Source organism: Copidosoma floridanum, unplaced genomic scaffold (assembly GCF_036245765.1).
Source record: "Copidosoma floridanum isolate Cflo_tuat_1 unplaced genomic scaffold, Cflo_Japanese_pri ptg000001l, whole genome shotgun sequence".
Lineage (NCBI taxonomy): Eukaryota > Metazoa > Arthropoda > Insecta > Hymenoptera > Encyrtidae > Copidosoma > Copidosoma floridanum.
Genome location: NW_028321878.1, coordinates 3273900 through 3418078, shown reverse-complemented (window position 1 = coordinate 3418078; position 144179 = coordinate 3273900). Strand labels below are relative to the sequence as shown.

Below are 144179 nucleotides of genomic sequence, written 5' to 3'. Positions count from 1 at the left end.
TTTTTTTCCTGTTTCTAATTGAATTTGCACACGAGGGTCGAATTATACTTATTTCATTACAAAAATCACAAACCAGCTCATCTCGTCTCACCCTATATTATGTACAAACATTACAAAGCCGTGTATTTTCAAATGACCAAAATGAAAAGTATATCCACATCCCACCTGCTCCATCCATGATTCACACCATTTTCACACGTATACCTCTGATTTCCCTATCCTTTCACACGAGCGAAAAATATGAATAGAAAGAAGAAAAAAAAAAAAAGCTTTTAAAATCCGCTCCCACCCTCCTTATAATTAATGCAACGTGCACGTAAAACGGTCAAAACGAGAAACTAGGCAGGTGAGCGCACAGCCCATTTACAACCCGGCAATATTATCAATCGTCTCTTGTGCGCACAACAGCGTCACCGGAGCGTCCCACGCCCGAATATCGCGGAAGTGGAGGGCCGAAAATCTCAGCACTTCCCGGCCCCTTCATTCACACTCTCCGCCACGATCCAAATCACACGCACGCAAGCTCCCAATGTAGGTGCATAAACGAGGGGGCGCGTGCATGTAAATCAAGAGCTGCTTCGGCATTTTCGTTGAATTATTCACCACTGCCTCTAATATCTTCCATATCCGGCGTAGGGCCCGTGCACACGGGCGCTGCCAACCCCTACCCCCCCCCTCGTTAAATCCGCGCGTTTCCCACGACGCGGTCGCCCACGCGCGGAGCGTGAAAAGCCCCTACACCCCCCGCGACTCCCATATTCCGACTGTTGACTCGGCTGGATGCAAAATAAATTCGATCCCGAATGCGCAGTTATGCGCGTTGTCACGGAGGGTCGCGCCTAAATAATTACGGGCGTGCGAGCACATTACGCGCTACTACCGCGTCTATACGTGTTTGCTTCTGCGTCGATCAATGTGGAGGGATAAGTGAAGCTGTAATAGACGTGTGCCGATGGCCCGCGATTAATATTACGATGGGCCGTGGCTTGTGTGTATCATTCAGTGGATACGCGTATGTAGGGGGTTGATGGGCTCTCTGCGAGGCCGTTTGCCTGTTGATTTGTCATTGAAATCGATTCTGTATACGATGTAGCGGTGATATGCGCTGGTACACGTGATGAAAAACTTTGCGAGAAATACACCGTTGATTGGGTTTGTTTTCGATGATTTTTCGATGTGTTGTTGGAATGTAACGCGCTTTTGTCACTGGTGCATAAACACGCCAACTGAGAGTCAAATATGGTGCTGTTTTTTTTTTTCATCCTTAAACACGGGGGCAAATATATCTGTACAAGTTCTCGCGTTTTAATGGGGGGGTCAAGAAATGGCATGCAACACATTCGAACGAAGCCTCTCAAGTCACACGTACTTGAGCGCTTCTGCGTACACCCAAACCCGCAGTACAATATATGTACGTTATACTGCCTTTCTTCGTACCACCGAGAACTAGAACGAGCAAATGTATCGCGCACGTGGAGTCGAGACATCGTCATATATGGGCGGAGGGGGTGGCTCATCGGATTTGACGGTGTGGCTGTTGTTGTAACGAAAAGCCCCATAATGAGCCCACATGTATACGCACGACGACTGTTCCCATGAAGCTGATGTTCACAGGCCATTTAGGAACAACTTCGTCCCGAGGCAACCCGCACCCGTAGGCTATAGTTTTATTGGTGATGGTGGTACCTCTGCTTCGAAGGGCTTGTCGGCCACGTGGATGCAAATGGTTGATGGACGAGAGGGTCTTTTGTCCAGTTGTTCATTAGGATAACACATGTTCAAACTGATCAACCTCGATTGCGAGTAAAAAAAAAAAAACAATAGGATTTCCTGTAACGTTCGAAATGAGAACCGCATACCTAGTCGTGGTTGTTATGGAAGGAACATAGATATAGTAGTAGTTTGCAGATTCACCCATCACGAAACTGAACAGAAAACGTAGAGAAAAAGGAGTATTGGAACACGTCGAAGGGTCGAAGGGGAGGTTGAGGGATCAGAGCGCTTTTCTTTCTCCTCCGTCTCTCACCTGCATGCAGGCATCAAACGTCAATGATCGAACGCACGTGTACCCTGTCAGGGGTAGTAACAGGCGTGAGAACACTTTTTTTTTTTACCATTCACTGGCATGAGTTATTTCATTTGATTTTTAATCCAAAGGGCTGACGCGTGATTTTCAGCCGTCAGCCTTTTTTCGGCTACATGTACGCACAGACATGTGCTGTTTTTATTCAAGAAATTCGTTTTTCCCTTTCGAGAAATTGGATTGGGATACACCCTTGGCATACGTGTGTTCATCGTACGGTACGGGTTACGTAATCACAAATTTTTGTGTGAATGACAAAAAAAAGTATCCACGTGAAAAAAAAAGTTTTCTCCGTAAGGCAGACCCGGTAATGCGAGCTCGTTTCTTCCATTGAGTATAATGTGTATTATATACTAGACCCAAGAAACAAAGAGAACTGCAGTCGGGCAAGCCGACCCCATAGTCGTTGGATGAAAAAAAAAAAAAAAAAAAAAAAAAAACACATCCATTTTTCGTTCTCCATGCCCCGCTCTGCTGCCTCGGTGGGATGGCTGTACATAAACTCGAGCTATTTAAAAATGAAAGGGCAAGGGGCAGAAGGGTGGAGTGGCGTATGTGTGCATGTACCTGCCGATGCAGGGGAAACACGTGCATATATACGTGCACAGTGAGCACGCAAGCAAAAGGGAGGGAGAGAATAGCGCGACAAGGGGAGAGGTGTGTGTATATTACGAAAGAAAGAGGGTCGAGGCACTTGTTTCGAGTTCTGGGGATATCTATCTATCGATTTTCCGGAGAGAAGCTGCCTGTGTACACGTCATTGTTGGGCCCGAGGATGTTACGGTTTTTCCTGAAAAGGACACTCTGTGATTTCGGGGACTTTTCATTAGGGTGTAACGCGTGTGGCGTCGAAGGAGCATATAGATCATTTGTTTCGGAAACTGAACGGTATCTATATAATTACATCACCAACCCTGATTTATTCATCCCCGAGTTTGAGAAACGCGTAAACAGGAGGGGGGGAAAAAGAAAAGTAAGGACTAGACCAAGTACTGGTTTAAAGGGCCGCAATTTCGAATCGTCGCGTCCTTGGAGAAAATAATCATCAGCAGGGAGTACACGTGCGGGGATCTTGAAAACACGCTCAGCGAGAATCGGAGGGCTTGCGTGCCTATAATCAGATCTCCGATCTGGTCCTCCCTTCTCTCACGGCTCTCCCTCTTCGTTGTGCTCTACTCGGCTGTACTTGCTTTCGTGCCCTCGATCCGCATCGTCTTGCCCTTCTAGAGATTTTTTTTTTTTTTTTTTTTTTTTTTTGGTTCTGGTCCCGCAGAGTTGTATCGAATGACGAGGAGGAGGAGGTAAGTTGATGTGCTTTTTTTCGGTGAGAACGAAAACAAGACTATTATTTTTCTCTCCTTCTCGGATTTCGATGGGAGAAAACTAAATTGAAGCATTTGATAATTCATGGATTGATTAATCAATTCATTGCTGGGTATGGTGTATATATTAAATTGAAAGAGTTGATAATCTTTGGCACCAAATATGAATAATATATTTATACAATTCATGATACTGCTAATTTATTTATTTCTATGAAATTTTTTATACTATTTTTCGAGTATTTCTTTTTTTTTGTTCACCTTCACATTAAGATAATGATTACTCTTTTAAAGCTAAATGTAAAACTTTTAATTTTTTTTTTTTTTTTTTAGTATACAAGCGTTTTTGCAAATTAATTATAGTGTCAGAGTGTTCGAAATCAAAAGACAATTTTATAATTATTAGTATTAATTTTCGGATATTATAATATAGGGTAAAGATTTAAAGTTAACAAGTGAAATAGAGTAAATTGCTTTATCGGCTGGAAACAAAAAAAAAAAAAAAAAAAAAAATGCAATTACCGCTCATGGATCTTGATTACAAAATGCTATTAGTGCTTGGGCAAAGCAAGCTTTTTTTCCTTGCTCAGTTGTAGTCGAATTGAATACTAATTGTTCTTTAAATATTTCATTTAATTACGTCATCAAACGTATAAAAAATCCTTACAAAGGAAACACAAGTGAAACCACCTCATCAGCTTCAAAGTTGTTGTACTCCAAAATCAGAAATAATTAGACAATGTGCGATTTTTTTTAGATTAATACTGATCCTCCCATCTATGAAGCTCAGCTCCCAAACGTTAGTTTTGGTGCTGCGTAGTCATATACACCAGCCAAAAGAGAATAAGGAACAAAAACACGCATACTTAAACATTTTTACACTACGTATTCTTCCCTCTCCCCTCGCTGTGCAACACACCAGAGGTCGTATACCTGCAAGCAACGACTCTCGAAAAAATAAAAAAAACGGCCTCCAGGTATAAGTACAGCTCGTACGCGCGTGTGTTGCATTAGCTGAGCCAAAGCAACGAGACGCGACCAAGACAATATTATATAACAACGACGACGAAGAAGCAAAACCATCTGCGCAAATACGGCGCGTGCAAAGGTGGGTACACCCATATACCCAACGTACGTCGAACATACTTATCCGAGCGGCACGTGGACCCCTCCCGCGCCCCCCGAGAGGAACGTATACGACGATGCAGCTTTCACGGGGCCTGCAAAAAGAAAACCAGGAGCATATAATACATACACATAGCCAAGAAACACCACATCCCTTACCTGTATATTTATGTACTTACAAGCCGGCTGCAGAGAGAAAGAGAAGAGCGCGTGAGAATGGGGGGCAGATGCTAGAAATCAAGGCGCAAACCCGAGGGGCCCCAATTTCTTCCTACCCTCGTTGTGTGGTATTACTTGCAGGCGAGAGGAGCCGGGACCCACAATACCCCCCCCCCCTTATACTCTCGAGCTCGTTCCTTCTGCAATACCCATATACCTATACATCTTTTGGCGCGCGCAGTTTCGGGCTTGAAAAGTGCGGACATGTCGTGCGCGAAATTGCGACTCACAACGATTTATCGTGTACAAGTATATTGGGTTCATTTTCTCCGAGGGCACATTTGTGATGGAGGAGGAGGAGGAAGGAAAACGTTTTTACGCAACCGCGGCTAGAAAGATCTCGGCGGAGCCTTGAAAGGAAAAAAGGGGGGGGGGGGTCGCGCTGGTGGAAGAAAAGCGTGCCACGAGTCCGAGGGTCCGTCAAAGGGCAAGAAGTGAAGAAACGCACGGTAGGCCGCACAAAGAGGAGGGAGGGGGGAAGAAGGCCCCGAGGTATTGGAAAAGCACGAGGGGAGTCGCGCAGCGGCTACCGTACAAAGGGAGAGCAACGTCCTCTGCTCGAAAGAAGCGCCGGGATTTACGATGTCTATATAATATATACCTACGACGATGCGACGCTCGCGCCTTTTTTTGGTGTATGTGTTTATGGCTACTCGATTTGAAAAAAAAAGTAAAAAATCTTCATTTGGGACACGAAACCTAGAGCCATGGGTTTTTTTTTTCAACTATACGAGAGGAAACTATAGATGTCTTTGGGAGGATCTCTAGCCAACTGAGATCATTTTAATCGATTAGATTTTTTTTTACACTCGTGTATTTTCATTGGATTAAAAAATAAGTGTCACACGGGTAGTCCAACAATCTTATTAGATAGATATTGACCAAGAAAGCCATTGGTTGTTTTTGGTATATACTATAAATATGTTGTATCGAAAGGCCATAATTGTCTAGAAAAACAGAATCAAATGGATATCAAGCCAATGTTTTCTGGGTACCGAATAAACCACGAGGACTTTACACAACGAAAAGTTAATTTTTTCATCACAACAGCTGTAATGGTATATCGTTTGGATCGAAAGACGATTTCCAAGCACTGTACATAGGAAACATTCAGCTGTGAAATCAATCGCGCAGAAATAAAAGTCCCCATTCTTGTTTCCCAAACACCTTATACGCGCGCCTTGAGAGAAAAAAAGAAGAAGAAAAAAAAAAAAAAACCATTTACACGCTACCGAGCGCGGATTTCGACTCGTGTCGTACGCGTGAGCACCTCGAAAAATCATCCAGCAGGCGCGCTACGTTTTTCCACCTCCCTGTACGTAGACGCGTATACATAAATTTTTTTTTTTTTACCCGAAAGGGCAAAAAGTAAAACGGCCTTTTAGAAATACGTATACATACGTATGTATACGTATACATAATGTGCCCAAGAGGGCGGTTGCAGGGGCGACTGACACGTGCTCTCACGTGTTCATGGTTCAGCGTCAACCTGACGTCGGCGTGCCCGTACGCACACACACACTACACGTGGGAAAACGGGGGACGTGAAAATTCCAGCGTACTCCAACAGCTTCCACGATGGCTCTCTCTCTCTCTCTGTTGTGAGCATTTACGTGATATATTATACATATATATGAGCATATGCTCGCTCTCCCCCCTGATTTTTCTCGCCCCAGTGAGTTACGCTTTGATTTTTTTTTTCTTTCGTACATAACATACGCTTCAACGTCGGAGGAGCGCGAATTTCGAGCGCTCGTTTTTCGTTTTCAGTGTCGTTGGTGCTGTTGCTGAAAATGGTGTCGAGATATGTATCCATACGCGTTTTTTTCCCCTACCAAAAGATGAGAAAACAATCTACGTATATGTACTACATTTGAGTTAGGTGCTAAAAAAACATGGCACGGAATGATTATTACGAAGCTCTTAACAATGTTAAAATGTAATTTCAAAGGGGACAAAGAATCATGTGTCGACAAAAAAAAATGTCCTCGGATGAGCATACTTAATTAAAATTAATAATGTTACTGCGGGAGGCTGTGCATATGTATAATAGTATGGACTGGATACATTATCCCCGAGCGTGAGGTATAACGTCTCTCGGTTCGGAAGCTAAACAACGCGAGCATAGTGCTTTGTAAACTGCACGTTGGAGGGTGCAAGCTTGGAGCACCCACTGAATATAACACCCTCGCATAACGTAATTAGCTTGCCCTCCTCTTTCCTCGTCGTCGTCGCTTTGTATTGATCAAGAAATGGGAAATTAATTGAATGATACGTGGTAAGGTGGTGCTTTGTGCCCCCGCATTGCTTTGTTTTCGACTCGATAGGTGACGGGTGAATTTTACTCTACGGTGAAAACATCAAAGCCAACGGTCGAGCATTCGGGATTGAGTTTTTCATTGCTCGAGATTCGACTGTTGACTTTGGTTTCGTAATACTTTAAAGATCTCCCGCGCAGGCAACGCTCGTGCACGACTCTTGGTTGTGTTCTTGAGAAAAAAAAATTCAACCAACCCACGTACGTGATAAAAAAATATCGTTGCATGCTTGTGACGTATACATTTACGAGCGTGGCTGTTAATATCGAGTTTCAAGTCTAGTACCAACTGAACCTGGTCAGAGGTCATTTTACGGCAATATTTTAAAATTACATACCAGCCCTTCGAACACGAAAAACAAAAAAAAAGAAAGAATAATCTCTTGTCTAAGCTCCGGGACCACCGATAACTTTACATCACCGTGGGCGTCATCGTTAATCAAGTAAACCGAGAATGGAAGAAGAAAAAGTACGCTCATAGTGAGTCATTATTGTAACGAAAAGACCCGAGGGACCATATTATAACACACAATCTCAAAAGCCCACGATAAGTGTAAAGAGGGTCGGAGCGTATCATGTGGCGGAGCGCGGGTCTGCGGGAGACGGAAAATATGTAACAACAAACAAAACAAACGGAGCGTCGAGTTAAGCGGGCCCAGTGACGACGGCAACGAGAGAGAGAGTCATTAACCAATTATCAGCCCCTCGGCCCGATGCGTCCGCCCGCATAGGAAGCGCTTTCGCACGCGTATTTATATGTATATGCCCACACCTACCCCGCAACCCCCGACTCCCTTTCATTTAATAAACGTCTATAGGTGTTGTACACCGCTATCTGAAAATCAATTTTCGTTCGCAGTTCGCGTGTGCGTCGAAAGCTGCGGGGAGTCGAATCATGACTGTATACGAGCCTCTGCTTCTGCTGGTACGTTTATATATACATACGGGTTCAAACGCGTGCCCTTACACGTACTACGGTCGCGTGTGACTCTCGCGGGTGGATTTTTTTTTTTTCCCCCTTCCAAGCTTCGACCGGGGGGCTCGATGACGCATCTAGAGTTACCGATTACGCGTGAGATGTGCCGTCTCGAAACAAAAAGGCGCAAGGAGGGACCTACAGGGTTTTCAGGCACGTTTGAGCAAAATCAATAGTCATTCGGGAGTAAACACGTATACAATAATGTGAAATACATAGCTGCATATACATAGAGCGATATTCGTTGATGCAACGTGTTGACACCCGCGAGATAAAAGTTTCTAAGGTACGTACGTATATTAGGTATCTTATCCACAGGATTCTCCCTTGCTTTTCTCGAGCACGTGTAGGAATTTTTGTTTTTTTTCGATTCAAATGGGTGTACTGCATCAGCGATGGGTGTACTTTAGTCGATCCCCAAAAGAAGCCACGTGGTGTTGACCAAAAGCAAGACGCAGTTGAGGTGGGTCGGTTGCGGCGCAAAATTCGCAGTATCGCCCTTCTCGTCGATTATTTCCGCTCCAGCTGTGAGAATCGTCGGTGCCGTTGTTGCGAAAGAGAGGTTTCCCTCCAAAAAAAAAGGAAGAAAAAAACGAGGGTCCTGCGTAGAAAACGAGGGAGAGATTGTGTACGGAGGAGCAGTTGGACGAGGATCGCTGGTAATATCTTGCGACTGGTTTTCTCTCCCTCCGCCTCGGACTTAGTTGCCGAGAAGCGGCAGATAACGGTATTTACAACATTACGCCCCTCGGACCTGGACACGATTATTAGTCTTTTTTTTTTTTTTTTTTCGTGCATCTAACGCATCCAATTCCATCGGAAGACCGGGACAACCAGTTCCCGGACGGTTGTTTTTTTAATCGACTCCGTTACGGGGAGATGCGAGTGACCTTATGCTAATCCGCAAGGCACGGCCGTTACAGAGCGCGCCCCAACGCTGGGAAACTTCAAACTGTCGGCCAACCGACTCTCCATCATCATCCTGGGAGAGGAAATTTACACATGCAACCATCGCTCGATTATTAAAATTCACAGCCCGGCAATTCCATATACGTATATTGCTCGTCGTTCTACTTCTTCTTATACGTGTATAAATATACGAGTGTCTCGATGAAATTCGATCGGCTCCGACGAGCAATTTCTCCACCCTTACGATCTCCACCTGCGCTTCGGTATCTCCTCGCGTGTTTCCATACCGGGAGATTCTTTTTATAGCATAAATATATCCCAACGAAGGAAGACGCCTTTACCCTCCAACCCTTTGTTACTATGTACCAACCGTTGGGCGTATATATACGTTGCTCTGTAAAGGACAGATAATGTTCTTCTTGATGATTTTTCAGATAAATCTACAGTTGTAGGAATATGAGCCTAACGGGTCCTGGGAACTTTCTTTTTCAAAATCTCATTGTCGAGCGACGTTGCTCAAGGGGGTCCTCCGAAAAAAGGACCGAACGAGCGACCAATTCCTTTTCCTCCCAATTAAACCCGTAACCTGTTCCTTTCCCCGAGAGTATCCTCGAGCCTCTCTCTCTCTCTTGAGGAAAAAAACAGTCGCCGCGCGTAAGGTGTTCGAGGGACGTCATATTATCTGCTTTTCAAATCCCCGATTCTCTCGATACTCGCATGTGTAATAGCTTGCGGTCGGAGCTAAACCAGTCCAGAGAGGCTGCGCCCGCCCATCTCACAGAGGGAGGACTCCCGTGTAAGCCCGAAATTTATTATTTTGGAAATACCAACCTCTCCCCCTCTCGTGTCCGCGCTTCGATGGAAACAACTACAATCCAAATGGATGTGTGTGCGCGTAAGGCCCGTAATTTCGAGCTTATACGCCTCTTGGGTCATAAATTGCCTGGGAAAAATAAAAATCCCTTCTTTTTTCACTCTGTTAGTTTGAAAATAACTTTTTTTTTTTTTTTTTTTTTTTTTTTTTTCGAACCGAGTGTATAGGGTTGTCCGTATGGCACATTGACGTTGCGATAGACGAATCAAAACCTCTTTTTTTCTTACGTGAAAAACCCCTGGAGCTGCTGCTTCAACATTGTACGCCACGCTAGTACTTGTTGATTTTTTATTACGTGTACAGAACCACCTTCTTGCTCTTGCAATTTTCCTGCACTCATTGGGTGCAAGCTATTGTTTTGTGGCTCCTTTTTCTTCCTTTTACTCTAGCAAAGACATTGTTCGAGCTCCTCGGCGTAACGGCTTGTTGCAACTGCGCCCCAGGGCTGATGCTGTGCTGTTGTCGTTACAGGGGGATGCAGAACAGATTTTACCCTAGTAGACAACCACAAGGGGTACGATGGGCACTGTTTTTGCGACGTGGAGAGGGAAACCTTACATCGGTGTTCTTGGGACGTCGTGTTTCGAAATCATTACATCATCTTTAATCATCCTAATGATGGAAATTGGAATTTGAATACGTAACTCTTTTAGGTTGATGGATACCTCTCATCTCTCGTTACTTTGTTGTGCCATTTGCCTGTATACCCCTTGAAAATTTTACGCACCTCGTCGTACTCGGAACATGCATATTAAATCATCCTCGAGCGCGACTGGCTGCTTGGCTCAGGAGAAAATGACGGTCGAAAATTTCAACGTTATGCAGACACGTGGAGAAAAAAAAAAAAAGAAAAACGCACGTATACATATGCGTACGTACATGAGGAAAACACAATGGGCGTATAAGCGTGGCCAGGGGAGCACAAAGACGCAGAGTCGTCGGGAGCGCAAAAATAAGCACAGCACAGAGGTGGAAAAGGAGGGGCTGGCTGTAGCGCAGAAAAACGGTCCATCTGAATTATACACTTATATACACGTAGCCTTACCCAACAATCCTGCAACGTAACGGCCGTGCACGTAGGTACGCACGACTTTTCAGGACGAAAGTAAGGGGTGGGGGGGGTTGTAAGGGGCGAGTTGCACCACTGCACGGCGTTTCTGTTTCTTTCTTTCGGCTGTTCCTTTTTCCCCCTTCTTGTTCTTCGACGTCGTCGTGGAGGTTTGTAGAGGCGACAGTATAGAGGGAAAGTAACAATAATCATCATCATCATCATCGACGACTTCCAAATGGTTGTTACGTTTCTTTGTGCCAAGCTTTTGTCCTTGTTCTCTTGGGGGTGAAGGCACTGTTTGGTATTTTTTTTATTTTTTTCTCTCGACTGCATACGAGCGAGAGAAAAGGGGTTAACATTGTAACTGATTGACAACGAAAATAACTAGCAGCGGCTGGCTTCTCGTTGTGTGCCATGTGTGCGCAATTTGGATAATCACCCTCTCGAGGCGAATTTCTTGAAACAATAGCCAACACGCAAGATTATCAGTCCATCGGTGGTAACTGCCAAGATGAATATAACTGACTACTCATGCCCCATGTGTTAACTTAAAAAGATATCGAGAGGCTGGCTTGACGAGTCGTAAAAGTGTGCCCCAATAAACCATGTAACCGACGGTGATTTCCATAAGAAAGACAATAATAAAAGGAAAAAAAAAGGCAAGAAAGCTGTAGTTGCCGAAAAGAGAGAGAACCGGAGCGCGATAAATCCTTCGAGCCGGTATAGTCAAAGGGCTCCGGAGCCAACGGGAAGGAAGGGAGAGGCTCCGTCACCTGGATCTAGGGGTTCCCAGGGGATGCTCCCTCCCTGAAAAACGCGTTGCGTATACACTTTACCAGTGTGTGTGTGTGTGTGTGTGCGTTCCATAGGTGCACACAGCCGAAAAAACGGATGGATCTGTCCCTCGCACCTGCAAGCTTCTTGGGGCCCCTTGTACTTTTCCACTGCTACCAAAGACACATAATACATCGGGGATGCGCGCTGCGAAATCTTAGGTACCCACCTACAGTTGAGATTTTTCTTAAACAACCACAGTTTCAAGAAAATACCAATCAGATCTCTGATGAAACTTGTTCACGAGACCTTCCTTGGATGTCGGTTTCTTGCATTCAAGTGTCCCCTGGGGCACGTAGGTACCATCAGCTCCTCACGCGTATATGTACTTTGCGTACCCATAAGCCATAGACAAACCGTGAAATTCAGCAAACTCGATTTCGAGCCACGCACAAAAGACACGCCGCCGTGAGGAACCCTTGACCGAGAGAGGGTCGTTGCAGCTATCAGCTCGTTGTTCCAGTCCACCCGATCTAAGAAGGAGAGGACGGAACAGGTATACTTACGTGGGGCAACGAAGGGCTCGGGCCTTGCACGGCAAACGAGGGGGAAGCCGACTCCCTCTGGCTGCTATACAGTGCCCATTGTGGCCAATATTTTCCCATGGCCTCCCCTCGCCGCCGCAGCAGCCACCTATAGGTGCTCGTTCTCCCCACCAGAGCGGGCCTCGCGCGTCTTCGAAAGGGCCTCCACGTGCTTCGGGGCCTATAAAAGCGCCGGGCGCCCCGGTACTCGGCACAGTGCAAGTCCACAGAGGCAGCGAGCAACAACAGTCGCTGGACGCGGCTCCCAGCCGAGTCGGGCCGAGAAGAGGAGCGCCCCGAGTGTCAGCCCGGCTGGCCCGGGTCCCCCCCTCATGGCGCTCGCAAGGGAAGTCGACCCCTTCGCACGGCCGCTCCCTCGCTCCGCCAAGTCCAGCGGCTGACCCAGCCTCCTCTGGGCCGATATTATTTTCGTTTCTTCATTTTTCGAGTTTATTCTTTTCTTTTTTTCCGTTTTGCTTTCGTTTTTAACACGGAATAATAATAATTAAAAAAAAAAAAAAAAAAAAAGAAAACGCCAAAGAACGCAACGATTGTCGCACAGTAACACTAGTACCGGAGTTTATTTTATTTACATCGACTTGAATAGGAAGAAAGTGCTCTCGAGGAATTGGCAGCCAGACTAACCGGAAGTGCTCCGTACGAATTTTTTGTCGCAGATCTTGGGAAGAAGACGACGAAGCTGATGAGGAGAAAGAAAATAAAAGAATCGATCGGCTCGACGCCGCCAACGTGATCGGGAAGACGGAGGACCGGCAAACACGGAGGTGAGTACCTTTCGGCCTTGTCAAAATTCAAAAAAGTTTTTTCACAAAAAAAAAAGAAAAAGAAAAAAAAGCAAATAAAGAGACAAAAGTAATTTTCAAAAGATAAAAAACTTTTTTGGCTGCGCTTTTTTTCAAAAGACTCGGACGGTTTTGGTGCTCCGATAGACTACTCAAAATTCGATCGAAAACGCACTTTGTTCGACATTTGCTCGATCGACCGGGAAATCTCGCCGCTCGTTTTTATTTTTTTTTTTTTTTACAAAACTAAAGTCTCAAAATTTACGCCTCCACCCGAATAGACTCACGGACTTTGAGTTCTCAATGAAAATAAAAATAAAAAATCAGTCGAGATGTAAATTCGCGTTTACTCGCGTGCGTGTAGGTGTGTGTGAGCACGTACCCTTTGAAATAAAAACAGTATAAAAAGATTTCTTTCGATTATTTTCGACGACGCAACGTGCAAAAGTTGAAAAAAGGTGAAAACAAGTCGCGTATACTTTACATTTGGATACACGAAACCATTGGAAACTGTTTGAAAACGATAAACAGGACACTTTCGGCTCTCGGTTTTTTTTCTTTCGCCGGTAAAAATTACTCAAATCACGTTTTCTCGGCTATAACATGAATTATTTAGCTTCCAAAACGATGACACGCCGCGAATAAATAAATTGACAAAAAATACGAGGGCTCACACACGCAACGTTACCAATCGTATGGAAACAGATGTCGGACTATCCAGCCTAAAATTACGCACCCACGCACGAGACAAAAATTTGCCGTTCGCTAACTCGGATTTCGCGTACACAGTAATCGCACCGTTAAAAATTATAGCGCTACAAGTGTGATGAACTATGAAAAAAAAAAAATCATAATAATCAGAGTAACAATCAAATGAGCGAGAGGAGGGTCGCGCACGCGAGTTAAACGTAACTTTGTTTTGTTTCACGCCTCGTTGAACCGGGTAACTCGATTTCCGACCGCAAGCGTGAAAAATGTACGGGACAGAGTGATTTACGAGGAGTTCAATTGTCACGATACCCGTAAAAGAGAGAAACAGTCGCGACGATTAAGCGATTGAAATGATGAAAAAAAAAACTTTTAACTAGTCCGAATCACGGTAGAGATGTAATATACGTAGGGTACTGACGTCGATTTATCATGTATTAGTACACCCGCGGCGAGATTCGTCGGTCGATTGGCTTAAAATTTGCAAGTTTTGGTCTCTCGGTTGTTCGCACATTTTTTGCGTTAGGCCTTACTCTATCCAAGCACTAAGACCCTCATTCGTTCAAAAAGATGAAATGTCAAATTCCAATTAAAATCTCACGCGATCACTTTGGCATTTAGAGTAGTCAAAATTATGTCAAAATTATTACCAAAATTGGATATTGCTTTATGCATTGTCATTTCTGTTCTTTCTATCCATGTATTTAGTCGTTTTTAGTGCAAGTTCATATTTATTAGCTCAGATACTTCGCAAAATCTAGTGTAAAAATAATTGTTTGAAAAAAAAAAAAATCATAGTATTTATTCGTTTGTATATAATTACGTAGCATATTATTTGTCACAAATCATTAGCAAACCGCAACTCGTTATAGTCACGCAAAAATATACTGGCACGAAAAAAAAAAAAAAATATAATAATTGTAAAAAATCCACAACATCCGCTGCCCACGTAAGATATAGTGTTTGCAAATAGTTTTGACACAATACGCAACGAGTACCTGCACTGAAAAATAGTTGTTACGAAAAATTGTACGATTAAAACACGTTATATATCATTCTGGCTGTGAATTTTGACGTTTGAAATAGTTTGAAAAATCATCGAGAAGACTCGCATCGAAGGCACAACAATTTCGGATCGCAAAATTGAAATAGCAAAATTTTTTTTCTGGATCTTGTTTTTAATTTAAATTCACCAAGTGTCAGTATTGTAACAATATTCCGGTCCATCCAAAAATCACTCCATAAATATTTCACAAAGTTAACTAGTACAGAAATAGATTTGGCCATTTATTTATTAAACACGTAATATACACACATAAATAACCAACAGTGCAAAAATAATTTTTTCCAAAATCCGTTACAGCTGCTCAACCCTTCGGTCGCGAGTCTTCTCCGACCTAAATTGTTTGTCTATGTGTTGTAATAGATACTTGCCATTGTATATTCATTGTTAAAATTGTACAGACGATGCACACGAAATTTGTAATCCTAAATAGCACGTTATTCGTACTGTAAACCAATTAGTCACTTATCTTGGTCTGTATCTACAAATCGCATGGTTTGTTACTGTTTCACACAAAAACACAGAAAAATTGGTAATCACTTTCGGCCTCGCGAAAGCGCACGTTTTCCCTGAAAATCATAGAAAAACGACCGGTCATCGACTCATTCAAAATTAAATATATATATTTTGAAAAAAACAATCAGCAAAAAAATCATTATCACGATTTCAAAAGCCAATAAAACGATCGAACCAACCGTTTTGACTGAAAACGAATTAACTTCCAAATCAAAAAAAAAAAAAAAAAAGGTAAAGCGGTGCACAATGGCTATTAGATGAGTCAAAAGGGGAGGATAAAACGAGGGACAGAGAGCGGGACGACAAGTGCCGTTTCCGTCGAGTGCCGGAAGTGACGGCGACCCCTCTGCGTGTACACGCACAACAAAAGCCGACGCGCAATTTATATGCACCCCGCCCCTCATTATCGCACATCCAAAACATATAAACCTGTTACGATTCACGGCGCAACAAGTACTCGAAATCCAATGTTCTCGTTTTTTCTTTCGGTCTCTCGTCACCCTTTTCTCTACCACCATCGAACGCTGAAACTCATAAACAATCGAACGATCACTTTTGGCAATCATTTTAATTCTTGGCTGTCGTTCCTGAAAGTACATCTGCAAATTCCGAAATTTAATTGTTTGGACGCAAGGGGCGAGAGATCGAGGCAAAACGGGAACTAGAAATTTTATCAAAACAACCCTTTGGACCGTATGCTAAAAAGTTGTGTAAAGATGCCGTTGAAAGCCATCGAATTCAGAAATAATTTGTTGAGATACCAAAAAGTCTACATATTTTTTGAAACAGTTCACTCTCGGACAGCAATATTTGTTTGTTTGTTTCTTACATTTCCTTAAAATGGTCTCAGCAATCACCAAAAAAACAAACCGTGAAATCGTGACACGTGCAAAATTCAGCCAAGCATGTAACCTTCCGAGAAAAAAGAGGAAGCCCCCGCCTGTTATTGCCATCTCTCGAAGTGGGGAAAGAAACCGAAAAAAAATGTACGATCACGTCCAACAGGTACAGTCCTCGGGACCCGAACCACTTGGCCACAAGTCTACACCCAACAGCTTGCGCAACCGATCCCTTTGTCCAAAAACATAGTATCTTCAAGGTTACATTCTTTCAGGTACTCTGACCACACCATGAAATGCAGATCATTATCTGGCAATATTTTCACTCCAGCCGCAGCTACGAGACTGTCTAGTTTACTTTCAATGAGACAAAAATAAGCAGATCATTCAAAAGTACCATTTCAGGAATTCAAAGCAAAGCCAAAAAAACAAGAAGCAAAAATAAATTTCAGTCCAAAATATTTTTACAACATTTTAATCGAAAGAGTCGTTGAAATCTTTGTTTTGCCATCCAAATTCCGTTTGATCAGAGACAGCAAAAGTATATGATTCTTGACCACGTCGAAATTAAATGCTGATTTTTTTTGTTCACTGAAATGTAACGATTGATTTGTCAAAAGAATACGACAGCGTTAAAATAGCTAAATTTGAAATAAAAAGTGGACTAATAAAACAATATTTATGTTTTCAACCCCACTTAAAAAACATCTGGAAGAATCGACTAAAATACAATCGACATTTGAAAAATAGTAAGGAAAAATATAATACAAGATCACAAATTGTTAATAAAAATAGTTATTTGTATGGTTAATAATAGTCTTGATTGCAGAGAACATACAAATTGCCGATTGTCTCATAAAAAACTTTTTTCAAATTAAAGCCTCGGAAAAACAAATGAAAATTATACCATCTAGATAGAAGATTTCAACAAAATTTTATTCCTGACAGTATGCATCAAAAAGATTCATTCTACTTAAACAAAAATAACAAAATTCACAGTTTCAAATATGTCATGAGATTTAAAAATTCCGTTTGAATCAGTGCAATCACAACAAATAACTTAATAGTGCAATAAATTTAAAAAACGCTCTTCAGAACTAAAAAAATTGTATTGAAAAAATATATTTCGTACGAGCTTTACAAACAAAATATTTTCCGACCAAAATGTTCTTCAAATTTGTCCACCTCTAAATCATAACAGCAATATTAGTCCTAATAGACTAAATTCATATTCAATGACAGATTAAAGAAATTGATTTTAGAGTTCGATTAAAAATTGATTCCTTTTGAAATAATCCAAAAAAACATTCAATTCTTCACCAATAGATTCTAAAAGCAAAAATTTTTTTGATACAGGTTGAAGAAACATTATTTTGAAAAAAAACCATCCGACAACCAGTTCAGAAATAACTAAATTTTTCTATTTGAAATTATTCAAAAATATATTGGTCAGACAACACAAAAATTACAGTTTGAATTAGCCATCGAAGCATTGAATACATAGAAAATCACAGAAACCAAAACAAATGCTGGACGTAACCGGTCGCAAAAAGCTCAAACCTCCAAAATTTATAGACCAAACATGACCATCCAAAAAAACTTTGCAGTCGAAAACAAAAAATCATAAATTCGCTAAAACAGCCTAGAAATCAACGAAGCACATAGCCACGAAAAATAAACAATCTCGATCGAAGCTTCAAAAATAACAACTTTATATAAATTCAACTTATTTGAACCACAAATTCAGGCTCACTGCAAATACAAAATCATCAACACCTCGAGTAAAAATCCATACTTGTACAAAGCAAAACCAACATAACGCAACCACTGGTGAAAATATTGAAAGCACAAGAAACAAAAGAACTTGACTTTTCTTACCGAACAATAGCCATTCTCCCCCTGGGCCCTTCCAACCATTCCCCCATTCACAAGCAGACCCTCGGATACGTTATACGTGGCACAAAAGAAGACGGTCCCCTTCAACTTGGTCCCCAAACTGTACGCGCGTCGTCTTTCATTTTGCACAGCTCCTCGGACCCCATCAGGCGACATTTGTATATTTCGTTCAACTCCACCGGTCGCCCTCCTCCCCCCGTCTCTTTCTCACCCCCCGAGAATTTTAAAGAACAACGAAAATTACAAATATCGAGCTCTCACACAAACAGCACGCACAATAGTTGTCTTGAATGTCCGTTCATGTTCTCTTACTTGTTCCTACCGTCGTAACCATTCAGCCTGTCCAACTTCTCTTTCTCTCGGTGCTCTCGCATTTCATACGTCTCAACTTCTTTCCCTATCCATTTTGGTAATGCTTCGTAGTTAAGGCTCACACCCTTCCAGGTCCTGCAATAGACCATGGGAACACCGCTGCTACGAACGACTCCACCAACCACTGCTGAGAGCGAAGGATCAACGGAAAGGCACTTAACGGCCCACTTACTCACTTGGCACTCTCTCACCCTCACACGAGCACACTCGTACTGTTATCCCCCCCCTCCCCCCTGGAAGAAGAACGGATTTGGCAGAGCACCGACAGCTAACTGCCTCGTAAATGGACCCAGGCACGGAGGATCCACTGACAACCACTGGAGACCAATTTTCAGATAATAGGCAACACAAGCGGACGAGTCATTCCGAGATCATCATTTTTTGTTCTGTTAACCACCATCGAGTAGTAGAGCAAAACGCTAACAACACCGCGAAATGAAAAAAATCAACGAGTTCTGGTAAGTTGTGACGAATATTCTGGGAACAATGTAAAAAGAGGTTTATCGTTGTAACCACTTGGTGTTATTTATTTAACAGGATTAGGTATAGAAAATCAAGCACTTTCATAAAAACGAGAACGGGAAAGAAGAGCATCGAAGTCGACGAAAACACAACTAGATAACAACAGCATACCGTGTATCATAGATCAAGAAGCCATAGATTCATAAAAGTAAAAGGATATGTCTGGCCACAAGGGTACTTGCGATGGAGGCGATCAGCTGAATTGATTTCTCTGTTGACAGAAACGGCATTTTAAAAATAGCGCAATCACCAGATTGGAGTCGTCATCAAAAACAATCCAAAGTTCACTAAGCCTCAAATCAATCAGATTTTTCAACAGTTATGAACCAAGAGTAATTTATATTATTTGAGACACATCCTTCAGTTTTGCAAGATTGATTTACAGATGAGAAATAGTACATCATTATTTGACAAATTTCAAACGAACGAAGAAAACAATGTTTTATTTTTCATAGCAACCGATACCAAAATAGCTTATCATCATTACAGCACAAAACAACCAGACAATTAAAAGCTTGGTAATAAATTGGTCAACCAACCAATTTTCACCACCAATAGAAAAATATATCACAAAAAAAGTAAAGAATGCAAAATCAAGGCGACTCCAAATGGCTACTGGAAAAACAAGTTTTATAAACTTTTATCTCTCTTCGAGCTTTGACAACAAACTACGGGAAAAAAACAAAAACACATCTTCAAGACTATGCTTTTGAATGAGCATATTAGAACCACACTTGGAAAACAATAGTCACTGCAAGAGAAGCACCTCTAAATTATGTTACAAAATCACAATTTTTATTTACAGAGATGAATTAATAAGTTTTCAAGACACTTTATACTACCGAGAACAATCGCTGACATCGTAAAGTACTGAGTCAATGAACCACTTGACAAAATTAGCATACTCCATTCAAAGCACAAGTCTCCGATAATCTCGTCGCTCTCGGCTCGGCTTCAGATTTTTTAGATTCCGTTTCTTCCTTTAATTAGAATTTAGTCCAAAGAAGATTCCGTTTATCTTACGCCCCGATAAAAAAATATTTTTCAGAATCTAAAGTCAAGTTCCGACCGAAAGGGTATCAATGGAAATTTACCGTCAAGGCCAATCAAAATCAATCCAAGGCGACGATGCATTTCGGTAAGCAAACAACAAGCAATGTAAAACCAAAAAATGCGCCTACAGCATAGGCGTGACGAAGCACAGTTAAAGAAAACCTCACAGGCAAAAAAAGTATTCGCAAACTGAAGATTCCTTCGGAGCGAATTTATCAATCACGTGGGCATTTTTACGTTTATTCACCGTGGGACGCTTTCTCTCGTCGAGGACCGCCACCGTCGTTGGATGATATCATCACTTTAATAACGTATGACTTTCGTTTCATAATTTTTTTAACTATCATAAGTTAAGAGGCACTTACATATAATTAAATTAATATCATAAAACCGAGATGTACTAGTGGTATACTTTATGCAAAAACAATAAATCGTTCATACTACGAAAGACGCAATAGCGATGACATTCCAAATTAAAAAGCAATTTACACTTTTTCGAGTTACAAAAAACCTATTTAACTGAGTAGTACAACAAATTCTTCATCGCCATTGGGTGTTCAAATGAAATTTAAACATTTGAAAGGGCTTTGATTAAAAAACAATTATAAAACTAATCATTGGCATTTTGCATAAAATTCAGGAAACAGACATAGTTGAAAAGCGAAAAGAAAATATTGTTATGATTAAACTCATAATAATATTTATCAAAGCTCTCATTTCGATCGCTGCAAGTATGGCTGTCTGTAGAACTAGGAGCTTTAATAATTTTAAGGCAAATTCAATGGAGTTGCGTTCTTTTGCGTTTAATTTTTATTTTAGTTATTATGCGCTGTCATATATTTTGTACATAAACTATTAACTATCGAACATACGAGTAAAATTCTGTTGTTATTATAATTATTTTTTTTGAAAAAAAAAAAAAAAAAAAAAAAAAAAAATTTTTTTAAAGTTATGAAACTGAAAAAAATTGTTAATTTTGATTGAATTTTCGTTGATTTAAAATGAGGCAAACATGATTATTTGTTTTGTTTGTTTTGATTTTTATTTCGTTTTTTTTTTTGTTTTACTTTGGTCACTTTTTGTTTAAAAAGCTATCTAATTTGGCTCTCAAAAAATGAGATGCTCACAACTCAGATACACAAACAGCAGCCATTTGGCACTCAAAGCTCAATAATTTATACTGTTATAAAACCACGTACAGTCTATGACTGAGATTTTTGATGGTTTTTATACAAAAAGTATCTAAAGTTTTGTTTTGTTTAAGTTTATTTTATTTAGAGCATTATTTTTTTTATTCCATAACAATTTCAAGAAAAAGAAAAAAAAAAAAATCAGAAAACATAAGATCAATTTCTTATGCAGATAATGAAAAACAAGAAAAATAAGTGGGAAATTCATAATTGTATTACTTATTCAGAAAACTACATTATACATTTCGACTACAGGACAAAAATTTAAGTAAATTGCTGACAGTTATATCAATACTTTTAAAAGTTGTCACCTGATACAAATACAAACATCGATTTAAGAAAAATAATCATTGTTAAAAATTTGTAATAGGATACTTTAAAAAAAATTTTCAGAAGAAATCGTTATAACATTTGTTTTTTAGGATAAATGAGAAATGGCTACAGAAAAGAGCTGACGAATTCCGAGAGATATAAATAACATATCTTTTTGTATGATTGTAACTCAAAATCCAAAAAAATTTGAATTACTTTTGTACAGCGATATTTCTCTCGAAATTCGTCTGCTGAACGCAGAACTTTTTTAACAAGAATTTTTTTCCTTCACAGAGTGAAAATTTATGTTTTATTTTGATTTTTTTAAACTTTATTAATTTATTTGTTTTACTCATTTGTGAACGTTTAATTTTTTTTTTACGTTTTATTTTCGTTATCCCTGTTTGAAAGTGAATCTCTCAATTATTTATCAAAATTGACAAGTGGGCTTAATAATTTGATTCATTCTACTAGAATTTAAATTTGAATTGAATTTTTTTTTGGTTTTGAGGTCAATTTTGTCTAAAAAAAAAAAATAATAATAAAATAATCGAGAGATTGTTAAGGTCATTTTTCGTTTGATTTTTCTTTAGTTTACAGTATATTATTCTTTTTGATAAATTTTTGTTACACTAAAGTGGATGAAGACCCTGGTAATCAATTGCAGAAGGTGTAAAATCACATCAATTGACTTTTAACATTAGGATGATAAAATTTGCTAGTAGTTGTAGACTAGCACATAATCCTTATTTCATTTTCTAACAAGTAGTTTAATATTCTTAACTTGCTTTTGTACAAAGGTTCAACGTTGAATTATTAAATTTCATTCGTAGTGTTAGTCATGTTTGTATCTAAGACTCAATACGTACGTATATTTCGTGTGTTTTTTTTCTTCCATTTTGTAGTGTTACGTGAGTTTCTCAATTTGTGAACAAATGAAGGCGCAACTTTTGGTTAAGTTACTTCATTAGAACTTATTATCTACTAGGGAAGTAGTGCATGTCTTTCGGTCTCGCGTTTCTAATAACCACATGCTGGCGAAGGTAACAGTAGTTAAGCATTAGGATACGTATAGTAAAAGCAGCAAAACTTGGATCGATTGGTAGAACGTTTGTTTCATTTTTTTCCTTTTTTTTAGTTCCATCTTTTTCATTTCGAATATGCTCAACCATATTCGATCATAATCCATTGTTTTCCATCTTTTATACTTTATTCCTGAAGGTCATATTATCTTAGATTAAGGTTTTTATTCACTTTGAAATGCGTATATCACTCACGAACTTGAACATTGGAGTAGAATAAGATGTTTGGACTCTTAGGTTAAGACGTTTAGGCTAGTTGCGTTCGATGGAAAGTCCTTAATGAAACTGACTCTTTTTTTCTTTTACGTTATCTTAATCATGGCACTTTCGTTTTGTTTAATTTTTTTAGTTTCTTAGAGCCACCTTACAGTTTTTTAAAATTTTTTTTCTCGCTTTCACATGTTTTTAAAATTATTTTTACTCCTTTTTTACTTATCATCAGATATTTTATGTTCTCATACTTTTATTTACTTCTTTTTAACTGGCTGACTTGAATTTTTTCCGTTGTAAAATTTTTGTTGATTTTGATTACTGTTCAGTAGTTGAATTTGAAAACTTGTCTTGTTAAAAAAAAAAAAAAAAATTATAGAATGAAAAAATTGTTGTTGGCACATTTTGTCTTTGATTAATAAAAGTTTTCCCTATGAAGTTTGATTGATAAAATTGTTTTGTTTTTCAATTGTTGAATTAAGTTTGGTTTTCATTGAGTTTTGTTTTTCAATCTGTTTTGGCAAGTCTTTCAGAATTATTACCAATTGTTCTTTTACCAACCGTGCCTTGCGATTGTTATTTTTCTACTTTCTTTGGCAGTTTACTTGTTTATGTTGATGACTCGTTTAATTCTGAAAAACTGCTTGTGTTTATTGTTTTTTAATAGTTACATAAGTTTGTTCTGTTTTTCATGTGCGTTTTTGTTTAAACACTTGTTAAGTTATTATTTGGATCATTTTTTTTTTCTTCAAAAGGTGCCGCCCTTTGGGTGTTTCATACGCTTATTCGTTTTTCTTCACATTTTTAATTTCTGTTATGTTTACGGATGGGATTAGCTTTAAAGAGTTATTTGGTTTAATGGTCACTCGAAATTCTTAAGTTTTAATTCAACAGTTTTTGACTGGAATTGTTTTATTATTTTTTTTTTTCCTTGTACTGAAACTTTAACGTTATCAGTTGTTTTCACTATATTTACTAAGCATTGTTTATCATTGGTTAAATTAAGTTTGCCCATAAAAAATATTAAATTTAAAAGTTGGTTATATGATGAGTTAAACTAAAATACTTTTGTTCAAAATAAAAAAAAATGAAATGAATTTACGATTTATTTTATGACATGTTAATTACAAATAATTCATGTTAATGTTCACGACTATTTTGGAATTCCGTTTTTGTGTTATTAGTTGTAATCGTTGAATTAAGTTTGGTCATCAAGAGAACTCTGTTTAAAAAATTAAGTTTTTTGTTTGAATTGAATAAATGTTTTAATTAAAAGTTTCTTACAGCTCACACTTATTACGTTTGTGTTTAACTGTTCTTACGTTGTACGTTAACGTTTGACTATATTGAGCTTCAATCAAACACTGTTTATGAAATTAATCATCTGATCAAATCATGATTAATGATTGAAAATTTTCCGAGACACTTTGTTAGATGTTAAATGGTGCTCACTTTGTTGATCAATTGATCAAACAGGTTCGTTATGATTTTATTTATAAGCTTGAAAACCCCATTCGCTGACTTACCTAAAAAAAAAAAAAAAAAAAAAAACATTAAACCCAAGTTGTTTTTATTATTTAAAATTGTGTACGTAATCAATATTTACGTATTGATTATGCCTACGATTTTTTTGTTTGTTTTTTGTTATCGAATACTACATTTATAAGATGAAATTTAAGATGAAATTTGTATTTCGATCAACGTATTGTACATTCAAAAAATTCAACGAATCATCAAATATTTCAACTTTTGAAAACAAACTCTTTCGAAATGCTAATTAATTAAATTTTGTAGATCTATTTTTAAAAAAACATTGAAATTTCATCTTATAGCGTCAAATCTATATGTTTTTACCTTTAAGCTTACGTTACTGTCAATTTCCTTTATAATTTGACGAATTCCGGTTTCACCAAGGTGCCTTAAATGATTTTTTGTAAGAAAAAATGTTTCTTAAAACTTTCCATAGCGCAATAGTCTTAAGTTACCTCGTAAGAATATGCTGTAACCGTAGATTAGGATAACGATTGTAAAACGTGTGAAAAAAATATAATACCTCACAAGTGTGTACCTAATATATACTTTATGAATATTTTATGAATAAAATATACTTAATTTATACACATTTCTGTCTCAATGATTTTTTCCAACCCTGAAACCAAAGTTTGGAATTCTACTTTCAGTCACTTGATACTTTGCATATGCTTACGTTTGTCATTTTCTCATCCAGTTTTAAACACACGAGTACCGAAGCACTGCCACCTACAATTATTGTTTTGAAGCATCAATGTCTCGTGTTAAACCAAACTAAAATAAAATTCTGAAACATGAACCGTAAAACAAGAATCATTGCAATGAATAAGAAAAAAGTCATAAGTTAAGCCAAAAAATGTACTTCATTAAAAAAAAAAAAAAATCATCATTTATCAACTGACCGTCATCTATCACACCAGCAGCCGGCAAGTGGATGGTAATTTACCAACAACCGGTAAAGATTCTCCCTGCACTATAGCACTTTGCACTGGCGGCAAATTCATATCGACAAACTGGAATTTGACCAACCAACGCTTTCCACACATGTCCGATGGCGCTTAATCGCAGAAAGCCAAAGCCCAAAGCTCCAAGGGATTTAGGGATTCCGATGGGCGCGTGCGCCGAGTTTCCGCCAACTATATCTATAAGCTACCCCTCCGCATTGTCATGTCCGCCGCATGGCGCCGGCAAACAACCCTTAAGGACGCACCGCGGAGTGTATTTCTACACCATGTGCCGTAACAACGCGTCTGCCGGCGTCGCACCTCACTCGCGATCAATGTCCAAAATCAAGGACACTCACGTGCTGAGGATTCCTTGAAGGCGACGTCGACGTGCTTGTACACACGAGCTTTCGAGGAAAATGAAACAATGGCCACACATGGGAGACAGTACGGTGACCATTAGCGGCAGCGGTGGCGGCGACGCCGTTGCCGCATCGCAGCCCGTCGAGAAAGGTCTGTCATCGGCGTACTACTCACACACATATTTGCGTATTCACCGCTACACTATATAGTTGGATGTGCCGTTTACTTGGCGTTATTACCGTCGTATTTATATACATATACATATACTGCCTGCACCAGCTCGTTCCCTCTTGTTTTGCATACTTAGTAATCACGCATGACGCTCCGAATACCCAATTCACAGTTCCTCTTGAGCATATACTTACTGCGCTGGTAACGCTACGAATTGATTCATTGTTACTCGTGTTTTGCCACTCCGAGTGAGATATAACTGAAAACAAACAAAAAATTTGCATGATTTGTACATACGTAATTTCGTTATATCATTGTTTATCTCCTTCGCAAGCTCGCCCATCGGAGCAACAATTTAAATAACCCGACCGTACGTGATTGGAAGCTCGAGTTGAATAAAATCGATGACTCTAAAAATGGCAAAAAAAAAAACAGTAATTGATACACATGTAGCTGGCCGGATAACGGTTCCCATTGTCGACTCCATCAATCACTCCAGCTGACCCAGACTCGTCCAGTTCCGCAATAGGCGGCGGATGTCAAGCGCTCTCTTTCCCTCCTGCTGCTGCCGGATTGTACACAATCGACCTTCCGACAGCAGCCAGTGACTCAGTCGGGCGTAAATGGCGTGTTATATTGGAGGGAAGAGCGTGTGTGCGTATGTGTCACCTCTTCGTTTTTTGCCCTCCCCTGTGAATAGCCACACGCACCTACAGAACCGGACCAGCCGGTTTTCCCATCGCGTTTTAGCTGAAACTTTTTCTCAGCGCCGCGGACTATGAAAGCTCATAGAACTGCAGGTGCAGTGCCTCGGAGAGAAAGGGGCCGCAGAAGAGCGGCCGAGTTGATGCGTAGGCGGTTTGTGTGTTTTGTTAATTGATCGATGCCTCGCGGTTCGCGGAACGATCGATCGGTCCGGTTGATCGCGAGGATCTCGTCGGGGGCCTTTTTTTCGAGAAGTCAATTGAGCATCGGAAATTCCTTCCTTTTTCCTTTCTTTCGCTGCTGCGTGGCAATTAGAGATTCTAGTTCACCCGTGCACGTGTATCGTTTTGTTTCTAAAATGGCTACAGACCACTCGAACAGAAAAAATGGTAATTCTTGTTCTACCATATCTTGTGAAAATAACGTGTTAAGAAAATCAATAAAAAAGAGGACGAAAGGAGTACAAGTCCCAAGGCAAACCTTGAATTAGCTGTTGTATTTACAATGTGTGTACCTTCTCACTCGTGAATAGAACCGCATCGACTCGATTGACGCCCGAGAGCCAAGGAGGCGGCCGGATCAAACGGGATTCATACGTACACGTGTAATACTTTTGGAAATTGGGCAATGCTGCCTATGGTAAATCATTTTCGGCTTTCATAATCCCGGCGATTCTCGAAGCCCATATACATATAATTATCCGACAATGAACAATTTTCAAGTCCCGTAGTTTGCGTGGTAAAGTTGTGAACATTCTTCCGTAAAAATGTCAGGTGCGCGACTGTAGTTGTAAAAATTCAGCAACGCCAGACGTTTCTTCCTCATGCTAATAAAGTACATGACTATACACGTGCCGGCAAAGCGAGCGAGCACGCGCGACACGTCGGCTCGTATTAAAGTCCCAGCCAAGTTTTTTAATTAGCATATGCCAAGCAAAGAGAGCCCGTGACCGCAGAGAGTCGGCTGTCCGGGCTTTCTCGAAAACGTCCCCTTTACCCTCGTCCATTACCGGAAGGAAAAGAGATTTCGTTGTCTCGCGCGCGCGCGCGTGTCTTAATTCGAAAGAAGGACTTTTGACATGTTTCGGTTAGCTTTGCCCCTCTCGGTTGCGGATGTTGCTGGGGTTTCAATTAGCGCTGCGCCAAAAGGGAAAATGTCTCTCCGTCACGAGGATACATAAAAAGAGACTACAGTTTGGGGGATAGTCGGGAGGGATGAGTATTGTTTTCTTCAGTTGTAAGTATTTTCTTCGAGACGACGAGCTTCGCCAGTTAAGGACGAGGCTATCCATTTCAAAATGATTGAGTAAAAAAAAAAAAAAAAAAAACTTTTTGTTTCATCAGTAAAGAGGAAGGGTTGAGTGAAAGAAACCAACAATAACAAGGCTGAGGACGGGGGTTGCCAATGAAAAAAGTAAAAATGAAGACACGTTGTTATCGAGCTTTTAGTTGATTTTCGTTTTTGTTTCATTGTCCATTCTTCCATCAACGAAAACCATACTTGGTAAACGTTAAAACTCGCGCGCTGCAAGCAAACGGCTCGAGGAGTTATTTTTATATCATTTAGTACCATCAAAACTCTTGAACCATCACCCGACTTTTCTTAAAAAAAAAAAAAAAAAAAAAAAAGCATGTACCTCTTCTTTCTGATTGCAGATCCCCAACCAAGCGCCACTGTCATGACACAAGCCGAAATGAAAAACCAATAGACGTCGATCAAAACTACCCATACGAGCACAAAACACTACGCCGGCTCTTCCCGAGTAAACGTCGACACAAGTGTTATGCAAGAAGTAAATATATCTATAGACAACAGAGAAAACGGTGTACTCGCGAGTGAGGCGATAAACATAAAGTATAAGGTGCGTAGAATCACGCGGGTGTATCGCACACTACGGCGAGTGGCGCCTCGGTGGTATACACTCGCCAGCTGATCGGTGCACCTGTGCGTCGTATTATCGCGCCTGTGTGTAACTGTTGCAGCCTCCGACGGTCGTATATATAGGGAAGAGCGAGATAACGCGGGCGCGGTGGGGTCAAGCCGAGAGCGGCGATATTGCGCGGGCGCGCGTCAAAGAGGAGCGAGAGACTCTGCAAGTGCATGTATATATGTATATAGTGCAGAGCTAGCACGGTGTTATACAGGCATGTAGGAAAGAGAGAAGAAGAGATATATAACTCCCGGCTGGTGCGCGGCTAGCGCGAGCATCAGCCGCCAGCCAGTGCGGAAGCCCCCGCGACAGCGGCAGCACAGCATCGGTGAGGCCGTACGCGTCGATAAATCGATATCCGTTGGAAGAGAATCAAATCTTTGCGTTCGGTTAACGATTTCTCTCTCCAAAGGTTTTTTTCAATGAAAATCAACGCCCCGTGTGTCTTACGATTGAGTACATACGGTCGTGTATACGAGTATGGTTGCTGGGCTGTCGAGTGTGCGTGTTTAGTGCCATCCTCACGGCACGACAGTCTACCGGTGTTTCGAAGACAACGATGGTGATGACGATCATTGCTGACTCGCCGTCGTTGCGTCTGGATCACGGGGAGTGCTGTTGATCGAGGGGGTGGCAAGTACGCGATCGGGGGGTGGTTTACCAACTCACACAAATACACACTGTACGCGCGAGTGGTTGATTGGTGTTGGGGAGGCGCAGCTACCGAGGAGAGCAAGAAGAAGTAGAAGAGGGGAAGGTGGAGGGGGAGAGATGAGCGCGAGGGAGGTGTGCTTGGAGGGCGGCTCGCCCTGGGGCTTCCGCATGCACGGTGGTTGCGATCAGCATCAGGATCTTCGCATCTCGAGGGTGAGTGCGTCTCATTTTTTTACACTTACCCATATCTACCTTGTGCCTTGTACGTTGATTGGTTGCTGTTGTTTATCTTTTTTTTTTTTTTTTTTTTAACCGCCGTTTTTTTGTACCCCTCCGGCTACTGCTGCTTCGGTGGGGTATTCATATAGTGTTCCGCGCGGTGTTACTTTCTCGATTAGCAACGTTTTATCGTAGAGACGACAGTTTCTCCTTTTTTTTTGTGAGTGAATTTATGGGAGTTTCGAAACTTTTTGAGACTGAAAATTATGTCACCGCAGTTGATTCCGTCCATTGGGTGAATCGACCGATTATAGTGTATAAAATAATACGTTGATGCAAGCACAGAGAACACGCGATACAGCTGTTTCTGCTTACTTGTGAAAATTTTAATAATAAACCCAAAATTATCGCAGCCTCGTGAACAATTTATGTTAATTTCTTACTCGATAGCTCGTACGCGCAGGATATGGTTTTTTAAATAATATAAAAACCATTGGCTACTGTAATGTGTACACTTATAAGGTACGTTTTCGTGAAAAATGGGTTTTTTTTTTTTTTTTTTTTTACTTATGTTACTCGTGAGCCCATTTGTCTAAAAATATCGACAGCTGTGCATCTAAAGCAAGAGTGTCACGCAACAACAACAAAAAACTGAAAACTGCAAACGCGAAGTAATAAATGTATATAATACACACTACATAGCCGCACGACTCCCCATGCAAATGTGACGTGAATTCGGCATCGTAAATATACTTTCAGTCCATCCGCACGAGTTCACCTCACCATGTAGGTACATACAGGTTCGCCTACATATTCATATTTCCATTTCCAAGCTAACTCTACGCGCGTGTATACACCTATTACCGACTCGTAAAACACATGCTCCGTTCGCTCCGTTTTGACACTTTTCCATTCATCACTCCGCACGTATATTACGTACCTATACCCTCTCGGCAACCTCCATTTTTCACGACGATCGGCTGCGCACTGCTCACTCGCGGAGAGAGACGATTGATTTAAAATTGAAATGTAAAAACTCGGCGCGTCTCGGGTGACGCGTAATACCTATACGCGTACATATGTATATATACAATAGATCTCTCGTGAATCGCGGACCAAAGCATCGTGGCTGTTATAGGTATACATTGAAACGACTGATAAGAAGACGCGGTATAGTATACATACGTGTACTGCATCGATTCCGTGGCTCCCAGCCTTATTGTCTAAAATTAACCAACTAATCGATATCCGGGCAAAGACTTGCACAACAACGCGAAATCTCGAGCCAAAAGAGCTTGTATATACAAACGTGAAAAGTCGATTCCACCGGTGTGCGATACGCGTGCTGCCACGTGGCTGAGAAATGGCATGTCGGTGAAGAGGAAAAAACAAAAAAGAGGTGGAGGAGGCAAAAGACGCCGCGAGAAAAAAAAAGATAGTGTTGCGTCGGCCTTGACACATGTTTTGCCGTCGAGCTGTCGCTCTCTTATCGGCACGCAAACTCCATTTCGGTGGTGTGTATATGAGCACACGTATAGGTGTCAAATGTACGTTTCGTTGCTCTCGAGTTTTCACTTTTTGCTACGTGTACTTATATGATGCGGGGGTGCGATAAATTTTCCAAAGGGACTTTTATTTTTCGCGACTGGGAGGAGGGACATTGAGTCGATTTGCGCGCTGTGAAAAGGAAAAACAGAGCGACACGCACGAAAAAAAAAAAGTACAAATCGGACAATGAGAGGGGTTATTTAATACCAGTAATTTAAGGACACGATAATTCGGTAGGGAGGCCTCCTCATTGTGGAAAGTGCTTTTTAAAGTAGAAAAGTTCCTCTTCCTGGTACGGAAAAGAGATAGGGATAGAGAGAGTCTCGTGGAAGTTTCGTGATTTACTGCTTTACTCTTCTCGAATGTAAGACGAAAGGGAGGAAGGGATGTGGGGGTGAAAAAAAAAAAAAAAAAAAAAGTTCATTTTCATCGCGATTTCGCTGCCAAAACAATTTCATTTCCCGCGGTATTCCCCCCTCACCTCGCCCTGGCGAGAAATCTTCTGCTCGGGTAAATGTGGTGTATATACATCTCGGGAGGAAAATTTTATTACTCGTCCATAAATAACAGCTTAAACCACCTCAGAAAACGCGAAACAATTTTTTCTCGACGAAACATCAAGCGCACAGAGGAGCCGGTCGGTCTTGAGAGCCGAGGTGTTTTTCTCGTAAAAAGCGGCGCGCTCTTTAATTTCTTGCCCGATGGAGCTCGAGATAAGCTATCTCCTCTACACTCGACAGATACGAGATCGCTCGTGCGAGTATATCGTGTACGTTGCACGGGTGAAAAATGCCAAGCAGCGCGTACTCGTTAATGAAATCATCAATAACAACGCGAGAAAAATCTCGACCTCCTCGACGGTGCGATACCACCCACCTGCATGCTGCGCGTCAGCACGTCCTTCACAATCAGCAAATACGTGTACGTATCTGGGAGTTGGAAAAAAAAAAAAAGCGAGACAAAAGAGTTTGGTCGCCTCTTTCATCTCCATCTCTAGCTCTTTCACCTTTCGCATCGTAGGCGTGGGAGTGCAAAGAAAAAACAAACAAAAACAAAAATAGAAATGTAGAATGAAAAAGCAAAAAAAAAAAAACCAGTCGCAAAACCTAGCACGCCCGGTTCTCGTTATGCAAATGCATCCTTTGCCCGGTCAAAATACAAAACTCCCTCTCGATTTTGGATGCAAAGCGTATACTCGCAAGGTTATTTGCGCCTCCAGCCCCTCGGAAAAACTCTTTGCTATTTCCCTCGTATACGAGTACAAGTCGACGGTGAAGAAGAAAAAACGAGTCGACGCATACGACTCTTAAAGTTCAATTTTTAGGTGCACGTGCGAGGTCACATACTAGTTTTGCCTCAAATTTTTGCCCATACCAAATATCGTATACTTATACGTTCACGGCTCGTCATTCGCTCTTCGACATGTGTTGTATGTGAGGCATTGCAGTTCGCCGTTATACATAATAGCACGTATATATATGTATAAATCAGTGGTACTTATACCCTCTCTTATGAAACTCCCTATTCCGCGCAACCAACTGATGCATGACCGCGTATGTGTACACTCTGACGCAATCATCCAGCGTGTGTGCATTGGCTTTATGTCGAACAAGTCGGGAGAGCTTATTGTTATAGGTACCGATGCTGCTGTATGATAATGATAGGGCATACAGAGAGACGAGATGGAGTAAAGCTTGCAGGATGCGCGCCTCGTTGGAGCTTTTCGTGTCATTATATACATACGTCTTTTCGAGCTTACCTCGCGTGCTTTTATTTATACACCTATGCACTTGCTTATCTCCACTTATAATAAGCTTGCCGTGGTAGACTCGATTCGCGTATACGGTGTGCGAATTGTCACTCCGATAGTTTGCATCCCCCCCCCCCCCGAGTACCGAGTGCGACGACACGTCGGGACAATAAACTGTATCGGTATGAAACCCTAAAATGATAAATTCATAGCTCACAGTTGCAATGTAGCTGCAAACGGTACGTGCGTATGACACCAATGATATGCATGTACTCGTGTGTTTATAGAGTTGGGTATACACGATTACCTACCTCTTCGTGTGTATACCTATACTATAGAGAACTGTCATATGTATGTATATATGTCTGAGACCCCGCGAACGCTCGTAAATACACGCAAAAGTTGGCGGAACACGCGTGACTCTTCGCCGCATGAATACGCGCACCTGCTATGTAAGTATACGTATCGCACTTGCCGAGACCATGACTGTGCTGCAGTGTGTTTCTCGACAAGTTATCCGCGTATAGGTATAATACATTGTCATGTATATAGACGACTACTCGTCGCTACCGCGGGTACATTGTTCATATCGGTGTAATCTTGTGTACTCGATCGCGTTGCGCAACGTAATGAAAGATCCGCGCACTGTGGGTACTTATAACAGGTGAACCGAAAGAAATGCAAAAGAATCACGTATTGTCAGCCGGTAGCCGTGAATCGTCAAGGTGGCGTGTATCGATCGATCCCGTGTCAATTCAATTATGCACCAGTACACAGAGTGTCAAGAGATAGAGAGAAACACTGTGTCCTATACTCATTGTGCACGTGCTAAAATACAACGACGGCCGTGTACGTTTTTCTTCTTCTTTTGTTTTCGTTACGTATACATGCATATCTTTCGCTGCATCCAGCATTTTAGCGGCGGTCAATGTTAATTATCTTTCGTTTAGCTCAAGTGGACGATCATGAAATGAATTACCTTCTTGGAATCTTTGTTAGGCAACTTCCCCCTCCACCCTGTTTACCACATCCGCCCTATAATGTATGACTCGTAAGCTGTTGGTTCACTATTTTTCAAGATAATATAATTCCATTTGGAAAAAAAAAAAACATTCCAACACTACAGTACATGGAAATCTCAAAAGTGACACGAAAACAACAGTGATAATCCACCGTAACTTGCAGACGATGTATGGGTACACCTATCATGTATATCATACAGCCACTCGTAACCAGATTAAGATTATTAAAATCGCTCACCCAATTATTGTGAAATGCTTCGGCTACTCCCTCTTCCTTTAACTCTATATATATAGGTACCCCTCTATCTCTCACTTGTAGATCTTAAACGAGTTGATTACACTCCAGAGCGGTATTTATTCACCGAATCCATATGTATATATGTACAATGTTACGTATATCCTCGCAGCAGCGAAACTCAAACGAACCAATGAACCAGTGCGTCGCTTGTATACATAAGCGCAAGCGGACGCATCAAAGAAACAATTTAAATCGCGCACATAATATGTACATATGCATGCATGCAAACGCAGCTAATGTAAATCGATCGATGGTATCTGCGAACCGGTTCCATTACTGAAATTAAAAACAGCGCCGACGACACGCGCTCGTGTATCCTTATACACGTGTACTTACAACAGTGGCGAGAAACTAACACATCAATTATCGTTTCGCTCAATAAGAGAGCATTGTTCAGGGTCGGAGGCGTCCGACATACTACCTATACGTGTTTGTACGCGTTTCTGGAGCATCGCGTGTTTTAAAAAAAAAAGAAAACAATACGCGCAAGAGCGCGCAATCGGGTCACTAGGGAGAGAGTCGCTAATTGTGCGCGACGGCAGGAAAATGCAATGCATGTCTCTCTTCCTCTCTGAAGGCGACGGGGAACCTAGGTGCGGGTAGGAGGTTGTTACAATACAGAGTCGTGACGTCCTCCGGGAGAAGCCCAACTTGGTACAGAAAAAAAAAAAAAAAAGGTGTCGGGGAGCGCGACGCGAGAGACAAAAGTGCAAGGGGGGGCTTCGCGGTGTTTCCGCGTGCCGCGCGCGCTCTTGTGACGTTATTTCCCGTGAGCTCATCTCCCGCGCGGTGCGATGTTGTGCTCTTTTCGCGCTTCGTCGGCTGCAGTTGACTCCGATGCGCTTTTCATCCCCTTTTCTGGCCACCCGTTTTTCTAATTTTTTCCACGAAAGATGGGATGGATGGGCGGTGATTTTATTACCGAGCGGGCGCTTTTGTTGTTTGCGCCGAAATGCGTCAGTCGGTGCGTATATATAGGTACTTAATGCGCAACAAAGCGGTTACTCGGCCGTGGAAGCTTTCATGATGGTTTTTCCTCCCCTTGCCCCCCACCCCTTTTTTTGCAACGGTGAACAATAAGAATAAAGCATTTCACCGGAGGAAAAACAAGGGATGTACGGCCCTTCCATCAGCGTCGAGTCGATGAATTAACGTAGGTACATAGGTGATTGGCACTTGTGACCGAGTGCAGCGAACGGGCAAGTGCAAAACGAGCGGCCATCAGGGGGAAGGGGGCCAAAATCCCGGGGCTCGAGCCATGTATGGTGATGGTCTCTCTCCGCCCTGCTAATCCCACCCCGAGAGGCTCTTTCACGTGGATGCGGAGCCCAGAGCGTGTGTGGGTGCATCTTGCGCGCTCGATAGCTAAAAAAAGCTCCGTGTGTATATACGTGAGTGGAAAGAAAAAAAGATCCTTATTCTCGAGCCCTAGCTCTCCACAAAAGGAGCTTTGAAGAACTCGAGACGACTCGTCGCTGATGTGTGTGTACGTCTGCGGGTATGGCTTGGCTGCGCTAGATAAGAAACTAGCTGCCGCTGACGAGAATAGAGCCCAAAAAGAGGCTCGGTTTTTCTCTCGTCCTTTCTTTCCTTTCCTCATACGGGGGAGTACGCCGAGTCGCGATTTTTTGGAATCGTCAGCCGGCGTGAAATTCAGATGGAGGAGAATATTCTCGGGGATATTATGCGAGGCTTTTGAATGAGCACTGGGAAAAATGAGAGACTGTGCTGTACGTGTCGGAGTTTTTGTCCCCTCAAAATGACGCTGTCACAATGGTGCGAAACTCCGAATAGCTGGGGAATCGCGTTGTTGTGCAGCGTTTTTTTTTTTTTTTTTTTTAATTTCATTTCAGGACGAATAGCGAAACACGTACATCTTTGAAACGAAACGCTACCAAAGAACAGCTCACTGACAATGTTTCACTGCTCGCAGTATTGCTAATTTTCTTCTTAATCACATATATACATATTTTTTTTTTTTTACAAAGAAAGATGGTACAACTCTTGCGCGTCCTGTGAATTTACCATAAAACTTGAGTTGGAGTAGTTGCACAAGGGGACAGTTTTGGTGTCGTTTCGAGACGAGTCCTCCCAATTGTAGCAGACTTCCATCGACGAGTAGGTATGCATATATATATATATAGATACATGATAAGGAAGAGCGGAAACTTGGATGCTTCTGGGAACAAGTTCGTAGATATGTACATATTATGGGTTGTTAGTCATGAATGGAGCTCACTTTTCATTTGCAAAGCTGATACCAAAGTTCACAACTCTGCACGCTAGAGTGGCGCAAAAGTAAGTGAGTACACTATATACCCGACTGTCGTTTTATCATGGTAATTCCAAGCTATACACGAGAAAAGTCGATGGCCCGCGAAATACGGGTACAAAAGTGATGAAAAGTCAAGAGTGAATCGTACTTTCGCGAAACGTTTCTCACCGCAATTACCAACATCAGCAATCAGCCCCGAGATCGACGACATTACCATCGTATAACGAGAGAGGACGAACTCGATTAAATTGCCAGTGTTTTTCGATATCCTCGAGCCCTCCGTACGTACAGATATGTACACACGTATATATGTACAGCACGGAGCACTCCACGAAGATTTAAATCAGTCCGGAAGCTCTTCCCCGGCGTCCGGCCCGATCGCCTAATGGAATCGGGAGTTCAGCGCGTACTCGACGAGGCTCTCGGGGACGACTCCTACGAAACGTACTTGCTTCATTTCCCAAATTGGACGCGTTTTTTCTCTGCATTTATGGTCCGCGTCCATATGAATCCTCGGGGTACACTGTAACGAAAACGCCGATTTGTCATTTCGTTGATTAAATTTCGATCGCTCGAATGCTCCGGCTCTGCGAACAAAGAACATTTACGTGGGTGGCTATGCCATATAGATTGCGTCCTTGATTTCTCTCACTTAATTTTTAGGAGGAAAAAATGGTCCCGACGTGTACAGCCACGCGTCTGCACTCGCAGTTTATCAGCGAGGCGGAAAAAACACGCGAGAGGCCGAGTCACGGTAGTAGACGACGCACCGTCCGACTTTTTCGCACACCCACGCCAGACGGACGTGAGCTTTGTACTTTTTTTTTTTTTGTTTCACCAAATTATGTACTTTATTTCGAGCACTTGTCGGAGGAGAGAGCAGTACAAAAAAGAGCCGGGGAGGGAGCGCGTACTCTCCTCGGAGGGGAGTTTCAATTAGTTTGACGGAAGAGTGGCCGAGGGGGATGGGCGGGGCCACGAGTCGTTCTTGTAAATTAAATCCGCGCAAAGAGCCAATTAAACGCTCGGCCGTGCAAGAAGAGTCCGACATTGACGTCGCATTTTCGGGAAATCCTCCCTTTTCTTCCTTCAACACGAAAAGACAAATTCGGGGGGTATGGATTAAAAAAAAAAAAAAAGACCCCGAAAAATTGTTTTTTCCCTTTGCAGTAATACAATTCCAGAGACACACACACATACTGGACTTTGCGCCACCAGCCCTAGCCATGGGTCATTTTAACAGCGCCCCGTATTTTCTTTTATTGAGCCATTATTTACCCGCACAATGGGAAAAGTACAATTAAACGCTCGCTCCTCGGGCACACGCTGCACGTAGTACCCTGGTATACTCACGTGTGCGTATTATAGGTATATCGATAAAGAGCCGCTTGGGTGCCGAGCGACGGAAGCGACCACGGTGAAATTGCGAAAAACACGGGAGGAAGGGGGAAAAGAAGAAAAAAGTAATAGCAGGGCTTTTCCGAAGCCACGCGCGTTTCTCTGTCTTTCGGTGCAATTATAAAACACGCAGCGTCGCGGTACAGCCCACCTGTCGGCTCGTTAGCGCGAGTGTATAGCTTGACAAACGGCCCGTGGCTCCCGGGGAGCGCGAGTGTGTATGTACACCACGTCGGACCGCAGTGACGAAAGAGAGAGAGAGAGAGAAAAAAGGTCAGACAATGAATACTCGTATTCCATTTTGTTGTTGCACGAGGTAGGTTTACGAGTAGAGTTGCGTTACTAATGTAGGTACTTGGCGGGGGTGGCTGGAGTGGGTTACTTTGCTCGTAACTTGGCCGGTTTAACATTGACGTTATAGTTACCGAGGCAAGGTCAGGTGCACGGTTACGCATGTACTTTGCGTGTATGGAGTATATAATTAAAACGTTATTGTCAGGTGGCGTAGGTGTATACAATTCCACCTGATCCATATGCCGACTAAGATTAATCGATGGAGCTTTTGCAGGTTTTAACGACCAAAGATGAGCTTTTTTACCAATCCGGGCGGGTTGGGACACATTCCTTACCTTCCATATACCGGAGGCTGCCATCCTTGCGTGATAAATGCACGTGAAGCTGATGCTCTTGCGCGTGCCACGTAGATTAGCGCCATTGTACCCCACGGGTTTAATTACATTTCTTGCTGGGATTTTTTCAAAGCTTCGATCCTTGGCCTGCGTTCCGATTGCGACTCTCGTGCTCTGTACAAAAATATTCAATCTACCCTTTGTGCGTGTATCGGCGATCATTGAATTGAAAAAAAAAAACAAAAAAAAATGCGGACTCTTCGAAAAACTAGCGCAGCTCGATAAACAATTCATACGGGTGCCTGATTTTATCGTCCTGCGCCGTAAAATTAAATATGAAAAAGTTTAATCTCCTTTTGTAAAGTTATAATCCGGCTTACTTGAAAAAAAAAAAATATACAGATCCACAGTTGAGTGAAAAAGAGTCACTATCGGAGGTAGGGGTATGATATCGGTGTACGGCTTATCGCTGGTTGTCGATATAATATATGAAGCTCCGCTCACAGCACCGCGTATCGCGAATTCATTCAAGGGACGTCGTACAGGCCAAGTTGCGAGTGATTGAATTATTCTTTCGTCGACGGGACCGGTCGATTTTACCGAGCGATCGGTTTCGTTATTTTCCGGGGTACCATCGTCGACTGACCGGGACTGGTGATGCAAGGTGTTATTTTTTTTTTTTATTTTTTTACAACGAGTGACTTGCACAAAAAAAAATTTGTTTTGCTTCCAGTACGGCGCGCAAAAAAGTCGCTCCGTGTATAGATACGTGCTTTTCCGTACTTTCAGCCTGCCATGGGAAATGAAACTGAGAACAATCAGCCAAGCCCGCGCTTCTTTACCTTTTTTCTGTATTAAAAAAAAACAAAAAACAAAAAAAAAAAAACAAAAAAAAAAATATCTCGAAAACAGGCATCCGCGCACGTTTTCACGAAGCCTCCTATTTTCCAGGGCCCTCAAGCACACACACATATTTTTTTCCCCACCCCCCGTCGAGGCCTCTGCACGCGAGTTTTCTATGTACGACTTTATATATACATGTGCGGTGCTTTGTTTTTCGAACTGAACTCTTCCTGGCTCCATTCACTGCAGATGATACTTACCTTTTTTTTCTTTTACCCGAAAAATATGAAAATTTCGAGCAAATTCTCTCGGCTGCGTTAGGCAGGCGCATCGAGGATTCCCGATGTACTACAAAAAAAATCCTGGAAATACCACAAATCCTGAGTATATTTCTGTATAGGCAACACACAGATTCATCGATCAATACCAAACAAAGCTGCAGTCGGAATAACCGGGTGTTTCTTGCGTTGTTTTATCCTGCGAAACAAGGAGATGAGAAAAAAAAAAGAAAGGAAGCTCGAAATCATTTGGAAAGTTTTAATGATCGATGGCTGTAGAGTACACACCGCGGAAGCAGAGCTCATCAATTAAAAACTTTTGTCTCCCCCTTGCCACGAACAAAAGGAAAACGCGAAAGCCCCCGTCTCCGCGATGATATTACCCCGGTAAAGTATAGCCCCCCCCCCTCTCCCCCCGTTAAATGACAAATTACGCCGCGCACTGTCTACCTATATACATATATATGTAAAGGAGCGGTGGCAGCCGCGGCTTAAATTGAAATTAATAATTCTCAATTTCAAGGGGCCTCCGGGACAAAAGGGCAAGTGCAATCTCGACTGCTCTGTCTTGGAGAGCGGCCCTACCCTTACCCTGAAACAGAGAGGAGAGATTCGTAATTCCGGAAGTGCAGGCGTAGAAACCGGGAAGCAAAGGAAATGGCAGAACGGAGTACAGAGGGAGAAAAATCCAACGCGAGCTATACAGGGTTGCACGTGCGGGGTGTACGAGGTGGAAATAAATTGCGCGCTTATCGCCGTCTCTGGCAGTGAAGCTCGAGGGAGGCTGGGGTGGAAAAACAATAATATCTGGGAGGCGCGCTCGTGTTCGATTTTCCTCGGGGGTATGGTATGGCCGGCCGGCTTGGGTGTCCCGCGAGAGAGAGAGAGAGAGTTTGCATATAAATTCAGACCCTCGTTGTCGAATATCCTTTTTTTTTTTCACCCCCTCCTGGTCCTCCCTTTGTTTTCTCCGGGAGATTTTTCTGCGAGAAGGGACGGGGGGAAGCGAGCCGTGAGGGACGGTCGGCTGGTGCAGGTGACGCGCTCATTTTGGCTGGCTGCGTGGGATGTACGGAAAATTATTCCCCGAGTCCCGGTGTCTCGGCCTTTTTTTCCGATTAGCGAAATATACGGGGATGCTGTCGCATCACCATTCGGGGAGGGGATCAATATTTTTGAGTTTTTCCATAAAACGCGTTGGTACGAAAATTGTATGGGCCCTCCAAAGTAAACTATCCAAGTGTGACACAAGAGCAAAACTCGAAAGCGCAGCGCCCACCCGCGAGGAAGGGCGTTTCACCCGCGCGACGTGAGAAATACATTTTTGTCGGTGCATAAACAGCACTGAATAATGCAAGTAAACGCCCCGCCAGTTCACCAGAGCGGGGGAAAAGTAAGATATCGCGAGCGAAAAATCCACCGCTGGCAATACCGATATATATATATATCTTTCTTTTCCCTGCACTTATGGTATGCGAGCGTGCATCAGAATCCCTCGGTCGCCTTTGGTTGGCGAGGCAAGGCTACTTTGCGCATAAATGCATGAGCGCGCGATCCTCCTCTCCACCACCTCGCCAATGTCGAAGGTGACGATTTCAATATCGCGTTAGCGTTACGAATCGGTGCACGGCTCTCCTCTACACATCCAGCCTGTACATCATACTCACTGAAGTTTGTACAATGTTATATCACGTCGGACTCTATACTTATAAATATATATATACACGTCACACCCAACAGTTACGGCATGCATACGTAACTATAACACGGCCGAGAGACTCCGATACGACCTCTTGTATATTGTACAATATGCATCTAGCGATGACGATATACTTACGGCAGCGAAAATAGACACGAGCTCGTATTATTGTGTCTACATGCCAACTGTGTAAGATACACGAGCGCTTGACCGTATAACGAATGCAGGACGGATGATCTCCCCAACCCCGTTTTTTAAAACGACAATGCGTCCCTCTTCCTGTTGATAATAGATGACCAATAATTCCTATTTGTTTTTGTTTCAAATGATCAAGGGGGAGAAATTAAAATAGTTGCACAATAGCGCCGAGTGGGTTTACAAGCTTGTTACTTGGAAACAGCGTGAATATTCGAGACCTTGACCCAAAAGAGTTATTCCAATTGGTCAAAGTTGTTAGGCTTTAAAGAGTAATCGTTTTCACGCGTATTTATAAAAATACATTGGCATCATTTGCGTTGGCCAACATTTTTCGAGGTATTCTCGTATATACCTCGATGGTCACATGTTTCCTCAAGTCGCGTTCGGACTAAATAAAAAAAAAAAAAAAAATCAAAAGCCGGAATAAAAAACGTTGTATCATAGATTCCACTCACCAACTACACAAGTGGAAGCAAACAGAAGCACCAATTAAAACATGGTACAGCCAGCCAAGCGCCTCCGCGTGCAACGTGATATCATGGCTCTGGCATCATTCGCACTCGATTACATAAATGCTCTCTCTGCACTCGCGCGGGAGGTATACGTGTATACATGTACACGTGTAGCTCATGCACGTCAAGTGTCTGTGTCCCCCTACTCCTCCTATGTACATGTATCGCGTTCTCGATTTTTCTGTATGCACGTAGCTGTTCGACCGCGGCTCCGCGAACGTGTGTCACAGTAGGTCAGTCTCTCTCCCGTAGTAGTCATCGAATTTGCATTATCGAGCCATTATCTGCTGGTAAATGTATGCGAATCACGCCATTGCGGTGACGAACGACGGATTCGTTTGCCCCTCTACAGTGGGACACTGTGGTATACCCCGGTCGGGAGGTTTGTATATACCTTTGCTTTCGCACTGCTTCTTCTATAGGTGGGCAGAGAAAAGAGGGTCGGTTTTTTCGGAAAATTCGAATTAAGCTGGAGGGATTTGCCGAGGATCAGCCCTGCTTCCTCCTCCATCTTTCACTCATCCCCGAGTGCAGCTAATTTTGTTTTGTTAACCCTGATGGCAAGCGGAGCTCGAGTAATCATACCTGTGCAGTGGGACTTTGCGCTTGAGCTTTTTACGCATCGGTTGCCTCGCTGAATCCTAGTATAGGTGCTCCCTCGCAAAGTTAAATCTCCGGAGGAGGAGGACCAAAAAAAAAAAAAAAATCATTTGTTGCGCTCCTCTTTATTTTTCGTAAAGTTCGTCCTTGCCGGTTGACGGCGCCGCGTTAGTTTTGATGTAGACGGAGCGAGCAGCGATGGCTTTTGTACCGTACTCTCGCCCAAGTTTTTTATTCGATAAGAGTTCAACTGGCCCATCCGGAGTCTGGTGTTTCCAAGTGCTCTGTGCTGTGTATCATGATTGTGCAGGGTAAATTCAACTGCAATGTGTAACGTCAAGTCGGCCCAAAGTTCTATAAAATGTCTCCTTCCAGCACTATACGATTCAAATGGTTTCCCTCAAACGAGCCACGGATGGAGCAGCATCTCATTTATCCTTGGGCTCGTTGAATAAGCGACGAGATAACGATACACGTTTCGTCCCTTCCGTCTCGAAGGTAACGCGCGACTTGGCCCCGATGAACCGTCCACCTCGCCATTTGCGTGCAGATGCACTCGCGAATGTGAATATACAGCGAATAATAAAAATGAACGCGTTTACAAGTGTCCTCGATGGGTGCCTCGAGTGTCCATTAATTTTACGAGCTTTTGAACTCGGAAGGACGTAGGGGGTAATTGGTGTTTTTAACTCCGTGGAGGGGCGCGCGGCGCACAATTATCGCACGTTTTTGAACACGAAAGAACCACTCCCGCCCCGAATGCTCGTGCATGCGAGGGCTCCGTGTGCCCGACTTTGTTTAATTTAGCACCTAAAAGGGGTTACCAAAATTTCAAGTTGGTTGGGCGATGGTTTTTGCCAATCGTACCATTTTCATTTTGCAAGGGGGGCAACAATTTTAGTATCTACATTGCAATTTTCATCCTTCCGCGCCTAATAGGCAAGACTTTGGCAAATACCCGTCGAGAGATAGCCGCGCGGTGTACATGACGCACTATTTTTTTCATTCACCATCCACAGATCTACGTTTTTTCGAGCACGTATCTACATCTGCCTAAAAGTATCGATACAAACTCTGTTTTTCCGGTTTGCCATTGCAGGTGCTTTTTTTTTTTTCTCAAGCTGAGGTAACAAAAACTTGCTGCGCAGATTGAAAACTGTTTTCACTCCAAACGCTTCTACGGCGCACGGATTATTGTCGATGACGAATGGGAGATTAACGCAGCGGTGGAGCGAATCCACGGATGGTAATTTAATTGAAGATCTCGGTGGATCGACAGCAAAGAACCATCACCAAGCGCTCGAGCTACGAGAGATGAATTGGTGCGACCAAATCGGGAGTGCACGGGACCATTAGAGGCAGTCGACGAATTCGCCAAATCAATTGCTACAGTTTCAGTAGGGAGGAGGGAGAGCAACTAATGAAACTTGAATTGCAATCATTCAATTGAATAACCATCATCGAGTTAGCATCGGCACGATGAAGAAAAAAAAAAAAAAAACGGTCACACGTGGAATATGTATACCTCCATCGCATACGCGCGCGTAACAGAAGCGGGAAAAATACATGGTAAAAGCCACTAATCGCGCCTCCCATTAGCTTCGAGCGATGAATCGCCATTCACGCGAGTATCAACAGTAAAAAAAAAAAGAGACACGTGTGAACGAGATTCACGAGCAAAACGCGCGTCTTATCTTTGTACGTGCACGGTATACCTACACATCGAAAAGTTCTCTTGCTCTTTTTTCGCTTCGAAAGAGAGATTAATGGCCCCAGCGAGTGCGTGTACACACCTCCGATTGGCGAACCGTATCGACTATTTGCGCACTCGGGCTTCGCGTGTTTGTAGCAGCTGCACGGGGGGTGTAAAAAAAACAGAGCGAGAACGGATCAGCAGAGCTTTCCCCCCTTCCCGAGCTGTATACGACGGACCACGACGGGCATCGTGGGAAATTTCATACCGGTTTTTCCACGAGCTTTCACGGAGGGGAGGAAAAAAAAAAGGTTTTTCGAGTCCTCGTGCTGGGGGGGGGGAGGAAAAGGTTGTTATCGGAGTGAGGTAAGGGGGGGGCTGCACTCCCGGTCGTCTCGAGTGAAGACACTTGCTTGCAAACCTGCCGAATGGAGCTTGCGCGCGCTATCTCGACTCTCGGAGTAGGGGGAGCGTCGCAATTAACCGATCGTCGCGGGGAAACGAAGATAAGCTATGGCGCGCTGGTCCCCCGAGAGAAGTTTATCCGTGCCCCTCTTTGGATGAGTGAACAAAAAAATACGTGCGACCTTAACGGCGCAAAAGACGAGCTTTCGCGAATTTTGTAGCTGCGCGTGTAGGTAATGTATACAAGCGCGTACGTTGACCCCGTGTACACACAATACACGTATAGTCACGAGCGTGTACGTGTATGGAGCAATATCGGACGCTACTACTGACCCACTTTGACCTTCTTTTTCTGCTCGGCTCTATCGTACACACACGGTACGTTGGGTCAGCGCCGCGATATCGAAACGCTGGCGTGGGTCTTTCTCCCGCAAGCTGCAGTCATTGGTATAGGGTCAAAGGGCGCCCAAAACGTCAAATCGCTCTCTCGTACGACGAATTTATTAACCTTCGACTACACGTACGGGGGCATGATTATTTGACAGGCGTAAGTATTTACAAGGACAATTGGAACGAAAGTACGTGCAACCGGTTTTCGGGTGGAGGGGAGGCTCAGTCGAACCCGACGTTCTCGAAGATACTGGACATGGTGGGCGGCGAGGGGTACTCGGTCTCGCATCGGTGGACTAGCACGGGGTTGGACTTGCGTCCGGAGCGCCTGAGTCGCTTGGCCGGCTTGTCGAGCCTCTCGAGCGTCCGCGTCCTCTTGACCGGCAGCTTGACCTTCTTCACGGTCACCGACGCCGGCTTCGCCACCAACTCGTCCGGCTCGGAGATCAGGTAGTGGCCCTTCTGGCGCTTCAGGATGCCAAACTCGACGCCACGCTTCAGGGCCGTTATCACCTACGGAAAGTTGTTCGTTACCAAGACGATCGTTTCCCTAGGGACTCGATGTAGGTGGGGGGGGGGGTCAATGTGAGGTGTGCTTCGAAAACCCATGGTTGAGGTTATTCCGAGGGAAAAAAAGGATTGCTAGTGAAAGCAAGAAGAAAAAAAAAAAACTAACCTGCCGCTTGGTCGCAGGCTTGAACAGCGAGCTGGAGATGAACTTGAATATCTCGGTCATCGTGGGCCCGGCCTCGTTCTTGGAGTTTTTCAGGGCGGCCATCACTTGGCTGACGGCCCTCGTCGTCTTTTTCATCCTCGGAGCTAGTGGTATTCTATTGATGGCATTGCTGCTGTTGTGCGGGGATGACTCGGCTGCCGGCATCTTTCCCATCTGTACCCCGTTGGCGCCAAGTCAATTCCTTTCCTTTTTTTTCGCGTTTGGGGTTGTATTTGTACCGAATGTTGGGACGGATGAATGGGAGGATCTCGCGAGTTACGGCATTACCGCTAATGACAGCTCGGCGATCGGTTGTTTTGTTATCGTGTCAACGTTGCGTTTTTGTTTTTTCCCATCCCCTCTTTTTTTTTTTTTTTTTAAAAGACGCTGTGAGAAGTTTGTCGGGATACCGACTCGGGAGGGTTATTTTTTTTATTTTTTCAATAAACCGACCAAACCGCGGCACTTGATGAAAGTTAAATTGAATCCCCGCGCGTAGCGAAAAAAAAAGTGCCTCCCGAGTCAAAAAAAAAAAATAAATAAAACTAAAAAAGAAAGAGGCCGAGCGGTGTGGGTGGCTTTCAATCAACTTATTTCGGCAGCGCGCGGAGCAACCCGAGCCTTGGTTTATCGGATCTCCCGACCGCAGTCCGTGGATTCACTGCAAGCTCAAAGAGCCCAGGGAAAAGGGGGGTCTCGACCACAACGCGTATACACGGGTACATGCAGCCACACGGACTACGAGGAAACTCGGACCAAACCCACCCCGTTTCGTCAGCGGAAATTGCATGAAATCTGCCACATCGAGCGTGTACCCAATACACCTGTACCACCCCTTCGGGGGGTGTGAAATTCACTGCGAATCAAACAAGTATGCTATATTTCAACTACTCACTTGCGAGCGCGTGATCAAAACATTTTGCAGTTGCTCTTGAGAGCCTTGCAAGTGAGCTAGGGGTACCTACTGTACATTTGTAACGCGAGTCGACGCGAAACGCGCTCTGCTGGGGGGTGGGACAAGAAATTATGTCCCAAGCATCGGAGGGACAAGACTTTAAGTTGTTGATCTTGTTCGGCAAAGGGGGAGGGTTGGGGGGAGCCTTGCAAGTTAGTTCAACGCGGGAGGATTGCCTCGACGATTTTGCCCGCAGGTGAGCCGGGATCGCGGAAAGTTAAGCTCTGCTCGCGCCTGGGGAGCGAGTCCCCCGAACGTGCTGATGGTCGGACCCTCCCCAAACTTCTCCAAGACGCATGTACGTACGACTCTTGTGTGACAAGAGTATAGGATTGAATAAAAAAAAAAAGGGGTTTTAGTTAGGTGAAAGGAAATCTGTGGAGGCATGTTGCGTTGGGCGCCCGAGCGCTGGTCGGTGCTGCGGACACGACTGCACGACCGGTTGCTCTGCTCGACGGGGCTGGCTCTCATCCAGCTCGGCTCTCTGCTGGACGCGTGCGTGACCGAGTGGAATTTCGAATTTCCGTTGTTTCACGAGGATGCCGCCCACGAGGGGCTTAAATACTTGGGATGCGCGAGCTGCTACCAGTGTTTCTCTCTTTTTTTTTTTTTTTCCGGTGATCCATCTTTTTTTGGACTCGATGTTCGATGGGGATGTAGCCCCTTTTGCTGAATATTTTTTTGGAGATGAAAACAAGGGGAAAAAAATCCCGGTACAAGGGGGGGCGAGAGATTATAGTGTGTTTGCGCGGATGGATGGGCTGATTTCGTATTCGGCGAGAGTATTGGAGTTACGCTGGGAAAAATCAAATTTTCGAGCCAAGCCTTGTGGAGGGGCACGTTTTTGGGATTCCACCGGCTGAAAGAACAAAGATTTCGTTTTTACTTTGAGACACGGCTTGGAAAAGATTGGCTATATTTGATTTCTTTTTTTTTTTTTTTTTTTCTTTCCCAAGGTAAAAATGATCGAGTGATTTACTCTCAGCTATACAACTTGTATTCGTCTCTTTTAATTTCAAATAGTCACTGAATGGCTTTTCACTTCCATTTTTCCAGCTGCACATGCCTCCTTTGAAACAATAAGTCTTAAAAAAAAAAAAAAAGCGAGACAAGCGAAAAGAGAAGGACGAAAAAAACCTTTACCTACTCTTTAGAGGAGGGCAATTTTGATGCACGGGGTGCATCAGCCGTTGGCGTACTGGACGGGAATTTAATATAAAAGTCAGCGTCAACTGCCAGAGGGAAAAAGGGTTTACTCAAGCTTTTGTAAGGGACGCTTGTGTATACGTTATTACGTCGTCGAGAGCTTGCAGGGCTTTAGAGATCCAACTCCAACTTGGGGGGCGCGTTCCGAAGAGGATGAATTTTCCGCAGTTACTTTGCGCTTGTTTTTCACTTCTCCCCTCCCCCCCCCCTCGCCCCATTGCATGCGTGTGTATACACCCCTTGACTCTACGTTGCTCGGTATAGGGACTCTAGAAGTAAGTAGGTTTGCCGTACAGAATAAGAGTTAACCCGGAAAGTACCCACTTCCAATGGCTTACTTCAAAACTCAGAGTGGGCAGATTATGTTGATTAACAAAGCTGCATCGTGCAATGCACCAATACTAACTTACGCATTATTTTGCAGTAGTATCGCTCGTACTATGGTTAAAACGCGCGTGCATATAGATGATGAATCCTGAGAGCGAGTTTTACCCTTATCGAATTACTTACTTGGGCGGTGGGCAACACTTTCCCTCTAAAAGGCAAAGAGAGGAGACCAGACGGGGCTGGGGGGTAAGCGTGTGCACCGCACGGCACGTGTATTAGGCAGAGTTGGGGCGCGGAGGAGTTTGGAAATTACATAAATTCGCGCTCAATGAAATTAGTTTGGAAAATTTGGACAAACGGCCGAGAGCTACCTTTTGTGCTGTGCTAAACACCGGCGCGTGAGCTTCAACTCCCATATAGTTACTTTCACGGGTACATGTATATAGACGAGTCCAATATTGTGTACGGCGTGATTGAGACGGGGCGAATGAATTTTCGGACCAACTCGATTCGACTGGGAAACAAGGGTGGACTCGTTAACGAATCGTCCCCCCCTTTTCTCTGTCCCAGTGGACGAGGAACCCTCCAAGTTTTTAATTTTCCCTCCAGTTCTTCGCGTACATTAAGCAAGTAATTTGCGCGTCGGCAAAAGTTTCCCACTGAAAATTTCGCCCGTACAGACCTCGAGCTTAATTCGTACGCCGAGTTGAGGAAACTTCCTTTTCAACTCCCCCCCGACGGTATCACTTGGGAAAACAAAACAAAAAAAAAAAAAAAAGTGAAAAAATCCCGCGAGCAACCCGACCCAGTTCCAAATAATCGGAAACAAGCGCGTATCGCTCGGCTCGCGGTGTATGTGGGCTTATCGGTGAACAGGACGTCCCAACCGCGAACACCTCACCCTGTATATATACTCGTCTCCTGTGTGGAAGTAAAAAGACAAGGTACTCATGCGCGAAAATATCTAGAAAGAAAAGAAAAAGTAGATATGTTGGTACAATATCGAGGCGAAAAGTTCGTCGACCTAGAAACGCGTTTATCCAAATGCCGTGTTGTACATGGACGACTCCACAAAGTAACTACACCCATGTATACCGTACATACGCGCAAGCAATATGAGTAGCGTATGGTATAAGTATAGGACTTGTATGGTTCATGTGCAGCAGGTGGACGTAATGTTATGGCGAGGGAGCCGAGCGACCGAGAATATAATGTATACGGTGCGAGCGTGCAAACTATATATTGCGATACACAAGCAGGCAAACGCGTCGTTTCGTTTCTTTATCGGTATACCCACATGCGCGCACTTATTGGCGCAACTATATGCTCTTTTGCGTTTGGATGACTCTCGGCAGCATATTATGTGTATACTGATTGGATACTGAAAAAAAAAAAAAAAATCATCCGATGGTGCGATACCTGTAATATACCTTATCACGTGCGAGTGATTTATTACTCACGTTACAATTTATCAATATATAAAATATATGACACAACAATTTCGTTTTTCGTGCAAAACATCCCCACGTGGAGTATAATCTATTATTTTTACCAAACATAATATAATTATTACCAATACTTTTACAATACCCGAACGAAAACAAAAAGGCGTTGCGCTCGTATACATGCTTACTCGTGCAGACTCTGTACCCGTTTCATTAATATTCTCGTGGGCTACCTGTACTCCAGCTAAGCGATAACATTAAACAACTCCAACTATACGGAAATTCAACTAACTTTACGTATCGCATGTACGCGTACGTACGTACTACCTATACGATGATACCATCTGTGGACATTGTGTGAATTCCAAACGCTATCTCGTGTGTATGTCAAAATCTATGAGAAACCTTTTTTTGGGAGGTAATTGCTGTTGTCCTGAACTTGGTCTGGACAATTAAATAAAAAAAAAAAAAAAAAAAAACAAGGAATTTTATGAAAAAAATTAGTGTCCTACAGTATCAGTTTGAGTCTGCTTTTATCCTCAGCTGATTTCCAAAGTTTCCTTTTTTTTTTCATGATGTCACTCTTTTCTGATTGGCTGGACCAACTACTGTACAGTTTTCCTCGTACAAAACCGGGTTTCAAACCTTTACAATCTCTAGATTTTTCGGGGACTTGGACGCGTTTGTACAAGACAACAGGTGACTCACAACGAATCTCTCAACTATCAGCGTAAAATAAAAGACGCAGCCAAAATGATGGATACTATACACGCATTGCTACTCATCTTGAAACCCACTCTCGACGCCACTAGTCAGAAAATCTCCACGAGAGATTCTCAAAAAAAAAAAAAAAAAAAAAAAAAAACATCACACACTCGGTGAGTCAGCTATCCACTTGGTCCCAGTCACTGGCTCACAGCAGTGCCTCTCTCTTTCTCTCTCTTGGGAGTATCTCTAACAGCATCCCATGCACACACCGCCTATTCCGATTTATCTCTCTCTCGCCTCTATCCCCACAACAGCCCATACATATACACGATTGTGGGAGTCTCTATAAACATAGGCTCGGACCGGCCCACCCAGTATGCACGAGCGCTTGCATTACCGCGTATCCTCCCCAGAGGAGTGCATAGTCGCTTGTGGGGTACGTTTAAAATTTCAAGAGATAGCGTCTAGCTGCCACCTTCGTATAGGTACTCCCTATTGGGAGTTCGAAAGTTTTGAGGTATCTCCATATTTTATAGGTAATCATCGTCACCGTGGAACGGTTTTTTCCAACGGCCACAAGACCACTCGACTTTCGGGATGACTGCGTTAAATGTTTCTTGGAAAAATGACATTAACACTCGTAAGTATCGTCAGCAACCACAGCTTTTCGAGGAGGTAGCTCGCACTGCTGTCACGGTTACGCTTATTGTATAAACGAAAAATCAAGGATACACGCGTCAAAAGTATTATATATTTCGTATGGAGACACAACGCGAGACTGACATTTGACTCTCGTATGAAACACGTAGTCAACAATGCGTGTACACTTTTGTTATTTGTTATCGCCAAACTTACGCAACACTGCAGTACAGATACTTTGTCGTGTATCGCGCGAGCCTCGACATTATGCAACTGATATGGGATTGAATTCGCGATATCTCGTTCAGATTGCATTCTAAAATACCCCGAAAGGGGGTAAAAAAAAAAAAAATCAAAAATCCCCGGGAGGAAAGGTGAGCCGTTTATAAAATCGAGAAGCTCGCGCGTACACCAAACTGCAGTAGTATACATAAATTTTGATTGCGATTTATATAGTTAGACATGGGCGATAACGGCGACAACCACGGTGTAATAAATTTTAATTAAAGTTACATGACCCCGGGGGCAATGTCACAAGTTTTCGCGAAACCGTGTAATGGTTCGGCCAAGGTAGGTACAGGTATCTATATATAAATAGGTGTGCATTCCATAAATAAGAAGCACACGATACAATACATACATACTTATACACGTGTCCTCCATTCAAGTCTCTCTCCTCCCCGTTTTTTTTTTTTTTTTTTACATTTCTCTCGAGAGAAATATATAGTACACGTACCTAGTGGGCATATATCACTATACGCGGCGAATGTATTCAAAAGTGATTAATTTTCAAAACAGGACAACGTACTCCCCCATACGTATCCATATTTTTTCCTTCTCCCACGTATACGAGCACATTTATTTCCGTATTTATATATGAAAAAAATTCGGTGTGTACACATTTCATAATTATATTGTACGTACAATAAGAGAGTAAGGGAGATACACACATCATGCAAATCGTTCGAGTGCGAAGTTAGCTGCCTTTCCACTAATAGGCTTAGTTAGCAAGCCAGCTAGGATGCAAATGTCCAAAATGTCAGAGACTCCCTCCGCCGACAAACGGAATATCAAATATACACTGCTGCCGAGAGGGAAGTCGCACGTAGTGCTTCCTTTAAAGCGCAATCAAGACTGTACGCGAGGATTAAACGAATTTCCGCGTTAATTGCTTTTACATGCGAATCTGGACGGGATCTCCGAGGAATCGAGAGCTCAGATTATTGAAATCAGAGTAAATACGCTCGCGTGTGTATAACAACTACGTAGGATGGGAGCCAAGGGTTTACATAAATCGACGACTAATTCTATTCGGGAGGATAGATATGTAGATGCACTTTCCCACGCAACTACACCCCTCATTGTAGCATATGCATCCATGATCACTTTGACTTGATGGTACAGAGGCCATGCAGCTCTGGAGTTTTTATAGGCGTCATCGGGATCGGTATGACAATACAATCCGATGCGCGTAACATGTATTTTTTGTGTACAGGTCCAACCCTTGTGAACGCGAAGGGGGGTTGGTTGTGTACATAATATATTTGTCACCCCTGGTACGAAGAAATGAACGATCGGCTTTCCGTGTGTGTCATCCTCGTACACTCCTCTTCCTGCTTCTCTTTCGTTTTAGGCCAGCGGAGCATGTGTGTTTGTGTATGGAATTCCCCCGAGTTATATAGGCACAAGAAGATGATCCTCTCTTGGCTGTGGACGTCTTTTTTTTAATCCATATACACGTATGGGTATACGTTTGGCTTTACGATCGGCAGGAGAAGGCCTTTTTGTGCCCGTCCGACTGCGTCGTTTGCATTTTTTCCACTCCACCCATACATGCATGTAAATGGCGAGGGAAGGTAGGATTACCGTGGATGACCATTTTTTCGTGAATCACATTGTCCGCTCATAAAACGGAGATGGGTACAAGTGTCATCGTGGAATGAAGCTTATTTTTGTCGAGTTCGGCACGTATAGACATGTCAAAATGAGCGCACCCGGAGTGAGCCCTTGACCTTGACGATCACGTCAGTGTGTCTCGGCTGCTTTTAAAAATCATCGGAGCTAAAGAGCCCGTCATCCCTCTGCGATAGAGCACCCGTGAATGAACCTCGATCAAGATAAGGCGAGCAGATAAAAGAGACGCCCAGAAAAGAAACAGACTCTCCGTTGATGGTACGTGGGAGACAGAAGCGTCTCTTTGAATGATTTTTTTTTTTTTTTTTTTTCCTTACCAGCACTGAAATGCATTAGCTGTACCAGGAGGACTCTGTGCGCGCAGAAATGAAGCATCGGAGAGAAAGAAAAGTGCATACATGTGTGTGCCTTGTATCAGGCCGCACCATCTCCTGCTTACATATATATATATATACACGGCCCTGCTCGCGCCGCCGATGATATGTATATACACAATACGCAGCTCCTTGGGGTCCGACTCTCTCGCTCTTTCCTTCTTTCTCCGACTCCCTCTCACTCGACTTTGCGCCAACGTTGGCCTCTATACCTATAATGTGTGTTACGTGCACCGCCACCGCCGACGCCAGCCGTTGTGCTAGCTCGTTTCTAAGTCTCTCTCCTCCTCGGGCCAGTAAGTAAAGAGCTATCGCTCCTACCGGGCCTGTCCGACCGACTCTTTTTCTCTCGCATCGTATAATTTGCGCGTAAGCGCTCACGTGCTTGTTCCGTCGCACCCGATTCGCGGGGGTGGATATTGTTTTTGCCCACAAACTTGGATTTTCTGGGCAATAGCGGTGTTTTCGGTTGTTGTTGGTTTTTTTTTTTTTTTTTTTTTTTTTTCATTTTCCCATCCCAAAAAAACAAGGGGCCGGTGCAGTGTGTACGATCGTTACAGAGTGCCGCGATGACAATTGCCTAAGGGTGGAAGTCGAGGGGGACCGGATGGGGGGGTTCACGTTCGCCGGTAGCGAGACCGAGGACGACATGGTGCAGATGAGCTACGCCCAGTGGGCCTGTTTGCCCAGCACCTATCGCAACAAGGTTGGTTTTTTGTCTTCAACGTGACATTTGTGATTTTCTTTACTTTCCATGCCAGGGGGGCCCAAAAAAGCACCATTTCTAAAGAAAGAAAAAAAAAAAAAACAATGCGCTCTCGCTCGCGGTTTCTTGGAAACTGCGCGACTGCATCTCAATTCTTTAAAAAATCAGCACGGCAGCGAACAAACAATATCCTCCCCACCCCCCGCGAACAACAGAGGTATACACGATATCCCGAGACGGCCACTAAAATCCCCGTGAAAAACGTGACGTAGATAACATACAATACACATGTTTCTGACGGGGTCTGCCGGTTCTCGCTGATCAAATATCCGATTTCCTGCGGCGTCTTCTCACACTCGCAGCCGGGCTGTGTGTATACACTACACGTATCCACTTATTTGGCCCGTGCGCGGGAAATCGGCATATCATCTCCATCAAGTCCAATTAATAAATCAATCCCCTCCTCTTTCTATACACCTTCACTTGTACTGTACCGCGGTATGCCTGTGTACTCGGAGAGGGTCGCCAAAGGGCACAAAATCCACCCTTCGTGATCACGCCCCGAGGGCGAGTCGTGACACTAGAGTTTTCTCAATATAGTCAATAGGAGGCCCAATCGTCCCTCGCTCACCAACGGGCTGTACAGCCTCGAGGGCTACCACATGTATATACTTAAACGCATCGCCCATACGGTCCGCACTGCAGAGGGTGGGAGGGAAAAGTAGAGGCTCCGTGTTTCATCTCGACTCGCTCCTCTGCCTCCTCTTTGGCCAGCGAGTGCGCGCACTTGGCTTTTATTAGCGAGACTGAAAATATCGCGGCTGCAAATATACAGGGGGCCCCTTTCTTCTTGGTGCGCGTGCAAGTTTAACGCACTGCACGTCGCCGTGAATGTTATAAATATACTTACATGTGTGCCTTGAGCATGTGGGAACGAACGCTGAGGCGAGTCATTGGGACCGATTGAATATTTGGGATCCGGGCGCTGTTGATGAATGGACGGCGTTGTTCGTTTAACGAAACGTGGCTGCCTCGAGTGAAAAACTTGATTTTTTTTTTTTTTTTTTTTCCACCCAAAGCAATACTCACTCAGCGACTCCTCCGATGTGCAATATATACGACATGTATAGCTAGAAAAAAAAAAAAAGGAGGATTAGCGATTCGGGGTCCAATTATGTGGCCTCGGTGCGAGCCTCTGGCCCTTCTTCTTCTTCTTTGGCGCGTCGAGGGAGCGTTTAACACGTGCATGTTCTCTCTGCGTTGCGTGTAATATATTATATGGAGAAGAAAGAGGAGCTGGCGTCCTAATTGATGGTCCGCAGGGTTTGGCGGGCGGCGTCTGCGTTTTGATGAATCGGCCGAGGGGAATTTCTCGGGAGTATACGTGGCCCCTTTCACACTTTTTTTTTTTTGCAAACTTCATTTTTCGCGGGAACAATAATAACGTAGATATCTGGACTCGAGCAAGTAGGTACATATAGGACGGTTGAGCTTAATTTCGAAGAGTATAGTCACGGATATATACCTATGCGTCATATATGTATAGGGGTGGGGGGAGCAGAGGGTATACTTGATACAAATGGAGCTCCCGTGATGCCAACCACTGACAGATGTTTCTCTCTTTGCAGCGCTACACGCGTGCAAGTCTATATTTATGTGGTTCGGGTTGTGTACACGATGGCACGAGGGATGGGCCACTGGCCATCAAATTACCAAGCTTGTGCGCACTCACCAACGCGATACCCATAAACGCTGCGAATCCCCATGTCCATTGGGGTTAACGTACACGCACGCGCACAATGTGGCAGCTGCATACCCATAGCGAGAAGGGGGCGGGGGAGGCGTGCGATTAGTTTGATTAAAATTAGTTTGTTGGAATTAAACGGCAAGTGGGAGGGATGGGACGGGGGTTCGGTTATTCATCGATGTTTGAGCCAACAACAACTGTTGTCCCGCGTGTACAATCGAGTCCAATTGGGGCAGGAGGGACGGGGCTAATTGGGCGCGTGTGGCTCGCGTATTCTTACGACTGGTCGCGTCAGTATCCGTTCACGTGATGCGATAAACTCGACTCGGCGTTTAAAATAAAAAAAAAAAATATGCTTGGCTCGAGGACAAGGATGCTTATAAACGCCAGGAAATTAAATTTCACGAGCTCGGCGGGGTTAACGTCTCCTCTTTCTGTTTTTTCAACCAAGTAAAGTTATTTTACCGCAATATGCGAATTTTAATGGAATTGGATATGTATTTCGTCGAGGAGCTTAAGGATACACGATTGCGTTGCGTAAAAGCGCAACGAATCGTCGAAAATTAAGCAACGGCATCGCGCAAGAGGAGACGGGATCATGACTTTACGTCGCTGAAGCAGCACTCTGAAACGGAAAACAACTGGTGGGGGGGGGGCAAGGGGGTGTCCCCAATCGTATACGTGTGTATCTACACGAAAGCGCACCGCCTGCAGTTGTTCTCGAAATTGACGAGAGCTCGAATCGGCATTGCCGTGTCATCGAGTGCGACAATGATCCGCTGCTCGGTGACCGCATAGCTGACGATTGCGAAAACCGCGAGAGAGCGTTTGATGCACGAAAAAATGATCAATAGTATCGGATGTGTTGGTACAGTCAGTTTGTTCTATCTCTCGTCTTTTTTTTTTTTTTTTTTTTTTTTTTTTTTTCCCGAGTGTTATAAGGTCGAGCCGGCGAGCTTACACCGCGATAGCGTGATTGGTAATCCGATCCAGCCGCAGCTCCTGTGTGTGAGTATACCTGTAACAACTGTACCTGCACGAGGTGTCTCGATTACGAGATCAAGAGAGAGAGGTATTTGTTCTGCGTAGGTGGTATTTCATCTCGTTTGCACTTTTTTGCCCGTAGAACCGATACCCTAGAGCTGCCGCGCCCTTTTGCGATCGTCTCCCTCCTTGTTTTTTCAGAGTCTCGAGTGTTGGGAATGAGCACGACTCTACCTTTTTTTTTTTTTTTTTGTTTTTTTTTTTTCGCTCACGGTAAAATATCACTTTAGCGCATCTGCCCATCTTTTAGGGTGAATTTATTAAACGGCCCGGTGTCGCTGACGCGCATTTTCCGAAAATTTGCTCTGCCATTAGGCTCTTGAATCCTCATACCACCCCGTTGTACGTAGTTTGCCGTAAAATTTACTTTACGCGCATACACGTTTTCAAACATTTTTTTCCTACCTACAGTATACGAGTCACAACTTTACGTATTTAAAAAAAAAAAAAAAAAGATTTTAAACGCAAATGCGTGGGGGCTTCGTTACGTTTACGCACTCGACAGATGTATATTCCTCTGCAAATAGCTCCAGTTGAATATCAAAGAGCCCTGTACATGCACGTGTATAGGTATACAAGTGCTTGCAAGTACCTGTACATATACATACAGGCGAGGGCCACAGCCGCGTATACATCATTAACGTGATTGGGGTGAAATTTCACGATGAGAAGCTCCAAACACAATACAGCGGAGGGATGTGCAGGAATCCCCTTATCAGGGCTCACCGGCCGGGCGGAGGGATAATTGTGATTATTCGAGTGGGTTTTCGACTTGTAGGTATACATGTATATAGCAGGGAGTCAGTGCTTTGGTGAGCGGAGTAATGAGATCCAGCACCTATGCACAGAAATGTATACCAGCTGAATCGTAGGAGGGGCTTGACGCGATGCCACTTCTGTATACAACGACCGCGAGACGATGAGCAAATGAGAGAAGGATACAGCTGGAGGGACCGTACGGAAGCGACGTAACTCGATGGAAAAGTATGCAGGTCACTCTACACTATACACAGCCTCTCTCCCTCTCTGTGCATCACGATTCGCCCCATTCTAATAAATTGTATTTGACGGAGACGACGATGGGGCATCATAAATGAGTAAGGTTTTTTGCCGCTTTACTTTTGTTCCCCTACAACCGAGACCGGGTCTCGTTGAGTAATGGATTTTCAATGGGCGCGGTGCACTGACAGCCGGTTGCCATAAACACACACACACGCGCGTGAAAGTGGAACGGACCATAGAGTCAAGCATTTAATCTGCTAATAGAGCACCGGTGGGGCGGGGGTGCGTTATCGCGAGCACGAAAAATTATCAGTATTGGTACAAACGTAGCGTATACGGGACTACTTTCACGCTACGCAAACACTCGAGACGTACGTTTCTGTTTGAGGAAATTGCACGGTGTGATTCACGCTCAAATGGCACGTAACATTTCACGCGTTTTTGCATTTTTTTACTTTTTTTTTCGATGCGATCCTTGTACTGTACATTTTTTTCTGATGCTCAACTCGACAAAATCACTTTGGTCGAGGAGCTCACTTGTTTATGATAAAATTAAGATTCCGTACAGAACAAACTGGCAGTATAACGTGTTTTCGACAAAGAAATTTCCTTTTTTCTTTTTCTTTTTTTTTTTTTTTTCTTTCTTTCTTTCTCTCACCACCTAATAACCCTAATTATATGTACACGTATAAATATAAAACGCGAGCGCTCGTATTAATTGAGCGTGTCTCGAAGATGTTCATGGATGTATTTATATACTGTTGGAAATGGAGTAAAAAGGAAAAGTTGATGGCTCACTCGTCGAGGCAAAAAACACCAGAGAGGAGGCTTTTACGGGTGCCGTTAATTACAGGCAGAAACCGAAGGAGAAATTATCGATGCTGCGCGTATACTTTGTAAACGCGTTATGGATTTGGAAACGCTTGAAAAGAGAAAACACTGCGCGATCCGTCGTCAGTATTTTCGTTTCATTACGCACAATTACAGGCACTGTGAGGGAATTTTCTAATTTTGTCCAAATAATAGGTATATAAGCCCTTATACGTGAAATACAAATTTATACCGTATAGCAACAGACAAAGTACTCGATATTTCAAAGTACATAATTATGATACGCACACATGATCTTGTAGCCGAGAAAGCCAACAGTAGTCATATTCCTCATACCTTATAGTAAAAACTGACGTGCAACGAATATGCGAGACGCGTGAAAATAAGTTTAATGTAAAAATAATCCATCGTCCAAAAGATCGTCAGTTAAAACGCAAAATCATCATCATAACGATCAGCTTTGAAATCCGATTTTTCAAGTGCAGAGCGCAGCAGCACGTGTATATACACACTCTCGAGATCCCGTGGAGAGAAAACTGATGGAAAATTTACGAGTCAAACAGGCGAGAGGGAGATCGAATAGCCGAGCATACGTATAATATAGGGAACCCATAACATATATATATATGTACTGTATACGCGAGTTGACTGGGATAGTAGATGGTTTATACACGCAACGCAGCTGCAATTACCGCCCGTACACGATATTCCCATTATGTCACGCCTAAAGGGGTAAAAGAGCGCGCCGATGCCCGCGAGGCCCAACTTGCATGCACACACGTGTATTTGCAGTTACTCCAACTCGAACGGATATTGCGAGTCTGCGTCAGCGATGCAGAGTTAGCTCACCCACAAAAACACAGGGAAAAGTGTGCATAAGACTCTCAAGTAGGTATATATATATATTATTATATGTATACAGTGCTCGGGGAAAAGAGTGAAAGCGGACGTCAGCGTAAAGGTATATATATGTATACCTACATAGGAAAATATACCTAGGAGGAAGCACAGCTTTAAGTAAAAGGCGCGACTCACACACGTTATGTATATACGTACACCACTCCGTACGGCTGACAAAGGGAGCCGAGGTCTATTTTCTCACGGGGCTGCTGATACTACTTACTTACTCACTTGCTTACATGTACCACCTACACATTTGTAACCGTTGTCGTTGCGCAATCATACGCGCGCAATTGACACACACGTGTGTGTGTGCAGTACATTTTATACACCCGCGCTGTATTTGTATACGTGCACTGCTCTCTGTGAAACTTTTACTGGCTCGTTATTATGTACACTTTATGCTTTACTTTCCACCCGAGATCGAGGAAACAGAGTCTCTTTGCCGATATTCGAGGGGAGAAAAAAAATACGCGGAAGTTGGTAAAAAAAAAAAAAAAAAAAAAAAAAAAAACCGCATCTCGATGACGTCGAAGAAGAAGAAGAAAAAAAACCCTCAAGTGTATAGAGATAAAGACTATATAGACCAGCGCTCTTGCGAGGGAGATCGGAAGACACGGTGCAGCGTCAAGTTTTCGCGGCCGCGTGTATATTATAATGGCTGGTATATAATGCGGGAGAGCATCACTCGCGATGCAGATAACTACGTGATTTCGTGCATGTGTGTTTTTTCTTAAAAATATCCAAACGAGCCCTTCCACTCTCCAGTATCGGGCGTCCAAAGTGAAGGGTATATAAGTACACTTGCAGCTTGTCATTACGAAGCCGATGAGCTTCGGGTCGATTGATAAATTTTAACGAGCTCACCGAGGAGGTGCCATAGCACAGCGGAACAACGTCGCGACGCTCGTTCGGGAGAAAAAAAAAAAAATAATAAACTTTAGCGCTCAAAGTATATAACAATAAAAGGCTACATACGACTGAGCAAACGAAGTACATATATATGTATGAGATGCGGGGGAAGGGAGCCAATTCAAAAAGTTTAATTGGAGCTGCAGCTGAGGACTTTTTGCGACCGGGCGCCGATTACCTCCTTCTCGCTTCAACTTCCTTTTCCCTGCGGACGACGGACGCTTTCGCAGGAGCTCTCGCCCGATTATAAATGTCCCTTCGCGGACAATGACCCCCTTATTCAACCTCCAACCCTTACCCCCTAGTTCCCGGATCTGTGGGACGTAATGGCCGTAGATTGCTATAGAAAAGAAGATGACGAAAGAGGGGAGGGGGGGGTAAAAATTAATACCAGCGTATTCAACTCGGGGCCCATTAAAATCAACGTCAGCCGCAGCCGCGCAATCACAGCTAATTAAATCCAGCGTCTTTTTCATCTTCAGGGGGGGGTTTACTACTTTACAGATTAACCGTATGCGGTATATTTTGTTCGACAATACTCCTCTGTCGCTTCAATAGGGATTATCCATTTATATGGTTTTTTGCCCTATACTTTTTTTTGGGGTGAAATATTATTAATGGACGTTCTGGTGCATCGAACAAACGAGTGAGCAAAGATTCGGTATATCTCTGCTCGTGTAAGCTCGCGATTAATTTTGCAGTGATTTTTCAATAGTTTTTTTCTTTTTTTTTCTTTCTTTTTCCCCCCAGGCATGCGAATAATTATATCGGAAAAGTGGAAGGGATGTACACGTTGGGACGATTAGTGCCTAATTAGCGAAAATGTTTGTACCCAAATACATATATGTATATACGTATGGCCGACGAGCAGCTTTTAGCCAAGCAAACTGATTTAATGGGTGTAGGGTAGTGGTGGTTGGTGTGCACACAGCCGCCACGCAGATATCGGATAGATAAGCTCGTATAACGAGGAGTCGGGGGGGGGGGGGGGCTATATTATACGCGATTTTCCGCCAAGCGGGATTATTTTAAAATTACGACGAGCCATACACGTTGCTCTCTCGGCGTGTACGTGTACGCCTATTTTGCACACACATACACATACATGTACCAATATGTATGTATCAATAAAACAGCCAAAGTGGGAAGGAGAGAGAGAGAGATAAGAGTTTACCCGCGACGCGAAATCTTTTGACTCTTCCCGAACGGCACGAGAAGACGATTACTTGGGATTTTTACAGCTAGATTTTAATATTCCTTAACTATTCGCCAAGTCGAGTCATCACGATTTCATATCGCACATTGGAGTTGGGGGGCTTGTTACAGAACGTGTAAACAATTTTCTTGATCCACAAAGGGACACGCCGAAGATAACGACCGAGCAATCGAAGTAATTGTTAATTTGCCAAAGAGTTACACCCTTTTTCGCCGTCGTTCACTTGCGCTCCCTTCATATCGCATCATCCGCGAACAATGCAACAGGGCTTTCTCTCCCTTCTCCCCTTCTACGTCGAATGGCATGAATTATTCGAGAAAATTCCAGCTCGTATATCTGGAGCCGCTCATCATTAGCGACCACGGGGACAAAAGGACTCGAATCTCCACCCTCCATCTGTTGGAAGGTGCGCAAGGGGTGGGTGGGTACATTCATCTACATATAAGAAACTCTCTGGCGCGCTGCTACTGTAATCGGATTTCCTGCGCACATCGATACACGTGAACACATGTAGGTGTACACAAGTGTTTGTTTGTGTGTGTGTGTGTGTGTATATTACTTGCTCGTAGCAGTACGTGTGTATGTGTGTGCAGGCGAGCGCAGCCGCCGCCTTGCTTTCTTCCGATAAAACCGAGAAACGGGGGACAAAAATATTGGAGTAGATCGACCGGCACCGATATAAGCAAGGGGGAGCTGCCGCTCGCGAATCGAATTTTGCCCGCTGCACGACGCGAGTATCAAGCTGCAGCTATATATACGTATTTTACGTATACCCGGGAGTATTGGGTTGGTACAACGGGGCATGTGCCGCGTCGATATCGAATTCACGGGTCGTACGAGGGGGTACACCCAATGCCCACTTTTTTTTTTTTTTTTTGCCTCCTACTCCTTCCCTGCTTCTTTTGTGGAGCGTGGGAGGAAAAAACCGCGATAATTGAAAGGTTCCGTCGGTGCGAAAATGGGCGATCATCTTTCGAAGCGATCGCGAACCAAGGAAAATCGGTTTCATGTCCACAAAGTGGACCATTGTCGCAAGTATTCACAGTCCGAAGGGCTTTTTACGTACTCGGGGGTTTGTTTGGATGTTTTTAAAAATATTCTACGCAAATAGAAAAAAAAAAAAAAAAAAAAAAAAATTTTATTATTCATACGCGTGACGGAAAGGTCACACTCTTGAAATGTACCGGACACGTGGAGTATCGGAAATCGGCTGTCGATGACCGTTAATAATTCAAACAGGTAATTTTAAAACTCCGCGAAAAAAAGCACGCAGCGTCAGTCTGTTGCTAGCAGCGCAACGTTGTTATACCACAGCAAGTCCGACCGTGTAAGTTGAACTTTTCAATCGAAATATATATTTTTTCTTCTTCTTTTGATCGAGGAAGGGTCGTATTTCTTGCTTTGCTTTAGCTCGCAGCTCCGCAAGATTCGGCGCCATGGTTCAGATACTGATTTTCGTGTGCCTCGTGTTCACGTTTTCTCTGTGGTTCGTCATCTCTCGACCCTCGGACGAGTACTACTCACTTGAATACGAAGATCCTGATTACACGATGGACGAACTCGGTGATGATTTGTAGTAACATCGACGGCGCGCGTGCCATTACAGTGTGGAAAAAAGGGTGTTTGGTCAAGGCGCCGGAAAAATCGAAATTTTCAATCGACAACCGTTGTACTCCTTGACGAGCAATAAAACCAGAAAAAGTAACTCTACTCTCTGTATTCAAAAGCCCTTCCAGCTCCATCGTCCGTCTCGTTGATCGCGTATACTCATAGCCCTCCGACCGGGCGCGCATCAATCGTCATAATTCCCGTAATAGCTTACATACATACCCACGGTATATTGTACAGCGTCACACCCACTTTTCCTCCAATAAAAAATTAATGGCTGCTCGGATTTTCTCATTAACATGAAATGCAGTCGCCTCTCTGCTGCGCGCACAGATACGGAACCATTTAATTCACTCCTCCTGTGCGAGATTTTTTTTTTTTTTTTTCTCTCTCTTCCTCCTCTCGAAAAGGCGTCTAGCGACAATTTATAATGACTAGCGGGACCGTCCCGCGAGAGACGCCAATAAATCTCGCTTCCGTCGCGCTCGATTGTATACTGCCGCTCCTCTGTATATATTATATATACATGCTATATACAATTTTGTCCCGCTTCGCATCCAATACGACGTATTGTTGTTGTTACGTTTGAATTTAATAAAGTGAGACCGTCGTGTCGTATACGTTTATTTTCTTCTTTTTTCTAAAGAGCGCGGAGCAAGTGGCAATTATACCGGGGGCGCCTATTGTCGCGAAAAATGACAACGATGACGAGTACAAATGACGTTTCACCCGTGGAGCCCCTTCGCAACGAGGCCTTAAAACCCCTTATCTCTCGAGAGGAAGCCAAAGCATTGTTGCTCGCCTTTGAAGCGCCGTGCATATATATAATATACACGCGACAATCGGTGACTTTCGCGCGTCCCCCGGCCTTATTATATGTATACTGGCATCGACTACGAAGCGAAGCTCGAAAATTAGTATTCGCTACGGGAGAAGACAAGAGAGAGAAAAAAAACAACAAGGTGAGGACTCGCTTGAGGAATGAATGAGAGAAAGGAGACAACAAGTGAGGAGCGAGGAGGAGCCGAGGAGAATAATATCTCTTTGGGAATGCGAGGGCCAGCCTTTCCGAGAAGAGTATTACAATATTAAGTGCTTATACACATATTCATGCGCGACGCAAGCTCATCTCGGCTGTAACGTGTGTCATTGTATTATACGCAACGCGAGGTACAACGTGACGCACTAGTAGGTGTATACCTTATACTCGTGCCGCAAACGAAACGGAGAAAAAGTAAGGGAGCAGTGGTATCGTATTATCGCCATTCTAATTCCAATCGCGCATTATAGTATAATACCTATATCCACCCATGGACCGCAGCTCGTATACGAGAGCATTCCGTGCAATGCACTTTATTATTCTTGTAAGTAATATGCGCGTACCTATTAAACAAATGCGTCGCCTTTTTACGCACGGGCGCGTGAGAGAATGTATACGTACCTACACATATACGTATCAATGGCATTGAGTACATGTACAGATGTAAAGATCGATCGGGTGTAAAATGGCTCGTACGGCACTTGTGATTATAAACGTACCCAGGAAATAACAGAGTGACCGCTATATGGCTACGTCAGCCATACAGCAGCACTATATGGTGCGCTGTAATTACCAATTATTAAGTGCCCGCAACAACGACTACGCGACGCGGATACAGTGGTGATGGTTTGCGGGTAAGGATGTTGTATCGTCGTTAGGTGCACTTATCATTTTTACCGTGAAAGTAGGAAGAAGACGAGTTGACAAGGCAATCGTCGCGCTTCGTGATTTCACCTCATATTATCCTCTTGCATCAGCCACGGCGATCTCTTTCTCGAGTACAGTATAATATATTATAATGTACTCTCGCTTTTGACGGTTGACAAGAGAACAATACCAGTACAAGCGTAGGTATATATACTACACGTGCTTCAACGGATTGCGTTATGAATAAAAAATGCAGCGAATAATAATAATCGGAGCAACCTGTGTGTGCGCGTGTGGGCATCCAGTGCGATTCGAGGTACAGGCATTCGAACGGCCATTTACGTGTACTTTTCTCCGGTCGGGTGCATTACGCTTACAAATTACTTTCTTCTTTACCCCCCCACCCGCACCCCCGCGTCAGCTATCCCGTGTGCGGTAAAGCACGCGAGCTCGTACACATGTATTTTCCGATACACCGTACAGGCGTCTCCTATATATACACGTTATTGCACACAATTGCGGCGAGAAAATGTATTTTATCGATTGCTCGCGTTGCACGTGTAAATACTATACATATATATACACGCGCACAGAGAAAATGACAACGTATATGCGCCCAACTACGCGTGTACACTGTTTATCATACAGTGATGATAAAAAAATACCGGAATAGAGTCGTGTTGCGTATTACAGCGTATATAATATATGTGGTGCGGGCGAAAAGCATATAATCGTAGCTCAAAATGTTTATTACGAAAATAAAGCCCGCGATCGGGCGAAACGCGTGAAATACCGCGCGGAATCGAGGCACAACCCATCCCCACCTCCCTGACCGTGTACTCATACTAAATAAATCGGCGGGCGCTTGAACCTAGAGTCACATTGGGAAGCAGGACGCATAAATAAATGGGCCATATACTTCCTGGATGAATAAATTACGTCATCCGCGTTCGGTATATCATATAGCTTAAAACGTACCTATACATTTATTGGGCAGAGGGTGAAAATTAATTTATATTTCATTGTTGCTCGGCTGTACTTACACGTGGAACGCGTTTTTCATGCGGACAATTTTTTGATGCTTGTTTATGCGATTGAGTATATAAATATGTGTTAATAAGCGGTATGGAAGTATACGCGGGGAGTTCTTGACCCGTAATTCGCAGACGTGTAGGTACAGCCCCGGTATATTTGCCGAGCGAATTTCACGCCTCAGCTTCTTCGTATATCATAATGTTCCCGCGTGTACGAGTGCGCGATGTACTTACTTACTCTCTATATGCATGGAAATGCCACTCGAGCGCGTGATACTATACGTCAATGCGTGCAGTGCTTGTGTGTTGTTTAGCCGAGATCGGTATGTAGCCCGTGCAGGATCGGTATGTGAGTATACGTATATTGTATTGGAAAGGAGAGGCCCGGCGGAGCGGGGCAAATGAGCCACGGAATTTCGGGGCACGGGTATTTTTTGGCCCTCCCCCCCTTCCCCGACTGCAACGCGGGTATATTGTGTAAGAGCTTGTGTGTGTGTGTGTGTGTGTGTTGGAGATGAGATTGTTTGACTTACAACGAGTCCATAAATTTACCGATCGCTGATGCTACTCTCGGGTAAATCTTTGATTTATGGGATCGGCCAGGGGGTATATATATATATATAATACCCATATACTGTATCTGGAGTACATACGCATCAGCATCGGGGATATTAAATTCTTGGGTTTATCGATACACCCGAAAAGACGTATAGTTACGAATGACTATGGGATCTCAATTGAGCGGAACATGAGCGAAAATTGACGAGGCGCACGTTACGTTGTTGGGTGTGTCGCGCAGAGAGGGGAGCCCGTAAATTTTCATCACGAGAGGCAGTAGCTAACCGAGTCTATATATATATATATGCACCGGGCTGTTATCTCGTTGGGATCGGTGCGTATATTGAAACGTAAAAGAGCTAGCGCATACATCAACATTAACCAGTAACTTGAGGACATTTGAAATGGTGCTCTGGTCTTTTTTAACGTTAGGTATAGACGGGCTGTTGAAAAAAAAAAAAAAAAAAAAAAAAAAAAACATCAGATAAGATCGTTCAATCAAACCTCGTTTGATGTCTGAAAATGTTTGTTCGCCGTCGTCACACACGCAAACATAAGCGAATGGCTTGCTCGTCAAATCTTCAAAATAGATGTACATTAATAAATAACAAGACTGTATAATATTTTACCAACACTCCAGCGACGAGGCGGCAAAAACGTTAAAAGTTTTCTTCAAAAATAACAGCAAAGGTATATATATATATATATATATACACGACGAGCCTCTTATACCCATCCGCTTATTTATCCACTTTGCTCTCTCCGACGCGCAAATATACACATGTCCGCACACTCTCACAACGCGTATTACATATGTTACGTAGCGTAAGCCAAAAGAGCAGAAGAAGAGAGAGCGAGCCGGTGCAACACGTCGTGTCCGTCGTCGGCAAGTTCTAAAGCCGAGTAACATCACCAGATGAACGGACGTCGGTGGTGTCGCAGTTACAGCGCCATCCGTCCGGGTTCTAATATTGTCCTGGTGTGTTCGTGTAGTAGCGCGCGCGGCTCTCGGGGCAGCAGTCACCGGCTACCCGCAGTACTCGGACATCCGTTCCGTATTTAATTTTTTGTATATACCACTAATTTTTTTTTTTTTTTTTTTTTTTTTTTTTTTTTTTCTCTTACAATAATGTATTTATTTGCTTTCTCGTGAAGTGGTGCGTGGTGCTGCAGTGCTGATGGTGGTGTTGGACTCTGGGGGGTCGTCGCGCACATCAGGAGGGCGTTGCTGCTGTCTTGTCTGCTGTTACCCACGTGGGGTGGAGGTCAAGGGTGAGCAATTCTGTACCATTGGGGAGCCATACATTTTTTCGTTTTTTCTTTTTTTTTTACCGGTTTCTTGTTCGGTTTTGCGTTATTCAATGCAACATTAGAATACTTACCATTTGTATACATTGGAGTGGTATATGCTTCCATGGGGATGATATAACGAGAGAGTTTTTTTCGAAAATACGTGTACAAAAACTTTTAGAAAAATATCCGTTCCTCGACAAGAGAGTAGGAGCGCAGATTGCGAGGAATCCGGCTCCTGAGTGCTTTTTATTTTTACAAGCAACATTGGAGTTGGCTTCTCGAGAATGCATTCGCCGATGTAACATTTCGCGCGTTTAATTATAGAATATCGATGTGCTCTCGCTCAAAAAAAATGTTACATAACAGGTACAGTCAAAATAAGTTTACATACACGTGAGTGAGATTTAAAAAAAAAATATCAATAAAAAATATCTTCTCCATTACACAAGCAACGCGTAACATGTTTCCGTGTGGTCTGACATCAGCGATCTAAAATACGCGGGTACGCCCGATTTATTTTTAAGTTACACAGCATTCGCTCGAATAACATAACAACAAAAACACAGTAATCAAAGAGTTTTCCGAATATTGAATCATGATTCGTTACAAAAATTACGTAAATTATGCACCAACCACTGATTAATCTCCACCTGCGTCCAATTAACCGTATCTCAGCGTCGGATCAGATTATTCGACTCATTTGCGTAAACCTCGTCTGTTGCGAGAAAACGCACACGCCAACGACCTACTTACTCGTGTTCCGATTAATCGGATAATTTTTACGCGAAAAAAGAAAAAAAAATGTCTTATATGAACACTTGAGTCAGTGAATCAATCAACCGATCGAGCACGAGCCCTTGCACGAACCGATCGCGCTTTAGAAACTTGGCACACGCAGGGTACCACGTGCACGCGCGCCGATTCGCGTAGAAACGCGAGACGCCCCGAGACGGCGAGAAAGAGACGAAAAACAGAGTGGAACAAAAGGGAGAAAGAGAGACAGACCCCTAGGGCCTGCCGGTTATTTTTAAACGGACGCAACGCGAGAGAAGAGGCACGGCCTCGAGGCTTGTACGCCGTCCGTCTGACTTTCCATGCGACCAATCGAGTGTGCAGGTATACCCGATGCCTCCGAGTATGCTTTCAAACTCTTTTCTCCCGTTTTTACTCCCGACACGTCATGTGGCTAATAGCACGGTGCTGTCCCTTTGCTGTTGGAAAACTCAACGTTGTGTATTTTTATATACGCGTGAACAAAAAAAAGCTTCGCGATGAAATAATTACCGATTCTCCGGCGTACACGGGCATAGAGTTTGGGTGTGAAAATCGGTCCGAAGACCGGCAGAAATAAATTCATTGAGCGTTGACCTGATTAAAGTTGCCCGAAAAGCCAAAGCAAAGCCAAGAAGCCTCGAGCGAACCAGATACGTACGGAGAGAGAGAGAGGGCTGTTCTTGAAATTTCCAACAGCACTTTGCCATTAGGTATTGGCTCTCGGGCAGGCAGCTGCAGTCTATAGTTTAGCATTGACCTCCTCGACTCGCGACGAACTTCGAGTCTCTCTGCCTCTCCACCCCCTTGTTTTCAAATCGTTGAATAACGCGTTTCACCCCCCAACCTGCTAGTTTTTTTTTTTTTTTTTTTTTTTTTTCTTCACTCTCGAACTTTACTCTTTTGCTCTCGTATCACGCCTGGAATTCTTGCCTCCATTGACACTGATTTCGTATTAAATATAACCACGAATTCTCAAACGGCGCGGCACACCCGCAATCGATATTCAACCACTCGACTCCTCGAAACCCATTGATTTCCAGCTCCATCGGCAAATTTCGTTTCCCAACTCATCGTGCCCTCTCATCTCTCCTATTATGTATAAGTATATACTTACGACGTACTCGACTTTCCTACATATATATATATGTGTTTCACTGTGCCTTCATCACACGTGAGGGGCGAGATGAAGGTGATAGAGACATTCTCGTACCGCGATAGTGTCAATCGGTCGGTCGTTACACCGCCGCCGATACCCTTCAACTTCATCGGCTCGTCGCTGATTTTTATTTTTTCTGGCAATCGTTGGGTGAAAGTCTCGCGCGAGCAAAGTTTTGAAAAACAAGGCTCAAAGTTTCGCAAGCCCGGATAAAGAGAGAGAGAGAGAGTAATTGCTGTTAATTTTTGCGATTTGTCCGAGCGATCCGAGCATATCACGTATGTATAATACACGGAGCCGTGGGAATGTAACTAGATAAGTGTACGTATCTACACAAAGCGTGTAATGCGCATTACGTGTGTATAATATACGGTTACAGTGGTAAGCGAATTATGCGCGTCGTTTCGCAAGTAATACATATATATATATATATATATATATATATATATATATATATATATATATACATATGTATCTGCTTGTCCAAAGGTTTTGCAACGCCGGTGCTGTAATTTATTGTTCAACGAGAGGAGGCCTATTATTTCGACTCTTGTGCCTACATGTATATGTACAAGTGGAGTATGACGAGTTTTAATTATCGAGACTTTGCGAAAGTTGAACGCAGCTTCTTGTCGAGAGAGAGAGAGAGAGAGAGAGAGCTTCTTTTTACACGGGAAACTGGTGTTTGCGTGTGAACGCAACTTTTTGAGTCTCGGAGAATTAGAGTGCAGCATCGTTTACGAGTATTCGTTGCGAGGGAAAAATTTCTTCATGCGTTGCGTTTGGATCTTTAGGTGGAATGTAGATGATTTTTTTTTTTTTTTTTTTTTTTTACGAAAATATGCCTGGATAATGGCTCGATCGTTTTAAAACTTTTGATTTAAAGTAAGTAATTAGGTGGGAAAGAGTAATTGTTTCTGATCATGAAATACTGATCTGCCAGTGACGGTGAAAAAAATCACAATTTTCACATCTCCTCACGGGATTGTTTCTTTATCCAATATGTCTCTACTTTTTTTTTTTTTTTTTTTTTTTTTTTCATCGGCGATAACCCGCCTGCAAGGGGCGTTTTTGTGACATGTGGTACGAACGCGAGAGGCGCATCGAAATCAAACTCTGTGGTTCAAAGTGCCTCCAGCAAATGGCAAAAACAGTCGAGTGCCGAACGTTATAAGCGCATGTGCTGTCGCATTTTTTTTTTACTCCATTACTTTTGCTATTTTTTTTATTTTTTTCAAACCGAGTCTATATTTGTTTATATATACGTTTGAATATGTGATTTGTGGGTGTGTACGAGGGTAAGACGAAAAGATAAACAAGTTCCGGGAATTTATTCAAGTTTTGCGCCATACCACCACCAGCGAATAGATATACTATGTAGTGACAATCGATGGTGCTAAAGGAATAGAATACCACCTAAAACGCATACCATTTATCTCAACTTTTTTTTTTTTGTCACTCGGCTCGTAAGCCGCGTATACTCCGTAGTTTTGCTAAAGTTAGGAGGTGCAGGTTCGTACAGTGTCAACGAAGAATCAAATGTTTGCTTACCATTCATACCATCATAGCACGCTCGTTCTTACAAACGCTCCCTTGTAAGTCTTGGTAAAATAAAAATACAGCCAATTGAAACGGAAAATAATAAAAATAACGAAAAAGCAAAATTAAAAACTCGAAGCATCACCATACAGCCAAAATGTAATAATCTTCGGGATTCCGTTTCACTCTCTTGATTCGCGGAGCTTGAGCGAGTGCAGGTCCATCCAAGCCTCCATGGATCAGCTGACCGCTCGGCCAGGGTATATATACGTGTTCGGAGGCGAGAGAGACTCGTATAGGATCGCCAATAAACCAATTATTCGTCGCGTCCGTTGTTCGCTCTCCTCTTTCTTTCTCTCCGAAATGGGACTTGGCGCCTCTTCTCTCTGCCACTGCGAGGACGTGACCAGACTCCGCTTTTCTCTTTCCTCTCTCTTTTGCGCTACTGTTGCGTATATAGCTTTTCACCTCTCCTCTTTTTCTTCTTTTCAAGTATTTCAATCTCGCGCGGTACACGCCTCCCTTGCTGACTCTCTCTCTCTTCAAGTGTCTTTTTCTGCACGGGAGTGCAAGCTTTCAAGGCATTTTTGAGCGAGAGCTTTGTCGTCGACCAGCGGCAACTTGGGGCTCAAACTCGCGGTACAATTGACGTTTGCCCCACTGCAGGAATTACATTTTTGTCGATAGTATACACACCTTTCTTTTCCAGTGTCACCTATACCCGTCCGATGACCCGTTGAAAATTAACTTTTTTCTCTTCCTTTCCAAATACTTTCTTCCGAACTTACAATAAGCTTTGAAGACAACATCCCTTCGATATCGTAAGTAGAATTACAAAATTGTGGGGAACCTTTCGGAAATATAATTCGAGTCAACAAACAAATCGACAATTTACTTCGATACACCCAAGTGCAGATAATCACTATTCGTCCTACGTTCACTCCAAAACTCAAGAGCACAGATTGATGTATCGTTTTAAGATGCAAAGGTATTTTTTTCCCGAAGATAGAAGAAAAAAGGAAAAAGGCGATGAGCAAATCATCGGCATCCTCATCATGAATTGATTATCGAAGACTGCGAAGCTCCCCACTGGAATTTCCACCAGCAACACGAGCTCTCCCCCCTCGATCAACGTAATTAAGATCAATCCCATTCCGAGGAGCGGCAGCTTCATTACTCGTGCAGCTCTAGAAAAAAAAAAAAAAATCCGCTCGTCGACACGAAAAATTTTCACTAAAGTTCCTCGCGTCTTCGTCCATTCTCTCGAACTGTCGATTGAGGGGGGGGGGGGTACTGATAATTGCCATTCCGCGCAAACAAAACTCGTCGTCAAAGGCGAGTCGAGCCGCGATCAGAGGCAGATCAAATTTACTTTGTTGTGCGCGCGCGTTCGTACACACGTCCTCCCCCAAAGTTTTGGCTCGGATAATCTGAGTGGAATGCCAATGGGATGGGGCGCTATATCGGGGGGAAAAAGGGGGGAAGAGGGAAAGGCGAAAAAATTTGTCGACGCTGAAACGTCTGTCTATTTGCGGCGAATGCATCATTCCCGGGTCTTCTTCGTCGTTACTTTCAATGGAGCGTCGGTGCGAGCCATTCCTGTCACGTAAAACTAATGCACCCACCGGCGGATGTTCGCGGGAACATGTACATTGTGCCGCGCCCTGTGATGGTTTTTTTTTTTTTTTTTTTTTTTCCAACCACAAAGTGTTGGATCGTTATGTACGTTTCTTACTTATATTTTATATACGACCAGGAACTTTTCGTGAATTTTAACTTTGTACGCACTGCTGAATCGATACTTATCCCACCGATTGAGGGGAATCCACGGTGTATACTTTTTCAACGAAAGAGCCAACCAGTGCTATAGAATGACCTGGGTTGTTTAAAAATAAGTAACAAAAAAAAGAACGAAGCCATTTGCTGGAAGGGAGTGCTCTCGAACATTTTCGCTGGCCATGTCGCTGCATCCGATAAAAATTTCCCGTCAAAGCCATGGCCGGGTTCTAAGACTCCCGATTGAAACGCCGCGTGCACGGGTTCTTTCGAGCTTAATCTTTTTTGTTCCTTCTACCACCGAACAACTCGCGAACGCCCTTCCATCGATATTCGATAATGAAAAAGGAGGCGCGCGTCGAGCCCGGCATTTGCGTGCTTGCCCTCCCCCCTCTCTCGCTCTCTTTTTCCTTTAACTTTTCTGTTTTACAAGAGCCGCGCCTCTTTCTTTCCCTTCGACTCGCTGATGGAAAAATTAATTCGCCCCTGCGCGCAATTTCGCGGAACCGTAAACGAGTTACTTTGTACACTCTCCGAAATGCACCGCTAGCTGCACCCCCAAGTGCGAATCAAAGTGCTTTTTAGCAATTTTTTTTTATTCTTTCCATTGAGATCTGACGAAGGGTAGAGAGAGAGGATTTTTCTCCCTCGTTTTTAAAATCGGATTAATGTATTTCGGCAACAAATTGATAATCCATTTGACCAGAAATCGACGCGTCGCTCACGACTGGCCCTCAGAGATATTTCGAGTTGAAATCGGATTTATGGAAATAATGTAATTTATATTGTACGGTTTGAAAAACGGGAGCACATTAATTTTCATGAAATGTGCATCACCGGGACCGTACACAACAGAGCCGAAGGGACAAAAAAAAAGCCCAGCCATTCCTTGGTCACAGCAATCAAACCTCATGGCCCACCTCCCTCTGCAATTCAGATCCCTCGCACACGCGCCCCAACGCACTTTGCAATCGCATTACGAGATTTTCCCACAAGGAGGAGCATACGAAGAAGCTATTTCGCGAATGTGGCAGCAATCTCATCACACGTGCTGCCAGGCAAACGGGGAAGACGAGCAACCCACACTTTTTATTTCGATTATGCATCTGCTGGCAATATTTACCGTGGCTTTCGAATCGAGTATTGAAATTTATTCAGCGCTGAACTGACATTCGCTGCACGCTATACTGTATACACATTTTCCAAAGTGCACGACTTACTCGTCTCTTTTTCTTTTCCACGACAAAATAAACATGAATTGCGAGAGTTTTGGTAACAGAAACAGCTCTTATCATGTGTCAAAGTTATCGTCGAGCCTGAGCGAGGCTAATTGACAAAACCCACCGATCAACGAGGGGGGAAAGTGAAGAAAAGAAACAGCCAACGGTTTCTCGAGTTGGAGTACACGTCCAACGATTGAGCCGTGCCTCTCTCCCGTGTACGGACGAGCCCTGCAGAGTCGCATAAATCTTGAAACTCATCCAGCGGTGCGCCGCAACTTTTTCAAGCTCGACAAAGCCCCGAGGTGGCTCAACATTCGTCGAACGCATCGTGCGAGCCACCGCGGACCTCCTCCTCCTCCGCCTGTTGGAAGCTCACCGCGGAAATTCTCAAGCCGGATGAGAATGAGAAACGGGCGGAAGATGCGGAAAGAGAGAGAGAGAGAGGAAAAAAAAAAAAAAGTGGAAAGTATACGCGGTAGTGGGTATAATTCCCGGGAGAGAGGCGGTGGCTGATCGCGCCCCGCCACTAACGGCAGCATCTCACGTCTGGCATGATATAACCAGCCGCTCTTTTCTTATATTCCTTTCGCTTGGCAGTACGGCTTCCCACCCGCCGCCTACCTCCTTTAAGCATCTTTTCTCCTTTCCGTGCACTGTGTGTCTACACGCCTCGAGGATGCCGTCATCGATCGGGAAGAGGCTGCCGGTGGGATCTCTTTACCTTCCGCGGTCTCTCCCTTTTCGCTATTACTTACTTTTGATCTTTCGCGAGGGGGAAATGGAGTTTTAGACCCTCCGTGTCTGTGGGTACACACAGACACTGCACTTGAGGATGCACGCTTTTTGCATAATATAAGGGAGGGGTGTACATGGCAGTCCCGAGAGATGTGTATGTATATGTATACTTTTATTTGCCATCGGCCGTGCAAATGAGCTCTTTGGGAAATATTGCTGTAGAGTTATGGGAGCTTTTTTTTTTTTTTTTTTTTTTTTGATCGAATTAAAAGTGCTGCGCGAAAAAGGCACGGCTTTTTTTTTCGGTGCAATTTATCCCGAGTAGCGAGTAATGATTGCACGGGCGGGCGGAATAAATCATAACTAATAAACCTAATTGATTGAGGTTTACGGCGCGGCGGAGGGGATTTTCCTCGTTATTTTTCATCGCCATCCTAGTTCGCGCCGAGTAATCCTCTTCCCTCTTTTTTTTCCACCCTCTCTCTTGTGAAAGCGTAGCATATTTAAATTTGCTCTTTCCAAACTGTGCATGTCCGATTGTTTATCTGACAAAAACCCGAGGGATATATAAAGCCGCGTGGCGTAAATTAATGGCCCCATCGATTAAAACGAGTAATCAGGAGAGAGACGCCCCGAGCTGCTGCTGGTTTTCGTCATTTCGCCTGTCAACGCCTCGCGTGTGTCTGTACGGCCGACGAGTTTGTCCGCCGGGGATGATATTCATATCTCGCGCGGGGGAGTACACGTAAAAAACTCGCGAGCCATTTCGATTCGATGTTTTTTTTTTCGAGCTCGTATACTTTTACATTTGTGTTTTTGGTGTTGTTTTATTTCTTTATTTTTTTTCGATGCTCGCAAAATTTCTGGGATCTCGCAAAATGAAATCCCGTGAATATTCACTGCAAACAAATCGTACCTTTTTTTATACAATCAACCCGAGGCTATGCACCGTATTTAGTTTTTTGCTGGTTCATAACAAAATTCGTATACGTAGCAGCATCTGTTATATCGCATAGGCAACGAGATAACAACACCTCCTCGAAACTCAAAAATGTAGCGTGCAATGTCATGGCGTGCACCTAATAATGTCAAAACTCGCGAAAAATCCACCGTCAATCACTGCACATATACACACCACATGCGATTGCTCTCTTTCTCCTCCCGACCTCTATATGTACATTGTGCGTCGTGCCAATATACCGTGTATATGAATAGGTATCCGCCGAAGCAAAAGCTCCAATTTTCCTGCTTTGTAAACTCGCTAACCACATAGTGACCCACTCCTCCTTTCATCCTACCGGCAAGCTCTTTTACCTCCGTAGGGAGGTTCTTCGTGTGTGTGTATACTCTGTCGCGACTCATTTTTCATGTCAACCTCCGGGGCCGACTCTGAAAGGAGAGTCTCAGTGCCCTTCGGGCGACCACTGGCATGAAAAATATGATTTCTCGACGAAAGACTGGGATGTCTTTGCGCGAAAAAGGGCCCCTCGATCGGATGTACTTCCGCTTCCGTAAGTAATTCGTCGCTCGGCCAGCCTCCCTCGTAAATACAGCCACGCCGAACGGGAGTAAACAGAGTGGAAGAAGCTGCAAAGAAGGTGAGGGAGGATGTATGCAAGGCACCGCCAGCGCCCAATTTTTTTTTTTTTTTTTCTTTTGCGCCCAACCCTGTTTGTATGGTTTAGAAAAAAAGGGGTGGCGGGGTGTATTAGCTTCCAGTCGGTCGGTCGGTCGAGGGCTCGGATCGATTGCCGAGCGAAGGTATACGTGTATACATATAGACACACACACAACATGTACCACGTTAATGGACCTAATGGCACTCTTCGTTACTTTTATCGGATTTGGCCTGGCTTTTCTTTCTTTCTCGTTTTATTTATTTTGTTACACCCCTCCCTGCCTTAACCAATGTTTTCGATTGCAAAGTAATTGAATCCGGAACAAAATTGCTCTCGTGTTTTTGTTCCAACAGCTCTTCTGTTTTTCTGTTTTTCTGTTTGCCCCCCCCCCCTCCCCCAATTTCTACGAAAACGTATCAGATATTTCCCTCCTCCGCGCAATTGGCATCCGAAATTCCGAGTCGATGAATTGCATCCTATACGCGTATTCCCTTTTTTAACCACCAAAAGCCACGACAACAAGATAAAACCTCCATCCCCCGTTATAGTGTGCTCCACACCCTCAAGCTTCGAGGCCGACGGTCATGCCCCACATGTATAGCGGGTCGTAAAAGGGGGTAAGATGGGAGGGAAAGGAGGTGGAAGAAAAACAAACAGAAGACGGTGTATAGACGTTTTTTCTCTTCGCTTCGGAAGAAAGTACACTCTCTCTCTTGCCTACTAATACACGCCCGCACACACGGGCACGTACACCTGTGTAACACCATTGTATACATATATACAATACATATAGTCACGGTATGGCGGCACAGTTCGCGAGAGAGGCTCGACCCCGAGGCGCGCAACTCTATATTGGGGGCTCCGAGGCCTGCACTCCGGCAACCCTCCTCGCGTGCGCCAGTCAGTCAGTCTCTTGTCGCGCGCCCTGGGCGCCTAGCCTTACACATCGCATCTATATACCTGCGTCTTTCTCCCCCTGTGCGTGTATTATAGATGGGCCACTTGGTTCGGTGTGCACGGGAGTAAGGTGAATTTTTTTCTTTTTTTCGACAGTGTGCAGTGCTCAAAGTGGTTCGATTGGTAATTCTACCCTCCATCGATTATTATCTATACGTACACATACCGGAATGGATAACAATCAATGATCGATGTCGTTCAGTGAGGGAGTGACTCTTTAATAATTATGTATACACGCAATACCGCCGTGAACGTGCGGGCGTTGACTTGCGTTTGAAAATATAATCAATATCCCGATATTCGGGCAATTTATCGGGAAAATTAATGAGCCGCGCTCGCGATCACGAAGAGCCCTATATGTGTGGCGATAAACGATGATCAACCGAAAACCCATGTATATGCGCAAAAGTATATATAAATACAACTTAAAAATGGACAAGAACAAACAAAGGCGCCTCGAGTGTACAGCTTGTATTAAAATTATTACCCGAAAATACAATATCGTATAAATGATTAACCGGTTCAAGTTTGAGCGAAAGAATTCAAATATGCAGCGAGCGAGCGGCGTTAACTTTGGCATCGCGGCCGAGCTTCTTAATTACCCACACCACGTGTTGGTGTAAGGACGGTGTATGTAACCTGCAGCCCCATACCCTATACGTGTCCGTGTGGAGTCCAAAAACTTTAGCTCCCCCAAGATTCCATAAATACCAAAAACTCGGTAATCGTAAGAACTTTAAGGGTATACGCGAGCCGCCCCAGGGGGTCGACGTGTATACGCACTGCGTGCGCGGGGCCCGTCAAGGCTTGGGAGAAGAGCGAGGAAATTCCACGCAGAGGGGCACGAAGGAGGAGGAGGAGGGAAGCTGCGCGCGTATATTATATATATATACCTGTACTGCAGTGTAAGCTGCGCTGGTGCTTCCGTGTGGACAAGTCAGTGTGTGTGTGTGTGTGAGTGGAAGTTTGTGTTCAGGCACGCGTGATCGGCATGCTCAAGTTCTGCTCGCCGGCTCAGCGTCGGCGCCACTGCAACGCAGCCACCAACACCTGTCCGACGTACACGGTGAGCAAACGATCCGACCTGCCCCACCGCGCTACACCTTTTTACATTACACAGTGCCATTTACTCCATTATATTTGTGCGAAAATCTACAAAGGAGCTGGAATTTTTGATTGCACACCCGCTTGGGCTGCTCTACCACGCCCCCCCTTTTTCCCCTGTAGCTGCTGATGCTGTTGTGCAGGGTCGCACGACGTGGGGTATAACGTAGAATGGTACCTGATGACGGTCGAAAGGGAAATTCGGTCCCGGTGGATAGGGACTGGTTCGACTTTTGTTCACCAACAACGGGGGCATTTGCAGTTAGGTCCAATGGGATTTTGGAGGCTTGTCAAGAGATAGCTCTGCGATACCACGAGACTTTCACTTGGAAATAAGAAGTAGATCTCGTCGACGTGTGCCAAGGAAGGAATAAATTTGGTTTCGTGCTATAAGCAGACCCCCAAAGATGGGTGAAATTTGCCTCTACGAGCAGCGAGACTGTTTTTGTCTTTTTGACGTGAGTGGTTGTTTGGCGTAAAAGGGGGGGTCGAAAAATGTCAGGAGTTGTCCCCTTTCCACCCCTACAAGCCAATCATTTGCCTATTATTAGTACCGTTTTGAAACACTTTCATCATCGTTTTAACAAAAATATACGCACTTGTAGGTACTCCCGGAAATACATATAGTCAGGTAGTTGTACAAACACGCGATTCAATCCATTCAAGGATTTTTAAGCAGAGTGACATTGAATCCGGCAAACGTACACGGGAAAAATAAATTTTAACAACTGGAAAACACGCACCACAGTTTTACTGCAACCATAACCACCCCGTACCCTGTAACCCTACGTACCCCGCCAAGCTCGTAACGTAACACTCTCGAATTCACGGCTTACACGCCCGAGAAGATATATCACTGAGCGACCCAATTCTTTGAATCAAAGAAAATTTCTTTACCTTCATTCCGTTAAATATTTTCTTATGAGTGTAAAAAAATATAAGTTAATTGAAAATAATATTTTATTAAATTAAAATTTTCTACGAATTTCTCATTTAGTTGTACGAAATGTTTTTTTGGATCGCCTAAATTTGTTTCAATTAAAAGAAAACATTTAACGGAATGAGGGTAAAGAAATTTTCTTTGATTCAAAGAATTGGGTCGCTCAGTGAAAAAAGCACGTCGAAATTACGCACTCCCAAAAGTCGAGCTTAAACACCAGGAGCGTGTTGTATATCCCCCGCCCCTTACGATACCTCCCCTATTCGTGCACCCAACCACCAGTGTCCCGGGAACACCGGGAATTTCATCCGAGAGCTTTATATTGGCTCGTTTCCTCGCTCGGAGAAGTGCGCCTGGTGTACCGGCAACCAGATACTCGCGAGTGCACGCGGTTAGGGTATTACGGGGCGCGGCACCGGTCTCAGCGTTTACTTATATTATATACACACTGGCATCAAACACGCGCGCTTCTATACATCATGTACAGATGCATATACATATACTGACGTGTGATTTAATAGCTGATGCGCCGCTACTTGCTAATCAGTCGTTTGCTCCGAGAGCTGCGCTGTCGACGATTTAACGCTCGGGGGGAGGCAGGTGTGTGCAGTGCAGTGTGCGTAAGCGCGTTACCACCCCCTCGTGGATGCGAAGGATTTGACGCGAACAGACGCGTGTGTACTTACGTTAGAGCAGGTGAGGGTTGGGGGGAGGTGGTTCGCGCCTCGTGGGGGTACGTGTGAGCTGGATATTGTGAAATTGACAGAAGGAAGAATACCATTGATCGCGCGTATTTTGAGTTTGCCGCGAGTGCTTGGCACGCCTTTTCATTGTTGTTTCGAAAGGGAATAGGGAGGGTGTTTACACGTGCTTCATGCAAATCAACGAAACGTTAACATAAAATTACACCTCGTGAATAAGCAGTACCGCCAACTCCCTCCAAACGGGTGCTGTACAATATATATTACTTGTATTGAAGCACTTTACCGTCAGGCGACGTACATTTCGATCCAATGGAAAATTGGCGATAATCTGTATTTTCGACCAGCCTTACAAAAAGTCAACGATCCGATTTCTAAATTGACTGCCTAAAAAATAAAAAAATAAAAACTGTCCGTGAATACCGTGTGCTTGAAATGAAAGAAAAAAATGAAATGCAGCATCAGCAGCCGGTTTTTGTAGGGGGACGTGTAAAGCTCCGTTATTCGAGAACGGATGGATGATAAACAGGTCGAATCTTTGTTTTCAGGTGAACCCGGGAAGCAAGGCTGCCCAGCAGGGGGTGCGCGAGGGCGACCTCATTAGCAGCATCAACGGCAAGAGCACGCGCGAGCTGACCAACATCGAGGCCCACGGGCTTCTCCGCAACGCCGGCGACCAGCTCAAGTTGGGCCTCAACCAGTAAGTCTCGATAACCAACACCGGAGAAAAATGTATGATATTATGATGATGAAAAAGTGCGCTTGCGTCAAACGAAAAAAAAAAAAAAAAAAAAAAAAAAAAAAAAAAAAAAGTAAATAGATAAATTGAGAGCTCGCGAACCGCCATAATCGCTTCCCTTCCAAACGAAAGAGTCGACGCGGCAAAGCATATTAAAATTCAAGCCCGCCCGGGCACGGAGAGAGAGCGCGCGAGCTTCACCGTCGCGGCTTTGCCGTAATCCCCCGAATGAAATTTTAATTGAGCGCAAATCTTAAATGCATAAAGCGATTACCCATCCTTCGCTTGATGCTCTTACGCAACGTCTGTGTGTCACGCCTTCCAATTTAAAATTTCCCCCGGGCCACGGTGAAAAAAAAGCAGATCGATATACGCGAAAAGACTTGGAAAAAAAAAACAACCACGAGCCGGAGAGCAATTAGCAAAGCAAACGATACTTTGGAGGGGGGGGGGGATTGCAGTCCAATCCTCCGTTTCACGGGTGATAGCGTACAGTGTGGGAGAGGGTGTGTCTCTGCTCACTAGGTCCGATCAATCCCGTGTCGGTTTCATCTCTTGAAAGCTCGTGGCTAAACGCCGTACTTTTTTGTTTGGAGCTACGCTTCCCGTGGCTTGGGTTTTCTTTTTTATCTTTTTTATTTTTTTTCCATATGGGTTGGGACACGAGTGGTGAGTTAACAAAGCGGAAAATTCGACCCGCGCGTGCTCTCGATTCGCATTTTTTGATCGGCCGTATCGGGAGCGGAAGGTGTGTGTGTTATTCGTGCACTTTTGTGCGAGAAGCTTAATTAGACCCGATGAATAGAGCAGGGGTTTTTTTTTTGTCTTTCATTTGATGAATGGTTTTAGTATATAGTAACCAGGTCTTCCATGGGAATGATTCATGAAACCGAGCGCAGTTTTTTTTAATTACGAGTTCGTTAATTGGAGGATGATGTTTTTGTTTCCTTTGGTTTTTCAGAGAAAACGCTTCGCCAAAGAGAAGAATCTACAAGAGCAGCCTCCAGGAGAACACATCCATCGAAACAATCAAGAGTAAGGAAAAATTTTCTTTTGAAAAAAAAAAAAAAAAAAAAAAAAAAAAAGACATTACCATTTTCATAACACTATCATTTGTTTTTGAACAGAAATCACAACAAAAACGACAACAACGAATACGCACGTCACGGAAACGCGGAAAAACGGAAAGGGTGAGTGCAATGGCTTGTTCACAATATACGTTTATCCTTGAAGGCTAACCTACTCGACCTAAATATATTTAATTTAGTTTTTGCTTTGTTTTTGTCAATGCGCATGGATAGTATAGTATCACCAAGTTACGTGATCCAGCAACTATTGTCCCGAGCAACGCCTTGTTATTTACGTAAGCGTCTAATTTCTATGGACAGAGTAACGCAGAGAACAGCAGCTCAAAGTTGGAGCGAAAAGAAAAAAAAAATTTTTTTTCTTAGAAAATGACTCTTTGTTCTCTGTAATTACTTTTTAATTGGACGGAAAGACGAGAGCTGGAGCGAGTGGGTATATGCTCAAACTTCTCTAATGACGAGCAATTAAAATATCAAATGCCAAAGTGTCCCCCGATGACTGCGCGAAAAGCCGATCGATCCAAGTTCTCGCCCCGCGGAGCAAAAATTATACAAATCGGCTTTCGTCGCGACCGTCCCGGAAGAAAAAAAAAAAGACCAAATTAGCACGTTCGCGCTCTTGAATATCCCAAACGACGCTGGGCTGAAAAATTCAACACCCACCCCGGGAAAATTGCTCTCGTTCCTCGGTGCGTGTGAATTATACACAACAGCACGGAGTAAAGACGAAAAATCGCGCGCACCCTCGACTGCTCTTATTCTCCCTCTCGAGCGCTTCAATCTTTCAAAGAGAGCACCAACAACGGTACACAATAACAACGAACAGTAACACCAGGACCCGTCCAATCTTCCCAATGGTTAGCAGGCAAACTCCGACACAGTACACTAGTTTGACCCTGCATGCATAATTGAGCGCAGTTGTATGGTATGTGTAACGGAGGAGGAGCAATTGTTATTGTTTTTGCGTCGTCCATCGGTTATTACGCGCTGCCTCGGCGCGTACCGTCACGCTGCCGCGGATGTAAGTGCAATCGGGCGCGCTGTACCGTAAGTGATGGATCCGTACACTGCATAATTCATCATATAGGTGGTAGTAAGAAACGGGAGAGGTCTAATGGGCACGTGGAGGATCGCCTCGTGGTATTCGAATGGTCGCGCTGGCTGTTAAAGAAGGCACGGAATTCATGATAATATATCTTCCCGTGCACCAATCCTCGCATCGAACGGTCTCTCGGAGTATATACATCGGCTTCCGGCAAAAAGTCCCCTCGATTGCCCGTCTCTCCGTGGAACTTTTCAATCGAACCAAAGTGGCCCTTCCCTCGTCGCCCGAGTAAAAAAACAAAAAGTGTGGTGCTCACTCGTTCGCGATCTTCAGGTCAATTGTCGTCGTATAGTTGGGTGATGCCCACACCCGTAAACAAGCGTCCTTCCATCGGTCACATCTCGATACTTGCGTTACATACGAGTCATCAAGAGCCCGCGCTTGTTTCCCCCGAAAAAGGAGCGGCGCTTCGTCAGCGTCGTCAATTGCCACATAGTTCCAGTGCTCGGGTAATCGGCAAATTAAGACCGAGCGAAGGAAGGATAGCACACAAAAATTATAAACTCGAGGCCGAACAAGCGTCTTGGAAGGGGACCAAAAAAATATATATATATATAAAGTATACGCGTAGGAGTAGCGGAGAGGGTGGTGTATGTTGACGACCGTTGCTTTGTTCCCCTCGTTACTCTCGGCGTCACACCTGCAGTCCCGCGATCGTGTATGTGCATAGGCATTCGGAAGAGAACAACGCACGTGGAACCGTCTTCCCTCGAGTGCTCGGTTGACTTGGTTCGCCGAGGAGGAAGTCGCACCCTAACCACTTAACGAGCCCATCGCTCGCTTTTCTTCCTCCTCCTCCTCCTGGGCGCACGAGAGTGAGAGTCACCGGGAGGAGGGGGCACCCCGCTCTTTTCTTCCCATACGCGCAAGTACACCGATGAAAGCGCGGGGAGCCTTGGTAGCGCGCGTCGCCAAGGAGAGCCCCGATCAGTCGTTGCCGCGACACCTTTGCTCCTGCACTCCAACGCGTAGCTCCGCGACCCACGTGCCACGCGATGACCGACAAACTACAGACCACTCGAGCTTAGCTGCCGTTGTACTGTCCCGTTTGCTTGGATGCAAACGACCGACAGTATAATATACAGGGCTGTGCAAGTGCGCGAGTAACATTCGCCATAGGAGGGTCACGGGTACAGGAGGATGAAGTTTTTGTCGTGCTCGCGGTGCTTCTCCGACGAGCCGGGCAAGCCCCGGGAGGCGTCGACGAGTCCCCTCGTGGGCCCGACCAAGCGTGCGAGCCCGAAACTTGGCCAGTCCAGGTGGTACGTCCCGTGGAGGACACCCCGGAGTTGTCGACGAGTCGTCGAGCCGGCGGTCCAGCCGAGGCGTCGGCAGTCGCGCACCCAGCGCTTGATCCGCATGTACGAGGAGCGCGCCCTCGGGGAGCCGGTGCTCGAGCCACCGCCGAGTTTCGCGGGGGATCGGCCGAGCTTGGGAAGGGAGCTCGACTCGCTCGACTTTCGGCGCATGAACACCGTCGGCCTCGAGGAGCCAAAGTGCCGGAGGAACGAGGACGCGGGGAGGAGGGTGCGCTTCAGGGAGCCCGGAGGCGGCAGGGAGTTGCGGGTCGATTTGGCGGACGAGGCGAGGGTGGCTGGATTGGCGGAGGAGGGCCGGGTGCAGGAAGGCGGGACGGAAATCAAGCTGAGCGTCGAGCCGGGGACGAGGCTGGAGGACTTTTACGTCGAGCGGAGGACGACTTTTCTGGCCGACCGGACGATCGAGGACAGGGCCCTGGTCGTGAAAATCGGTAAAGAGCACCGGTACCGCTGCCGCGGCGACAGGGAGATCGTCTTTAGCGACTTTGGCAAGATGAGTTTGTAGGATGACGATGGACCTTTTTTTTTTTTTTTTCTTGGGGAGTTGTCTTTTTTTTTTTTTTTTTTCGTTTTCGTTTGTCCGTGCTTTGAATTGTACGTGAAAATCTAAAATTACTGTACACACGAGAAACATACAATAAAGGGATTATTGAAAATTTACACGATTACTTGGTCGTCCAATGATTTTCAATTCATGGCAGCATACGCATCAATCATCAACTAACAAAGTCATCCACCAGCTCATGTTGGCCCACGCATTTGTAGTGATTTTTTTGTAATAGTTGTGCACAAACAACAATTTAAAAAAAAAAAAAAACAGGAATAATCGAAAGGACGTGCTCTGATTATCGCAATTGCACAAAACGGTGGAAGCTCGTGTACCTACTTCATGCACGCATGATCGGCCGGAACAGAGTGCGTTAACGCGTGAACACGCTCGATACGCTTGACGGCTCGCGTTGTCTCCTCTGGTGGCAGTGCTATGTGTACCCCACCAGCCTCCGGAAGCAGAGTCCCTCCTTTTTTTCTTTCTTTCTTTACCATACGCAGAACTGCGCGTCGCTTTGCCCATCCCGATAAGCTCTCCTGGGGTTCTCTGTACGTGCGACAGTACAGGGTCGTAAATCTGTCCTTCTTGCCCCCCTCCCCTCTCCCTTTTTTTTGGTGAACAAGTAGCATCGGGATGGATTTTTTTTTTAATAAAAGGGGGAGGATCACACGATAGCCTCCCTTTCATTTTTACGCGCAACATCGTTCGAGCATAAAGTACGAAACGAGCGGTACAAGAGAAGGAAAGTATGAAAAAAAAAAAAAAAAAAAAAAAAAAAAAAAAAAGGATACAGTCGTGCAATAAAGCTCGCAATGAAAAATTCAGAGTCGGACTCTGCGGGCGCGGCACCTGGGCCGCAATGAAAACTCCCCCTACTATCCATACACTGCTCGGTGGCTCTTACTTTTTTTTTCCCTCCGCGTGCTCTCGTCCTCTCGCATTCACAGCTCCGTCCCAACCCGCCGAAAGCTCGATACAGCACGTCCAGTTTTTCCGAACCACCGCGAATATGCCCCCCCTCCCCCCATCCTGTATTATACAAGCCGCTCTGTCGTACGGTTGGCCATAAGCCGGAGGAGTGCACGTATATACAATATATGCACGAAGGTCGCGTGGAGTCGTTAGAGATAAGCCGTGGGTGGGCGCGTACCTGCAACGGAGACCTGTATACGGATCAGGATGGAGGGGGGGGGAGCCGTATAGCCTCTGGACCGCAAACGTCATCTGGAGGGTGGGATCGATCCGACGACACAATAACGCGTCGGCTGTACTCAATGGGCCGAGTCCGACGGAATGATATCATCGATTTTCAGCGTAACAACAGCCGGCTTCTTCCTATACATGTCGGGGCTTTTTTTCCCGAGTGCTGCTTGTTTTTGCTCTCTGCTGTTTTCTTTTTTTTTGGTTTTTTTTCCAGGGGACATCGCGGTGTACCGGTTTTTGCGTGACACGGAATCGGTAACTGCAGCGTGGGAATTTTCTTGCGTTTTATTACAAAAAAAAAAAAAAAAAAAAAAAAAAAAAAAAAGTTGATTTACGACGAGGCTCTCTCATGCTCGCTCCGATGGGTGGTGAAAATGATAAACGCAGCCGCGTTTTTACGAATCCATACATAAAGTGCTACTCGGCGAACGAAATCCCGTGTCCCTGTTTGTTTTATTCTTCACGTATATTTTACGAGTAATTCACGAGGGCATCGATACTTTTTATTAAACCCTAATCATGCCCAACATTTTGTACCGTCACCGAACAACGAAAAAACAAAAAAAAAGAAAAAAAAACACCTTTTAGTACTTTTAATTTCGACAAACAGATTCGATCGCTATGCCACACCTATCCGTGCGGTGGTATCGTAGCTTCTGTGATGGCCTAGAAACGTCGTACCCACACGTACTTATGCAGCGCACAGTAGCCGGCTGCCAATCTGTACAAGCACGAAGAGGCGCGCTGCAACGTACATCTCTCGTTTGTATGTGTGTAGGGGCGCGGTGTCACGGGCCAGTAGGGCCGGGCCCATCGCGTACGTCCCTTTCTTTCGGGCTTCTTTTTATATCATCGTTGGCATTGTCGGGCAGTCGGGGAACGCTGCGATGTCGCATGCGGATGTAGGCAACGGCTCGGCGTTATTTTTGGTCGAGGGAGGCGTCGCCGTGGCTATCGGTTTCGCGCCGATTGGGTATTCGATTGCGTCACCGCTGACCCTTTGCTTGCCACGCTTGTGGCGATTTTTACCACTGCATGCGCTCAAACACTCGTGTTTACAATACACGTGTGTAAATACATATTTTGCTCATCGAGCGAAACGATTGAATAACACGTTACGTGTTTGTTGTTTTGCCGATCTGTTGAATGTGTAAAAAAAAAGGTACGTCAATAAGTAATGGTGTTTGGATAGTCTCACGGAGATGACCGACCAATGGAACGTATAGTAGCAAGCAAATCGACGAGGAGCAATAAACCGCGGCGCGATAAATCGTGCGTCGTGTCGAGGAGCGCGATTCATTTTAAAGCGACAATAGCCCCGCGGGAGAAAAAGCAGCTCGAGGGAAAAGAGCATCAGAGACGGTAACACAGTGCAGCGCCAGGAACTCCAATTAACGAGAGCAGAGGCAAATCGGGGCGAGCGGCAGAGGCGACAGCGGCAGCGAGGCAATAATAACGCGATCCGTACAGGGTGGCTCTTTTGCCGCGGTTCTCGGATAAATCGATACCCTATACAGGCCTCTCCTCCCCCTCCCTCGTATGGATATTTATATGCCCTTAGAGAGCCACCCCGGTGTACCATGTTTTTTCTTTTTTTTCCTCCAACACAGCAAGGGGTACACGGCACACACTACACCGCCGTTTGTTTGCGTGTAATACACACAGGCCACGTGCTCTGGCGCGAAAAGCTCGACACCCTCTCGAGAGGCGCAACCTAATTAGTTAGAGAGTCACTCACCCCGTGCGCGCGTGTGTACGCCTTCAGGGGAGAGTATCTTTCTTTCTTGTCTATAGTTTCTAGCTCAGCTGTGCGCAAGTGTGTGTGTGTGTGTTTATACAAAAAAGAGGCAACTCGCAGGGGTTGACGAACGACTGCTGACGCTCCGGCTAATTGCTAAATTACACGAAGCCTGCGGCTCTATTACCCCTCCTCTCCTGTTTTTTTTTTGTTTTTTTTGTTTTTTTTTCCTTCATCCCTTCGCCGATGCTTGCCTTTTTCAGGTATACACCTGCGTGCCAACAACACCAGCAGCGGTAACGTCAGCCAAGACGATTTTTTAATGGACTATACTGTCGGAAAGTTGAATTTGCTCTCACCCCCGACGACTCTCCCTTTCTTACTCCGAAGTTTTGCGAAAGTTCTCGGTAAATATTGGACGTTTATCCGGGGTCGTTGCGGCGCATCTGCAAGCAAAATGGCTCTATCGACACGTTCGTCGATAATTTCGAGTTTGCAACTCGGCGTGCACATAACATAATACGGGTTTTCAGGAAAGCCGTGGGTATGGGTGTACATAATCGATCGCGAGGCGTAGGCGCACCGTTTTAACCCCCACCCCGAACTTTCCAACGGATTATCGTTATACAGAATCTACAGAGTATATACTAATCGAAATGACATGGCTGCGATGATGCGACAACGAAGGTCGTGGATGTTTCGGCGCATTGCGCTCCTCGTGTTAGCTATAACCCGGCCGTCAATCACGCACAAAATACACCAACAACGGCATTTAGCCTTCCTTCAATTGCCAGGATTCAATTATCCAATCATCCTTGCCAGCCGTCACCCGTCATTCCACCTGATAGATATCCATGTATACACATGCATGTATCATATTCACCCAGACTTTGTGTCAACAGCATACAGGTATAACATTATACGTATGCTGCACCAATAGTATAATAGTGCATAGATATACATGATGTGTAGGTAGGGCCGTGCACACCTGGGCCGGGCGTGTTTCCAATTGGGTGGGGTCACCCACGCGCGCACACCAATATGCAGTGTACTCCGACCGAACGAGCATTCTCGTCATTGTCTGGCAGCTCGGAAGGAAGTTCGTCCCCTCGGAAGTGGCACTGCGCTGTATACCTATACATGTGTACCTACGCCGGGGACCCTCTTTGAGCTACTCTCCGATGCGGATTTCAGTACATACGCGCACGCCCGATTCGAATAGTCGCGGCAAGTCTCCCTCTGTGCCTATGTACTTTGAGAGGTACAGTGCGGCGCGTTCCGCGTGTATCTACCTTTCGAGGGGGTTTCGCTTTGTGCAAGTGTAATCGAGGATTGGGGGCACTTTGCTCCGCGTGCACCCTTTCAGGGGTGACTCTTGCCTTGGGAAAGAGACGCGACTGCATGGCTGTCAAAGTTTTAGATTTTTTTTTTTTTTTTTTTCCCGCCACTCGTCGTTTACTCACCCTCTCTGCGAAGAAAGGTGTACAAGTGGGATCCTTAAAACTGTGAGTAAAGTTTTTTTTTCTTCTTCTATACCTGTATCAAGATTCATTCAAAACCATAAAATAGACTGATTAATTCTTCCATAAGTATAATATATTTAACTAAGTAACTGTATGTATTATTTTTATACGCGCGTATATACCGATCTGCGATCGCTGGTATATTCGTTTAACTTTTTATACTTACGGATCCTTCACGGCAAAACTATAGACTGATTCTTTTTTTTCTAAGTACGAGTTTTCAAAATGACCATTGTTTTTACACGCATATATATATATATATATATATATACCGATCTGCGATCGCACATATAGTCGCAGTACCGATGTGTATGTATGCACGCGTATAAAGAAAGACGAGCCCTGGCTCGGTTTCAAATCAAACATAATCGTCGTCATCAACGTTCTCGCACACACACGCCCGAGCGCGCAATTTACAAGCCAACGAGCGCTTACATATATAAGTACATGTTTTTTTTTTATATTATAGTGCTCTACCTCCGGCTCCTTTTTAATAAGGGCACTACTGTGGGCACTTAGCACTTGGGAAAGGAACAAGGAAAGGGATGGGAGGCCTCCCGTTACAGGAGGGGGGTGTAGGGGGAAAGTAGGCAATTTTGCTGCGAGGAGGTCGCCTAAACTATCCTCCAGGAGCATTGCGTAGTGAAAAAACACATGTGAAAATACACAGAGGTACTTGCCTGAAAAAGTCGCACTGCATGGCCGGGAATCGAACCACGGTTTCCCGCGTGTCAATCCACGACCGCGCGCTCGGCCATATATATATATATATATATATATATATATATATATATATATATATATATATATATATGTATGTATGTATATATATGTAATACCCACCCAAGCGGCGTTCACGCCTCAGCTCCCCGGAATCACGTGTGCACAACCTTCACAATCGCAAGCCCACTCCCTCTGCCATTCTTCTCTCTTATACGCACACATTTTTACCAAACTGCTCCCATTATATATACATCCCGATCCAATTGAAATGAAAATAAAATAAATCAAAGCAACGACGCTCACACGCAAATCCACAAAAGTGGGGGGGGGGCATATCGATGCAGCTCAGCAGCAACAGTGTGATGTGTCACAAAGTTCCCCCGCCCAACCCTCGTGTGTGTGTACACGTCATTTGCCTTCCCCCCCCCCGACATCGCTATACCCTCTCCTGCAGACTTTTGGCCGTCCACGGCAGTGGCCATCCGCGGCTCTCCCTCGGCGCACTCTTTGATCATCCCGTGTTTACTCTACTTTGGCTTTACGCTCACGCGCGAGCTTGCGATTGGTGATACATACGTAAATCGAATGTTGTCGATGCTGCACCCAATTGATGTATGTACCTTCTTTTTTTTTTTAAATTATCGGTTAAGCATAAATTATTCAATGTACAGTTCGGTCGATTTGTTTGTTTTGGGGAAGATCCGCGCAGAAAGGAAAAGTGTCTTTTTCACGTGCCACCGCGGCCCATGCAATTACAACCGGCGGGTATATATACCTATATACTTGTACCGCGCTAACGAGAAACGAGAGGTTCATTACATTTTTCGCCGGAGCGGTAATCGCGCCGCTTATTATTTCCGCGCGTAATGAATTATTCAGCCTCGTCTCTCTACGTTACGCGGCGAAGAAAGTCCGCTCGGCTATTTTTAATTTTAATGTATGTATATATATTATATACTTTCACTCAGACGCGGACTGAGATATTATACTCGGAAATGTATTTTGATGAGACGGTGCCTCTGTGGCAGTTGAGAGGACGAATTGTTTGTTTTAATACATATACTTCTTTTCCTTTTTGCAGATGACACGAAAAACGGGGCAAACTACGAGAATCAGAACGGCGGCGTGAAATCGGAATCCAGCAATCGGAACAAACAGCAGCAGCAGAACGACGGCAGCGATAAAAGTGAGTACACTTTTATTTTTCTCTCCTACTTTTTTTTTTTTTCTTTGTTTTTCCACAATCGCAAAGAGTATCGCTTCTGTCTGGTACTACAGCTGGGATAGTGCTAAAAAAAAAAATAATAAAATAAAAAACGTCCCCGCAGCATGGCTTGTCGCATGAAAACCAACGCCGAAGCTTCTCCCTCCTGCATACACTCGAGTAGTGAGCTTTCGTCATATATATACTTTCCGCCGTTTTTCTCGCGCATTTGACTTGTACGTATATATTGGTCGGAGGGAGGCGATTTTAAAAGACAAGCTGTTGTAACGGAAAACGTACACGCGTCGAAGCTCCGGGAAAGGTATAGGACACAGAGAGCCGACAGAGATGGACGGTATAAATATACCTCGGTGCAAATCAAAATCACCCGTTTGCTCTTTGATCCTCTCCTTTTCTCGTACTCGGCGCGTGCGTATATACACTAATACACGTTAGCTTCAAAGGAGGGAAATACCCAAGACGAGTTCCCTCTTTCTGCGTCGCTGTTGTTACTTTTGTTCATCCCTATCTGTACGAACTCATGTATATACTCTCAGAAGGCGCCACTGACACGTGTCCTCAATATTGAGCATCGAATTTCCATACTTCCCCTCATTGATTGGAGTGAATAACAAATTGAATCCCCCGCCTGCTCGTGTGCGTTTTGTTCGTTGGTAATTCCCCCAGAGTGCGGCAATAACCAAAATTTCGAGTTGCGCTTTGAGCATAACCGAACCCACCGACAGAAACAAAAGTACAACTGGACGATAAAATATTGAACCGAAGAGCTCGAGAGCAGCTGCCTCGTGATAAGGATGCCCTGCGGATCGCGAACCCGGAAAAACCGGCGCAACCGGCAGCAGCGCAAAAAACCAGCCCCAGTGAAAAATGGCCCCTCAGTCATCGAGGCCCGCGCCGAGAACAAGACCGACGCCACGGCGGCCAAACCGATCCCACGGCCCGGTAAAATCGACAAGCGCGTACTAAACACCGGCACCCAGATCTGCGAGATAACGACGATAAGACACGCGACGCCCCTAGAGGCGCGGATCGGCCACATGGCTGGGGTCGGTATAGTCGAGTCGAGCCTCGGCTCGTCGACCGTCACAATAACCGAGCCCCTCGAGCCCATGGGTCCGCTCCCCCGGGAGCTCGCGACAAAGGTCCAGAGCCTCCCCGGTGGTGGCGCCACTTGCACGGCCTTGGCCATACCCGCGAAGCGCTTCAGTTTCCTCGAGATCTGCGAGGTCACGGACAGCGACGCGGAGGTCGGCCGGAAGCCCCGGCAGCAGGGGATCATAATCGAGGCCGAGTCAGACGAGGAGGGGGCGCCGGAGACGAAGCCGATGTCACGGGAGGTGGAGGACCACCTGCGCAGCTTCATCGAGGGTCTGAGGCTGCCAAGTTCACCGACCGATCGAAAAACAGCCGAGCCGCCAAGTGGGAGGGGGAACGCGGCTGTCGGGGAGACGACTGCACTTGGCTGCAGTGCCACCTTGGCGTACAACCAGTTGCAAATGAATCAAGAGCCGAGCAACAGCAACACCAGGTGTCTCGACATCATCGAGGAGGAAGAAGTGGTGGACTGTAACAACGAGGAGGAGGAGGAGGAAAAGCCACCGCGGGAGCACATACGTGACTTTATCAATGAGGAGATCGGCAAGTACAGGAGAGAACCGAGAATGGAGGAGGAGGAGGAGGAGAGCCGCGACGAAACGAGGGTAGAGGAGGACGCGTACGCCGAGTGCAAGAACGTCGAGACGTTCATGAACCTCGTGAAGAGCCTCAAGGAGAGCGTGATCAAGGACTTTGAGCGAGTTGACGAGCCAACAAAGCCCGAGGAGAAAGAAGGCGTTGGTCCGACAACTCCCGTGGACGGAGTGGACGAGGGTGCAACGGAACTGCTGCCACCCGTAACTGAAGGTGTCGCCGAGCAAGTTGCTACCGGGGAGGATGAGCAAATCGACGAAGAAGCTCCGCTGTCGGAAAACTTTCCACTCGAGGCGTTGGCTGGGGGCACCGGGAGCGCAAACACCGAGAGAAAGGAAGAAGAGGCCGGCGACACGGAGGACAATGTCAACTCGATGCCGGACGGGGAGTCTGACCCGCCGAACGAGAGCTGCACCTCGGAACGGAGGATCGAGGCGCCTTCACCTCCGATGAGGTCAGTGAGCTTGGCGCCCTCGCTGGGCGTCCACCCCGTGATCGAGCGCATCATCCTCGTGGAGCGCCTCTTGCCCGCGATGCCGCCTCCTCCGGTTCGCCGTGGGAGGCTGTTTCGCGGCTACGACTCTCGCCCACTACCCCGAAACCAACACTGGCCCTCCGACGAGGACGACTTTGTGCGCTCCCTGTTGGTGCTCCTGGGGCGTCGTGACCTCGCGCCTCCACCTCCTCCCGCGTCCGAGGGGGACCAAGAGCTCGGCAAAGTTGGCAATAGCGGGCCGGTGGTGGGCCTTGAAGCGGCGAGCGTCGACCAGAGTCAGGTGGGGTGCGGGGAAGCCCAACTGCCACCTGGACCCGAGCCAGACGACGGGCACCTCTACTACGTGCCGGCTAATATTAGACCCGACGCGCCGTCGGCCAAGTTCACCGGCACCGATATCCCGGATGCTACGCCGAAGGACCCGTCCGTTGAACGGACACTCTCTGTCTTGTCACCGCCCGTCGAAGGCAGTGGTAAAAGTGCCAATGGCTGGACGGGCGTGCCGACGCGGGACAACCCGCGGCTGCTCGTGTGCTTCTCCCCGGCCCAGCAAGAGGCCCCCGTCCGAGCCACGGCCGACAATCTGCTGGACCTGCACAGGAAATTCGTGGATCGACACGGCTACCACCTGAGCCACCCGAAGCCAGTATCGCCCCCCAAGTACCTCGTGGACGTGGTGGGGGCGAGCAGCGGCTCGAAGCGCCTCCTGAGCATCGTCAGCAGGGAGAACCGCGTGGCGGCCGAAAGACAAAGGCGGGGCACGTTATTAATAGACGCCGATAACGGGCAGAGCCGCCTCTGCAACGGGACGCCCACCACCGGCACTAGCGGCGCTCGTAGGGATCCGGTGTCTTTGGCCGGTGGGTGTTTACGCGCGGTTATCAGCGACAGTGCGCCGGACGGGTGCCGGAGACGCGTGAACCCAGCGCTGATAATCGGCGAGAGGCCCGAGGTGCCGGCAAAGGCCAAGAGGCGCGTGACCGTGGACAGGGAGTGCATCGACACGCGGAGCATCTTCGACCAGGGCCCCGCAAAACAACAACAGCGGGACAAACCCGAGTCGTCCAGGGAGTACTTTGACCGGCAGCTGAGGCACATCGAGCACCTACAGAGCCAACTGAAGAACGGCATCCGGGAGGTGGGCGCGATGAGGGAGGCCGAGAGCGAGTCCAAGCTCAAAGCTTTCTTCAGGTACCTGCACGACGAGCCCGCCAACGAAGAAGAAGAAAAAGAAGAAGAAAAAGGTGTCCGGGTGCCGGAAAAACCGGCCACCCCGCCACCGGAGAGCAGGGAGAGGCAAGTGGGGCCACTCGGGCTGGGCGAGGCCCTTCGCCAGCAGATGTACGAGGAGTACGTGCACAAGGTGCTCGAGCGCGAGGAGCGCAAGCAGCACAGGGTCATCAAGATAAGCTCGTGCGCGGACCTCGAGGGGCAGGTGGGGCCGAGGAGGAGGGGCAGGCAACGCGACGAGGACATGAACAAGGTCGAGCAGGAGTTTATCGCGAGGGCGAGGAGCCGGCTGAGCAGGCAAGGCGTCAGGCTCGACGACAGCGAGACCGAGGGGGGTGCGAGCACGGAGCCACCTATCCCTGGCGATGCCAAGTTGATCGTCGGTGGCGAGGAGGTGAGGGACGCGAGACGCCTGCCCAAACACCTGCAAGAGTTCCTCGAGCTATCGACCAAAAAGGAGAAGGAAGACGCGGGTGAGCTTGTTGGCAAGCGCGGGTGTGTGTGTGTGTGTTGTATTAATAGATTTGGCTTTTCCCCGCGGGCTTGTCGCTTGAATATCTTGGCAATCATCGATTAACTCGGATATCGTTACCGCGCGCGCGTGTGTGCTCGTTGAGTGATATCGCTCGCCTCGATGGTATGTATGTATACCGTACCGCCTGTGGCTGATGTTTATACATACACGTAGTATACATGTGCACCTACGTGACAACAGCTACTCGACAACGATCCATTACGTGCGTATGTGTGTGTTTGTGTGCGTTAGTTTACAGCCAACTGTCGCTAACATATGCATATTATATTGTGTACTTAGCTTACTGATATCCTATACGCATTGTTGTGACACATACTTGAGTGTACGTGGGCATCGCTCTGATAATTAACACACGTGCGTTTAACGATTAGTTTTTACTCACCGAGTGGATCTGTTTTTTTTTTTTTTTTTTTTTTTTTTTCTTCGTTCGAGGGGGTGTCTTTTGTGAGAAATTTTGAACCTCTTGTGTTACCTTTTGTAAGCAACTTTATGTGACTGGAATCATTTTATTTGGAGAAATTAATTTATCATACCCCTTGAATGACTATTTTGCGAGAGGTGATAATTACGTGGATTACACCTATCAACGGTTACATGTGTCATTTCGAAATTTTTACGATACCTTGTGACAAGTGATACTCGAGAATTTTCAACAATCCTGTGGTTCTCAATTATTGTTTTCGAGACACACCCACCCAAATTTTTGGTTGCGCGTACACCAGTAGAAACAATACTTGATTTTTCAAGGCAAAGCGAGTATGATTTCCGTATCCGAAGCACGCCGTCATCGGGGACAAATCCTTTGAGTCTGCGAATTGTCAAAAGCCGTGTTAATTAAAGCTCCAAGGGAGCGAACAAATGCATGTATATATATACTTATATACCACTTGAAGGCACTGCTAAAGCGTCTCTCGTCGCAAGAAGCAAGAACACAACAAATCAAGGCGAGCACGGTGGGGAGCATTGTACTTCTTACGACCCGACTCCCATCCTCCCGCACCCCTTTGCATATGTATATATATATCCACCAACGTCTCACGGCTTATTTCGAGGCTCCATGTATTCGATTGTGCGGCGCGGGCGGTAGGGATGGAAAGCGCCTCTTGCGCAACAAAGACAAAAGCCCGTTTCTCGGAGGCAACTATACGCCTTATGGTTTCCTCTGAAAAAAAAAAACAAGAAAAAAAAACTGAATCAAAATAATTTAAGCGCATGAACGCGGGAGAAGGCAATTTCCAAAGTAGCTGGAGGGGCTTTGCTTGCCGGTGGGATGAAAAAAAAACTGCGCCGTTCGCAGCCCGAGACTATATTTATGTACAGGGGCAGGAGGGGGTGTGCATCTCTCTCTCGTGCCAAGAGGAAAAATGTAATATAGGCCAGCGCGCGTATACTTATATCCCCGAGATTTTACGGCTCCGCGCTACCGGCTCCCTTTCGGCTATTTTCGAACGTTGCGAAACCAAAAGCCGAACACACATATGTATATTATCATACGCATCGCCTAAAATGCAGGTACAACGTATACCCATGGAGGAAGTTTTGGGGGGGTTAGCCTTAATGGAGACACCCAAAGAGAGAGAGAGAGAGAGAGAGTCCAGCGCTCGATTAACGCGAGATATTGGATATCCGTCTGGAGTGTAGTGTTCCGTCCACGGATTTTGACGGGTTCGTATATTATATACGCGTGTACGCGCGAGGGCGTGTAATAATAACAATGGGCTCTCTGGGGCTATAGCTATTGTTATGTCCGGCGTGATTGCCTTTCGCAAGTTTTAATGTATCTGAAATCACGGTGATTCAACCGTACGTACCAACTAACAATCATTTCATTTGCTAATGTGTAATCGAGTCAATGTGTATAAAATTGTAGGCTATTTCATGGTAAAATCATCGTTTCGCGCTTGTGTCGTTGTATCGTCCTCGGAGCGAAAAACACACCCGCGTTTCCCCGGGTAATTATGACAAAATATAACGAGCGAGAAAAGAAAATTTGCCCTCGTTTACTCCTAACGACGACAACAACTCGTTATCTCGACAACGACTTTTTTTTGTTTTTTTTGGTTAAAACACAATCTCTGGGGGGGCAAAGAAATGGCTTATAATGTACCATCCCAGCAAATCTTTCTTTCATATACATGTTGTGCCGTCCGAGTCTTGTTTGTTGTACACATGCAACCTATATATAGTACACCCATGTCCAGAGGTGGAACCGTGGCGATATGACGATTGTTAACTGCAAACGGTACGTACTAATTCTAGCTGCGGGTAATTTGCCGAGTAAGGAGGCGGATCTCAAGGCTGGGACCGGCACGGATTTGCTGCACGAGATTGACGGCGCTCTGAGCCTCGGCCGGGGATTTTTGCTAGCCGGCAGAGAAGAAAGAGGAGGTTTGTGTTTGCTCTGCGTGTGTGTGTGTGTATACATACCTAGCCCGTGCGAACACGCGTTATACGCCAGCCTCCCTCGCTTGTTATCTCTGTGTGTGTGTAACGGCGACCCACTTCCAGCGCCGGCGTTTTCGCACAAAAGAAGCTCGGGATGGCTAAACGGGGGAGGGGGGGTTGGAGTTTGAAAAAGAGGAAAAAACGGAGCGAGCAGACCGATGTAAAAAATGTAACGATAAGCGACGACGACGACAAAGGCCGCTTTTTTTCAACCCGAGACGCATAGGTTGGTACGTACGCGTCCGGCGTCTCTATTTGCGGGATGAAAAGGACGGTAGCTGCCGTACACGCGTTTGCCAACATTCAACGTCGGGGCGTTTATTGTAACGTAGCATCATACGTAATTGAGAGTGCCCCTCTTTTAACCAAACTTATCGGAAAACTCATCCCTATACACAGCACGTACACGTACAGTGCCTGTATTGTACAAGGAAACGGGAGACAAAAAAAAAGTGGCGTAATTGCCCCATGGGGAGCCACTTGATAACGCGGCACACGTATACACGCCGAAGCAGCCCGAGAGACTCTCGCTATCTCTCGCCTCGTATGCACGCAAACAACCAACTGTATCGTGCCCACCGTCGTGCCATGGCTCGTTTATGACACCACGCGTATACGTGTCGCTTCCGTGCACTCGCGGTTTAGGGGGTGGGGGGGGGGGAGAAAAAACACGGAGGTGATGCTTCCGTAGGGGTGCAGGTGAGCGATAATTAGATTTTGGAAAATTCAATTGTTTTTTCGCACTTTTCCACTTGCCGGTAGTGGAGGGGAGAAACAAACTCGAGTTGGCAAAAGCTTGATAAACATTGGGTAAATAATAAACAGTCGTGGTTTCAAATTGTACGGGGGTTCCGGGAAAAGCGGCGATAAAAATGGACGGGCAAAATGATAAAACGAGCGTTTTTGCCGGCTTGAGACGCGAAACAAAAAAAGTCGGCTCGTTTTCGTGCTCGAGGGAGCCCCGATTTTTGATTGATTTCGAAAACCAATGAGCGCGGATGGGCAACTTTCCCTCGGGGAAAAAAAAACTCCCGCACCGATCGTTGAGTATACTCGCAAAGTAGCGGGGACTACAACGGAGTTGAAAGTTCCGGGGTGCATAAGAGGGAAAAGTTTGGAAGAATAGCAAGTACACTCGAGTATATATGGGGAAAGACGTTGTATTTATACGTCCTGGTGGGCTCCTCGTCGCCTACTTTTGGACGAGGCAAGAGCCCCAGGGCCGAGCGATCGATGTATCGAGAAAGATGGAGCGCTTTTTGCGTGTATACAAGTTTGATGGAAGAGCTCGCGGCTATACGTATACGAAAGACCGTTTGGTGCTCGAGCGGGAGGGACAGGTGTTTTATAGGGGGATACATCAAGTTTTTACTGCACGTATGACGATAAATGTGGGGTTCCGAAGAGCAAACCTTCCCTCCGGACGATGATATAACGCGAACCGTCCGCGGTACAGTGTACCCGTGTGATGGATGAAATTAATAAGCTTTCGATGTGCTTGAATTATTTGCGAAGCTCAGTGGGTGGTGTCAGCATTGCATCATCGTTGTACCGCAGATACGGGATTTTCGAGCGTAAGAGCTTCCTAGTGTTTATACAAATGGGTGTGGGAGTGTTTCCATCATTTTACGATTTAAAACGTATACGGTTTGATCCGAGCAATATTTGAGCAGCCGTGCGTTCCCGTTCGAAGATTCGTGCAATTTTTTTTTAGAAAAACGTTGCGCAACTGATCGTCGAACGCCCGTTTCAAATCTTGAGCGGGAGATAAAGGGAAAACAAAAATGGAAAAGAAAATCCTTTATGTACAATCTGATCCCCCGTGAGAGAAGAAGGAAGGGGGTACACGCGGAAAAACAAGAATCACCGCGTTGCGAGACCGAAGCTCAGCTTACAAAATCCAGCGTGTCTCTGTCGTCCTTCGCGCTCCGATTGCCCAGGTGGGCGTGTGTCTTATTCCCAGTCGCGGATAATTCGACGCGGGGGGTGTCCGATTGTGTTTGATCGCGAGATGGTGTCGTTGTTACGTCTGTCGACACGGGCGTGAGACAAGGTCGAAGTTTTTTTTTTCTTTTTTTTTTTTTACGCTATACCGGAAAACAACGAAAATAATTGGATGTGTTTACGGAAAAAGAGCCGTTGACTTTATTGAAAGGCAGTTTTTTATTTAGCTCCTCCAAATAGGGGCTGTCACGTGGAGGGGGTTCGAAGGAAAAAAAAAAAAAGAAAGAAAATTGTTATTACGGCGAAATGAGTTTCCAGCGTGTAACATAAAGTGCGATATTCTCGCTTCCCCCCTGTAAGCCGGCACATCATTTTTCCGGGGGGTAAAGTCACTTGAGCCCTTCCCACCCTCCCCTAACCGATTTTCACCGCAAAATTTATGAAACCTCTTTGCAAGCGCGTTTATAATCCGCGCGAGGGAATATTCATGTCACTCCTCTATATACCAGAGCGTCGTATGGTTTTGCATAATGAAATCGTTCAAACTAAAATTAATTCAGATGACACGATTTACGCTAGCCTGTACTCGTTCGTTTTGCGGAGGAGGGGAAAAAAAAGGTGCGCGTTTTGAATCGGACTCCCACGCGCGTCAAAGGCAGCGGAGGGAACCCCGTGTCCGAGTATAGCCGAAAATAAAGCTCAATCAGCGGCGGTCCATCGGATCAACGACCTCGAAAGCTCGAGCCCGTGTATCGGTATACACCGGTTAGACGTCAATGCGTATCTCGAGCTTACTTTCCGTCCACCAGGTATACATACGGGGCGACCTAGCAGCGGATACTCACTTGGCTGGCGCCCATATAATCGTCATCTGTCTCTCCTACTCTCGTTCCAAGCTTCTATATACACCTTACTCCGTACACCGGAGAGAGAGAAGAGGCGGGCTTCGTCGGCGACGTGAAACGTAAGCGGAAACGGCATCGCGAGCAGAGAGAGAGAGAGAGAGAGCCGTAGCGTCGCGACGCTCAGTTCTGCGAGCGCCGGCGAACCCTCGAGACAGCTTGCGCCTGATGTGCCGTGTATATACATATATTACGAACAGAGCGCGCGCGCGCAAGCTCCATTTCCTCCGTTCGTCTTCTTTTCGGTCTTTTTCGCGCGTGTGTACGGCGCTTGTACGGGGGAGTATAACCGACCAGCAGCACATCTCTCGGGGCTTTTGCGAGGACGGAGTTTAATACGAATACAGTGCGCCACCCTCGATCACGAAATGCTGGAGAAAAGTGAGCGAGCACCTACTACCTTGTTTCCCAAATCCTTCAATTCATTGTTCAGTGCCATTTGATGCGGGGTTACAAGAAATAAAAGAGTGTCCCGTTTCCCAATTGGTGTGTTTAGTGTAGCTTTGGTGGTATCTGTAGAGCGAATCGCTTTGAGGGGAGTGTGTGCTTGTTTTCGAGGAAATTCAAGAGAAACGCGCGCGGCGATCCATTCAGTAGAAGAAGCCCAAGTATAGCCAGACGGACGGAAAATAGAATCGGAGGAGCAGCGCAGGGGAGAGCTGCACGCAACCTTAGACCTTGTTTTTTTTTTTTTTTTTTTTTTTTTTTGTTCTGGATCGCTCGGGTGCAGGGAGCTTCCTACAATTACGCAACGCGAATAAGTTACACCTATACGGGGGGGGGCAATTTTAAAATCCCCCTTCGCGCGGACGTCCATTTCTCAAACTCGCCGATGCGTGGTAAAGTACACGCGCGCTACAGGCGTATACCCCCGAAAATTCTTCGGCATTTTTTTGAGCCGATGTTGCGCAACGGGACGAATCAAAGCGGGCGTCTGTTCAACAAGTTGCACGACCACAGCGTATATATAAATACGGCCCATTTATCCGCGGCTCTGAATCATCCGCGGGAGCACCCCCTCCTTCCTCGTCTCCGTCGAGAGCTTTACGCGCCAAAAGGAGAAAGAGAAACGTCGAGAGGAAGCGCAGTGTATGGCGCAGCGATCACTTGACGGAAATAAAACGCACTTGTACTTTCGCCGACAATATCTTTCTTCGGGTTACGTAAACTGTTTAGTTTAACGATTCGATTTTGTTGAAAGTTGCAAAAAAAAAGGGGGAGTTAAGGACGAGGATATTTAAAACTATCAGTCCAACACGGCGAACGGAGCTATAAATTGCAAGCGCGTGTACGGGAGAGCGGAAACTAAAAATAAGTTGCGAAAAGGCAGGGGCATGGTCTCTCTATTAATGGATTAGTGAAAACCCGTACGTTATTCGGTGGGCCAATTAATGTTTCGTCTTGCCCGTGTATAGGCTACCGGCTCTGGATTAATGGTTATTTTGTCTAATGAGCGTGCCATAAACATCGCGCGTTTTTATATAGGCCAGAGACTGCGAGCCGCGGAAAAAGCGAAGGAGGAGGAGGAGGAAAAAAAAAATAACGAGGCTTATCTTTAACGGCGCAATCCGGGTGTATTTTAGTATATCAAAATTAAGTATATATATGTTCCGCATGTAATGCGAAGCATTTAGTTTAAACAAAAGGATTAACGAAAGTAAATGTCCGTTAGTGAGAGCGCGAGGTGACTATCAACGGATTGAAGAGGCGAAACGTGCGCCGAGAGTCGTCCCGGTCGCACGAGCTTTCCGTGCCCTTTTTCCACACTCACCATCCCCCCTCCTCCTCGTCAAGTGCGCTTCTGTATTAATGAACCGCGAAGACACGGCTCGCTTGCCCCACCTCCGCACTAGGTACACACGAGTCTGGGTGTAGGAAAGGTCGTTTTGAGATGCTCGCGAAAAATCAGCTCCCCGAGTTCTTCGCCCTCGCTCTGTGCATATAGTGTGTATGTAGCTCGCGCTCGTGTTTACATACGACCCTCGGGATCGTCGTCGTATCTCTTCCGCCGGAGCGGCCAAAGTGTCTCGGGTGATAAGGAAAAAGTCGTTCCACCCGCCAACCTCGAGCGCACAATACACATAGGCGCACCGGGCCGGGGGGTCTTTGGTGTACCGGTGGATCGACTTGCCGCTGATTTTTCTTGAAAAACCTGATTACCCTCCCGCGCTGTGAATTATGCGCACGGCAAAGGGGGTGCACATTTTCCGTGTCCGTTGAGAAATAAGGGGCGTATAAATATCGGAGGAGTTCTCGAAGCCTGGCCCGAGCTTTGGCGCATATACGTGTGTATACGTGTGTGGTACGGTGAGGAAAAATATTTGCCGTGTATCATATTATTCCTTTGTAAATTATCCAAAAGTTGGAACGAAAACGTGTACACCAACTTCACCCCGGCGAAAACATTTGCCAGAATTACAAGCAGGTGTACGTGTTGTGTGCCCACTCGCGGTGTAACCCATATTTAATCTAGCTTCGGAGTCTGGTGCAGTTCATCCCGCACTGTAAATTAATCCCCAAAGTAAACGCACAACTTGTGGAAAACTTTCCTCTGCGCCCTCGCTGGTGGAAGCCAAAGTTTTTCCTGGGGGTAGAAGGGGAAAATTGGTTGGCTAAGGGAGCAGCGGAGAAAAACTAGCTTGGGACGTTGTGAGTTAAAACGTATGTGTTCGCGTGTGATTAACCGTGGAACCGATTGGTGTTTTCAGAAATGATCGCTCCGACGTTCAAAGCGTCGATGACTGCAAAGCCAGGTAAATTGGGTGTGCCAAACATGTGTGTGTGTTTTTGTTATTGTTATTGGCATTTTAACGGGATCGCTTGGCTTGTGTTTTATTGCCTTGCTGCGTCGGAATTTGTGAAAAAAAAAAAAAAAAAAAAAAAAAGAAGAATGAAAGAAACACGGATCGGAATTTATTGCCTTCGGATTCAATGTAGCACAAACAATTTATCGCAAACGCACGTGCGGCATAATTGACTGCAAATCGCATTGCCCGTATTTCACGATCGAGCTGTGAAACAGAAAAAAAAAATTTATCGCACCCAAAGGAAGAAAAAAATGACGTTTCTCGAAAACGAATTAAAGGGCCAGCTGGGCAGATGAAAAATTAAAATCGCGGAACCCCCGCGTCAATTAACCTACTTTGGATCAGCGCGAGCTGTGCTTGGAAAAGCCACGTGGAGCCGCGAAAAATCAGGGGAGAGCTTTTCGTTCGGGACTCGAGTTTATCGTTGAATTAACAACGCCGCGAAAAGAAAGCCCCCCCGCGAGCATTTTGTTCCCCTGCTTTTTCCCCGATCGTACGATTATACACGCGAGGTGCTACATTTACGCCAGAGCGCGTGATTTTCCATACAGTGGCTGATATTTTCACCTCATAGCCTTTTTGAGGTGTACTTGGTAGCTCTCGTTATCCGCAGCTCGCGGATGCATCAGCAACTTGGGAGCAATTATATTTTTCCGGGCTCCGGTGCTCAAAAAATACGCGATTATTATGCTGCATTACACGTTTGCGACTCGCATAATGACCACGTTTTGCGGGGCTGCTTTTTAATAATATGGGCACCGCCCGTCATGCCCCATCCGCCAGAAACGCGTTTAATAAAAGCTGTGCGGGTCCGCTCTGCAGTTGTTGGCAAAACTTTTGATCCACTTCCCTTAACAAATTATTTGTCAAAATAAATCGTTTGGTGAACATACAATCGATATACCACATAAACAGCCGACTTGCTTGTTTTTTTTTTTTTCTCCACAGAATTTTTCCCGTCACCGCTCAAAGCTTGTCGTTTTTTTTTTTTTTTTTTTTTTTTTGTTTCCACCTCCCGAACCCCTACGTCGTCGTATTAATAAGAAAAGCAAACAAAAGCCCACCAAAACTACTTTGACCCAGTGCCTCCAATATCTCATATCCCAGGCCTCGTTTCTACACGGCTGACGCAATATGTTTTCCCTCCGCGGCCCCTGCGTGCCGAGCTTTCGTGTTTTTTTTGGCAAACTCGCTCTGCCGCGCACAACCCATATAACTCCTATTTATAGAAGCCATAACAATTGTACCACCCGTACCCCATATGTATACACCCATTTGACACGTTTCAAACACGCGACAAAAAAAAAAAAAAAAAAAAAAAAAAAAAAGTCTCTCCGCGTGTTTATTTCAACGCCGATGCGCGGACAAATTCGCAACGGGACGCAAGCGAGTAGTTGGCAAGGAAAAAGCAGCCCATTATTTATGTAACGCGCAGCGTGGGGGGTGCCAACTTTAGCCCCCTTTCCCCTGCCGCAGTCGCTCGCCTATCACGGGGCCTCTAATTATTCCGCCGGAAAAAATGAATCGTATCTGGAAATGTCATCGTCGCGCGTGCGCTATACTGCTGCTGAAACATTGAAAGCTCACCACCTATATATTCAGTGCCTATATACTCTCGCGGGGCACTGTTTGCTTTTTGCATGCGCTCCGGGATTTTCGTTTGGTTTTCTGCTGCACTGTGGGGGAGGCTGTGCTGCGTTTTAATTTACTTTTTGCAAGAACGCTTAGACAGCATTGGTATCTTGGTTTTTTTTTTTTTTTTTTTTTTTTTTTTTTTTTCTCAAAAAGTGCCAACAATGACATTGATGATAAAAATGATTCAGGAGTCTGGTCGCCGAGCGGCAGCGGACCTGCCAAGCAGATAACCAGCCCGACGGAGAGCGTCAAGAACGGGAGGGATGAGCCGATACCGGCGGTTTGGACGCCGTCGAGCGCAGGACCCAGCCCCGTCCCCGAGAGAAAGGAGTTCCGTCCGGTCGCCTTCGAGAGTCCAATACTGAGCAGAAAGAAGGTCACGCAGGTGGGTGCATCCCTTTTTTTTTTTTTTTTTTTTTTCCCTGCTGTCGGGCGGGGAAGGGAAAATCGCAAATGCTTTTACGCGCTTTGGAATATTTATGGCGCGCGACGGGCGAGCAAACCCGCCCGCGGAGGGGGTATACCGTGTATACGGAGGAAAAGCAAGCTCGCCCTTTGTACTCGGACGGCTTCTTTTTCCTGTGTTTGCGAAGCTTTCTCGTCCGTACACGGATGATTTTCGAATGAACTTTTCATGGCAGCAGCAGCCAGCAGCGAGTACCAAAGTAGCGGGTGGAGCGTCACCGCCCTGGGAAGAAGAGGAGCACTACGGAAGGGAGGCACCCTCGCGGATCGTCAACTCGTACTCGGCCCCGGCCCAGGGCCTGCATGCCCTCGCTGGCCAGCCGAGACTGCCGAGGGCGCAAAATCCGACCATCACTCTGCTGCAAAAAGCTCGAGGTGTGTCTGCACGAGCATCACGTTTACGCTTTGGTAGCTTCGTTTGTACGAATTTTAACTTTTCGTTTGTTTGTTTGTTTGTTTTTTTTTGGTTTCATCAACAGAGGGACAGTTACCAAAGGGAGCGGCTTACCTGGACGAGACTGATCACATCGCCTCGGCCAGAGAGGAGAAGCCACTGCAGAGTCCCGGGGAAGTCAGTAAGTACCTCAATTTCTCGCTTAAAGTCATCCATCGTTGGCTTTGTCTTCATCCCGCTCCTCCCCTTTGCTCGATCGAACGCGCCAAAAACACTATATGTATATCTGCGTGACGACAAAATAAAAATGAAAAATAAGAGTAAAAAGCTGACTTGAAAAATGTGACGTTGCAAAACTCGAGCAGCCCATGCGCCGAGGAGGGAGTACGAGAGCGAGCCGGAGACCGAAAATGAACGGGCCAAGAAGATGGCCGAGCTCGGCCCCCGCAAGTACGAGGGCATCGGCCCGACAACGAGAAACGGCATACCCATCGTACTGAGATCCGTAAGTCATGGCCTGGCCGGCTAAAAAACCCTGGGGGAAAAACCAAATTAGTTTTTTGATTTTCAAATTGTTCAATTTTAGCAAAAATGTTGCAAAAGTAATTTAAAAATTCAATAACTCTCGAGATCAAAGTGGTTTTAATCCAACTTTGCACAGCCACGTAAACGTGTTATTTCTGTGCGGATTAAAGTGGCTTAGGCATTTATTAAGTAAAAGCTTGACAATTAAAAATACGTTTACAACAGCCAAAGTTACTCAAAGTCTGAATCAATGCTCGTAGCTCTAATCGCCTTAAAAGTATAAATTTCTCTCGAAGCAGGCCTATACGGAAGAAAGGAAAGAAAAAGACTCTGTGTAATTTTTACAGGAGGTCAAAGAGGGCAATCAGGCAAAGTGGTACAAGCGAATGTACGAATCCCTTCATCGCGTCCCAAAACACGGTCAGAGAAAAGCAATGCAAAAAAAATTAATAATTGACAAAGAGCTTTCTTTTTTTTTTACAATTGTAAAATAAAAAAATTTATCTAAAGGAAAAAACCATCTCTTTCGCATTTACAGACGACTACGTAACCGTCCGCTACAAACCACACAGAGGTGATTATAGAACCTATCGATTTAAAACAAATAAAAAAGTGCCTCACAACAATTTCTGTGCTGCAAAGCTCGTGACGCCGTGCGATTTATTAACTTGGCTGCCAATTTTACTATATTTAGCTTATTAACTAATTTTTTTGTATCGCAATTCTACCTCACCCCCCTTCTCTCCCTTTGTATCCCCACCGTTTGCCATCTAGTCTGTTAATTCAATACGTATGATATTACAGCAACAATTTAATCACAACAACAAAAACAAAAATAATAATAATAATAATAATAATAATGATTTATTTATTTCATCAAAACCCTCGATGTTTGTGCTCGCGCATAGCGTCAATATTATGCGTAACATATACACACATATATTAATGACGCCTGAATATTTTATGCGTTCGTAATATCACTGTTTTGATTGTATTAACGCTCACAAGTTTAATATACATCTATTATAATGTATGCGGTGCACCGAAGAGATGGCGATACTCGAAAGCAAAAATAATACAAATAATATAGCAATGTGCTTAATCTCCCACCCATTCCCTACACCCACATATATATTCCATAATCTGTACATATATATATATATACGTTCTAAATCACGCTCCATCCCGATGATGATTTGCTCGCGAGGGCAATCGCGTTAACCACCTTTTGATGCGCTTAGCTCATCTGCGTTAAGCCTGCGTGTACAGCATTAAATACGAATAAATTTTCTAAAGCTGTTTGTGCCTGTATTATATACACGTACGTAGCAATGTTGAGCTTGTGTTGTCATGGCAAGATCACTGCGCGTCCATCACCCGCACAAATTATTTTTACACGTTTTTGTCAAATAATCCAGGCTTTCACGGCTGAGCTGAATACAAGAGTTTACCCGATACTCACGCTTTTTCAAATTATACAATGTCGTACCATTTTTTTTTTTTCTTTATTTATCAATATCCTAACGCAAGACCATGGCTGGCTGCATCTTACTCACTCACCCACACGCCCAGTATTAAAACAGGACTACCGTTTTACGTTGTTGTCCGCCGCTGCGCTGTTGCTGCTGCTACTAAAAACTCATATATATTTAAAAGGATGAAATCTATATATATATATATATATTTTTTTTTCAACCGCCACCGTACCGATGGTTTATGTATGTAATTGCAGGTACGAGGACGGGCTACAGTGGAACGTCGAGCGGCTACCTGAGCGAGCCCGAGCCGCGAAGCTACTCCGAGAGATCGGCGACACTCGACAGCCGCCGGCACAGGCAGCGCCACAAGGACAACGATTTCTCGACCCTGCCCAGGCCGTAAGATCTGATTCTGCATTGACTCGGTATATCGGGGAAACGTTGCCCATTGTCACAAATGTCCCCTGTGGTTATTTTAGAACTGGACGAGCGGATGGCCACTACTCGCCGGACACGTATCACATGAACCCGGGCAGGATAGAGGACTACGTGCCGGGAAACTGCTCGATCCAGGAGAAGGAGACCAAAGAGGTAAGCCGGTCTTTTCTTCAATTTTACCGTGACTGGAAAAATACATCCAACCGTGGATCTATTGAGTGACGGCCGTGTACCGCGTGCTGGGCGTATAATTTATAGAGGGACAACGACGCGCAAACGTATGCGGATGGAGTTTCGCAGGTGCCAAAATACATTCGATGTATATGCGCTCGACTCGGGGGGAGCCTGATTTCTATGGTGATCGGATTACGATGCCGCGCGCGTGCAATCCCCGATAGGCTATATTGGTTCCGTCGAGTAGTTAGGCCGATTTTTTTCATTCGGTTCGTCGTGACCTCGAGGGGAAATTGATTACTTTTGTTTACTTGGCGTTTATATATGAGAGAACCATGGGGTTTTGAGTGATAACAGAATCGTACATGATGGTTTGCAATGGCTTTTCTTCCAGCCAACGTCAGATCTCTCTTGGGCGAAGCGTAAGGTAATTTACGAAATGATTTAGTTGCTTCCTTTTTTTTTTTTTTTCATTCAAACTTGCAAATTTTTTGCTCTTATTCACGCATTTAACTGTTTGAATAATAATAAGGAAAAAAGTGCTTTGTTTTATGATGATTTTTTTTTTGTTTTTTCATTTGTTTCGTGCCGTGTGCGACAGAGGGGCTGCGTTTTTCAGCAAAGGACAACATTACGATTCACACGTGTTTTTAACATTGTATAATATCTACTGTTCATGGTTTTGGAAGCTTATAATTTTTTTTTTTTTTCATCCGCACCTAACAATTAATCGTAAGGTTTCAACTTCTTATTTAGTTTTAATCCATTATAGACGTATACACTTTGTTTTTTTAATAATTTAGCTTTCGTACGAACACGCTTTTAGATAATTTTTTGAGGGAGTTTTCTAGTAGATGTCATCTATGATTATACTGGTAGAACAAAATTGTGTAAATAAGTGACATTACTGAGTGTAGAAATAAGGGAAACTGAAAAATAAAAATATAGATGACGTCTTCTTTGTTTGCTGGTGGTGAATCTTCATTTGGTTCATTTATTTTTATTTGAGATTTTTTTTCTATATTAACTTTTAACAATTAACAACCACAGTAGAAATTCGTAGTGTAACACATCATTTTTCAACCTTTTTCTTCTAGTGGTGGGACGAGGTCATGGACATATTTGACGGGGTACGCAAAATTTTATTATAACAAACACATATAATGCGTTACTAAATAAAAAAAAGATAAAAAAGATAAAAAAATCGATCAATCGTTTTGTGGGCAAACGATTTCTGTACATTCACCCATACTAACTTTCTTTGCAGTTGTTGCATTTCAATAACGCTGTTTTGTCATGTCAATTTATTCGTACTAACAAATAATATAAACTAACAAACTTCTAACAATCGTTAACCCAATAAAACTGCAGAGAAACCCTTTGCCCGACACAAATATTAGTCGAAAGATCCAGCAATCCAATTAAATACATCGCGAAGACTTGACAGATAAATTTTCATTGCCCTGCACACAGACGCTTTTCGTGTAATGAAAGCGATCCGAGTGAAAATATATACCCCTCTCCTACATCCTACACTTGAATTAAAATTAGCCCCCCCCCCTCCGCGAAAGCACCATAAATTCTCGAATAAATCAAATTACAGTCGTCTACTATTCTTCTTTGATTGTTCCTTGTAACGTAACAATTTTTTTTTTCTTTTTGTTTTCTTTTGTTACTACCAATGAAATATCGTTAAAAAAAAAAAACCACACAAACACAATCCACCCCCTAAGCAAAGCCAAGCGATAATCCAAGGATCTGCGTGTGTTCTCTGGTCTGCACCCTTGACAACCCATAACGTTTCCATTTCTCGCTGCGCGCCCAAATCACCACGAACGACAACGCGCACCCACATCACCTGCACATCATCTGATACATCCCCCGACATCCAACACAACAACCACCACCACCCCACAACAACAACAACAACAACTACAGTGGCTGGACGAGAACGGACGCTTGCAGAGCCGCGAGCCCTCCCAAGCCACGGTCAGCCTCGTCGGCTCGACGCCCACCAGCGGCCTGCTCCAGCGGCCCAAGACGAGGCCCACGGGCCTCCTCGGCTCCTACGGTCAGCGCCACCACCAGCAGCAATCCCGCCTCTCTCACAGCGTAAGCGCGGGCAATCGAGCCCAACCGCATCAACAGTCGCTGCGGGGCATGACTGGCACCAGCCTCGAGCACCGGCTCCTCCAGGCCAGCCGGAGGCCGAGGTCCCAGACGACGACGGCCGCCAGCAGCAAGATCCGCCGGGACCTCGAGCTCAACGACGAGCAGCAGCGCCTGCGCCAGTCCCGGCTACTCGAGAGCCTCTTCGAGCTGGCTGGTGGCGACACCCGGGCCCGACTTCTCACTCGAGGGGGCATCGTTGTCAGCCGGCCACGCAGTGGCTCGACTGGCGACTCGGAGCGCCGGCTGATCAAGCCCCTGGCGACTACGGACGACGACGACGATGACGACGATGACGACGACGACGAAGACGATGACGAGAACGTGCGGAACGACGCGTCGTCTTGGGCGTACCTCGGGCCAGCCGCCGGTGCTGGGGCTAGGGTGGCCGTTCTCGCAACCACCACCAATAGTAGCAGCAACGGCACAGTTATCACGAATCGTCACAATAATCGCCACCGCCATCACAGTAGTAATCAGCGTCACGGGCTTAGGTCGTCGATGAGCGGGAGCGGCGCTGGGACGATCACGGGCATCGGTGGGGCCGGCCAAGTTGCTCTGCTGTCGTCTTCGGCTTCCTCCTCCTCCTCGGTCACGAATTCATCCTCCAACGGCACGACCACGTCCACGAATCATGCCGCGGTAGCGCCCTTCTCTTCTTCTTCACTGCTGATGGTTAGAGCGACGCTGCGGCTGGCCCGTGCCTACCCCCCCTCACGCACCAATGCACCCCATTATATTACATAAATATCGTTTACTCCCTCTCTGTTCCTTTTTTTTTATATACATATACTTTATGCTATTATATTCGTTTCACACGTATACATTGCACGCACGGCGCCTCGCTCGCTCGCTCGCTCTTCTGTACAGTTTTGTTACTTATTACAAATGTACCTGCATCGAGGATGCCTTTTTTATCTGTCTAGCTGATTGCCAAATGTACGATCTGATGATGATGATTATCCCTTTGTAGATGGACGTGCACGACTAGCGATTTTTTTCCCCTCTCTTTCTCTTTTTCTCTCCTGTAGCTCAGTGTATGATTTTTCTCAGGATTACCATTCTCACACGTTCCATCAGCTTGAGCATCTTCACAACATTAAGATACACCACAACCCTTTTTTTTTCTTTTGACACAGCTGGAAATTACTTATTTTAAACACCGAGTAACCATTCATTTTTATACCATATAGATGTATGCTACATTTGACGTGTACACGAAAGAACACCCTACATAAACACGTGGGATGAAGAGATGTACAAAGTACGTCGTTAACGGACCACAGCCAATAAAACGCATACAACATTTGCTCCGTGACAAAACCACGACGGCAAATTATTAAACGTGTACCCTTGCCTGCACAAAGCCTATATACGTTTACAAACGATTCGTTCCTTTTGTTTACATGTATACCCATACCCTAAACAAGGCACGCTTGTAATCAATTATTTACTGTACAGCTTCAACGAAAACGCACCGATCATGTAGATTCGCATCGATACAGTCACCCTAAATTAATTTCACCGAAACAAATTAACGCACATACACACACACACAACTGCCACGAGTAATTGATGTGTTTAACAATAAGGCCAGCGATATTATTATTGTACACGATACAATTTTGTTGTACTGTCCGTGTACATGGACAATTGTTCACTGTATGCGTTTAATCGTGAGACTAATTGAATTTCAGCACGTTTGTTGGCATGTGATGAAACTATTGATTTTACATGATTATACATTCGTTTTGTTGGATGAAAACTTGGAGAGTACGATGTTTTGTTCAATTGTGCGTTTGCGTTTGTTTTACAGCCGTTCGAGCAATCGAGCACCCACTCGCCCAAGTCTTACATGACCCAGTAAGTCGAATCTGCAGATATTCCTTTTTCTCGAATAAACTAGGATGAACGAGAGCCTCGACTCGAGCGTCGTGTACAAACGTATAGTTCATCCTAGTTGTTTTTTATCTTGTGACTACAATTAAACATGAAATTGAATTTTTTTAAAAAACCAATGTCATTTGTGCAAACAGCGCCCTTAAGGAGTCCGGCTACGAAAGCGACTCGACTCTAGTCTTCCGTCGACGCGAAGACGTCAGTCCATTGAGTCCACTTGAGCAGAGGATAGCGTACAAGACGGTCCAGAAGGGTGGTGACGTTCCCCTTCATGGTTTTCGCAAACCTGCTCCCGAGCGACCCAAAGGTAAGTTTCACCCCTTTTCGCCTGCCGTACGATTCTTTTTTTTTTTTTTTTTTTTACAAATACTCGCGAGTAGACATGCGAGATTTAATTTTTGCTTTTTTTTTAATTTCAATTTTTTTTTTTTTTTTTTTTTCCTCGTACTGGCATGCATTTATACACTTACGTAGATGTACGCCAGTGTTGGAAAACTCCGATAGCCGGTAGACCATTTTTTGCATTTTTTAACTCGGTTACAGCGATTTGACTAATTCAGCATGATGTCGAGATAAAAAAAAAAAAAACACAAATTTATACCGTAGAGCCTCGTTGTCATTATTGGCTTAGGTAGAAACCAATTGATTTTGCATCACAAGTAGACGAGGAGGCATGCAGTCAGTAGCTTTGGACTTTTGTTTTTAAATTTTGCAACTTTTTTATTTTTCATGTTCTCCTGAATAGCACTGTACTCTTTTGATTGTATCTGCACCAATTTTATACTTGTCTTTTATACTTTAGACGCAGATCATATTCTTGTCGTTTCACTACATTACCTCGAGAAAAAAAAAAAAATCAATAAAATGCTTTCATACATCGAGTAACCAACACGTGTACATAGTTAGAGTTGTTACGGCTTTTGCAAAATCATTTAATTTTACGAAAATTATCGGTCATCTAAAAGGCACAGTTCACTTTGAACGACAAAACAACAGCAATTTATATTCTTTTTTTTTTTGCCCATCCAAAAAATCATTTTCTGCGATCAAACGGACCATCTAATACTTTGTTACTAAGTACTGTCACTCTATATCAATGTTGGTACGCCTGTAGGTATTTCATGCAAGTTAATTAATATTTTTCGTTACCTTCTCTGACGTCACGTTTTCCTACTACTTCAACTTTCTCGTATATTAAGCAAATATAAGCACCAAAATTCACGCACCAGATAATGTGTAAGTATCTCCAAGCAAGCAGTAATATAAAAAATAAAGAGCCTTCACGTACAATAATGCGAATGTACACTCGAGCAGCAAAATCAAGTATATACAATCCTAAGGAAACTAAGGATCTCCGCACGCTTACTACTACTACTACTACTACCATCACCACTACTGTATAACTACTATAGCTACTTCCACTACTACTTCTGGAAAAACCGAAGCAGCCGTATCACGTATACTATCGATTTCAAGCAGAGCACGAAAACTTACAATTGGCGCCACGCAAGAATTATTCTGGTTACGGGGGCAATGTTGTTGTCATTTACAGTAAAAAAAAAAAAAAAAAAAGAAACGAGTCAAGAAGATTGAGCAAAACAAAAAACTCTGTCCACAGACGACACGGAGATCGAGTACTTTCCGATCTCAGGATCGACAGCAACGACACTGATAAATCTCCGCGTTCACAGCACTACAACGACGAAAAAGAAGAAGAAGACCAAGTCTGGTAGAACAAAGAAGCAGACGTGCGGCAGCAACAGCAGCTCGACCTCACCTGCTTCGTCCACCTCGTCGATGAGCGTCTCGCGCATTCCCGTCGTCGCTTCTATGGCGTCGCAGCCGTCCAAAAGGACCCCGTTAGCGCCCAAAAACTCCAGTCGCCCGCTGTCCATCCCGTCGACGAAAAAGACCACCTCCCCCATCGCCGCTTCTCCTCCGAGCGCCAACAACAGAGTACCCTCGCCACCCAAGAGAAAGTCCTCGCGCAACAACCGCACCCTCAAGCTCTACTCGGCTACCCCCGCTACAATCACGGCAGTGGACGACACTCGGCGCACCCCGAGTCCTGCCTCCTCGAAGCCAAGATCATCTCCGTGTCTCTCGCGCCCCAATTCCAATCCCGTGCCGTTACGCGCAAAGAGGCCCACCGAGGCCCCGACGAGGGCCCCAATCTCCGGCCAGCATCCAGTCCCGTCCCGGCAGAAAAGGGAGCAAAAGCCCCGAGCCAGAACGAGGAAGGAACAAGAGGAGTCCTGCAAACGGCTGAGCAGATCCGCGCTGGACCTGACCGCCCCCGTCGAGGTCAGGCGGATCCTCCAGCGGCAGAGGGACCGCTTCCCGCGCTCCGTGTCCACCAAGCTCCTGGCCTCAGGCACCGTCGTCAAGAGCTCCTCGACTCCGTTCGCCTCGGCCCTCGGGGGCACCAGGCTCAACGACAAATCCCTGAAGATCACGGCCGCCATCACCCCCCGGGGCCGGGAGATCCTCGGTAAATCACCCAAAAGCCCATCCGAGAGAAGGAGGGTCCAAAAATCACCGTCGGCCAGGGTGAAAGTAGCAGCGACACCAAGGACGGACGCGTCTCCCGCGTTGACCATCGATCTCCTGAAGAAGCACCACGAGGTCACGATGTCGGACTCCTTCTTCCAGCACCTTTTCCTCCGCAACTCCCACAAAGAACCCTCGACATCCCGCTCCTCGGTGGTCCCGCTCGTCCGTAGGTCCTCGGTGCTGGATCGAGCTCGGGCCTTTCAGGTGATCGGCGACGGGTGCAGGTCCGAGCCGTCGCTCAAGTCCCTGAGCATCTACCTGGCCCACAAGCGACCAGTGTCCAACTCGCGCTTCCGCAACTGGGAGCGCGAGAGCATCTCGTCCAGGAGCTCGAGCCCCTACCACCGCCGCGCCGCCGACTCCTTCGGCTCGACCACCTCCCTCCGCAGCCCCGATCCGGCCCCGCGCGACTCCCCCAATGAGCGGAGTCTCAGCGAGCCCCCGCTCAAGGCCACTCGCGCCCAATCCCCCTCGCCGAGTAGACCACCACCACAACCCCACCGCGGGAGAATACTCGACAGAGCAAGGAGCGCCAGCGAGGCCGACTACTGCCACCGATTAGGTTCGAGCCCGTCCCTCCTGGCCACCGGCAGCCGTAGCACCGGCTCGCTCCTCGGCCCCCCCACCGATCGGGACGAGTACCAGCGGTACATCACCGGGAGGCTGCGCTCGCGGCAAACGTCGAAAAAGTACCGGGACCTGCGAGAGTTTTACGCGAGTCTGGAGCGAGTGGCACGGCTGGAAGAGGCAACGACCGGCTCGTCGTTAGGTGAGCTCCGGCCGAGGCTGCGGAACGAGGAGGTCATAGATTACGAGCGCTGGCGGCAGCTGCGGACCAGAGAGAGGGCCGAGCAGGAGTTGCGAGGCCTATACCGGAAGCTGAAGCTCGCCCAGCGGGAGAAGGACTTTCTCTTTTCGACTCGCGACGTGGAGCGCGCCAAGTGGCGGGGGGACGCGAGCCTCAGGGCCAAAGAGAGGTCCGTGGGGAGCATCAAGGAGCAGTTCCACAAGCTGGCCCGGGAGGAGAGCGAGCTCGAGGCGGGGCGCCGGCGCGACATCGCCTCGAGGAAGGACACGTACAAGCCGCTCTGGCGGGGCAGCTCGGTCGCCAGCGCGGCCGACTCCCTCGCGCGAAGGGCCGTCGGGAGGCTCGAGCCCCCCACGGACCGGCCCTCCATCCAGGCGTCCCTCCAAAAGAGCCTCGGCGGGAGCACCAAGTTCTGGAGTAGCTTGTCCATCGAGCAGGTCACGGCCTTGAAAAACCAGCTGAACGACATCTACGGGAGCGATCAGCCCCAAAGCGCGGTGGTGGCTTCCCCCTCGGACTACGAGGTCCTCGTGCCCGAGAAGAAGCGGCGAGACTTGGAGCAGCCGCTGCACGTCAGGTGCCACTCGATGATCGCGTCAAAGGGGGAGCCGACGAGCGTTGGCTCGGGTATGCAGCGGAGCGGCTCGATTTGCCGGGCCTCGGGGGGTGGCATGAGCGAGGACGAGAAGAAGCAGCTGTCGCTGACCCTCGGCAAGGAGGTGTTGGAGAAAACGGGCCAGAAACTATCCACGGTTAACAAGCCCGAGCGGGTGGACAGCGGGGGGACGACTGAGAGCTCCGACGCGTCCGCGGGGACGGTCGTGCCGCGGGAGGAAAAACGGCCGGACAGTGGGGGAAGGGTGGCTGAGCGTGACCACGGCGACACCGTCACGGGGAGCCGAGCGCGCAGCGCCAGTCCACGCTTGTCACCCGGCCCGGAGCTCTGGCTGCGTGGCGGTTCGCCCGATCCCGAGCGCTATTGGCGCAGTTACCTGAAGTTGGCGCGCGACGGCACCGTCCGCCAATTGCGCGCCAAGTTCGAGAGCCTCGAGGAACTGTGCTCCTCGCCCCGGGGCTGGAGGGGTCCACCCAAGCGCTTTCAAAGCGACCCGGAACTCGCGCGGAGCCTCCTGAGGGAGCTCTGCGCCACCGAGAAGCCCAACTACATCAAGCCCCAGGAGATACCCGACGTCGCCTGGCTCAGGCGCAAGTACGAGCCAGTCCAGAGGGGTCGCCGCCACCGGCGAGGGGGCGCCTCCCCGCCCATACCCCGGGTCCCCTGGAGGCTCGAGGATCTCACGATGCCCCACATCAACGTGATCAGCAAGACGGCCGAGCTGAAGGGCGAGTGGGGCGTGGGTGGCCGGGGAAGGGGAAACAAGGAGACCCGGGAGCTGGTGGCTCGGAGGCCGGTGAATAGGGTGCGCGAGCTGTTTGAGCGCGGCTCGAGCCCCGAGGAGTGCTCGAACTTGGGGGCCGGCACGTCCATCCTCGGAGAGATGTTCACGTCGGCGCCCAACGTGCACGAGCTTCGTGACATTGCGCCCTACTTGGCTGGCCGGTGGGTGGCCCATCGGTACCCCAGTCGGTACGACAACGCGCGCTCGCTATCGTCGCCCCCGGACCTCTCGCGGCGAGGGTCGATAACTCCGCCGAGCCGCAAGAAGACGAGGTCCTCGCCGAGTTTGACGCCCGGCTCGATACTGAAGCAGCAGCAGGTGTCCCTCGTTGATGGAGGGGGGAAGTTGTCGAGCGTGAGCAGCAGTGGCGACGTGTTTGCGAATCAGGCCTTCGACCCGAGCAAGCACAGGCCGAGGTTCAGGTACCAGCCACCCCCGCCGCCACCCCTACCGCTGCCCAAGCTGCGCTACAGGCCCTGGTGCCCGCCCATGCCGACTTACAGCGCCAGGCCCACGGTCGTCAGCTTCGAAGGTCCGGGCGCCCAGCGGCGCTTTGTCAACGCGTGACGCCGTTAGGCCACTTGATTGCTCTCTATACTCTACCCCCTCTCTTTCTTTCTTCTTGTATCGTTTAATTGCAGCACCGGCATTAAAGCGTACCGATATACCGATAGAGTATAGATGGGAAAAAAAAGAAATATATTTATATAAATTCAGCTGTTGTTCAATCATACGTGCCGTCTGTAGTTTTTTTTTTTTTTTTTTTTCTTTTTGTCATCTCTTTTTCACTCTGTTATACTTTTTCATTATTTTTGTTTGTGTTTTTTTGTTCTCTTATTTTCGCCCGTCCATTGTAGAACACACGAATGCACCGCCACCGCCACCGCCAAAAGCCCAACACTACAGAGGCGAACGCCAAGGTAAAAGATTTTCTCTTCCTCTCCCAATACCTATACTATCCATACATTTTTAATTAACACTTGTTTTTATTGTTTTTCTTCTTTTCCCACGTTTCTTGTTTCTCTTTTAATTACTTACTTTACCTATTTATTTATTTATTCATTATAATTTGAACCATGTTACATTATTTGAATTTAATTTACGTTGAAACAAGTCCAATTGAACCAAAGCGCATGCACAGCAACAATCGCCCGCATAACCAGCATCGTGAATATTACGTGTATACTCACTCATCCGGCAAGTGCAAGCATGAAAAATTTCTCGAGTCAAATATATACTTGATACATGAACGAGAGAACTGCATGCAAGGAACTACTCGAGCGCGTGTACGTTATCATGTGTGTTCCTACCTAAGTAATAGTAATACCTGCGTGCCACTGCATGCGTGTACAGCTGTACTTATAACAGTATCAACCACCAAACCGTACAGTAGCCCGATATCGATTGCATATATTCCACAATTTGCGTGTATATGTGTGTATGTGTAACTGCGCAACAATGGGGGGAAGGGACAACTCCCCCGCGGGCTATAATATACGAGCCCACGTGAACACGACGCTAATTATGCGAACCCTCGATATTATTCTCTCTCGCGTGCGAATGTCCTTCCGTTCACTCCTCTCTGCGTACGAGTTTTTTTTTTTTTTTTTTTTTTTTTTTTTATTAATCAGAGTGAGACAAAAAGGGAGGAAAAAAAAAAAAGAAGCGCCATGAATGGGAATTTAAATTATTTATTGGATACTATATACGCAGAGTCGATATTGCCCGTGTACAGATAAAAGTGACAGAGAGGCCCCGTTCTCTTGTTCATTTCGATACGGACTGCCAAGGATTTATATGCACCACGTTCTCTCTTTAACACGTTCACGCAAGATATTTGCATGTTAATGGGAATCGAGAGTTTTATCGCCCCTCTCCCTACATGTATGTATGCGATCGATTGCACCGTTTTTTCAGTACATTTCATATAGGAGCTTTTCTTTTTTTTTTTTTTAAATTACAATACGCACTCTGCTCTTTAGACATCAGGTAAATAGCACCGATACCCTGGAACATAAAAATTTGAGACACCTGCCACGTGCAATCCTTACATTTGAAAAAGCTCTCGCAGCGGCGTTATATTCGCGGCACGTTCTTCCGCACAGCGCCACCTCCCAATTCTGTCGATGCGTCTCGTGTCAATTTTTGAACACGTAGACCCGAGGACCCGTTGCTCTGCACCGAGAGGCCCACAGTCGCCTACCCCCGATTTTCTTTGTCGATGAATTACGGAGGCTCATCGAGCGAAGCTGCGCCTGTGGCGCTTGCGATACGGGACTACCAATTGCGTGTACCGATTGAAATTTAGTTGATTCTGCAAACACGAGGGACAGGAGAACCAATGATAATAATGATGATGATGATGATGAGGCTCTCGGGCAGCCGGCCAATCATCTATATACTCCGTCGCTCTCTATCTCCGGTAAACGGAGCACGGCAATGTTTATTTTTGGAAATCTAGTGGGTACGGCGTGTGTTGTTGCTTTTTTTCCGTGATTATATAAATTAATGGCGTTGATCGAGTGCCTCGTTCAGGCACGTATTTTAATTTACAGACTACAGCTGGGGAGGGAAGTTACTTTTCAAACAATGCTTCTATGATTGAGAGTGTGTTGTAATTATACATGTCTCAAGTAATGCTCGAGTACATACTTAGTTGATAAAAAAAAGACAAATATTATTATACTTGCCGCTATATGCAATGTTGTACGAATTAATACACTATAATCTCAAATATGTTTTTGTCTGAATAAAAGCCACGTTGTGCGCAAAACAAAGCTTTGTACTTGTCAGAGTTATTTGTAATCCATCATGCATCAAGTTTGTTCCGCGAAAAATAACAAGCTTCTGGGATTCGACGATTACGAATTTACGAAACTAGTGGAAAACAAAGAAGGAGGAGGAGAAGAGAACAATTCCTGTGCACTCCCAGGCGAGGCAGCTAAATTACGCAAACTGGTACACGCGGTGCGGCTCTCGAAGAAAAAGTCAAGATCACGACGATTGCCCATTAGACGGCAACAGGAGAACTCGCGAAAACATCCGTTCGGTTTTTTATGTGACTGGAAAAAAGTTCCTGGAGTCGGGAAAAAAAAAAAGGGAAAAACACGATAAATCGATCGCTCGATAAGCACACCCCCAGAGAGACAAACACGAACAATAGTGTGCACGGGACAAAAGGATAGAAGGGACAACAAAAAAAAAATCCAATAACGCGCGCGTATATACGCACGCTCGTGGAGCACGAAAAAAAAGACGCTCATTGTCGCGTAACGCGCGCGCGTGTATGTACATTGCATTGAGGAAGTCAAAGCGATCGCGCATCCGTGACGCTACGATGATCCTGTGAGGCCGATAACGACGCAGCTCTTTTTTGTGATCCCTTTCGGTCGACAGACCGCGCCCCGCGCGCGTTTTTACGTTTTTATAATTTTTTTTTTTTTTTTTTTTTTTCTTCTTTTCCTTTTGTGTTTGACGACGAGATGAAGGTCGGCGATGACGACGGGACGTATACAATGTGACTCTGTACACGCGCCATTGTACACTCGATACGAGTTCCAATGGATCTATTTGTTTATGCGTATACGTGCATTTGAAACGAAATAGCTTTGCGTTTTGCTTATGTGCACACGTGCGCGATCGGTATATGCTGATGTTTTTTATTGGACGCGTTACGATTGTTGCACCGGTTACGATCTCCGGTCGCAAACACGTCGCATTCTAATAGATAACGTTTTTTTAAAAATAAATTTAATTTTTAAGTTTTATTTCACAGCTTGTGTGCGAGTTACGCGCTCTTAATTAAAAACTTTTTTTTTTTCCCTTTCGTTTCTCAGCGTAGCTAATTTTATTGTCGAGTGCATTTCAGTTCTGCGTATTATGCTCGTCTGCACTTTCACTCGATTTTTCTAAACTTTCTTCATCGTCTACTCAAACGCGACCCCGTAAATTGCAGCTAATATGCTACCGAAAAATCCTTTACTGTAGGATTGAATTAAAAAATTTTTTTTTTAATACTACGTGATGAATCGGAATACTTACTCCATGGCAACTTTAATAACCACACGTGGTACACTTTGTTGGTATGTCCATAAAACGGCTGATTTTTGTGCAACTATTCCTATAAGTACATACGGAGATTGGGCCACATGGTGCAATAAACCGTAATGGCTCTCGAATCGCTGTTGCTCTAACCGAAAAAAAAAAAAAAAAAGATTCTCAAGTACCTACTCGAGACAGAGAACAAATTCCGTGCCTTTTATCACCGAATATTTTTCAATTGTACAATTCGGACGGCTCGGCAAGTGTTATCGACGACCTCGACGTGTGAAATATGTATTTGCTTGCTGATAATATAGAAGCACGAATTTCTTGCACGGGTGTGCAGGTATGCTACGGCGTACCGTTACGAGGCCTAACGGATGCACCGATCGGGAGGAAGTGAAACTCGTGATTAGGCCTTCGCCGGCTCGGGAAATGAAAGTCTTTACGAGAGTTTGTTGTTGTTGTTTATTTCCCAACTTTATTTTCAACCCAAATCTCGATGGAGATGATCCGGATTCTCCACCAATTACCGATGCTATATATTTTCCATCATGTACGCGTCGTTGCGCGTAAACAGGTCGTCATCGATCCCATTCTTTCTCGCTACATCTTCGAGCGCATTCATAAAAACCAGCGTCAATGTGTTTCCTTGGACAGTCAATAAGAGTGTATTTTCATTATCTTATCTATGACGTTCGGATACACACATGAACGCCCAAGAGCCAAGAACAAACGCTCCCATTGTGGATTATAACGGAGCAAACATCGGTAACACCGAGCAAACCGTATGAGTAGGTATTTCAAAATGTTGATGACTCCAGCTAGTTAACACAGCTCCAAAATACAAGTGCAAATAGAGCGTTCCTCGTAAACTCGAAATTGAAAAGTGACTTTTTTACCGAAAAAAAAAGAAAGAAAGAGGAAACAACCCGTAAAACAAACGAACCCGCTCGATCGACCGAAAAATCGTTTTGGCAGCGCCTCCGGGTAACAAAGTTTTCCGACCCACTAGTGCCCCCCGAACAAAAAAAAACAGAGCCAGCTCAAAAATACCCAGCAAAAAAGTCCCACTCAACGGCCCAATAAACAACAAACGGTACATATACGCGCAATTAACAAGGCGCACCACAACGAGCACTTGGCGATCTCCATCTCTCGCGAGCAATCATCGTCCGACCTAATCGCAGCGAACGAGTCAATTATCGGCGAAAAGTTAAACTCTCCGCCGAGTAATATCGGTATACGTACCCATACTATATAACGCTGCACTCACTCCCCCGCTACCGACATTGCATACCTATAAACGTACACTGCGAATAACACTGTTTGATACACGTATACATATATTATACATGCACGTTACAGAGTAAAACAGCACTCACGTACACGTGAGATAATACACGCGCGTGCACGTTTATATATGATGGCAAAGTTGGAAGGAAGGTACCACGTGACCGGGTATAGAGCTACCACTGTTTGCTCGCGATATATTCGCGGCAGTGTCGGCGTGGGACATTCGGGCGAGTCTCAAGACGCTCGGCGCCCCGAAACCTTCGTTTTTTCGGGGGACCCTCAAAGTTACATTTTTTGTACAACAAAGTTGTTTTTTTTTTTTTTTTTTTTTTTTTTTTTTTTTTTTTTTTTTTTTGCAAGTGCACTACTGTGTCTCGTGTATGTGTCCGTGAAAGTGCGCGAATGCTCGTACTGTTGATTTCACTGTGATTTGCTTTGATGGAAAAAAAACGAAAAAAATTAGAGATAGTTGCAATGACTATACATATTATCGCTCTGCAAACGCCATTTGAGTTTTTGAAGCTGCCAAAGAGCGAAGATTTATTTTTCTTTTTTCTACGACTGTGGTTGTATTTTTAGAGATGATGGAAATAAAATTTCAAGTGAATACTCGAAAAATACGCAACCCAGACGCTCCACTTGTACAACTGATAACATTATAATTTATCGAGCTCAAGTTACGGGCACTTGCCGGCTCTGACCAAACTCTTCATTTATATACTTACGTATGCCCGCACGTTCGAAAATAGATTTTAAATTTGAATTTTCTTGCAATAAAAATCGAAAATTGTTTGTTCCCCTCTTACACGATCTTACGCGTGATCGTTAACACTTGCCAGATAAGGCGTTCAAGATTATACCTCCAAGTGGTGATATACCTGCCATATTGTACGTAAAACGGTGACAATTAGAAGGAAATGTATGTCAAAAAGAGCCTCACCCTTGCTGATGCATACATGTATATTTGTACATGCCAATAAAAACCTCGACCCGCACCGCTCAAAAGTATGCTAATTCGCGACTGTACGCTTACGTCTTTCATTGAGAGCTGAGGCTATACTATACAATAATACTCGTTATAGCAACGTCAGCACGCGACGCACGGCCGTGTCACCCCGTCCCGTCCTCCACATGGCAGCGAAAAAAATTATACATACCGATTGGCAATGCAACGCGTGTATGGCAGCCCATCGCGCGTGCACGGCATAGACAAACTAAAATCGCACCGCGCATAGGGAATGTTTTGCACACGCGTATACTTACCTACTTTTCGTTCGTTTTGAATAATCTTTTTTTCTTTTTTTTTCCTCCAAGTATTCTTTATTCTGTTGGTTTAAGATATTCACTGTCGCGTATTTGTGTACAGTCGCGATGCAAAGCGACGTGTTTGCGAAATTTTACCGATAAGAAGCCGCAGCTGGATGGAGGAATGGCTCATCTCGCTTACGAAATTTTGAAATTTATTCACCGTAGGTGATAACATTATCTTCTTAGCGCGTCGAGGCGTGTTTTTCAAATCGTCAACTATGGTGATGTACGTTTTTTTTTAACATTTGGGCAACATTTTTCACATCATACAAGTGTACGGAGCACCTGTTCCATACTGTTGCTCCGATAAAAATGACACCCCCCCCCTCCCCTTTGCCATTACTCTAATTAAGCTCATTAAATGCCAAGGAATACGACGAATTCCTCGCGCGTCGCCTAATTAACACTTGCACGCGCCACAAATGAAAAAGGGGAAAAAAATCACACGCGTGAGAAAACAAACAAACGCGGGTATACGACAATCGGAAGAAGTGTGCCGAAAAAAAAAAAAAGTTAACCTTCTTCCATCTCCTTACTTGCTCCAGTTGCCAATTACTCTCGCACTAGGCGCCAGAGTTTGTATGCAGCCTCTCGAGGGATTTCACTTTTTTCCGCGCGTAACCCCATTCACTGGCATCATAAACACGCGCGCCTTTGGGTGTACAAAAATTAATCACGCGTCGACGCTTGCGTGGGTGTGAAAAATACATCGTTCTTCCCTCTGGCTCGTTAGAGTAGAATAAATGACACGTGCTCGGGAGGAAAAGGGTACAGCTCCGTAAAAGTAGCTCGTGCACTATGGTAGACGGACGGACAGGTGTTGCCGCTCACGCGTATATATACCCGTTCCCCGATTTTCCTTCCCTGCGTCTACCATCTCAGCGACAGCTTTTCCTCCATTCATGTATACTCCTGCCCACTTATTCTCGCGGTTGTATGTATATTACACACATGTACTCTCGCCTTATAATTACACCCGGGAGCTCCGTTACACCGCGTGTGCCGCTCATTTGTCGAGAGACAAAACGAACGGAGCTAATTATTACCTTGTAAATCTCGCTCGTTTGCTTTCCATTCTCGCCGGCTGTATGAATTAACGCACTCTTTATTATCACCGGCAGAGCTGGAGAGGCTTTCGCGAGCGTACGCGGATGAATCGGCGCTTTTTTCCGCTCGAGCGCGGTACTTTTAACGACTTTTCGAATTTCAGGGTAGTGAACCTTTTTTTTTTTTTCCTTCCTCCCCAATTTTTTACCTCGAGGGGGGGATTCTTGAGTTTTTAAATTTGCAAAAGTTATAACCAACAGGAGCAGTTTTCGCGAGCTTGTTAATGCATTATAAAACCCCGAGTCACTCTATACCTGAATTTTTTCGGTGGAATCGGATGAACTCACACGAGTAACCTGTTGGATTATTTTCCATTCAATCAAATGTAATACACCCATCCGATTGTTTCGCGCGTGAATCGTGTGAATTCCATCGGCGCGATATGCCAAGGCAATCAAAAGGAATGATACGATGAATATTTTTGTACCTGCTGTATTTCATTTCGATTCAATTTTAATTACCAGTTTATACATATACAATAGGATAACATACACGTAAAAAAAAAAAAAAACGCTCGCGCTTTCACCGAAACTTCGCTTAAAGTATACCCCTCGATTTTTGCTTTCATTTGTGTATAAATAGTAGGTAATACAAGCCCCTCGTGCATATATATATCAGGGTGTCGAGCAGACGGGCCGAACTCAATTACATCGCGAAAAAACTCAATTTTCCATCGAACTCGAGCGGTTCGGTGCGCCTAAAATACACCCCATGTACGTACATGGCTGTTGATTCGATCGGACTGAAATTTTGTTGCAATAAGTTCGCGTGGAAACTCAATTTCTGCTCGTATACATGCCTACGTGTGATATGATGGAGTATGATGCAATTTTCTCCAAGAATCAGCGCCCCTTTGGTGCAAATTTTTTTCCAAGGAAATTTTACTCCGACGCAGCTCTGATTCGCCTTTTGTCGGGCAATTAACACGAGCAAACACAACTCGACGAAAAAAAAAAAATGGGAAAAACCTCCCCAACACCCGCAATTTCGATGGAAAATCACGCGACAACAAGGGGCGTCAGCGCTCGAGCTGGAAAATTGCAGGCAAGTGCCCATACACCCGCCCCACCGTGATAGCTTCCTGAACACGTATACACCGCACTCGGCCAAATCGATCTGACCTTGCGCTCGCCCGAGGACATCGCGATAGTCGTAACGCGACTTTGCTGTGCACCTACATAAACGTTATTACGACACTTGCGTAGTCCATGAAAACTGAACTTCCAAGTCTCTCGGTATCACTATACACGCGACGAGTACACGTTATTTCTGTCCCGCTTCAACGACACTACACGTACCCAAACACCCTTTCGTCGCCTGTGCTGTAACAATATGACATCACTGCAGCGCTCTGGTGACATTTGATGAGCGTATACACCTACTCATCTCTGACATGGTCATACTTGCGTGGCGGACGCGCGTGGGATGTACGTTTCAGGCGGAGCTTTTTGGGCCAGATTTTCGTGCCCTCTGTACACGCCTTACCGTGTTATATGCTTATTCGTTGATAATCATTCTCGCATAACTCTACTAAAGTTCGTACCGAGTTTTTGAGGTCACGGGTTATAATTTGTAAGTTGCGTTTATTTCCGAGCTTGAGCTTTCAAAGGTATATGCTTGTACGTTACGCGTGTGCCGGTTGGCAGGGAAATTATTTTCGACGACTGTTAACGCGGTGATGCATCAACGTCACGAAAGCCCCTCGAAATAGAACGTTTTGAAACTATTTCGGGATCAAGGATTACCAAAAACTCTCGTTTACGGTGTTACGCGGCACATCGACCGGAGCACCCTATTGAAATTTAAGTTGTAGACTCATCCCGAGATTAAATCGTAATCGCAAAATCGTAAAACTTACTCGTTCCTCAAACTTGGCTCGTAGCATTCAATCCGAACGGAAAAGCTCGGTTACGTTTTGACGATCTCCTCTCTAGCTGCGATAACTCGGGGGTGAAACAAACAACCCAAAAAACCATTCCTGTCGCGCAGCATCCGGAAGAAAAACTCGCGAATCTATCGCCGGCTGCACATGGACCGTAAAAGTGTGCATAAAGCGCAGCGCTCGACTCTTCGGGCGAGAGATAGGGAGTCCTCCCACCGGGTCCTTTCGGTGAAAGAGAAAAAGATAGTTGCGTCGTTTGCTCTTCGATCCGATGCCGAGAGCGGATGAGAACCGCCGCGCGGAGCAAAACATCGGGTCGAGGATGCAGGGAAGAACAAAGGAGAGCGATGGCGTGTATGTGGGGAGCAGTACTTAAAGGCAGCGATGAAAGTTCGCTTGGTCTTAGATCCGCTTCCTTTTTCCATATGTAACTTTGTTCCTTCTCTTTTGCCACTTTGAGTTATATTGGGGGTAGTGGTGTGTACAGTACAGTACGGGGTGTCTAAATTATTGTTGGATTTGCCCGGTTATTGTTTCGAAAGAGCCCCGGCTTCGTTTGTTTTATCGGGGCGTGTACTTTTTTCTTTCGCTTGGCCGAGCTCGTTGATGAGCTTTTTTTTTTTTTTTTTTTTCAACGGCGTGGAAAGTTGAAGATGACTTAATTTTTTAATTTACCATCAGGATTACTTCAGCGCGAGTCGAGGGGATGAAAGGGTTGCGATATTTGAAAAACATATATGAACGTAAAAAAAAAAGTTTTTCCGCGCATCAGTGTGGTTCAAAGACCAACTCGTTTGATCATTTCTAAAGGACTTAACAAAAATAAAAAATTGATCTCTTGACCATTTATAAATTTGCAACAAAAACAATGACTTTGCAGGAAAAATGTAGAGCGCAAAAGCATTTTTGACACAATATATTCAACACGTTTGCGTTATCGTTAAATCCGAGTTTTGAATGAATATAACACATTGTTTACATTTGTACGTGACGCAACATCAATCCATCCCTTTGAAACACATTTGTGGATACATAATAATCATAAAAATAATATACCGCACTCTCTATACACACACACCGCAACTAAACTGCAATGCATTATACATGATACACATCCCGGCGAAACTTTTCGCTCGTTAGTTTTTCATTAAGCCTCGCTGTGTAAAATATGAAAATGTAAATTACTCGTGATGGTATAGCGCGCGCCCGTTCATTAAGAATTATTCAACCCGCAGAAACAATGTTAAAATACTGAAGCCCCCCGAGTTTTTACTTTTCCCCCCGAAATTACCAGCCCTTTGAATTTTTGTGCGCGGGGCGACGGGGGCAGCGGATGTCGAGTGCCGGAAAAAAAAAATTAACGCTCCCTTTAACCACCGTTGGGTGGAAGCAGATGCCGGCAGACGGGCGAAACGGACACACGCGCACATCCTTACCTGTACATGTACAATATAGCCCAACAGAGCGTCGAGTCGTGTATATACAGTCCTCTGTATAGTGGCGATCCTTTGGCGCGAAGGAAGAGGGGCCATTGTCTCTCTCTTTTTCTTCCATGTGTACCCTATCTCCAGCTGGTTCGACGCGGCCCCTCGAGGGACTCTCCTCTCTCTTTCTCGGCTGTTCTCTATATCTTCTTCTTTCCGAACAGAGAGGGGCCCCCGGTCGTTTCTGGAAGGCAGTGCCGCCTCGGCTATCGGCCCGCTCAGCACACCCACGCGCCTCTCGTCCTCGCGTTTTTTTTTTTCCCCCTTTCTTGCTCTGTTCTCGCTCTCAGCATCCGAGCAACGAAGGTCACATCTACGTACACGTATACACATTCATGTTGTATACACTCGAGAAAGCGCGTCGCGGCAGACTTTGGTTTCGCGCGTCGGTTTGCAGCTCCTTCTTTTTTTTTTTTTTTTTTTTTTTTTATAATCAGTGCTGTGTTTGGCATAGCTGCCTCAATGTGTAAGATGTGCAAACATGGGGATGAATGAACAAGAATCGGGTATTGTTTTTCGTTTTTAACCAAAACCGCGCAATCAGCAGTGAAATCAACGGTACTCGCGTTGTTCCGATTACTACATCCGCGGTCGTGAAAACATGACGAAAGTGTCGTAATTGCAGCTCATCGACTCGGCTTGTTATGCACGCAACAAGCCAACCTTACCAAATTGCCGGCACAGCCGATTGCGTGTTATCATCATACCCCGTGCTATATGTATATGCCTTGAACACGACGTTGAACTCAATCCGATGCGGAAGGGAGTTCGGGATTTGGTGAGCATTGACGGAACATGTCCGAGCGTCGATCGACGAGAGTAAAGTATAAGTGACAGAGTAGCCCCGCGATGGTCACCGAGAAGCCACAAGGGGGGAGCCGAGTCGAGGATCCGCGCCGGTTATCGCGGCTCTCCCGCCGGCTGAGGATGCGCTCGGCCGGCCAGCTCCAGAGATTCGAGCGCCACGCGGTGCAGCGCCGGTCCATGCCCGAGATCCAACGGGCCGACCTCGTCTACCTGAGGATGCCGGCCGACAACGCGGCTAAGCCCTCCCGCTGCGAGGAGGGACTGGACGGCTGCGAGTGGAACGAGCCGCGGACCGAGTTCGAGAGGACCTACTTTGGCGACATCCCCGACAACCAGCCCCCGTCGCGGCCCAAGGCAAACAGCAAACTCGAGGAGGAGGAGGATGAGCTACCGAGGCGGCCGGACGACTACGTGGTGCCCCACAATCCCGAGTTCCGCACGAGCCGAGACCGACTGCATGAGATATTCGAGCACAACCGGTACCTCAGGCGCAAGTTTTTCGCCGACCTGCCAGCGACGAGGAGCGACGACGGTATGGGTGGCAAGGAGCACGCCCCGGTCAAGTTCCAAGCCGATTGTCCAAAGCCCGGGGGCTTGGGCTTCGGGAGCACGGAGACCCTGACGAGCCAGAGCAACCAGTCGGCCGGGAGCAGCACCGACGGCCGCAAGTCCCGGGCCGAGTTCGACACCCCGGACAAGGAGCCCGAGAAGACGCTCACGTACTTTGGGACGGATCGGTACGGCGGCACGTGGCGGAGCGCGACGGGAAAGCCGGACAGTGACGGGGACACAAAGTACTTTGCGAGCTACGTGCGCGTGACCGAGACGTCGTCGGAGGAGGAGGAGGAGGAGGAGGAGGTGGGCCGCGAAGACGCCTGGGCGGGGCTGGAGATCGGTAGGGGTGGCTCGTTGCGGGGCAGCCGGAGCCTGTTGGAGCTGTCGGCGGTGACGAGCCACCGGCGGGAGACGAGGATCGAGAGGATGATCCGGCGTCGGGGCCAGGGTGCCAACAGGTCCTGCGGGGACTTGAGCTCGTTGCGGGCGATCGAAGGTGATGCTGGTGGTGGTAGCAGGTTGGTGTCGCCTAGGCTGGTCGGTGACGCGCTGGCTGCCTCGAGGGAGCGGATAGCCGAGGAACCGGAGGAGGTTGTTGCCACGAGGACAGACAAGGACGGCGATTGCTGGGGACAGAGCGCGCCGACGCCGGAACTGCCGGCCGGAACTACGCTCGCCTCGGTTTACGGGCCGATACCGTACAGTCAGTACTCTGGTTGCTTCTCCTTTTTTTTTTTTTCTTTTTTTCGCTCAACTGGTTCAACGTGCTTGAGGATCCAATCTTGGCTTCCTCGCAAATTATCATCCCATTGTTTTCGAGAACGAAATAACCCCCACCCTTTGATGAGCATCAGAGCCAATATTTTTTTTTTTTTTTTTTTCTGTAGTTGCCACTTGGAAAAGGTTGTTACCACATCGCAATCAGGGATCCGCAGATATAATGCCCTCTATAGCTCGGTTGTAAAGATGATCGCCGATGTAGCTCGGTACGTCTACACGTAAGGGGCTTGATCCATCAGACGGTCCCCATTAAACTTTCATCGCTCGAATTAGCTAGAGTGGAGTCTTGCCGTCCCATCCCTCACCGGGAGGCGGACGGATTAATAGATTAAACCTAGATTGTCAATTACGTGATGTCGTGCGCGTCCGCAAAGCCTCTCCCTTCCACTACCACGTGTTACTATATGCTGTATATTATTAACTGACTGCGGTTATATATATATGAGACTGGGAATAGCACCAATGTATCGTTTATAAGCTGATGGTAATGTACACATCGATGAACAAAAAAATATATTGATTAAGTAAGCTCTCCGTCATAGTACCCACTTTGTTTATCCGATGATTATTATTATTTTTTTTTTTTTCTTACCCATTTAGAGAGCCGTAACTTTTACTTAATTGTAGGTTGCGAATTTTTTTTTTCTTTCTATTATGCGCCTCAACTGCTCGAAGAAACAGATACGTGCAATCTGGATTATCAATCTCTTCCAGGGGACTGTCGTATTATTTGTTGGTTCGGTAATTTTCTTCTTTTTTTTTTTAACGGCAAGCCCTGCTTGCACGAGAGCGAGATTACGCAACACACCATGCAAATACATAATAGATGTCACGTGGGTAAGGGAGGGCAGGCAATTTACGAGGTACAATATCATGGGAGATATATATTTATGTATACATCGTAAGGGGGGGGGACAAATGGTATTATATTTTATTGGCGCTGATTAGAGGGGAAGGGAGTTAATTTAACCAAGATCGCTGGCGCGAGATAAACACCGATTTATCCGATAGCGCTTGAGAGGTCTGTGGGTGAAAACATAGTTTTTGGCTCGATTGTTTTGGAGAAAAATTAAGGATTAAAATATATATTCATAACGGTTAAAGTAGATGCTACCGAGTACGGCTGATTCATCCTCTGCCAATAAAATAACTTTTCCAATTCGGGGGTAGCATTTTTTTTTTTTTTTTTTGAGATCAATCTCGTATAAATGCTATACCTATTCACCTCCGAGGAAAAAAAAGCTTCGTGCATCTACCTGCCCGCGACCAAGACACCATTACGCAACCAGAATCCGAGTGTACACAACAGTGCGGCCGTAAGTGCACGGACTCAACTCCCGCACGGAGCACGGTATATATATATAAGCCAAGTAAGCTCACCGATAAGTCCGAAGCAGAAGCCCGTGTGCTTATAGGTATATACCTGTGCATAGAGGTGGAGTGTATTACGGGGTCAACGCATGCACCGGTGGAAGGGGGACGAGACAATACTGCAGAGCAGAGCGAGACAGAGGAGGCCTTTGTTTAGAATTTACGCGAGTCCAACTCTTAATTCTCTCTCTCTCTCTGGGCATTGGACTATATCGGCACGGTAAAAGTATAGAGTAGGTATATATATACGTACTAGTGCAGCGTATCTCTCTCTCTCTCACTGGTGGACGCGTATAGTGCCGGTGTCATCGGTGTTTGGGGCGAGTGTCTGCGTATATGCAAGCTCCCTTTCTCTCCTCCCTCGTGTCAGTCCGTCCGTCCGAGCGTCGCAGATCAATCGGCCGACGACCGGCCCTCTGCTTAAACGCGCCCGAGAATCGTTGGTACAGTATAGCAAACGCGTGACGAAACGCGGCCGCTCTCGTTTATCATACGTGCCAAAGTAACGCTTCTCGTGTATAATTGATGTTACCTGGCTCTTACCGTTGCGACTCTACTGATAAAGGAAAGAAAAAAAAATGTACAGCCAACGCCGTGGCTCATTGAGCGATCGACCATCGCCACCGTGCACCGTTGTTTCTTCTCCTACCCGCGGAGCTTTGAGCGACAGTGTACTACCTAAGACGAAGACGCTTGCGTGCTGCGGAAAAAGTTAGTCGCTGTTGTGCCACAGTGAGGTGCCACCTCTACACCCCTGTTTGTCCGGCGATGGCCGTAGCCCGACAAATTCGCAACTACAACAGTCGCGACTCCGCCAGAGCTTTCACCCAAGTTCGAGAAACTCGCGAGCACTCGGGTAATTTCTTTTTTATTCCGTTTCTCCGACGCTAGCGCCTTTTCCTAAGGGGGGTGATGGGGTTACAAATGTTTGTCCGACGAGAGAAAACTTGGATACTTGTTTACTACGGGGATTTAGTTACGGATGATCGGTAAGCCGTTTATTTTTCCGCTTAAAAAAAAGCACGAGCAAACTCGTCGGTGGGAAATTGCGATGAAAAATCCCGTGTTTGCTTATATGGCCACGTGCAAATGCCAAGTTATCGAGCTCGCAACGGTGTATATGAGTACTCCGAAATTTCAATGAAACTCGCGCGAAACTACATCATATATTGTATATAGGTACAAGTGGATCCCGTCTCAACCCCTATCCATCCAACTCCCCTCTGCTGTTCATAAGTATATTTATACACTTGACTGGGGAGACGAGAGCAAACAGAGTCCCCGCGAATCCGTTGGAGAAGTAAATATCAAAAATCCAATTTCCATCCGCGCGATCACGCGCAGGCGAGTGTCGTAACGAAAACAACCGCCATCCCGAATTTATTAGCGCCATCGACTCCTCCGTGAGACGCCAGAGCGAATTTTCTCTGTTTACTCTCCACGGCGAGCGTTAAAATTTAATTGTAAGCTCGTTGGCAGCGTATCAGCCAGACGATGATGTCTCTCTCTCCGTTAGCTCCCTGTCGTCATCGGCAATAGGCACTCGCCCAACAACAGACCCGAAGCCTTAGAAAGCCGAGCCGTATATACTTAATGCACTTACTCGAAGAACGGGGCCGGGTATACTCGCTTAAGTGGGCCACGCTTATCTGGCGATCCAATTGTCCATACCTTGGCCACGTATAACACCCGCGATCTGGAGAATCCTTTCAGGGGGAGGTGGGTCGGGTTTCGTTACGGCGAAGGGGCACCGAGTGGACGCCAAAGAGATCGGGAGGACAATGGGTGTTTTATTCGCGTTTGGAGTTTTCAGTCCGTGACGTTTTTCTTCTCCTCTTCCTGTACCTGCTCTCCCTCCGGTTGCGGGTCCTGTGTGCACACAGTAGCTCCGTGCAGTTGTCGAGATGTGACCCACAGAGGCTGGCTTTGGGGTAATGAAGTGCGCGAAAAAAGAAGAAAGAAAAAGATTAATTCGAAAAAGCAAGCTTTGACCCGTGTACGTTGTCATCTCACCGCACAGATGTCAATGTTGACCCCTCGTTTTTTACATTCACTCAAACTAATGCGACGAAACGAGCTGTCATCCCTTCGAAAGCACGGCCAACTGTACATAACGGAGCTCGTGGTGAAACGGACGAGACACATTTTCATGTATAGGTATATAAATATACATGTGTACAGGGAGAGCCATCCAAGCCAGTCGTGCGCGACGATTCCCGCGATCCTTTGTTTGCCGGCCATCACACTCGGGTGCGGATGGGCCTCCGAACGAGCGCGTGCGATGCGCGCGAATTCCACCAATTGCAGCCAATTATAGAATGTACACACATGTTCTTTACGCGGGGTCGGTGTCCGCGGCACCCTAACACTGCGTATGCGTTCATTAAGCGACTTATTTTAAAATTTACGGATAATTTTCTTTTTTTTTTTTTTTTTTTTCATTACTTGGGCAAGTCTATTTACCCTCCCTGTCTTTCTCCACATAGGCAGTAAACTTGTACGCAAATGATAACCAGATGCTAGAGATTCTCTAATTGATTATACGTACTAGCTCCCGCGAGGATTTCACGCGAGCGCGTATACCATATAGGTACATGGGTATACTGTAAAAATATAGGAATCTTGACTCATGAACTGAATTGATGTACAGTATACGCACATAGAAAGGGGTAAAGGTTGAAGCAACTGCACGTTTGTTTTACCATCTTTCGAATAAACTCATGTGTGGGTGTGTGTGTGTGTGTACGTATTAGTACGGCAGCGGAAGCGACGCTAAAAGTCTGCCGGGCTTGGCTAATGAGTGCGCTACAATTGTGCACAAGCAAACATGTACAGATAGAGCCACGACGAAAGTGCGACACTCCGAGTTTCCATCCGAGTGTGTTGTTCACGCATATACACATATATACATGGTCCCCCTCTCCACCCCCATCCCCCCGGGGGGGGACTTTACGAGGGCTGTTTCGCGCTTTTCGTAATTTTCGCCGGACTCGGGAAATAAAAGTTACAAGCTTTGTGTGCGTATATATATAGAGTTTGCTGCTCTCGTCTGCGCTGGTTGACTATGGTAATGTTGTTTCTGTAAGTGCAGCGCGAAACTCGCTAACTCTGTATCATCGCACTATACGGCCTCTCTGTTTGCTAACGAGAGACTATGGGGGCCATTGTTGTTAAGTAGGTATTGCGTGTAACGTATATTTATGATTTTTTTTTTTTTTTTTTTTTTTTTTTTTTTTCTCTACCAACAGAGTCGCCGAGGCGGTATGTGGAGGGCGAGGTGACGATCCATTACCGCTCGCCAGTGCGCTCCGAGGCGAAGGAGCCGCTGAGCGAGGAGGAGCTGGCCCGGCGCAGTGCTGACAATATGCGCCGCGTCTACCAGGAGGAGCGTAGGCGCAAGTACCTCCAGGAGCTGCACGACATCGACTCGCGCCGGCACACCGACAACTTTGTGTGAGTTGATTTTTGTTTTTTGTTTTACTCTCGAGGTCGGTCAATTCATGGGGACAGTCGAGTTTTGGTCGGACGCGTGAACGAAATTTTTTTTTTTTTTTTTTGCTCGGCGCTTTGAGAGGAGAAAGAGCTTCTCTGCGTGCGCTGGTTTTTTCTGATAAATGGAGTCACCCTACAACTCCCTTTCGATGGCCAAAGTGAATTTATTTGTTTACATGGTTTCCTCGTCCCCCTTTTTTTTTTCTTTTATTTGTACTCCTAGAAAATCGATGAAAGTGCTTACCGGACGAGCGAAATCTCGTGTTTGCCAAGCGAGGAGTCGCTCCGGTGCGAAGTTGTCGGAAGCAAGGCAAACGAAAAAATCCAGCTGGTTTGAGAAAACAGTCCCTTTCCACCTTTTTATTTTTTATCATAGAAATAGAACATTTTATAAAAAGATCGCGGTTTTTTTTTGTGCAAATACGTAGCTGCACTGATAATTGAGATTTTTCAAAACATACCATCTGCGGTAATCCGAGTGCTTTTACCCATCGTCGCAAATGGAAACGCCTGCATTGTGGACTTGTGTGATTTTAAAAGTTTTAAAATGAAATTCGTTCAAACATCGATTAATTATAAAATTATGAGAAAGTCACATTTACATCGTGTCTGACCATATTTTTCTTGATCTACTACTACTATCATATAGACATGACCATTTTGCGTCACAAGATCATAAAATTTATTAAATTTTTACAAATAAAAAAATCAATCAATTGTTTCACCAGCTCTACTACCACTAGGTTTATTTAACAATCGTAAATAAGAAAAAAAATCAGTGCTGAATGACTGCAGCCTTTACTTGAGAAAACTGTATTTTCAACCCAAGCCGATGAATAAATAATTTTGCAGACCGTCGCAAAAGTCGCCGATACCATTGAACCGCTACGACGACTTTGTGGACGACCTGAGCTACAGAAGCCGCTCCCAGGAGCAAACGCCCGAGCCGCGGCTGGTCGCCCGCGCCCTGTACAACTTTGTCGGACAGACGCAGCGCGAATTGACTTTCCGGCGGGGAGATTTGATTTTCGTGCGCCGGCAGGTCGACAAGAACTGGTACGAGGGCGAGCACAATGCGATGGTCGGCCTCTTCCCCTTCAATTACGTCGAGGTGAGCTGTACTTTTGTGCCTCTCCCGGTGCGATGCAATTTCGAACTCTGCTCTCGCTGTTATTGGCTTTTGCTGTCGTCTATATAGAACCACTCGCTGTCTGTCTGTCTCTCGAGTGACTTATTTATTTACCCCATTGTGTTCGACAAAGCGAAATCGATATGCTCGCCCGAGTGGTGAAAGAGGAGAGAGAACGAAATTTTGGCTTTGCTTGGATAGGGAATGGGCCTCTTTGGAAATATTAAATGCTTTTTGGTCCTTTGCAGATTATACCCTACGACGAGATCAGAACTCTGCCAAAGAAATCCTACGAGGGCCAGGCGCGCGCAAAGTTCAACTTTATCGCCCAGACGAACCTCGAGCTGTCCCTGGCGAAAGGTAAGAAGCTCTTTTTTTTTTTTTTTTCATCATCCAACGACACGTGGGTATGATTGTTTTTCTTCTTTTTTTCTTTCAGGAGAACTCGTGTGCCTGACCAGGAGGGTCGATGAAAACTGGTGGGAGGGTCGAGTCGGCAACAGAAAGGGAATATTCCCGGTCTCTTACGTCGACGTCCTCAGCGAACCCGGTCCCAGACCTGGTACGTTTCACGCGACTCATTCACCTTATCGGAAAGCTATAATTTTTTTTTTTTCTCTTAATTTTCAGAAACCCCCATTCAAAACAAACCTGTAGCCTCACCGGCTGCTCACAGTATGCTATCCAACGGGACGTCCAGCGGAAAACTGAGTATGGGAGCCCACCATTACTCGCCTACGCTGCCCGTCACTATCAACACAACCCAGCCCCATTATAATTCACTGGTATGTTTTTACTTGATTTTTTTTTTTGTACTATACTTTGATTTCTCCTCAATTGATAAAATTCAACGTCATTGCAGCCAAAGGGAGGAGTGGGTAAGCTACAGGTGGCCCCCGTCAATGAAACTCTGCACGTCGACACGCACTCGGAACCGATACCGTAAGCATATACGACTTTGTCAATAAATTTCTGGCTCCCAAATGCATTTATAATAATTGATTAATTAAAGGTACCGAGCGCTGTACAACTACCGGCCGCAGAACGAGGACGAGCTCGAACTTAACGAGGGAGACACGGTCTTCGTGATGGAGAAATGCGACGATGGCTGGTTAGTAATTTATTTCCCCTTTTTGATCCTCCCGGAATAACGCACATGTTGATGTATAATAATGAGCTGGTTTTGGACGTCCCGCCCAGGTACGTCGGCTCGTCCCAGCGCACGGGCTACTTCGGCACCTTCCCGGGCAACTACGTCGAGCGCTTGTGAGGCCGGCTGAACCCCGGGCCCTCGCTCCAGCCGGCGACCGAGCCGGTGATATCCCGGGCGCCCTCCTAGGGTCTGGCGGGGCGGCTGCCGCCCCAGGAGCCGCCCCCGGTTCGTCACGCCGAGAGACGCGGCTCCGCATCCTCGACCTCGTCGCGCCTCGTCGACCGTCTGATCGCCGCCCTCGTACCCAGTGCCCTGGGTAACTGCGGGGCCAGACGAGCCCGCTAAGACGGACCGGCCCTCTGCTCGATCGCGTTTCGTTGTCAGTCCAAAGATTGTCCGAGTGTGTGTGTGTGTGTGGAGAGTTCTCCCGGTTCGGCCCTCGTTCGCTGTGGCTTCGATCGGGAATCGACAGAGTGGGTGTATAGGTGCGTTGGGTGTTTTTCATTTTTCCGACTATTGGGAAATTGTGGGTGGGGGGGAAAAAAAGTACTGGGTGATTGACTGATCGAAGGGGACGAGGGACGCGCCGAGTCGGCGCTGTAAATACCGATTTTAAAATGAAGAAGAACAAAAAAAGAAAAATAACAGTCTTCCTGCAATTCTGAGCGAGTCTTGTACACCGTGTTTTATTTTGAATCGTCCGCGATTTGGGGACGTGTTTTTTTTTTTTTTTTTTTTTTCATCACGCGCGTCTGTTCGTGGTCTTGGGTTTTACGATTGTTCCGCGGAACGAGAAACATAAAAACCATATACATATGAAAAAGCGACCCGTTGCGTGTGAATATTCAATCATAGGCTATAAAAGTGAGCAGCGTCATTGCGTCTACCAAAAAAAACAAAAACAAAAACAAAAAAAAAAGTCTAACTTGTAAGTAGTGTAAAATAAGATTATTAGAATCATTTTGACAGATATACATACAGTACATTAAATACGTGTAATAAAAAAAAAAAAAGTTTCCTAATTGAGTAAGACACACATAAATTTTGTTCACGCTTTTTTGAAAGAGACACGCAAATCGTAGGTGCATTGAATAAAAATAAATAGCAATGATGGATGGACGATCGAGGAGATGCGACAGTGAGATATATATATATGCTACGTTTACGGATAAGCTATGATTGCATGCGTAATATACAACTAAAAATTAATTGTTTAAACTTTTTCTAACGAGATTACAACAGTTTTTGGAAACATTTAATTAATACTTGTAAAATTTTGAAAAATAAAAAAAAAAATGACTGTATGCAAAAAATTTGTGAAGACTGTAGTCCAAAAAAAAAAAAAAAAAAATTCAAAGGGGTCCTCTAAATGTATGTGTCGCTTGCCATAGAGACTGCAATAATTATTTAAAGGGATCGAGGGAATAATCAAAATAATACTAAAGTATCTTAAAATGGATCGAAGACACGCGATTTCGGTCGATCAAATGTTTTTAATAACAAAATTTGTGCTCAAAATTAGCATGCCACTGAGCCTATCTTTTACTATCAAAACAACTTTGGAATATACTGCATCGTAATACTAACAATTGAATAAGTAAGTAGCGAGTGCTGATACAGAAAAAAAATTTTTTTATTAATTATAAAAGACACACATAATTCAAATTTTTATAATTTGATTTTTAAACACTTACATGGTCTTTTTGACAAAAAGTCAGCCAGCGAGCGAAACTAAATGTTCATGTGTTTTCCAATGCCTTCTCGAATTCGTATTTTTATAACAAATTATTTGTACGTTGATAAAATTTACAACCCATCATGTAAACTAAATGTGCGACGATAACGATTGTAACATTTTACACTATAGATTGTAAAAATTGCAAAACCAGGCGAGATATGACCTTTTGTTTGAAAAACTTTTTTTGTTTTCAAGCGAGACCGTCACTCTCCTTGAGTGTATTTTGCTTTTTCAAAGTTATAAAAAAAAAAAAACATTTAATTCGAGGCATATTTTAATCGATTTAGAAATATAAATCGATGATAAATTATGTTATTACGTGAGTTATTATCCAAGATTTGATGAACCTATCATCAATTATATATATATATTTTTATTGTACGTTATTATTATAAATGCTTTATTATCAATACGTTTATTATATATTTTTAGATAAGAGAGTATCGTGTAATGTTTTACTTACTGCACAGTTACGTTTTATCAATTATCATTTAGAAGTTAATCGCAATATTTGTCACTAATGATAATTATTTACTGTTAAAGTTTAGATTCTTTAATAGCTTGTTATTGTTAAATTTGTCCTTGTATTCTCTTTTTTTTCACACATAGCGTAAAAATCGTGAAGAATCGTACTATATATCATTAAAATACGTATACATATCTACATATTTTACCGATAGTAATTTAAATTGAAAATACCAAAATTTTTAATAAGTATGTTTTAAGTTGAAAGAAAAAACCATTGAAAAATTTAATAACTCAAGTAAAAAAAAAATAAATAAACAAATATTAGACATTGCCAACGTGATATGGGAACTCGGCGGAGTTTTTAACTGTCGCAAAGTAAGCAGAAAACACCAAAGGAATTAGTGACTATCGCTCGCGTTAATATACACAAAAGACATGTACACAATTAAGCTTTAATAAAAAAATTTAAAAAATAATAATTATAATAATAATAATAATAATGATAAACTGGCTCGTCTCTCGCAGAGGAGACAAAAAAAAATTTTTTAATGATACGAGCGACGATACACTGTCTCAAACTCCTGTGCAATGCGTCGGATTGATCGACGTAGTTCAAAAACCAGACAATACTACCGATTTAATCGATTAGCTCATTTCCTCTAAGAGCCGACAATTATCCTAAATAAAAATAAGCACTGACTTTGCAAACATTTTTTTTTATGCTAAAAAAAGTAACGTGTTTTGTTACTTTTGCCATCTTTTTTTTTTTTTTTCCATAAACGCCTTGAAATTTCAAAATCAATTACTCGATGATCAAAATACCGCCACTTGTACGATGAATTAACGAGTGATTGATATATACAAGGTTTTCAAAACGTCAGTCATTGACGAACGATTAATTCCTAAAGTAAGCCAGATATTCATTACAAATTCTACAAAATTATGTTGCCACAATGACATTCGTGATTTTTTCGCAAAGAAAAAAAAAATATTAAAGAAAGAAAATTTCGAAACTGACTAAAGAGTGGCTTTTCCGTCTCCTCGTGCATGTTACTATAAATGACTTAGCGGGCATGCATACACACACACACACACACACCCTAGGGTTACAAATATATATATTGCATATAAATATGTATACATACACACTAGCGAAAACGTAAACGAAATAGGAGGATGAATCGCACGCGAAAAATACACACTTACAGAAATGAACTACATCTATACGTGCATAGAACTGTATAGAAAGGGGGAGCCCTCTGCCGATCTTTGTGGCCCCACCCTCCGAGCACATCTGTCAAAACATATCTTCTAGGAAATACCGCGTATTTTCGGGACAGACGACAAAGAGATGGAAGGAGTTGACGGATATAGGAGACGCATTTTCGAAAAAGTACGACGGAGTTTTTTTTTTACCATCATCAACTTTCACGCGTTACAAGGATAGCAGGGGGGGATCGACCCGTCGTATTTTTTGGTGCGTTTATGTGATTGTGCTACGTTGATCTTTCGACCCTTTTGTTTTGTTGCGACTTTTATTATTATTTTTTTTTTCGCGAGTCAATGAGATTTTAATAGTAAAGACCGAAAGAAAGAATCATAGAGAAGCGAAGGTTCGGTTTGCTTTTTATTTGTGTGCATGTGTGTGTGTATCCGTTGTTGTACGTGTTTCAAAGACGGCGTCGCGGAGTGAAGACAGAGTGTATATTTTGGCTTTTATTTTATCTTTCTTCCAATAATCGTTATAATCGTCGAATTGCGTCAATTTCATTGCTGCGTTGATTAGCACTAACGATGTAACTATATGCATTGTACACTTCAAATACAAATAAAAAACCTAGTCTAATACTATTTCAAATACTGATGTGTTTTATTTATCCTCCGTCCCACTGATGCGTAAAAAGATGCTTGTTTAACTCGGTGAGGTTGTTTAACTTGGCTGTCTAGACTAATACGCCCAACTTATATATGTTCCATTGAATAATAACAAAAAGATACGCTGTAGTGCAATTTTTTTAAGAAACCAAGTGAAATTGTTTTTTTTACAATTTCGTCAGATTGGACGGGGTTTTTTACATCTCAACGAATCTTAGATGCTACTTTTATTGTAAAACGACAGATAAAATCGTGAAATAGTAATTTTTGGGGGACATTTTTAGTCAACCAAATGATTCTTGGATTCGTACGGATGTGTCTGTCTTTTTCTTGGGCACAATCGTCTGAGTTGCAGTGACAAGTGCCATACACCTTTTGTACCAATAACATGCCAATAGTTGGTTAAAGTCTAGAAAAAGTCACGTTTTCGGGCTGAAAGGATCAAACCAAGTAAATAACGAAATTATTTGAAAATTGTTTGATTTTTGAAATAAAAATTTATTCGTAAAGTACAATGGCACCTCCAATAATTTAAGGTAACTTATAAATGTAACAAACTAAACGATTTGCTATCAAATGAATTGGCTACAGTGGCTTAGAAGTAAAAAAAAAATAAATAAATAAAAAAATCAAGTTTTCTCGCTAAAATGGCTCAACGTCCCTAAAATATGCGCCTGTAAGTAATACGCGCAATCTCACAGCCGCGTGAGTAAACACCATAGACACGTCCTTCATCAAAGGAGAAGCAATTCTCGAGACTCACGGGGACAGTGATTTTCTCAAGTAGTCCTGGTTCACTCGCCGCGGCAGGAGTGACAGCAGCGCCTGCGAAAGCTCGGGTTCCGGCACTGGGCAGCCAGATCTCGAGTTCCGGCACACGAACGGCTCCCATCGCCGCTGCACTGGTGCGCGCACTTGTCGAGTCCCCTGCAGGGGCGCGTCTCTTCCGGAGGCGGTGCCGGAAATGTCGACGACCCGCAAGCTCCGACCGACATCTGGCGCTGCTCCCAGCCGTCGAGCTCAGCGCAGCGCGCCCGCCGGGTCTGCACTCCCCGCCCGCAGGTCTGCGAGCACTGCAAAAAAAAAGGAAAAAAAAAAAAAAAAAAAAAGAGCAACGACCGACTGTTACGGACAAGAAAAAAACGAAAGAAAGAAAGAAAGAAGAAAAAAGAGGTTACGGACGGGCGTCCACTCGGAGTACAGCCACTTGCCGTGGGGGCACTCGGGCTGCCTCGTGCACTGTCTCTCGGTGATAGGCTGGCTGAGATCCCGGCAGTTGGCCGGCGAGAGCGTGTTGCGAAAGACCCGCAGCTCGTTCTCGCGGGTGACCAGCCGCTCGGGGAAACTCGCGCGCACACAGTACAACCGTCGTCGCTGGCTGCCCAGGCAGCTTGGCGGCGCCCCGGCCACGCACCGCTCCCACATTCCCGGGATCCACGTGTACTCGCAACTGCCGGGGGAAAAAAATAAACACATATATGTGATTTACGACCGTCGACTATTTTCGGTGGGGGACACGCTCAACGCTACTGGAGCTAAAGCGCTTTTTTGTTTTATTATCACGAAAAAAAAAAAAAAAAAAAGGCAAAAATGAGGATACGCGACACGTGTGGTGTGCATACTTACCTGGCAGTGTTGCACCTCTCGAGTTCGCGGTGTCCGGGGGGCTTGGCCACCACGAGGCACTTTCTGCGGGAGACCAGCTCCCGGGTGACCTCGTCCCGGCACAGGAGCTGCCTGCGCCTGAGGCCACCACCACAGCTGGCCGAGCAGGCGCCCGGGGGTCCCAGTAGCCACGCGTACCTGCCCCGAGCCGAGCGCAGCTCCGACCGAGCGATCGAGTACTGCGACGAGACGGAGATGAGGGCGCCGGCGTGCAGCACCTCCCGCGTCGCCACCAGCTTGGCCCATTGGAAAATACACATACATGTACACACACTCAGTGCACGGACAAGGAGAGTAAAAGTAAAAAAAAAAGTGCACTCACCGACACGACGATCTCCGAGGCGGCGGGTCCCCTGCTTCCGAGGACGTACTTCTCCTCGAGGCGCTCGAGCCTGAAGGCCGCACCGTCGAGCACCTGCACCGGCGCCCGGCCGTCCCCGTCGAACTCGCTCATCTCGTGTCGGCGCCTATCTCCGTCACGCAGGAGCACCTTGACGTTGCCCTCGTGCGGCACTGCGTCGCTCAGCAAAATTGTCACCGTGACCTTGATGTTGTACGCCAAGCTCGGCACCACAGCCAGCCGCGTCGTTTCTTCGATGATAGAAGGGCCACACCGACGATTGTCAATTTGTC

The 144179-nt window shown here is 45.4% G+C and overlaps 2 protein-coding genes across 2 annotated transcripts in view; one reads left to right on the top strand and one right to left on the bottom strand.

The window, feature by feature from the left end:
- The first annotated feature begins 84268 nt into the window (after positions 1–84268).
- CAP (Cbl-associated protein) lies at positions 84269–138517 on the top strand. Its single transcript, XM_089588792.1, has 27 exons — positions 84269–84944; positions 91266–91370; positions 92175–95297; positions 105284–105477; positions 105734–105932; positions 106037–106132; positions 106317–106456; positions 106824–106896; positions 107015–107050; positions 108209–108353; positions 108434–108545; positions 108961–108993; positions 109664–109696; positions 110505–111410; positions 112552–112598; positions 112772–112941; positions 114253–117715; positions 117749–117927; positions 118253–118315; positions 135275–135479; positions 136371–136629; positions 136896–137007; positions 137087–137209; positions 137278–137432; positions 137510–137589; positions 137660–137758; positions 137848–138517. Exons 1-27 carry the CDS (start codon positions 84269–84271, stop codon positions 137915–137917), a joined length of 10896 nt encoding a protein of 3631 aa, XP_089444918.1. The 3' UTR covers positions 137918–138517.
- Positions 138518–142675: 4158 nt separating this feature from the next.
- Positions 142676–144179, bottom strand: part of LOC106640343 (A disintegrin and metalloproteinase with thrombospondin motifs 1) — a 5478-nt gene continuing 3974 nt past the window's right edge. The window contains exons 12-15 of the mRNA XM_089588787.1: positions 143869–144137; positions 143508–143782; positions 143064–143331; positions 142676–142954 (exon numbers count right to left, since the gene is read on the bottom strand). Of these exons, the coding sequence (XP_089444913.1) occupies positions 142676–142954; positions 143064–143331; positions 143508–143782; positions 143869–144137 (1091 nt within the window). The remainder of the gene's footprint in view (positions 142955–143063; positions 143332–143507; positions 143783–143868; positions 144138–144179) is intronic.

What these genes read in the sequence shown, in the direction of transcription:
- CAP (XM_089588792.1), top strand. Translation starts at nt 84,269, where the DNA reads ATGAAGTTTTTGTCGTGCTCGCGGTGCTTCTCCGACGAGCCGGGCAAG. An exon ending in TTCTCGACCCTGCCCAGGCC is followed by an intron (nt 108,354 to 108,433) that starts GTAAGATCTGAT and finishes TGGTTATTTTAG; the next exon opens with AACTGGACGAGCGGATGGCC. An exon ending in CGAGCTGTCCCTGGCGAAAG is followed by an intron (nt 137,008 to 137,086) that starts GTAAGAAGCTCT and finishes TTTTTCTTTCAG; the next exon opens with GAGAACTCGTGTGCCTGACC.